The sequence below is a fragment of the Myodes glareolus genome, chromosome 26 (assembly GCF_982192425.1).
Source record: "Myodes glareolus chromosome 26, mMyoGla1.1, whole genome shotgun sequence".
Taxonomy (NCBI): Eukaryota; Metazoa; Chordata; class Mammalia; order Rodentia; family Cricetidae; genus Myodes; species Myodes glareolus.
The window spans coordinates 1,666,003-1,810,181 of NC_142051.1; the positions used below are offsets into that span (position 1 = coordinate 1,666,003).

Genomic DNA, 144,179 nt, shown 5'->3' on the forward strand with positions numbered 1-144,179 from the left:
TCCTTTCTAGCTGCTGCCCTGAATTTGACCTTTGGTTTGTGTTCCAAACAGCAGCCTGCCAGCCTCCAGTGAATCGGCTTTGACGGAGTTTAGATAAGGGTGAAAAAAAAAATGATGCTTGAGTAAATTTCATAGATTATATCTCTTCTTCAAGACCCTTGTGACATTTTCTAATTTCAGAGAATCCAACCTTTGGTTGGAAAACGAATTTTAGACACCTATGAGTTTAAAGACCTAGTGAGGTTACTTTATAGAATCGGAGCGTTTGGGAGCACTCTGTCTGGCGTATGGGAAGTCTGACGCGGTGGGGCCCTTCTCTGCAAACAGTGTGCAGTGTTTCTCATTGGCCATGGTAGCTCATTTTAATGGCAGCATAATATTCCAAGTCGTGATTTACGTAATTTTTATATAAACCTTCTTTCCAAATTTTTTGCTGCTGCTAATAACATGATCATTACTACATGTGAAAAAGAAATCCCACATTTCAGATGATCCCCTTAGGACAATTACCAGAGTGGAATTATCCTTATAAACATTTTTAAGGTCACACTAAAAAATTATTTTCTAACGGGTTGTAGTAATTTTCATCTTTATTAGCAATGTATAAAAGATCAATTCCTTCCAAACTCATTCATTTTAGGACTCCTCTCTCTCTCTCTCTCTCTCTCTCTCTCTCTCTCTCTCTGTGTGTGTGTGTGTGTGTGTGTGTGTGTGTGTGTGTGTATCCAGATTTAATTCTCTTTATATTTCTTGTATATAAATCCTTAGGTGGTGGCCACAGCTGGAGTCTGGGTCCCCTGAACAGGGACTCTGGTGTGGGTTTTCACAAGATGGTGAGTGAATTTCTGATAAGAAGACTTGGAGAATACAGACTCCTGATAGAGGTCGAGGATCAAGTAGATATACGTTAGAGATGCCATCAAAGGTGGCCTTGGCAAACTTGCTTATGGTGGCAGTGCAGCCCCTGGCTCATGTGCAGCAGTCATCAATAATGGCCATCATTGGTAGCTTTTTGGGCACAGGGGCAGAGACCATCACAGTGCTTCTGGGGGCAGGGATGAGATGTACCAACACAGAGCCACAGTGGCTTGTCACCTTGCATGGAACAGTGTAGGGCTTGCCAAACTTGTTCCCCCAGTTGCTCCTCCCCACAGGGACAATGGAAAGCTTGGCAGATGATGACACCTTGGATGGCAGTGGCTACATCTTTGGAGGACTTAACACCATGACCAACATGACTATTGTGGTTCCCAATAGCCTTGAACCTGGTTGGTTGGCCAGCAAGCTTCTGCATTGGCATGATCTTTAATCCTCATCCTTTAGGGATGGTCCCAAGAGAAAGTCAATAATCTTGGATTCTTTAATGGGCAAGAAGAACAGGTAGATCTCCTCCATGGACTTGATCTTCAGGTCCTTGACCAGGCGACCCAACTTGGTGACAAAAATCCACTCCTTATCTTTGGCTTTACCTCCACGGTCATGGCCTTGACCACAACTGTGGTTCCAAGACCCCCACCAAATCTTTCTCTGGGAAGTCCTCCCTGACCTCCTAAGCCTGGGCCCCTGGGTCCTCCAGGCCCTCCCACTGTACCAACGTCATCACCGTTTGGTGTTTTCCAAAGAAGAAGATGAAGAAGAGGAAAAAGAAGAAGAAGAAGAAGGACTTTTTGTTTTTTAAAACTGAATAGACACAAAGCTTTAGATAATAACATTTGTGATTGTGTAGCCACAAAAATGTCTCAGTGGTTAATGATAACTGCAGTCAAGCCTAATGACCTGAATTCAGTTCCTGGAACCCACACATTGAAGGAGAAGATTAGTTCCCTCAGATTCTCTTCTAACTTCCACAGGCACACCATGGCACACTCAACAACCCCCTATATATGCATACATACATACATACATGCATGCATGCATATAGACACATACATATATATGCATACATATATAGCATACATATGCACATGATCAGTAACTAAAATTGCAGTTTAGATTTTCTAAAAAAATAATTTGCTATTTTGATAAATTAGAATTTTTTGTTCACTATTGTCCTAAAATTTACATCCTTTTTTGGGTAATTAGGGGGGACTTCCCAGAGAAATGATACCTAAACTGAGATAAAGACTGAAGTTAAATTATGTTCCATATATACATGTGTGGCTTTTAAGAAGAAAAAACACTAGGCTGGGACAGAAATGCTTCTAAGCTCATTGCATTAGTCATCATCTAATTTAAAAATAATAATAATACAGGGAGTTAGAAATATGTATTCATCTCCTTGAAGTTTAATTTGCATCTGCCATCATTCTTATAATCATGAAATTGGATTCCTAACTAAGCAGTTAAAAGGGGAAGACTGGTTCTATAATACTGAAAGCATGTCTCTGTGGTTGGAAGAGCTTTGTAACCTGGAGACTAGGCATGGCCATGGCAGTGGCAGAACAGCATCTAGATGGTCGGGTGTTGTAGAGAATCAAGTGTGTTCCCTTGAGGTTGCAAGCCAGATTTGCCATGCCAAGGTACAGCTTGCTCACCAACCTTGCAATCATTAACCAGTAAGGGCTCTCGGAGGCTGTGTTTGTGAGCCCAACAGAACAAAGGACTGGGTTTTCTTGACTGAGGAAAGTTCCTGAAGCCCTTCCCTCCCTGTATGGCAGATGCAAATAAGAGGATAAGGCTATGAGCTTTAAACACAGCCCCAACTCTCAAGTCTCTACCCGAGCTGCCTGGCCATGTGCGGTACAGACTAGCGTTACAGGTCAGGGAATGCATACAGCAAAGGTAGGGAGAGAATTGGCAGGTTAGTTCCTAGAATAGAAAGCAGTTCAGATGGGATGCTTCTGGGTGAAGAGGTCATGTGGAAATGGTTGGTGTTATCATCCCCCAACTTGACCTTAATCCTCTGATGCAATACTCTCCTGAGATGGCATTTTATAACAACACTCAATTTTTATGGACAGCATTTGTAACTCTTTAGCACACTATATACTTTAGGCTTTTGATTTCATAACATCTGTTGAACTGTAAGCTCACAGAGGACAATAATTCTATTTTCCTTACTAGTGCTCATTACTAAGGGCAAATTGAAAAACTGATTGGAAAGTCAAAGATAGGCATTGTCTTAATTAGGGTTGTTATTGCATGCTATTGCACCATGACCAAGGCAACGTGGGGGGGAAAGGGCTTATTTGGTTTACATTTCCACATCACTGTTCATCACTGTCTTAGTCAGTGTTTTATTGCTATGAAGAGACACCATGACCAAAACAACTCTTATGAAAGAAGCACTTAACTGGGGACGTGCTCACAGCTAGTGGTTTAGTCCACTATCAGCATGGTACGTCAAGCAACAGGCATGACAGACATGTAGCTGAGAACTGCATCCTGATCTAAAGGCAGAAAGAGAGGGACTAGGCCTGGCATAAACTTTTGAAACCTCAAAGGCCACCCTCAGTGACTTGCTTTCTCCAGCAAAGCCAAACTTCCTAATCCTTCTACTCCTATCCAAGAGTTCCACTCCCTGGTGACTAAGCACTGAACTATATGAGCCTATGGGGCCGTTCTTATTCAAACCACCACAGACATAGAAATTTGTTTTGTTTGTTTTTGTTTTTTAAGACAGGGTTTCTATGTGTAATGCTGGCTGTCCTGGAACTCACTCTGTAGACCAGGCTGACCTTGAACTCAGAGATCCACCTGCCTCTGCCTCTCTAGTATTGGGATTAAAGGTGTGTTTTACTAAGCACAGTTTGGCATATAAATTTTTGACTTCACTCTCAGTCCAGAGTGGACTCTGTTACTCTTCCTCCTTTCCATCCAGAACTCCTTATTAGAACCTTAGACTATTTCCCCTTCTGCTGATCAGAAGTTTCCCAGGGAGAATGGGGCCTGGAATTACTGCATCATTGGTGACAGTGAGCAAGCAGCTCCTGTACCTTGGAGTGCCATCTTCCTCCCAGCTCTTCAGCTCTGCTTTGTCTTTTGAGAGAAGAAAGCTCAAGTCTTCAGGGGTCTGAGGACTCAGATACGCAGTGGCCAGGAGTGGATCCAAGGACAGTCAGAATCCAGAGTTACAGAACTCAAGAGTCTCAACTCAACCCCCCAGGAGGGTAAAGTTTAAAAGCAAATCACCTTTCCCCACACCCCCATTAATGAGTCTGACCCAGCAGGAAAAGAGTTTCATATGGATCTCTATTTTAAATCAATAATGCACATCCTACACACCCTGCCACATTAGCTCAGCCTATGAAACCGTGGAAGTCTATTGCTTTACCATTCATTAAGGAATGCCTTCATGAACTTTCTTATTTTTGATGTTCTTTTTAGGGCATGCCAAACAAAAGGCCTGTAGCAAGACGGTAAATGCTAGACTGAGCATTTTGCAGAAGCCTGAGCCCGTGTTCACAGTGGGAGGAGGAGGACTGTAGTTTAAAAGTCTGACATCTCGGGTTTGTACAGCATTCCATAGCACCTTGATAGCTACAGTAATTATATGTCTAATGGCACTTGGAAATTTTTATATTATCTGTGGTTAGGAAAATATCTGTGAATTTCAGAGGGTCATGCCATCACTCCTGCCAACTTAGGCTTCCAGTGTTCTTGAGAACATGAAGGACTGAAAATATTGCCTATCTACTCATTATTCAAAGAGACAGTTCTGCACAGGCACAATCTTCTCTGAGTCCTGGTCCAAAGGCCTCCTTTTGTTTATTATTATTATTATTTACATTTATTTACATGCAGTCTCCTCTCCCCCCTCTCCTCCCAGGTCCTCCTCCCTACCTTTCCTCTGCTCCATCCTCCTCTCCTCATCCATTCCTCTTCAGAAATGGGCAGGCCTCCCATGTATATCAAACATGGAATTTCAAGTTGAAGTAAGAATAAGCTCCTCCCCTCATATTAAGCATGGACAAGGCAATCCAGTGTGAGGAAAAGAGTCCCAAAAGCAAAAGCAGGCAAAAGAGTCAGAGGCAGTCCCTGCTCTCACAGTTAGGAGTCCCACAAGAAGACCAACTTGAGACCCATACAGTGAGAAGGAGTCCACCCCCGACACTGCCTGGAGGGCCAGGACCCAGAGACTGGACAGCTCAGAGACCTAGGATAGAGCCAAACGTAACTGGGGCGGGGGGGGGGGGGGGGGGAGAGAAATCAACAGAATGATTCCTAATGATATTCTGCTACACTCATAGATTGGGATCTAACTCATTTATCATCAGAGAGGCTTCATTTAGAAACTGATGGAAACAGATGCAGAACCACAACCAAGCCTTGGGAGGAGCTTCTGAAATCCTCTGGAAGCAGAGGAGGAAGGATCATAGGAGCCAGAGGGGTCAAGGACACCACAAGAAAATCCCCAGCATCACTGGGTGGTGGTGGTGCATGCCTTTAATCCCAGCACTCGGGAGGCAGAGGCAGGAGAATCTTTGTGAGTTCAAGGCCAACCTGGCCTACAAGAGCTAGTTCCAGGACAGGCACCAAAGCTACACAGAGAAACACTGTCAAAAAAAAAACAAAAAAAACAAAAAAAACAAAAAACAAAAAAAAAACAAAACAAAAAAAAAACCAACAACAATAACAAAAAGAAAATCCACAGAATCAACTAACCTGGGCTCATAGGAGCTCACAGAGACTGAACCAACAACCAGGAAACCTGCATGGGACTGACATAGGCCCTTTGCGTATATGTTAAGATTGTATAGCTTGATGTTCTTTTGGGTTTTTCTTAAGATTTTTATTAATGGTGTGGGTATGTCTGTCTGTCTGTCTGTGTCTGTGTAAGGGTAGGCACACTTGTGTGGGAATGCCCAAGGGGGTCAACAGCTTCCGATCCTCTAAGTGCTGGAGTTAGGTGGTTGTGAGTCACCTGACTCTGGTTCTCTGGATGAGCAGTGAGCACTCTTAACCACAGAACCATGCATCCCTCCAGCCCCACAGACACCTCACTTAGGAGACAGTCCAGAGAACGCCACCTCACTGCCCGCTTCTGCACACACCCAATGAAGCTACACAGCTCTAATAATACTCACTAGCGTCCCATCTATGAGGGACTTTTCTGCCTTGTTTTGTGGTCACAGTACAAACATATCCAAATCAACTTCATTTAACTCTGCTCCCAAGTCTGGCCACTTCTTTTCAACTGTCTACTGCTCTCTGCGAGATCTTCCTCACCAATAAACCAATACATTGTATTGATTGTGTGTCTGTTTGTTTGTCTTATATCTATAAAGTGTCCCTCTCCAGTCTCTAACGAGTCTTTCCCATTGTCCTGTTGCCCCAAATGAGTCACATCCCTCTTCTTTATTAGGACAGGAAATGTCCTATATACTACAGATTTTACTTATTACCTTACTAACACACAGAGACACTTCACACTGTGACTGAAGCCTCACACATTTCTAACCCGAGTGGATGAGGTGAAGGAGAGGGAACCAAAGGACTGATTTCCGAAGAACAAGGCATTCCTGGATCTTGTTGCCTCAATCACTTAGACAGAAAGATTCCATCTGACTTCATCAAACCCCATGAATTCCAAAAAGAATTAACAAGAATTAACATGAATTAACAAGACCGGGGGTTGAGGGAGGGCAGAGATGGCTTAGCAGTAAAGAGCATGTACTGGTCTTGCAAAGGACCTAAATTTAATTCCCAGCACCCATGCCCAGTAGGTCACAAAGGCCTGTAACACCAGACCAGAGGGTGTCTGGTGCCTTTTGCTGGACTCTGTAGATACTGCACACACATGGCATGCACTCACCTACAGAGAGGGAGAGAGAGAAAGAGAGAGAGAGAGAGAGAGAGAGAGAGAGAGAGAGAGAGAATAGAAATAAATCTTTAATAAAAAAAAGAAAGAAAGAAAATTGTCTTTCAAAATCAACTATTTGTTTGTCATAGCTCTCATTAAAGCTGCTGGTTGCCAGCGAGCCTCTGGAAATGAGTTGGAGACAGATGAAGATCACTGCTCAGCTGCGTTTGCAGACATCTTTCTCCTTGAATGATCCTTCACCCATTGGTGGTTTATTTTGTTTCCAAAGCCTAACAACATTCTGATGGTAACAATGGACAAGTTTCACTCAGAAGGACTTTTGGAGACACCGTTGTACATTTTTGGGGGTGGAGAGAGTTTTTTTTTTAGCTTTGGGGCCTGTCCTGGAACTAGTTCTTGTAGTCCAGGGTGGCCTTGAACTCACAGAGATTGGTGGAGGGAGTCTTGATGGACCACTTTGGAAATACTTACAAAAAAAGACAAGCAACCCTGGTGGCCATCAGTGGTTAAGTAAATTAACAAAATCTGGTGAAAGTCGAAAGGCTGTAACACCCCAAATTTGACACTTTTGGACTAACAGTTATTTTGAGCTAAGGCCAGACAGGGCTACATGGTAAAGGTCTTGTCTTAAAAAGAAAAAAAACAAAACAAAAAAACACCTAAAAACTCTAACCTCTTTCTCAAACATTCCACTGTCTCTGTGGCTTTGAAGTCCATTTCCAGGAGAGCTGGGCCGTTGATGCTGGCTCGTGACTGCAGGTGACTGTGCCAGACCCTGTCTAGTTTCTGCCATGTTTCATGACTTCCTTGAAATGGATTTGCCTTTCAGCTTTGACTTCCCCTTCTTCTCGTTCTATTTGATCTGAATGTCTCCTCTCTACATGTCTATATGGTAACAGGTGAAAGTGTGGGTTTAACAGAGAAAGAGAAAGAGAGAGAGAGGGAGAGAGAGAGAGAGAGAGAGAGAGAGAGGGAGAGGGAGAAAGAGTAGCATTCGCGAGGAGGATGGGTGGGGGATGGGCAAAAGGACAAATGGAACATAAAAGAGGAAGAGTCTGGCAGGCAGGAGATAAGGCAGTGGGGAGTAGGGTGGGTAAGGAAAGGGAGAGAGAACACAGAAAGCATACCTCCTTAAACTACGCCATAACAGTATCTAAGACATACGCTAACTTGCAACAGAGAGGACGTTTAAAAGTAGTTAGTCATGAGTCTACTTTCCCACTGCAGAGTCAGATGGCCTGGGTTCACAGCGGGCCCAGGAGCCGTGTTTGTTTTAAAGTGGTCCCCGGCATTTGTGGGGATCTCCAGGCCAGGACTAGAGGCGCAGCGCTGGAATATTTTCATGGGCTGTACGGACCTACAAATAACTGGGGCTGGAGGGCATGGGCAAGGGGATGCGTCTTCTGTCAGGGCCCATGGGTCCCAACATAGAAAACTATTTTCCCTAACCAGACTGGTATGAAGGAATAACCAGACACAGCATACACCATCATCACGGAAGGGCATCTCAGGCTTCTCTCCATCCTGAAGATCTACAGCATTTATTCTACCAAACATCTTTCCCCTCCCTTTCCCCTCCCAACCCAAGGTGGATACCTCATTAATATTCTCTTAAGCCAGGGGCGGGGGGGGGGGGGGGGAGGGGGGACACACACACGACTCTGGAGAACACCTGCAACTTAGTCCTCAGCTTCAGCAAACACCTCTCCCCAGGCGATCTACATTTTTAACAAAAGAGAAAGGAGCAGTGCCCTGGCTATTGTGAGGGCAGTGACAGGCTGTCTGCAGGTCTAGGTGACCACCTCAGCTTCAGAGCCTGGCTGCCACACCATATAGAAATATGGGCCTACAGTCTTCATGTCTCCTTACACGAGGACGCCGTCTTCAAACTCGCTCTTCTCTTGTACAAAGACAGCAGTTATGTGAAGAACTCGATTTCCTCCTTTGGTTGTTACAGTCCACATGAGTAACTAGAAATGAATTGTTTTTTTGGTTTTTTGTTGTTGTTGTTTTTAACCTGTTCTTCACAAAGGAGCAGGTAGATTCACAAATGCTCATTCCTGTAAAGAAGCCATATTTTAAAAGCCTGAAAAAAAAAAAAAGCTGAAAAAAAAAGCTGACTTCAGGCCTGTAATCAGCGCTGTCACATGGGACCCATCCTTACCGATACCATGCTTGGTTCAACATTCTGCTAATGCCGCTGTGAAATGATTAGTTTTGAACAATGAGCTTTTTCCATTTCCTGCTGATAGCAACACTAACGCACAGACTGACGAACGTGAAGAGAGGGTACCTATTTCATCTCACACCTCCAGAGGTTCAAGACCGCGTGGCCACAAATGACAATGGCCTTCTCACATGTTGTGGTCAAGGTGAAACAGGCCCTCCGTATGCCAGTGATTTGACCAAACAGAATGAATCCTCTATGGGGAAAAAAAAGTCACGTGAATAAATAGGTTTGCCCAAGGAAACTGAGAACCTGTCTCTTCCATGATCTCAGTGTGGAAGAGTGAAGGTCAATGAGCTTAGAAGACAAGTCACCTGCTCGGCCTTGCAGGCTCTCCTGTCCTCATTTTGTACTTGGCCCTATAAAGACAGCATCCGTCCAGCGTGGCACCTGGTCACTGCCTCCACAACACAAGGCTCTGTTCTGCAAGGGGAAGGCTCACACAGATAAAGAAGGATTATTTTCTCTTCAAGTTTCAGTGTAGCATCGCAAAACAAAATGAACACTGTCACGTGCCATATAAAGAGGACAGTTTCAGAAACACACAATTTCAAAACAAAGTGTAGATGGTGCGATTTTCTCAAATATTTATAGGGATTCATAGTTGGACATGTTCCTCCATTTACTTGATGTTTCTTGTGAATTAGACCCATCCAACACCTACAGCTGACTGAGAAAAATGTATGAAGCTAATGCAGAAAGAACCAAGAAGGCCAAAAATAAATGCTTCCATCATGAGCTGAAGAATGAGCCACTTGTGCATTCATAGGTTATAGGAAATGTGGGTCTTATTTTCCCAGTTTTGCAAAGCCAACACCTATCATAAAAACTGATTCTTACTTTGGCTGCTTTAGAATGGGACTCAAAACAGTACAATGACTATTCATGGCAATGAACAAAGAAATATTTGTGTCTGCATCTGAAGATGCTTGCAGAATCCATTCCAAATCAGTAAAGCAACATTTGTTTTGACAGTTGTATATTTTGCTGAATTTCATAAACCCAGAAGTGAATAGACCTTTGCTTGTAGAGAAATAAACTAATAGTAGGAAAGAAGGGGTATAGCAGAGCTAAAATATTGGTGCCTCATTCCTTAACCATCTTTGATCTCACTGAAATCCCCATAGAGTCCATTATCTCAGCATCTCCGAAGCCAGGTTTGAGCTCCATGTCCTCACCCAGGCACTGATCAAACACTGGCATGGGAAGGGACTCATCAACTTTCTTTGCCCTAAGATATCTCACACAATAGCAATATTTTAGCACAGAGGCCAATGGGGTGAGTATGAAAGGTGGAATTTCTGACTAGGCAACAAAGAGTTTAAAATAGTTTTCTTCATTATTTGTTTATTTATTTTATTAGGTTGGGGAGTAGACACCATGACACACATGCAGAGGTCACAGGATAACTGAGGGAGCCAGATCTCCCCTTTAGATGACTCAGATCATCAGGCTTGGCAGCAAAGGCCTTTACCTACTGCCTTTACCTACCAAGCTATCTGTGATGGTTTGAGTGACAAGGGCCCCATGTTTGGTAACTTGGTCTCCACTTGGTGGAACTGTTTGGGAAGGATTAGGTGTGGTCTTGTTGAAGGAGGTGTATTAATCAGAGAGAGCTTTAAGATTTCAAAAGCACACACTGTTCTCAATTAGCTCTCTTTCTCTTTCTCTCTGTGTGTGTGTCTATCTATCTGTCTCTGTCTGTGTGTGTGTCTTCTGCTTCTGGATCAACTATAAGGTCTCAGCTATTCCTTTGAGGCCATGCCTACTTGCCTGTCTATTCCACACTCCCACCATATTGGCCATGGGCTCATGAACCATGAACCCCTAAATTAAATGCTTTCTTTTATAAGTTGGCTTGGTCATGGTATTTTGTCATAGCAATAGAAAAGTAACTAAGACTCTGTCTCACCAGCAATGAAACACATTTGAGTCTCTCTATGAAGGTAGAAACCTATGAATTGACTCTTTAAAAAAGGTATTCTGTTCCCTTACTCAATCCTTGAACATGCATTAAGGACTGGATTTGTGGCAGAGACTCCTTGCTACAGCAAAAAGATACATTTTTTTTAATTTCCTTATTTTTATTTCATGTGTATTGGTGTTTTGCCATGGGCGTCAGTCAGCTCCCTGGAAATGGAATTACAGACCATTGTGTGTGCTGGGAATTAAACCTGGGTCCTCTGGAAGCGCAGTCAGGGCTCTTAACCACTCAACTACCTCTCTAGTCCCTATTCATCTTTTCTATTTAACGTATGTATGAGTGTTTTGCTTGTATGTTTTTCTGTTTCCTATGTGTGTGCCTGGTACTTGCAGAGGCCAAAACTGAATGCTGGATCACCTGGAGCTGAAGTTAAAGATGAGTGTGAGTCACAGATCAAACCCAGGTCCTTTGGAAGAAGCAGCCAGTGCTCTTTTTTTTAATTGATTTTTATTGAGCTCTACATTTTACTCTGCTCCCCTCCCTGCCTCTCCTCTGCCCTTCAGCCCTCACCCAAGGTCCCACGCTTCCAATTTACTCAGGAGATCTTGTCTTTTTATACTACCCATGTAGATTAGATCCATGTATGTCTCTCTTAGGGTCCTCATTGTTGTCTAGTTCTCTGGGGTTGTGAATTGCAGCAGCCAGTGCTCTTAACTGTCATCTTTCTTGTCCCCCAGGACCCTACTCCAATACAACTTACATTCTAGGGCCTGAAATGAGGTGTATAGAAAAATAATAGGCCAGAGTTTAGGGGTCTAGAGATAGAGCTCCATGGTCGGGTGCCTAGAATTTGTGAGGCCCTAAGCACATGGACACAAAGTCTTTGTTTGTTTTATGTGTGTATGTGTGTGCTGTATGTGTTCATGTGTACCTGATCATGTATGAGCATGAAGTTATATGTAGTAGAGTGTGTGTGTGTGTGTGTGTGTGTGTGTGTGTGTGTGTGTGTGTGTTTTGGAGGGACACTGGATAGTTTTATGTCAACTTGATTGGCACAAGCTAAAATCATCTGAGGGGATGGGATGGCAAAAGAGGAAAATGCTTCCATAAGACCTGGCTGTAGACAAACCTGTAGGGAATTTTCTTAATTAGTGATTGAAGCAGGAGGACCCAACCCATTGTAAGTGATGCCAACCCTGGGCTGGTGGTCCTGGGTCCTATAGGAAAGTAAGCTGAACCAGGCAGTGGTGACATATACCTTTAATCCCAGCACTCAGGAGGCAAAAGCAAGCAGAACTCTGTGAGTTCAAGGCCAGCCTGGTCTACAGAGTGAGTTCCAGGACAGGCACAAAAGCTACACCTGTCTCAGAAAGAAAGAAAGAGAGAGAGAGAGAGAGAGAGAGAGAGAGAGAGAGAGAGAGAGAAGGAGGGAAGGAGGGAGGGAGGGAGGGAAGGAGGGAAGGAAGGAAGGAAAGAAAGAAAAAAAGAAAGAAAGAGAGAGAGAAGGAGGGAGGGAGGGAAGGAGGGAGGGAGGAAGGGAAGGAGGGAGGGAGGGAGGGAGGGAAAGAAAGAAAGAAAGAAAGAAAGAAAGAAAGAAAGAAAGAAAGAAAGAGAAAGCTGAGCAAACGGAGGAAGGAAGCCAGTGAGCAGCCCCTCCACGGCCTCTGCATCAGCTCCTGCCTCCAGGTTCCTGCCCTGTTTGAGTTTCTGTCTTGACTTCCGTAAGTGATGAACAGTGATGTGGAAGTGTAAGTATAAACCCTTTCCCCCACTCTGGCCACCTTGCTTTTAGTCATAGTGTTTCGTCACAGTAATAGAAACCCTAAGACACCCACCATTGACAAACAGGAAAGGTGGGTGATGTCCCAGTGTAGTTAGAATAGTGCAAGAACCTCATGGGAAACGTCCAGAAGCTCAGTCTGATAGTGATAATGACTACGTAATATTTTAATATTAATATTTTTAAATAAACCTTGACTTACATTTAGCTAATCTTTTTGTAATTGGTAATCTTAGAGCTCTAAACTTGGATATCATATACATTATCTTTTTGTCTTGATGTCCTTCTGTATATGTGTTGCTCTTATTGGTTAATGATTAAAGCTACTTTGACCTATGGCAGGGCAGGATATAGCCAGGATGGAAGAGATACAGAATGTAGCTGCCGGAAGAGAAGGACCCGGAATCTTTCCAGAAAACCACAGCCTCATGTCAATTCACAGATTAATAGAAATGGGATAATTCAAGATGTAAGAACTAGTTATAAATATACCCAAGTCATGGGCCAAACATTGTTGTAATTAATATAGTTTCTGTGTGATTATTCGGGTCTGGGTGGCCGGGAAATGAACGAGCAGTCTCTACTTACAATGTCTTATTCTCTATATACCTTAAATAACATATTTGGCTCTTTATAACTTTAAAGTTTTTAGTTTTTTCATTCTCTAAATATGTATTATTCTAATCTTTATTTACAAATCTTTACTTACTAGGATGATTTTTATCTTTTATAAGATATTTATATTTTTGATGCCATGAGACAGAATAGTCATATAGGTAGAGCTCCCCCTTTCTATTTGTTTAAATAAAATTTGTTGGAACAGACTGTTTAACTTTTTGTTGTGGAGGAGTCTTAGCATTTAACATTAGTATTTAACAAGTCTTTTGGGGTTGTTTTAGGCCACCACAGCTGAAGGCAGAAAGACAGTAGCTATTTAATATAAAAACAGGTCAGAAGTCCTATATTTCATCTTAAAAGCCCCTTTGTTTATTTGTTTGTATTTAAAGAGGCCAAAAATATCTTTAAATTCCTTTAAGAGTGTGGTGTGTGTATATACGTATATGTGTATATATGTGCGTGTGTGTATGTATGTGTGTAAGTGTATGTATGTGTTTGTGTACACTTGTGTGTATGTATATGTGTGTGTGTGTGTGTGTGTAGCATATTGAAAGGCATAGACAATATCTTTATCTAAAGGGAGAAATGATCATCTCTTTAAGCAGTGAAGCTTAACAGAGTCAATTTTAACAGCTCTCTTGTGACGGCTGCTGTAACTGTCTTTTGATTGTTGTTGTGGTTGAAATTTGTCAGTCTTAAAGAGTTAACCTTTTCTCTGTGTGTGCTAGTGTTAACATGTCATGTAAACTGTATCAAAATTAAAACAAAACAAAACATTGAAATCATAACATAAAACATCTTTTTAGCTCCAGAAAGTTGAGAGGCTGACAGGAGAAGAGGGAATAGATAAAACAGAGAAACCCTTTACGTTCCTTTAAGGAGTGTCACTGGCTTAATGTTAGGTTTTACCTTTTGTATTTACATGGTAGGCTGTTTTGTTCTCCTTGTTTCTGTTACACAAGCAGAGGGTCCATCTGTCCCAGGATGCAATTAAGGACATACTGAGTCTCATATAGGAGGGTCAAATCCCATATTCCAGAGCCAGCTTTTTGGCTTAACCATCAGAGGACAATTTGGTAGCAATGGCTGCTCTGTTTGACCTGAGAGGAGGCTTGCTATCTTATTAGCATGTAACAGACAATTTAGGAATTAGGTGTAGAAGTTTAAGCTTGTAAAACCTGATGTATGGAAATGATGGACAGGAGTGAAAATAGAAAAGAGACTTGAAGAGACTTTGATCTCTTGTCATCAGGACATTTTCTGGATCCAGGGTCTTACCACTCACTCTGTCCACTGCTGCTGCTGCTCTGGCCATCTCTAAGACCCACACACACACACACGCACACACATGCACACGCACACACACACACACACACACACACACACGTGCGCACACACATGCACACACACGCGCGCGCACATGCGCACGCACACACACCTCATTAGGGCTAACGTGGTTGTCAGCAGAGTTTCACAGTCACTGCTCTCTGACTGTGTCCTGTCTCTTACTCCATTTACTCCATTTTGCATCTGTACCATTAGACATTTTCCTCATTCTTTGAAGCATCATGAAGTGAAAGCAGTTTAAGAACTGTCCGCAGGGCCCTTTCTCTCCCCCTCTCCCCTTCTCCCCTTCTCCATCTCCCTCTCTCCCTCTCCTCCTTCCCCCCTCTTTCTGTCTCACCCCTGAGTCTGTTTTGGAGTAGACTGACCAAATGTACAGGGCTGTTGAATCACAATATAATAAACTTTATGTTGTGGATCTAAACAATCTCTCAACAGTTTCACAAGTGCAAACCCACCAATAGGAAACCACTTGGCCCTAGCAGGCAATATATATTTTTGTCTCTAAACATTTATTTATACCTTTCCATGCTTTTAAATTTACAGAACCTTTCTTAGAACCATATGTTAGGGGGGATTTTCCTAATGAAAGCAAGCAATTTTTCTAAGCACTCCAGCAATACACTAGAAGAACTAGAACACGGAAGCAAACAAAGCATCCAGGAGGATAAATGTGTTCTTTAGAATCTAGCTGCCCCAATCATCCTGAGTGATGTAACCCAGAAAGACAAGCATGGCATCTACTCACTCATAAGTGGGTATCAGCTGTGAGTAAAGGTTAACAACCCACAGACTCAAGGTATCAAGGAGGACCCAAGAGGGGATGCATGGATCTATCTCCCCTGGAAGGAGAACTAGAGGAGATCTCCTGGTTGGACTGGGGGTGGGTGGGCATGGGATCTTGAGGGATCAGGTTGGGGATGAGCAGAGGGGGACAGTATTGAGAAAGATTGTAGGAGGGAGGCCAGTTTTTGATTCCTGGCCACCCTGCTAGCTTAGACCCAAAATAATCACACAGACACTGTATTCATTAAATCACTGCTTAGCCCATTAGCTCTAGCTTCTTATTGGCTAAATCTTCATTAATTTAACCCATTTCTATTAATCTGTGTATCACCACAGGGGTGTGGCTTACCAGGTAAAGTTCCCAGAGTCTGTCTCCAGCAGCTCCATGGCTTCTCTCTGATTCTGCCCTCTTTTCCCAGCATACAACTTAGCTTTCCCCACTTAGTTCTGTTCTTCCCTGCCATAGGCTCAAAGAAGTTCTTTATTCACTAACCAATAAAAGCAACACACAGACAGAAAGACCTCCCACATTTTCTTTTCTGTTTAAACAAAAAGGAAGGCTTTAACATCTTTTATTATAACTAAGGAAAACCATAACCATATATTCTTCAACTCTATTGAAGACACCAAAAGGATATAATATTACCTAAGTAAACAGAAAGTGCATTGTAAGCAACTTCCAAAACTCTAGAATTGATAGAGACATCTTGCTGCCTGGACAGTCACCCAAAGTTCTTCTGCACCATTGGGAAATCCATCTTCAGCCTACAGGCCCATAGAATCCAGCAGACTTTTTCACAAAGCAAGAAATTTCAAAGACAGTTCCACCTATTCTGGTAGTTTTATGTCACTTTTTTTGTCCTGCAGAATGTCTGGTAGACTCTTTCATGAAGCAGGAACCCCAAAGAATCATCTCACTTTAGGCAAGTTCAGCAGTCATTTCTCTCTGGGTCCTGCATGTCCAGTTCATCAAGCAGTTCAGACAAGAGCAGTTTCTTGCCCAAATGGCAGACCAGCTCCATAAGGAGGATCTTTGATGCCCATATTCCTCTTGAAGTAATTTGGTGATTCCAGGAGCACATGCGTCTCATTGTCATGAGAAGTCCTAAATTCTTAAAACATTTTAAATGCTGTATTCTGTAGTCTTTGAAAGATTTGAAGAATCCCTATCTACCTGAAATATATCTCTATACATTTAGAAAATCAAACAAACAATCTTGACTATTATAGATGACTATCTATTAATCTATATTTCTTAATTTTACATTACATTTTTAATGAACTACACAATCATAATACCTTAATCAAGAGCAGAAATATACATATAACAAGATTGACCTTAAATTTACATCAATAAACCAAGATCCATGTCAATGCAAATCTCTATAGCATATCTCCCTTTAAATGTAAAGAAACATTTACAAACAATATTTGGGAATATGGCTGCAGTTCTGTCCAAACTTCCTCCTGGTGTTTATTGGGAGAAGTAATTTTTTGAGGGTGTTCATGGTGACCTCTCAGGGGATCGTGGTCTGTCAAACCATATTAGCCTGAAATAAATCCACAGATTCTCATCCTTTGTGGAAACAAAAGAACTTCTTTTCCAAAACAACATATCCTTAGACCCAAATTCTGAAGTCAAGATACCTTTATAATATACATGCTGGTTTAGCTTAGCAGCCCATACAATGAAATTTCTCTCTGTACTTATCTCCTTCACAGTCAAAAAATTCAAAGAAAGCACAATAACATACATAATTCAGATTCTCTGTGTATAGTACATCTTTACATGACTTATTTTTCTTTACTCCTTTTAATCTATGACTGTACTCTGTCTTCTAAAAAAACTTTTTAAAAATGATTTACTTCTTTTCCAACTCTCTATACTCTTTTCCTTCTCTCTCCCAAGCCTACATACATTTATCAACACTGTGACCCATTTAGAGTTCTTTTATGTCTGAATCTGTTCTTATTGCATTATCTGTAATTCTTTACTGTGGGAACACTTCTCAAAAATTTAAGATGCACCATTAGTATGGTACATATGATACTTTCTGCTTGCTCTGACAGTCCAGCATAGTGGAGCTGTTTGCTGCCTCTGAGAACCATGCTCACAGCCCCATTCTCAAGCACACAGCCAGTCCATGCTGCCATTAAGGAAGCTGCAGCAGTCTGCTCACAAACCCTAGTCAAATGCTCTGTAGCCAGACTACCTGCCTGAAAGAGTCAGAGTCTGTGCTGGCAGCATGGCCCAGAAGGTCAGCATTTCAAAACAGCATGGCTTTTTCCTGCTACCACTGAATCAGGAAAACCTCTCTTAAAGGAGCTGCAGCAAACCACCAGCTGAAAAAAAATGCGGCTAAACTTTGCTTTTTGCTTTTTGTGTCTAGAATTCCTTTTCAAGCCCTCTCAGGTTTTACACGGGTTTAGTCCACCATGTTGGTGCCAATTTGTAGGAGAGAGACTGCTTATTGGTTCCTGGCCACCTGGCTAGCTTAGACCCAAAATAATCACACAGAAACTGTATTCATTAAATCACTGCTTGGCCCATTAGCTCTAGTTTCTTATTGGCCAACTCTTACATATTAATTTAACTCATTTCTATTAATCTGTGTATCACAACGGGGCTGTGGCTTACCAGGTAAAGTTCCCAGAGTCTGTCTCCAGTGGCTCCATGGCTTCTCTCTGACTCCGCCCTCTTTCTCCCAGCATATGGCCTAGCTTTCCCCACCTAGTTCTGTTCTTCCCTGCCATAGGCTCAAAGCAGTTCTTTATTCATTGACCAATAAAAGCCACACATAGACAGAAGGCCCTCCCATACCAAGAGATGACTATAAAGGGGGCTTTAGGGAGTCAGGTAGAAGCCTAATACAAGGGAAATTTCCATAAGTCTAGAAGGATGACCCCAGTTAAGGCTCCTGGTAGCAATGGATGTCATCCCCTGTGACTGGGTTAATGACTCCCCTGGTCATCATCATCAGAGTGCCTTTATCCAGTGACTGAGGGAGGCAGATTCAGAGATTCATGGCCAAACAAGGAAGGCTGCCACTTTTAGAGAAATTACAGAGGAGAGGTGGATTAAGGAGTTGGGGTGGGTAGTAGGAGAAAAGGAGGGAGGAGAGGCTGCAGTCAGGATGTAAAATAAGTTCAAAAATAATAATCCAGTTTCCCCATGTTTTACTACCAATTCTTCTTTACCTCTTTCTTCAGGTGGCCCTCCTGACTATTTTTCTCATTTCATCTGTATATTACAACCATACTTACTCTTTCTCCCAGACGCCAGTTCAACCCAGGCCAGTGACAGGGTCCTAAGGAGGAAGGTCCAGAGGATCAGAGATAAAGATGACAAAATGGGCAAGCTTGGGAGGTCTTGCACAAGCTGCATCTTAGGGCAGCTGGGCTGACTGAGAAGTACATCATCTTATATACTACTTCCAAGGAAGAAATGGGACCAGGTCAGAAGAAACTCTCCTGGCAGGTAATCAATGGGAGGCACAATACGAACACAGGCGTCTCAGAAACCTTACAATGGAGCACACAGTGGCCTTGGGATCATGGCCCCCTGTGGAGAGAAGGATTGTTACTGTCAGAAGTCACAGCCCCTCAAGACCTAGGCCCCAGGCCAGTATTGATTCTGCCAAGCATTTTCTAGATTTGATAGGAAAAGCTGTTTTTTCTCTGTACATCAGGGCCTCAGGGAGAGCTGTGGAGTAGCCTAGGTCTCAACAGGAAGGGATATGAAAGAAAGCCCTAGACAGTTCCTAGGTTTTGGGTTGAGTAACTGGACACAAGGCAGGGTCATTTCTCAAGACAGGGTTGGGAAAATTGGATAGAACAGGTTTGGAGAAGGAAAGTTTAAGAATTAACATTTTTGGATAGCACCCTGCACACATCCAGGTCAAACTGGACAATATGTGAATCCGGGGTACAGCAAAGCCAAAAGTAGAATATGTACATGTAAGTGGCCCTGGCTTCAGTAATCATCTAGAGGGAAGCATTGAAGGCATCATTCCCTAGCCAGGGAGCCAAGGAACTGGGCACTACTGAATTAGATGAAGACTCAGACCTGGTATGTCTCAGAAGGCAAAAGAGGTAGTACTTAAAGATCAGGTAGGAAAAACTGAGCCCAGGACCGAGGAGATACACCAGAGGCAGACAGCTGTGTGGCTGTCGCTGGAGCAGTTTGACAGCACTAGAAAGAGAGTGAGGGGCTGAGGGGGTGCTTAGATCATCCTCCACCAAACAGTGATTTCTAGTGCTGTGCTAAACCTGAACTGCGTGACGTTCTTAGGAGTTTGTCATTTTTTTTTCCAAAACAGAATGGCACACAGGACAGATACTCAACAACAAAAAGATGCTGTAAAAGCTTCATTGCCACCCACACAGCTCATAAACTGTGACGAGCCATGAAAGAACTCCTGAAAGACCAGCATTAATAATTTTATGGGGCAGCTCTCCAAGACATCCTGAAAGAATAACTAATAAAAACAACTTTAAAAGGCTGAACAAAAATAGAAAAACTGGTTGGGAATAAATCATGCCTGGTCAACATGAATGTTGTAATGCTAAGGAAACAATCATAAACATAGGGTGATGATGTCTGTGGTTACCAAATTCCAAATGTAACAAATCCCATAACTTCCAAAACACTTGTCTAGAATCGTAGCCCACTTTTATGTGACTTGTCCACACATCGCTACTGAGCTTGTGTTGTGTTCCATCTCAGTCCACAAATATTTTTAGTGAGCAGATAGAAAGAGCCATGCTTGCTGCTGAGAGAGACAGAAATGAGTCACAAGTTGCCTGGGCCTTCCAGAGCTAGCAAGAAGTCTTTCTGTCACTGGGCAAGTTACCACAGTAATAAGGACAGGGGCTCCACTTGTCTGGGTTAATGTGACCCACACATGAAGGTAAAGGCAGTTGCTATTAGGGGTGTACGAATAGATTCAAAAGGAAAGGAATGAGAATACTGGGCACACAGCTAAAAAAATAAGTTAGTAAACAAACATTTTAGAATATGGTGGGATAAATAGGAAACTGTAAACAAAGGGTCATTGGATAAATTTTGTCCAAAAAAGATTATTGAAAAATTGTGGCTTAAAGACTTGTTAAATAGACTTTCAACAGATAGGAGATGAAAACATACACTGGGTACAGAAACGAGAGGAAAGTACTTTGGAAGGTGTTCAACCATGAGAGAAGTCCTTGAATTTTTTTTAACAAAAACCTCTATGAACAGGGGCATCTTTTTCATCCATACTGTCTTTTTGAGTCCATACTGTCTTGAGTTCATTTCCTACCACTGAACTAAGTATTTTATAGACACAGTATATATGCCAGCTGGGTGGTGGAACAGTGAGGGAGGGAAGGAAGAAATAGGGGAGTGGAGGTCTCTATTTTCTTCCTCTTTTGACTGACATTGTCTTCTTCAGAAAGAGCAATTGGGGTTGGGTCACCCAGACATTTTGTACAAGGGTTCTTGCTAGGTAGCCCCAGCAAGATTCCTGCTGTACACCCGGCTATGACAAGGGCAGTAACGAGCCCCATGTTCTGTAAACACAGAGGAAGCATTCCTGGTTTACCACAGATGGCTTCTACCACTTCCCACTTTGGTCTGTTGGTTGGTCTGTTTGGCCATGTGGGGTGTCCAATTCGAGACCCCAGTGTATGCTGGCAAGTGTTCCACCACCCAAGCCACACCCCTGGCCTCCCAGTGTACTTTCATGGGAAGAACAGAGGCAGGCGCCAAGGACACCTGAATAGTAACAGACCACACGGTATCTCCTTGGAGTACTGTCCTTTGAAATTCAGAGAAAGCCGAGACTCAGGAAGACATGAAAAGATTATAAGCAGGAAAAACCGGAGGAAGACCAGGTGTCTCTTGACTTTGCCTGAAACTTAGAAATGTCCCCATATGTGTGGGAAGGATGGGAAGGGTAGGCCAAGGGGCTATACCAGTCACATAGTACTCAGGACCTCAGACGGAAAAGAGCTTGTGCTTGTTTGAATGTTCCACTGAAATCACCTCAAAATCCTTAATAATTTCATTTTGCCTCACACACTCTAGAGGCAGAAGCTAGCAAGCTCAGGCCTCACCTGGGACCTGCACCTTTATGTGATCTCTTGACCTTTTCCTCCCAAGTGTGTCTAATGTTAGGACAAAGGGATGTGGAGCTGACCAACGTGGTTCTGAGGGAGGAGCAGGAAGCATTAAGACTTAGATTTCTAGCCTTTAGGAAAACATCACAGGTCAATGATAGAGTGCTTGCCTAGCATTTGTAAGGCCCTAGGCTCAAACAACCAAACAAGAACATCAATGAAAAATATGGGGTGCTAGAGAGATGACTCAGTGCTTAAGAGCACTGACTGCTCTTCCAGAGGCCCCAGGTTCAATTCCCAGCACCCACATGGCAGCTCACAACTGTCTGTAACTCCAGTTCCAGGTGATCTGAAACCTCACACCAATGTCCATAAAATAAAATTAAATAAATTATGTTTTAAAAAAATATGATATAAGGCCAGATGTGCTGCGGTGAATACCTTTAATCCCAGCATACCTGAGGCAGAAGCAGGAGAAACTTGAATTTGAGGCCAGAACAGGCCATAGAGTAGTTTCCAAGCTGTTTTGAACTACATAGTGAAACTTGATCTCAAAAAAAGCAAACCAAACAAAAGAAAAATCGGGTTTATGTTCTGTTCCCTGATTATCTGTGAGCACATTTTCAAAATATGACAACCTGTGACCCCAAAGCAGTCAAATAACATGGACGGCTCCTGACTACATTGTCTGTTCACTGGGCTAGAAAGACCTTTTGGCCCTCGGAGCCCGCTCAACACCGCAGCACTGGTGGGCATGCTTGCTCGATGGGGCAGAGATGAAGCCCCAGTTCCACAGAGTCCGCCATGGACCACGGTCTCCTCTCCCCTCCCAGGGCTCCTCCAGAACCTTCACCGGCACACACCTGCCAACACAGAAGTGTCCGTTCTGTTTCCACCCTTCCCCTGCTGGAAACCAGCGCCCTTTCCACTCCAGCCGTTACTTCTGCGCCTAGCACTGCTTTGCCTGCCTGGACTCCGGCTGTATCCAGGTCTCCATCTCTACTCCCAACTCTGGACACAGCTCCACCAGTGTCCGCAACCATGATGAGAAGTGCTAGGTTCCGACCTCCTGACTTTTGCACACACAAGTCCTTTCTGAGATCTGGAAGCGCCCTGCTTGCCTGGTCTCAGATCTCAGTGGGACTGTCACGCCTCTGGGACTCTGTATTGTTAGTACTTACTATGGTGCCACGGTGAACGAAATATCTGACAGCAATAACCCAGTGTGGGTAAGGTTTATATTGGCTTACATTTTCAGAGGATATACACCCATCATAGCAGAAAGATACGGCGGAGCGGCTCAGTCCGCGGCAGCAGGAGCATGGTGATACAAAGGTCAGAGTAGGGAACAAAGAGCCTTGGGCACACAGATAAATAAGCACTGGAGAAGCCGGAAAAGTTTAACACACAGCTGATCTCTTCCACGGAATGAGATGCGAAGTCGCTCTTCCTGAACCGCTAGGAATGAGGTCGGTTTACAACCTGGAGATCCTTTTGCTGCCTAATGAGACAGGTTCTGCCCTTATCTCCCAGAATTTATGGTTTTACGCATCCAAGACCTTTTTCCCTAAATTATAAAGCATTGCTTTTAAACCATAAACCCACTCTTATGAGTGAGATCACTTGTACTTTACAACAGCCTAAGTGACTTCTATGTTATCTCAGGGGCAGGTCAATCCCGGCACCCTTTGGGTACTGTCTCTGAGTCAACAGTACCCATTCTTACAAAAGAAGCCAAATGTACTTTATAAGGAATATCAATGTAAACATGTCTTAAATTGCGCGTTTGGGGCTAAGTTAACTATTATCTGAATACTTTTTTCCAAAATTGTGCTGTGTTTAAGTATGACAAAGCAAAATCATCTGGGACCAGCTCAGATGTCCGGGTCCAGCGCTGGTTACAACAAAATCGGGCTGAGCCCAGGTTCATTCTTCCCCAGCCTGCTTTGAATTCTGCAAGGGAACCACCACGGAGCAGGAGGCAGGGAACAGCAGGGGTAGGGGACAAAGCATCCCTGCCTCTGAAGGCTCCTTGGGTTCCCCAAAATTACAACCCCACCTAGGGAGCAGGTGCTTAAAACACAGGTAGACCATTTCAGATTCAAACTAAGAAAATCTTTCCTTGGAATGCTCTTCCTCTCCCTACTCAGCACCAGGACAAAGCCACTGTGTTCTGGCTATATGACCCAGAGGGTGTTACCTGCACTCCCATTCACTTGCCGTATCACCACTAATGCCACCTGTGTAGACTAATAATGGAAACATTCTGCCCTTGTTCTCCCCTGAATTCCCCAAACCTGGCCGCAGAAAGAAGAAGCAATTCTACTCTTGGAGACCAGCCATTGTTGAGTGACTTCCCTTTATTGTATCACAATATTCCTGGAAGAAACACATTCTAGTGCCCAGAGAAACTGTAAGGCTGTTGCTTCTTTGTCTGCTACCAGAGTCTAACAGTCGGTCTGGCAAGTAATTGACAAAGAAAGCTGGGAATGAAGTAAACTCAAGGAGAAACTGGAACCACAGGGATGAGCTAGGACTCTCCATAATGGGCCAGAAATCATGTTGGCATCTCTCCCTCTCCAACCTCCATCTGAGTATAGCTTCCAGGAGCTACAGACCACTCTGTCAAGAGCAAGCACACCTTGGCCCAGGGTCCCAGATGCTGAAGGAAGTTTGATAGGATCTGCAGGGACTGCTGCTCCACACTAACCAGGTAAGGCAACAAAGAACTGTCGGTGGCCTAGTTGCCACAGTCCCAGAGCCCTGCACTGACCTTCTGGGAATAAAAAGAGTTGACACTTAGATCCCACCTCCAAAACCATGGGCACAGTGTCTCTTGTGAAGCAAGTAACACACAACTCTATAGGAAAGGGGATTCTGGAACCCTAGTTCCTGTCACCTAAAACAATGCAGTAGAAACTACTTCACTCCCTTTTCTAGTCTGGTGTGTCTGTCTGTCATTTTTGAGACATAGTCTCACTATGTGGCCCTAGATAGTTTGGAATGTGCTAGTGAGACCAGCCTGGCCTTGAACCCACAGAGATCCACCTGCCTCTGCCTCATTCTCCAGCTTCCCTTTCCTAGTTTCTTTACTATTACAAATTAAAACAAGATTTCCTCTCCCTGACATCCAATTTTATACCATTAATAGAACGTTACATAATACATTGATCTCCTCAATAACTAAATCCATGACCAGCTGCTTCCCATAATTCTGAAGGGGACAGGTTTTAGGCCTATGTCAGTTTTTCTTATGTTTGGTTTTTCTGGAACCACCCAGGAAACCAACCGCAGTTGCAATTTGGTTCAACTGAATATCCTGAACCAAAGAAGTCCCTGGCATCCTCCAGAACTGGGATTCATCAAAGAGCGTTGAGACTCTGGAGCGTTGGCATCAGAGGGATGTAGGAGAAAGTAACAGACACCGATTTCTTTTTTCCTACATACAAGACAATCATTCACCTTCTGGAAGACAAGCCTTAGTTTCTTGTTGAGGCACCATATCTTCCTCCAGTTTTGGTCCTTTTAGTTGAAAGTAGCTATCTCCTTCCTGGTTCAGAAGTTAACAAGTTCCAAGTCAGCGAGTTCACTGTACCCACGGCCATAGTTGTGGGGTGGGCATGAATTCAGGGTCCTCCACAGCCCCACCTGATCCAGTGAGTCCATTGTACCCATGGCCACAGTGGTGGGGTAGGCATGTGTGCAGAGCCCTTGGCAGCCCCATCCGAGCCAGTGAGGCTCACTCTGGAACTTTGATTTGAGGAAAGTGGGCAATCCCAGTGCTTGAGCCTAGGAGGTCAGCCTGGCTGGGAGTGGAGCCGACATGAGCTGAGCTGAGCACCCCCTGGGGGATGGGGGAGCTCATCCTGAAGTCAGCTTCCCATTAGATTTCACAGTTGCTGTGCTCACTTGTGTTCTCTTACCTGAGGACCCACGGCATGTGAATAATCCAACAATTTAACACACTTCTCAAGACACCTGCTGCACAATCCATTTGATGTTTGTGAGTATTGTTACTATGACTACATGTACAAGATTGAACTTTGATCTTTAGCAGGAAGGTTATAACTTTGCGTGGTGGAGTGCATTTTCTCCTTACTTTTCTTTAGTGTGCCTTGGGGATCTAGTTTGGCCAGCAGACAGCTTTAGGTAAACTTTACTCCCTCCTGTAGTCTAGGTCAGGATGTCCCTGACATTGGCATGTAATAGTCATGTACAGTTCCTACCTCCCCCACTCAGGCCAGCAAATGGGAAACAGACATAGGGTTTGCTATCGTTTTATTAAATATGAGATATGTTAACTAGTTTTATGTCAATTTAACACAAGCTAGAGTCATTAGGGAATAGGGATTTTTGTTTGTTTGTTTGTTTTTGAGACAGGGTTTTTCTGTGTAGCCCTGGCTGTCCTGGAACTCACTCTGTAGACCAGGCTGGCCTTGAACGCACAGAGATCCACCTGCCTCTGCCTCCTGAGTGTTGGAATTAAAGGCATGCACCACCACCACCCACATGGGAATAAGAATTTTTATTTGAGAAAATACATAAGATTGTTCTCTAGGTGACGTTGTGTGTAAAAGAAAGCAAGAAATCAATGATTGATGTGGGAGAGCCCAGACAACTGTGGGTCATGCTACCGTTGGTATGTGGTTATAGGAAAGCAGGCTAAGCAAGCAATAGGGAGCAAACCAGTAAGTAGCGTTCCTTCATGGCCTCTTCTTCAATTCCTGCCTCTAGTTCCTGCCCTGACTTCCCTTCAAGATGAACTATAAGCTGTAAATGGAAATAAACCTTTTCCTCCCCTACAAGCAACACCGTGCTTGGCCATGGTGTTTATCACGGCAATAGAAGACAAAGACAGGCTTACAAAGATCAACCATCAACTACCATAGTAGTCTTTAAAAGTCGCTTTCATATTACAATAGCCAAAGCTACCTACATATTCAGTATAATCTCTATTAAAATCCTAACAAATAAATAGAAAAAAACTCTAACATCCAAATACTCAAAATGAGCCTAAAACAAGAAAACAAAGCTGTAGACTTGCTGGCATCAAAATATATTACAAAGCTATGGTAATCAAAACAGTATGGCACAGCCATAAATATATTACAAAGCTATGGTAATCAAAACAGCATGGCACAGCCATAAATACAACACACAAAGAGCAACAAAACAAAACAGTTCAAATTATCTGTGACAAGGGGACAAATGTGACACCATATCGGGGGAAACACAGAACCTTCCACAGTGGTGCTTCGAAAACCATATCTCCACATCCAAAAGGAATGAATTTAGACCCATACTGTGCACTACGTGCAAAAATTTACTCAAATCAACAACTAAACTTAAGACCTAAAACCACAAAAGTAGAAGAAAGCAGGAAACCATTGAATTTGACAAGGATTCCTTGGAAAGGACACTGAAAGTACAGGTATCAAAACAGGGATAGCATGCACTTAAGAACACACATGTAGAAGGACAGCGTGCACTTAAGAACACATGTGTAGAAGGGGAGGTGACATGGCTCAGTGCATAGAAGTGCTTGATGCCGGCTTGAAGATCTGAGTTTGAACCCCAGAAATCTCAAAGTGGAATGAGAGAATTGATTGTGGTTCTCACACCCACGCACACACGCGCGCACACACCCCCACACACACGCATACACACTGCAGCACATGCACACCCATGTACACGTATACACACAAACACAAAAATAAGTGACTAGACGGAAAACAATAAAAAAGAAACGTGAGCTGCTGTGCAGCAAAGGAAGCGATGCCCAGAGTGAAAGGCGACCTATGTGAACAGAGTGGGTGCTTGCGATCTTCAGTCCTCGGGAAGCTGAGGCAGGAGGATCTGAAGTTTGAGGTCAGTCTAAGCTACATCTCCAACCTGCTCCTTCAACCCCCATGCCCACAATGCTAATAATAGGAAAACAGGCAGAGGTGGAGTGGAGTAGAAAAACGGGTGTGTGGGACTCCTGAGTAGGTGGGAATCCTGGGTGTGTGGGAATTCTATGTCCTTTCTACTCAATATCCTGCAAACCTGAAATTACTCTAAAATTTGAGTTAACTTACTTAAATGAGACCAACACAAAAGAAAAAAAGTAAAAGATAAAAACATCAAAAACTAGGGGAAAATACAAATTATTATGTGAAAAAAAAATGAAGAATTTGTAAGAAAACTTTCTCAAGAAGAAAAAACAGTCTGAAAGACAGCTCAGTAGGAAAAGGCACTTGCCACAAAGACTGCCCACCCTGAGTTCTGTCCCCAGGAGCCACATGGTGGAAGGAGGAAATCAACTCTTAGAATCTTTCTTCTGATCTCCACATGTACACATTCACATGTACACATGTACAAATAAATAACTTAAGAAATAATTAAATAGGTCAGCAATCTCCATCAGAACAGGTTCAACTCCAAGCCAGGGACTTCTGCAGGAGGGGATTCAGACCAGGATTTACATAAACAGACCAAAGCCAGCAGCCTAGGCCAAAGTAAACCTGAGACAGCAAACTCCAAGGGAGCAGAGCCAAGCACAGGAGCACTGAGCTATCTCCAGGAACAGGAATATTCAACAAGGTAACTAGAACCGTGACGCTGACTGTACCACGGGGAACAACCATCTGAGCTTTGGATTCACTGGCACCTAGAAGATTATTCAACAGAATCTCAGACAGCCCCAACCATACCTATTATAGGAAAAGATGAGTAGAAAAGGTAAGATCACATCCTACACCACAAAGAACAACACAACACCAATAAAACCTAAAAACCCTATAACAGCAAGACCTGAACAACCAAATATGGATGAACCAGAAGAAAATGACCTAAAAAATAACTTCAAGAGAATGCTTGAAATTCTTAAACATGAAATGAGAAATTCCCTTAAAGAAATTGAGGAAAAGACAAACAAAAAAACTGGAAGATATCAGGAAATCATTTAAAGAAAACCAAGAAAAAGAAATAAAACATATGAAAGAAACTATTCAGGACTCGAAAACTGAAATAGAAACAATAAAGAAAACACAAGTCAAAGGAATTATAGAAACAGAAATCATGAGAAAAAGATCAGGAATCACAAACTTAAGCATGAACAGCAGAATACAAGAAATGGAGGAGAGAATCTCAAGTGCTGAAGATACAATAGAGGAAATAGACTCATTAGTTAAAAAAATTAAATCTAACATTAAATCTAATATTAAATCTAACAAAACGATGAAAAGGCCAAATCTTAGAATAATTGATATAGAAGAGGGAGAAGCTCAAAGCAAAGGCACAGAAAATTTATTTAACAAAATCATAGAAGAAAACTTTCCATACCTAAAGAAAGATATGCCTATGAAGATAGAAGAAGCTTACAGAACACCAAATAGACTGGATCCAAAAAAAAAGAAAAGTCCTCTCGCCACATAATAATCAAAACACTAAACATACAAAGTAAAGAAAGAATATTAAGAGCTGCAAAGGAAAAAGGCCAAGTAACATATAAAGGTAGACCTATCAGAATTACACCTGACTTCTCATTGGAGACAATGAAAGCCAGAAAGTCATGGTCAAGCATTATGCAGACATTAAGAGACCATGGATGCCAGCTCAGACTACTATACCCAGCAAAACTGTCAATTACCATAGAAGGATAAAACAAGATATTCCATGACAAATCTAGATTTCACCAATACCTAGCCACAAACCCAGCCCTACACAAAATACTAGAAGAAAAACTCCAACCCAAGGAAGATGGTTACAGCAACAAAAACACAGACAATTGATGATCTCATAACAACAAATCCCGAAGAAGAAAAAAACACACAAATTAACATCAACAACAATGAAAGCTAAATTAACAGGAGATAGCAATCACTGGTCATTAACATCCCTTAATGTAAATGGACTCAACTCACCTATAAAAAGGCATAGGCTAACAGATTGGATACAAAAACAGAATCCATCCTTCTTCTGCATACAAGAAACACATCTCAACCAGAAAGACAGACATCATCTCAGAGTAAAGGGGTGGAGAAAAAATATACCAATCAAATGGACCTGAGAAACAAGCGGGTGTAGCTATCCTAACATCTAACAAAATAGACTTCAAGCTAAAATCAGACAAAAGAGACAAATAAGGTCATTTCATATTAGCCACAGGAAAAACCCATCAAGAGGAAATTTCAATACTGAACATCTATGCCCCAAATACAAGGGCACCCTCCATATGTCAAAGAAACACTTCTAAAGCTTAAAACATACATTAAACCCCACACACTAATAATGGGAAACTTCAACACTCCCCTCTCACCACTGGACAGATCAATCAGACAAAAAATGAAAAGAGAAATGAGAGACCTAACAGATGATATTACTCAAATGGACTTAACAGACATCTATAAAATATTCCACCCAAATAGAAAAGAATATACCTTTTTCTCAGCACCTCATGGAACCTTCTTAAAAATTGGCCACATACTCAGTAACAAAACAAACCTCAACAAATAAAAAAATTGGAATAACCCAAGGTACCATGATATCAGATCACCATGGTTTAAAACTAGAAGTCAACAGCAATACTAATTCCAGAAAAGCCACAAATACATGGAAATTAAACAATGCTCACCTGAATCATCAATGGGTCAAGGAAGAAATAAAGGGGGAAATTAAAGACTTCCTAAAATCCAAGGAAAATGACCATACCCAAATTTATGGGACACAATGAAAGCAGTGTTAAGTGGCAAGTTCATAGCACTAAACACCAACGTAAAGAAGCTGGAAAAATCCCACACTAGCGAATTAGCAGAACATTTGAAAGTTGTAGAACAAAAAGAAGCAAACTCACGTAAAAAAAAAAAAAAACTAGACGGCAGGAAATAATCAAATTGAGAGTTGAAACCAACAAAATAGAAACAAAAAACAATACAAAGACTCAATGAGACAAAGATTTGATTCTTCGAGAAAATCAACAAAATAGACAAAACTTTATCCAAACTAACCAAAAGGCAGAGAGAAAATATCCAAATTAACAAAATCAGAAATGAAAAAGGGGACATAACAACAGGCACAGAGGAAATATAGGGGATCATCAGGTCATATTTTGAAAATCTGCACTCAACAAAATTGGAAAACTTAAAGGAAATGGACAACTTTCTGGATAAATATCACTTACCAAAATTAAATCAAGACCAGATAAGCAAATTAAACAGACCTGTAACTGCTGAAGAAAGAGAAACAGTCATCAAAAGTCTCCCAGCCAAAAAGAACCCAGGAACAGATGGTTTCAGCTCAGAATTCTACAAGACTTTCAAAGAAGAATTAATACCAATTCTCCTCAAATTATTCCACACAATAGAAACAGAAGGAACATTGTCAAACTCTTTTTATGAGGCTACAATTACATTGATACCAAAACCACGAAAGACATTAGTAAGAAAGACAATTACAGACAAATCTCACTCATGAACATTGATGCAAAAATATTAAATAAAACACTAGCAAATTGAATCCAAGAACATATAAGAACCATCATCAACCATGATCAAGTCAGCTTCATCCCAGAGATGCAGGGATGATTCAAGATACAAAAATCTGTCAATGTAATCTACCATATAAAAATCACATTATCATCTCATTAGATGTCGAAAAAGCTTTTGATAAAATACAACATCCCTTCATGATAAAAGTCTTGGAGAGAGCAGGGATTCAAGGAACATACCTAAATATAATTATACAACAAGCCAACAGCCAACATCAAACTAAATGAAGAGAAACTCCCAGTGATTCCACTGAAATCAGGAACAAGACAAGGTTGTCCACTCTCCCCATAGCTATTCAATATAGTTCTTGAGGTCCTAGTTAGAGCAATAAGATACTAAAGAGAGAACAAGGGAATACAAATTTAAAAAGAAGAAGTTAAACTCTCACTGTTTGCTGATGATATGATAATTTACATAAGTGATCCCAAAAATTCTACCAAGGAACTTTTACAACTCATAAACACTTTCAGCAATGAAGTAGGATACAAGATTAACTCAAAAAAAATCAGTAGCCCTCCTGTACACAGATGATAAAAGGGCTGGGGAAGAAATCCGAGAAATATCACTCTTCACAATAGCCACAAATAGCATGAAATATCTCAGAGTAACTCTAACCAAACAAGTGGAAGACTTGTATGACAAGAACTTTAAGTCTTTGAAGAAAGAAATTGAAGAAGACACCAGAAAGTGGAAAGATCTCCCATGTTCTTGGGTAGGCAGAATTAACATAGTAAAAATGGTAATCTTACCAAAAGCAATCTACAGATTCAACACAATGCCCATCAAAATTCCAGCAAAATTTTTTAAAGAGCTAGAAAGGACGGTACTCAACTTCATATGGAAAAGCAAAAAACCCAGGATAGCCAAAACAATCCTGTACAATAAAAGAACTTCTGGAGCCATCACAATCCCTGACTTCAAACTCAGCTACAGAGTTACATTACTGAAAACAGCCTGGTATTGGCATAAGAACAGACAGGAGGACCAATGGAACCGAATACAAGATCCAGATATCAATCCACACGTCTTCGAACATCTGATATTTGATAAAGAAGCAAAAAATATCATATGGAAAAAAAGAAAGCATATTTAACAAGTGATGCTGGCATAACTGTATATCAACATGTAGAAGAATGAAAATAGACCCATATTTATCACCATGCCCAAACTCAAGTCTAAATGGATCAAAGACCTCAACATAAAGCCAGCCACACTAAACCTTATGAAAGAGAAAGTGGGAAGAACACTTGAATGCATTGGCACAGGGAACCACTTCCTAAATATAACCTAGCAGCACAGACACTGAGAGAAACAATTAATAAGTGGGACCTCCTGAAACTGAAAAGCTTCTGTAAATCATGGTCAACAAGACAAAACAGCAGTCTACAGAATGGGAAAAAATCTTCACCAACCCCACATCACACAGAGGTCTGATCTCCAAAATATACAAAGAACTCAAGAAATTGGCCACCAAAAATCACATAATCCAATTTAAAAAAAAAAAAATGGAGTAGAGACCTAAACAGAGAACTCTCAACAGAAGAATTTAAAATGGCTAAAAGAAACTTAAGGAAATGTTCAACATCCTTAGTCATCAGAAAATGCAAATCAAAACAACTCTGAGATTCCATCTTACACCTGTAAGAATGACCAAGATCAAAAACACTGATGACAACTTATGCTGGAAAGGTTGTGGGGGAAAGGAACACTTCTGCATTTCTGGTGGGAATGCAAGCCACTTTGGATGTCAGTGTGGTGATTTCTCAGAAAATTAGGAAACAACCTTCCTCAAAACCCAGTTATACCACTTTTGGGTATATATCCAAAGGATGCTCAATTGTGCCACAAGGACATGTGCTCAACTATGTTCATAGCAGCTTTGTTTGACATAGCCAGAACCTAGAAACAACCTAAATGCCCCTGTACTGAAGAATGGATAAGGAAATGGATAAGGAAAATTTACACAATGGAGTACTACACAGCAGAAAAAAATAATAACATCTTGAATTTTGCAAAAAAATGGATGGAGCTAGAAAACATTATATTGAGTGAGGTAACCCAGACACAGAAAGACAATTATCACATGCACTCATTCATAGGTGGTTTTTAAACATAAAGCAAAGAAAACCAGCCTACAAACCACAATCCAGAGAATTTAGACAACAATGAGGACACTAAGAGAGACTTACATAGATCTAATCTACATGGGAAATGCAAAATAGAAAAAGACAAGGTCTCCTGAGTAAATTAGGAGCATGGGGACCTTGGGGGAGGATTGAAGAGGGGAGGGGAGAGGGCAGGAGAGGAACAGAGAAAAATGTAGAGCCTAATAAATATCAATAAAAAAGAAATAATTAAATACTCTAAAAAGAAACATGCTACACATGGAAAATCATGAGAAAAATGAACAAAAGATATGAATAATTTATTTTAAGCAAGGGCTAGATAGATGACTCAGCAGTTAAGAGCACTGCATGCTCTTCCAGAGGACCCTGTTTCAATTCCCACCACCCACATTGGCCGCTCACAACTATCTGTAACCCCAGTTTCAGGGGACCCAACATTCTCACACAGACATACACATCAATGTACATAAAATTTTAAAAATATATTTAAAAATTATTTGAAGTAAAATTCCATTTTAGAAAAAAACATCTGTGTGTGTATTTAGAAAAAACATCTGTGTGTGGGAGCACACACCTGTCATGGTGCACACATAAAGGTATGATGACACCTTTATCAGGTGTCTGTTAGTCTCTGCCCCCTGTTTTAGGAAGGGTCTCTCCCGTCTCTGCTGCTGTGGTAGCCACACGTGCTTCCCAGTAGTCCTCTTGTTCGTCTGTAGGAGCCAACATTACAAATGGACACAGTGCATCTGTTCATTTATTTGGGATCCAGAGACCAAACTTGGGTCATCAGGTTTACGCTGGTAGTGCTTTTGTGAGCCATCTCTCTGGCTCCTTTATCCTCTCTTATATTCCTACGTCTTTTTTTTTTTTTAAAAAAAAGATTTATTTAATTATGCATATGAATGCTCTATTTGCATGTATGTCTGCATGATAGAAGAGGGTATCAGACAAAACAGGGCATCAGATCCAATTACAGACGGTTGTGAGATTCTTTGTGGGTGCTGGGAATTGAACTCAGAACCTCTGGAAGAACAACCAGTGCTCCTAACCACTATGGCATCTCTCCAGCCCCATATCTCTAAGTCTTATATCACTCCTCACTATCCTTGAGGTTTCTTCACTAACTAATCAAAATAAAATCTTGGCCTGTGTTTACTTTGTGCTTGTATGAGAAGTATTAATGGTTTTATTTTTAAAGGTTTATTGTATTTATGTGTTTGTGTCTGTGTCTGGTCAGGTGTAGACAGAGGCCGATCCCTTGGCACCAGAGAGAGAGGCATTCGAAAGCCACCCAGTGTGGATGCTGAGAAAGCCAACCTCTGACAGAGCAGTCAGCTCTCTGTCCATCCCCAGCATTACAGTTTGAAAATGAATTGATATTTTATAGGAATAAAACTCTGCCCAAATACTTAACATTTTTAAAATGCATATATTTCTTTAGCTGGAAAACCCACATTTAGGAATTCCTCCTAAGGACGGAGAGTTTGCTGTGTCTGTTAGTGAAGTCCCAGCCCTAAGTGTCCACCTTGACCGCTCAGCACTACCCGTACGTGTTCTAGAATGGTTTTTCAAGGCAGGTAAAAACCATTTACTTATAGTCATATTTTCTTGTGAACTTTCAAAAAATTGAAAAGATTATTGAGGTGGCCCAGTAATTAAAGGTGCTTGTCACCAAATCTATTGACCTGAGCTTGGTCCCCAGGCGGACACAATGAAAGGAGGGAGCCGACACTTGTGAGCTGTTCTCTGGACTCTGCGTGTGCACACCTACATACACACACAAAAACATCATTGAATGTAAAATATAGGACAAGGGAAGGAGGGAGGGAGGGAGGGAGGGAGGGAGGGAGGGAGGGAGGGAGGGAGGGAGGGAGGGAGATGCCCACAAAGTCTGGTCATACTGTTCTTTCCAGTCTTGTCCGCGTCTGCTGGGGTGTTCAGTCCCTAGCTGTAGTTCTCTCTGCTCCAATTGCTGCTACTATTTCGGGGGCCTGAATGTCCTCAGCACAAATTCTCCAGCACCTTAGCTTTTCAGTTCTTTACTATCCCACTTTTCCAATGACCTTTTACTTCCTCTCCGATCCTGTGACTCACCCCAGTGACATTTAGACATCATCTTCCTTCAGAACTGTTCATCTTCAATGTTTCTGTGCTTTCTACTCAGCTTTGATTTTATATAAAAACACCCCTCTTTTCAATTAAAAGAAGTAAGGAAAGAAAGTTGTTCAAAAATACATCATTTTTTTTAAAAGGCAATGAGGTGGCACTTGCTGCCAAGCCCGAGGTTGACCTCAGTTCATTCCTAGGCTCCATGCGGTGGAAAGATGACAAAGATTCCTTGGCAGTTGCCTGGCCTTTGGTCTCCACTAGTATTATGATGTGTGCATACACACACCCACTAACAAATAAATGGTTTTGGTTTCTTTTTAAAGAAAGGAAAGTTAAAACACTGCAGCTCAAGGATTACCAGTCAGCCTGTTTGAAAAGTGCCCAGCATTTTGCCAGGAATGAATTTTATCCATTGTACCTCCAAAGTTCCTACTTTTTACTTTTTTCATCTGCCTTTTTTTTCACTGAATGATCTGTTTTCCCAAGGTAATAATCCATAACTATATCCTCATTATTATGACTGAAAAACAGTTTATCAACTGGTCATGATATTCCTCATCCGGCGTTAAGATGTCTCAACTCCAGTACTATTGATACTTCTGCATGGATCTTTGCTGAGGTGGGCAGTGTGATACACTATAGAGCAGAGGTTCTCAATCTGTGGGTCATGACTCTCTTTGGGGTCAAATGCCTTTTTACAGTTGCCTAAGACCATTGGAAAGTATATATATTTGTATTATGATTAATAACAGTAGCAACATTACAGTTATGAAGTAGCAACAAAAGCAATTACAAGATTGGGTGTCAGCACAACTTGAGGAACCGTATTAAAGGGTTGCAGTGTTGGGAAGATTGAGAACCCCTGCTGTAGTCTTGACAGCAAGTCCTCCTGGAGCACCCATTGCCTCAGGAACAGACGGCAGGAACACTTTCCCCAAATCACAAACATCAAAAATAACTCCAGGCATTGCCAAGGGTCTCTTTGGGAAATTCTACCCCGAGAGAATCACCGTTGGAGACAGCTTGCTTATGGCAGACAGTTAGGTTTTACTTACTTTGTCAGGATTTGAAAACAGCACTGATTTTGAAACTCTAACCTTCACCGTAAACACAACACATTTTTAAACTACCTTTAAAGAAGAAACTTCAGGCTTGAAACATTGTTGTCTTTTCACAAGCAGCCCTCCAAGCAAGGGTAACTGTTTAAAAGGCAATTGAAAGAACATAAATCCCTTCTCCTGGCTTTGTCGGACTTTTCAAAACCATGCCTAGCGAATAGCAAAACAAAACACTACCTTTCCCTTTAAATGTGTAACTCTTTGATTGCTGGCCAGGATGGTAGTTTATTGGCTATTTAGATGGCTGCTTTAGGACATGCCTATTATTGTTCTTGCCCATTCTTGATTGTTAATTCTGTCTTCTGGCATGTCAATCAGCCCTTGTTGCTATGACAAAACCTGAGGAAAACAACTTACAAGGAAGAAAGATTTATTTGGGTTCAAAGTTTCAGAGGTTTCAGTACATACACTCTTGGCTGTTGTGAGACAGATCACAGGGGAACATGTAATAAGCCACTCAGTCTTTAGAAACAGGAAGCAGAGAGTGAGCAGAAAAGGCCAGAAACAAGGCATGTCCTCGAAAGGCCCCCAGTGGCCTACTTGCTCCAACCAGGCCCTACCAGTTTTCATCATCTTGAAATAATGCCATCAATTCTGTACACTCCAGTGGATCGATCCACTGATGAAGTCAGCCTTCACGATCCAAACATAATCCAACCTTCAACACAAGGTTCCTATGCAAATCATAACATCCAGCTTGGTTTTTGTTTGTTTGTTTGTGTTTTTTGGTAAGCTGTATGCCCAGTTCACCCATACAGAAATCATATGCTTTTGTATCACCATCAGTCGTTAGACTATGGTTTTCCTTTAATCATTTCATGAAAAGGAAGATCACCTCTGAAACCATAAACTTGAGTGGTTTTTCTTTATTAGCTTAAACTTTTATTCTTGCCCAGCTTTTAAATTCTCACACTGAACCTTCTCTTTTTCTTTTCTCTCTCTCTCTTCTCCTCTAGAGCAGTGTATCCCAAACCTGATTGCAGGACAGATCTCTGAACTCTGCTAAGGCTTGCAATGGGATGAGAGATCCAGAATTTTCAGTATGCTCTAGGTAACATCAATGTCTTTAGACCACACTTGGGGACTAAGTGCTAAATCTTCCGGACTCCAGGCCTCTGATTCACATCCACTGACTGGTTCTTCTTATCTAGTGTGAACTTCCAGGGCAGTGGTTGCAACTTTTCCTGGAATAGGGAGGGCAGTCCCACCTCCCAGTCTCCAGCCACAGAGCCATTATAGCAGCAGTCTCTGCCTTCCCGATGCTGCCACCCTTTAATACAGTTCCTCACGTTGTGCTGAGCCCCAAATGTAAAATTTTTGTTGCTACTTCAAAATGTTGTAATTTTGCTACTGTCGTGAATCGTCGTGTAAATATCTGATAAGCCACCTATCTGATATGCAACCCCAAGAGGTCCTCACCTCTTTAAACCGTTTGTTATTTTGTTACTGTGAAGGTCAGAGGACAAGTTTGTGGAGTCTGGTCTCTCCTTCTACCTTTACACGGGTTTTGAGACTCAAAGTCCAGTGTCCAGTAACCCAAGCAATCTTTACCCTTAAGCCATCTCTCCCACTCTCAAAGGCCCTTTTAAAAATAACCTTCTCCTTTTTGTGCTCCGGGAAGGAAATTTCACCTCATCACTTCGGGATGGGCCCTCTCGTCACTATTTTAAAAATCTGTTCATGAGTGCTATAACAAATCAGTAGATTTTGAAGTTTGTTTTCACCAGACCCTTGCAGGCGTCAGTATTTCTCTAACAGGGTTCTGCAAATCCACCGGAGGGTGGGACAGTGTATGTGGAGTCCTTCAGAGCACGATAGCACGTCACGAACCACTGCTCATCAGATATGATCTGTGTTCAGCGGCATGGTCTGTGTTACGATCCACTTCTCATCAGTTATGATTTGTGTTCTGTTTAGTGCAAACACAACCCACCCCATCCTCCCAGAACGCAGCTTTTTAGGAAGAAGCGCCAGAACTGGCCTAAGGAATCCGAGTGCCAACAGTGGCTCCGCTTTTGTCCTGCGAGTTTGTCACAAACTTTATCCTGATTTAGTCAGATCTCATCTACTATCTACTTTTGTTGGACACGTTTCCGTACCGCACAACTTGGCATTTAAAGCACACACACACACACACACACACACACACACACACACACACACACACACACACACGTTCTTTCTTAAAAGCCCCCAACTCCATCCCCACCCTCGGCTTCCCCAGTTGCAGCACTGGGCTGGAAGCCTGGCCCTCCTCGGACTCCAGGTGACCCGCACCGCCCACCGCGGGCACCGTGTCCAGCGCGATCGGCACAGTGGAGGCCGTGAACGGCTTCTGTGCAGCGTCTCGGGGCCGCAATGGCCAAGGACAGGCCGCACGTCCAACACAAGCGCAGTCGGGTCGCGCTCCACCGCCCACCCGCTCCTCATAAACCCGCGGGGCTAGCAGTCCCTGGAGCGAGGGTGGAGACCCCGCCCCAAGGGGCGGGCAAGGCGCAGCGTGGGCGTGTCGTCCCGGGAAACGCCCCTCTGACCGGGCTATAATTTCCCCGAGCTCCAGGCGGCGGCCGGCGGGCGGAGACGCGCGCCTGGCAGCGGTGAGACGGGACACGCGGAAGGGTGCTGCTGCGGGGACTCGGGCGGGCTGCGGGGCCGCAGGAGCCACCTTCGCCTCGTATCTCGGAAGAAGGAGCGTGAAGCTCAGGTGTTCCCCGACGGCGGGGAGGAAAGGTGCCCGCGCTTCCCCGGGGGGTCCTCAGCAGCTCTTTTCTTCTCTCCCCCATTTCTAGGACATGGACCTCGCGGTCCTGTGGCTGGGGCTTCTTCTGCCGGTCGTGACCGCCCTGGATTTCCGATACCACCACCAGGAAGAGATGGAGGCGTTCCTAAAGAGCGTTGCCCAGAACTACAGTTCGATCACGCACTTGCACAGCATCGGGAAATCTGTGAGAGGTAGGTTGCCTCCAGCGCACGTCCCCAACCCTCAGCTCCCGTTCAAAAGTTCATTGAATGGCAGTGTCTGGTTCCCTGTCTGTGACGCTCCGGGGACGCGCTCCATGCAGGTAAAGCATACCTTGCCCGGTCGTTGGTTTTGTGCTGTTTGTTGTTTTGTTCAATTTTGTTGTAAGCGGTAAGAGGAGACATTGTTTATCTGAGAGGTGTATTTTCGTTCCCTTTCAGGGTAAACAACTTCACTTTAATCTAACTCAGTTCCCCTTTTCGTTGGCTTTCTTACACACTGATTGGGACTGTTAACTACTGTTTCCTCGGGTTGCTTTTAAACCAGACATTGCCATAGTTTTGCGGAGTTCTATGCATGTATAGTTTAACCCTGCGGCTTAAAGTTATGAGAAAATGCGGTTTTATTACCGAAGGCGACTTTAGGTGTGTCCACTTAAGGGACACACCTGCTAAGTAACAATGAATGATATTCTTGGCATTCTCATGTTTATCACTTATTTTGCTTTAATTTAGAAACTCTGTATTCTCAGTGGAGGAAGCAGATGTGATTCATAGAAATTAAGTGTTTTGGTTAAGACACCTAGATGGTGCTTGTGAAAGATGGCTGGGACTCTCTGAATGTGACATGAATCAGCCACTCTGATCTGCTACACAGAGAAATCCTGTCTAGAAAAACAAAAACATAAAAAACAAGGAAGGGAGAGAAGGAGGGAAGGAGGGAGGGAGGGAAGAAGAAGAAAAAAAAGAAACTTTTCCTGGACATTTTGCCCTCTGCTGTGGGAGAGTGTCCTCAGCAAGCAGGATTTACTCTAGATTTACTTTCTTCTGTGGTCAACATAGGCAACCTCACCCAGAAGAGAGCAATGTGAAACTGGTCAAATGCGTCTTGGATTTTGTAAATATCCATCACATTTCCCTTGCTGCTATTACAAATTCAACTTTTTTCCTGTTTCACACTTTTGTTATTTATCTTTAATATGATTTGAATTCTCTTGATTTTAGACTCAGTTATGTATATTTTCCTAGTCATTTGCTTCCTTGGGACAATGGAATACTTTTTGGTTATTTCTGTTATACATGATATAAAGCTATTGATACATAGCTTACATGCTTCTATTATAACTGAGTTTTTAAAGATTATTTAATTTTATTGCATGTGTATGTGTGTTTTGCTTGCATGTTTCACTACATGCAAGCAGTGCCCACACACTCCAAAGAGAGCATCAGATCCCCTGGAGCTGGAGTTCCAGCTGTGGTGAACCTCCACGTGGGTGCTGGGAATCTAAATACAGTCCTCTGGAGAAGCCGCCAGTGCTAACCAGTGAGCCATCTCTCCAGCCATAAATGTTTACTTTTCAATTGAAACCCACACAATAGATGAGCACAAATGTACTTTTTACCTAGATTCAGACACAGTAGAAGGAAGGAATTCGTACAACCTATTGATACAGTGTAGACAAATCTTAGGTCAAACAAGAGAAGCAGTTCAAACCTGATGACTGAGTCCGGATATTTTTTAAAGGCACAAATACTCACTGTCTGCAGTGTGTGAGTGCATGTGTGCGTGCGTGTGCGTGTGTGCGTGTGTGTGTGTGTGTGTGTGTGTGTCTGTGTGTGTGTGTGTAATGAATTGAGTGTTTGTTGAACAAAGATGTATTCTGTCTGCTGCTTGCCATCAAGTGTCCCCTTTCAGATATAAATATATTTACTATTAATTTCTCAGGCTTAGCTCTCTACACCTCACCAAATCAGTTGAGGACTATTGTTTACTCGGCTTTTTTTTTTAATTTTCTGAAAAAAGTGTTTGTTTGTTTGGTTGGTTGGTTTTGTTTGTTTATTGAGACAAGGTCTCACTGTTGTGCCCAGAGTCTAGATCCCAGAAACCAAGAGATCAGACCCAATGTCAAAGCAAAGAGTTTTTTAATTACAAGTTAACTCCATCCGTCTGACATAGAAGGTGAAGTAGGAGGACCCCACACTGCAGTGGGGAAGGGAATAGAGCAAGGGAGGTGTCTAGGGGTCTGCTAGTTGCATAGTAACAGTCTCAGGATTGGCACATCTCGAGGTGAGGGAGCCTGCTCTCAACTGCAGGAAAGGAGAACTTGAGGGGCAGGGCAGCTACTGCAGTCCACTGTTATCAGTAATGCATCTCCAGAGCCCTCAGCTCAGCTAATTTCTGCTCCACCCAGTAGTTAGAGCACGGTTGGGGGGCGTAGCACATTCTGCTGAGTCAGGGGCCTACATCCTGCTGGGTCTTTTCTGCAGCCTGTCCTGGTTGCCAAAGGGGGTGGGGTGGGGCTGATTTAGGGTCTGGGCCCTTCTCTCACTATGTAGCTCTCTAACTATTCTGGGAACAGAACTCTGTAGCTCAGGCTGGTCTTGAACTCACAGAGATCTGCCTGCCTCTGCCTCCTGAGTGCTGGAGTTTAAGGAAAGCAAATCACTCAAAGACATTAGAATGAAAACCAGTACAGACTGATTTAGTCAAACTGGGTCAGAGTTCTAGAGATTGGCTGAGGGTACCAGCTAAATAGCCTAAGGGTCTGGCCTGGTCTAGGTCAAATAGATAGCACAGAGGTTATCTGGGCTGTTAGCCACCTCTGGCCCTGATTTTGGGAACTTGAGGGAGCCTGTGACTAGAAGGGTCCTTTAGATAACCAGACACTTCCAGTCCTGATGGTAAGAGCTTGCACGGCCTGGCCTAACAGATAACTCAGATCGCTATTAACCACTTCCAGTTTGCAGCTTTCTGGGTGGAAGAATAGGTTTTTCATCTTTCCCATTGGTTTCCTGGTTTCTCTGTGACCTGTGAGCTCAAGGGCCTCTGAGCCCCCAACAGTGGTCCTCTACCACTGTAGTAATGTAGTAATTATCTGTAGTAGTGGGATTGTAGGTGTGCGCCACAATGCCCAGCAGGGGTTGGCTTTCAATAGATTACAGCAAAAGGGCTATTTCCTACATATAGAATCCCAAAGGAGCATTTGAAATAAGTTACTCAGTATCTGAGTGGAGAATCTTCTCTTGCCTATTATTAAATCTAAACTTTAATTTCCCTGAATAAGCAGTGTTGCAAGGCAAAGGGGTAGATAAAACTTTCCATTTACTGAGTGTTTGGACATAATCTTTCAATATCACTCACTCAAGTGGCATTATCCTACAGAATATGTTGAATGAGTCATGGAGAAGTTACATGGGTAGCATTCATTAGAAGAATCAAACTCAAGGCTGGAGACGGTTTATTCCACGAAGTCCTTGCTGTAAAGCAGTGAGGACTTGAGATGCCCAACACACACATAAAAAGATAGGTGCGGTGCCTTGCACATGTGAATCTCATCAGGGTACAGAAGGATCCCTAGGGCTCATTGCCAGAAAATTAGGTGAGTTCCAACCCCTGGGGTCTCAGACATAGGTGAGAAACCAATAATGAAAGACACTCGTCACCTAGTATGGACCACTCATACACAGCGATTCAAACGCAAGTCTACTGATCTTCCAAACACATCTCCTTTCTCTTTGGAGAAACACTTTACCACATATGGAAATGGTTACAAGCTCTTTAGTTGGTTTCTAAACTTTTTCCGTTGTGTCCAGGCCTGTGCTTGCCTAGGAATACGACCCCTGTACTGAAAGAGTTGGGGTGAGCAGGGGGAAAGCAAGACAGCTAGGAAACATGACCACCATAAGTTCTGGGGTCGGGGTATGGCAAGGCTAAAGGATAGTCAGTCCGGTGGAATGGGAAATGCAGGAATCCCAGGCCAGTGTGGCCCACATCACACAGTAAAACCTTGCCTCAAAATAAAACATGCCTCTGATTTAAACAGTTTTTTTAATCTTCAAATCCTCAGTAGCCTCCAGGCAGAACGTCAGTGGGTAGTCAGGTAAGTGGAACAGTGGGCCTGGGCCTGACTTAGAGATACAGAAGAAGCCACTGTGACCACGGGAGCAAGGACTGAGGATCTTAAAAGCCGGGTCAGTACCTTCTTGCTTCATCCAAGGGGGACCATAACCATCCTGGGGACTGATGCCTGGTAGGAAGGTGACAGCTTCATTTTCTTGATCAGAAAATTTCTAGTGATTTTATAATTGGATAGATTATTTTTTTAATTCTATCTCCCCACTGTGTGTGTATGTGTTTACTACAGTGTTAGTGTAGAGATCAGAGTTCACATTTTGAAGGTTCGTTCTTCCTTTCTACCATGTGTGTCCTAGGGAACAAAACTCAGTTTGTTAGCCCTTTACAAGAATACATACATACATACGTGCATGCATGCATACATGCTTACACACATACATGCATACACACATACATGCATGCATGCATACATACATAGATACATGCATGCATGCGTACATGCATACATACATGTTCCATACAAAGTGTGAGCAAACAAATATAGAAAGAAATGAACAAATAAGCAATTCCAGATTAGATCTTAGTTACTGACAGATTTGGTTCATTAGCCCAAATCTGCCACCTTTTAGAATTCATTTATGAATGTATTTAACTCATTTGTTCCTTGAGCCCTGTTGTCTACTGGAACCCTTCCAGGGGGCCATCTTCCTTTCAGCACTGGAGCTAAGGGAACTGAAACCCTGTTGCTGTGGTGGGGGAAAGCATTATTGAAGGGTCGTGATCCCAGGTCTGACCACTGGGATGCTCAGCAAAGCTGAGAAAGGCTTGAGAGGGAAGCTGATGCCTGAGCAATAATCCCGATGCTCCTAGGCAGATGTGCAGGGAATGTGGAGAGGCAACCTCGCTTGCTGACATAGGCAGTGCATGATTGCTGATCAGTGCAGAGACCGGGGCCTGACGGACAGTACAAGAATCAGCTCCCACCTTGTGCGAACTCCCCTGCTACGAGTGATCCAGGATGAGGGTTTGTTCCAGTGTATCATAGCATCCACACCACCTTAGCCACACTCACTGGAAAATACAGTCTGGGATATTTATGTCACTGTGAGCTTTATTTTTGAAAACAGAATGTCCAAAGAACAGTGGCTGAGTCCGGAAAAGATCTTTGACTCCCATAACTTCTCACTAAAACTGGCAGTATTTGTGGTCTCCAGGGAACTGTTTCCATTGGACATTCTGTTCTTTTCCCTTGGGAAACTGTGTCCCTAGAAATAAACGGTCTGTGTGATGATGAGCATTGCCACTGCTCTGCTTCACTAAGTGCTTCATACGCACCAGCCCGTAAGTCCTCACTCTTGCGAATGAGATACTGCCATGCTCATTTTGTAGATGAACAACTAAGGATGGGGAAAACAACTTATCTAGTAAGGAATGGAATTTTTCAGGATTCAGAGACCCCGTCCCAGTTTTCAAATAGGTCCTTAGGGACAAGTGGCATTCCAGACACCATCGGTCCACTGGGGTAAGAGAGTGCTGAAGTCAACAAGCACTCAACAAGGGAAAACGGCTACTCAACAGTCTGGGAGAAGATGACAGTGCAGTACTGAGGTGCAAGGAACCACTCCTGAGCTGCTGAGGTCCTCTGCATCCTGAAAAGGGGGTTTCCATCCGCACAATTAGTTATGTCCTCATCACTGTGGTGGTGGTGATGGTTGGAGGGAGAACGCTTTTCCTGGTGCACTACAAGCAAAGGCAGGAGTGGGTTAAGAGAAGAATACAAAATAACCTTTGACTAGCAAAGCACTGAGGCTTGTTCAGTCGGCATTTCCTCTAAGGAATTACATTACAAGCGGCAGTAATGGTGCGTGTGATCTAGAGAGAAAATGTTGGAAGTGGAGGGGTAAGCTAGGGAAACCGAACAAGCTAGTGGGGCAACTTGGCAAGCCTGTGGGTTCAAAACCACATGGCTCGTAGATCACAGTGTGACCTCAGAGGTCCTAAATGACCAATGGGAACTTTGTCCTGGCTCTTCTTATACTTCTTATTTCGACATTTCCCTAATAACAAGTAATCAATTGGTAGCTGTTGAAAAACAAAGGAGGCCAAGTGGTGGTGGCTTCGCACCCCTTTAATCCCAGCACTCGGGAGGCAAAGACAGGCAGATCTGTGAATTTGAGATCAGGTTCCAGAACAGCCAGGATACACAGAGAAACCCTGCCTCAAAAAAATAAAAGAAGAAAAGAAAGACAGAAAGAGAGAGGAAGGAAAGAAGGGAAGAAGGAAGATAAAAAAGAAAGGAAAAGAAAAAGTGAGTCTCTAGGAACTGGGCATGGTGGTGCTTAGAGTTCCAGGTTCTTAGGAAATTAAAGCAGGGATCCCTTGAGGTCAGAACTTGGGCCAGCCTGGGTTATGCAGACAGGTGAACAAGTCCCTGGGTCCTCAGAAAGAAAGGTTTCTGAACTAGGTAGGAGTTTGAAAACAAGCTAGCAAATTCATTTTTGTACTGTTTGCCTGTGTAGCTAACTGGACATCAGGCCTAGGATTTTGCATATGCTTGGCAAGCCCTGTACCACTGAACTTTGTCCCCAGACTGTCATATCAATTTTTGAAAACTTAGGAAGAGGTCTTCATATTAGTTATAGGAATTGGGGTACTATGAGAATACAAAGAAAACACCTATTCGTTTGTTTACCCCAATCAAACAGATATGTGTAGACAATAAGGTGATTAGTAGTGTTTTAGGACACAGTCCTTACACATGTCTGGGTTCAAGTCTTGGCTCTGCAGCTGAGTGACTGATCTTGCCCCAGTGTCGTCCCCTTTCTGTGTCTGTTGCCCCTACAAAGCGTGTTTAATTGTCCCTGCTTCGTAAACGACTGAGAAGGCTAAACAAGTTGGTGTCAAGTGCACACAAAGCAATACACACATGAACATGGTGGATGCTGTTCCGGAGTATGACACTGGCTCAAATTTGTTCAAACCTTCAGGGTTCACCAAGGGCATGTTTTTGAGTGTAAGCCATGAGGCCAGCCACTGGCCCGTCTTCATCTCATTGACCCTTCCCGGCCTCCTTGGAGGCCACGGTACAGCTTTAGAGACTGACTGTGGTGTTACTAAACTGCTCTGGACCACTAGGGAGTTGCTAACAGTGTGGCCCTGGAGCGCCACATCTGCAGAACTTGGTTCTCTGTTACTGACCGGTTTAGGCGGACCCTGTTTCTACATCTCCCAGATGACAGCACACACTGGGATCTGGGTCACACACATTACAACACCCAGAACAGGCTCCTTTCCTGCATAAGAGGATCCTGAGGGCACAGAGTGAAGGCGAATACCAGTGGAGCTATGATGTGTGGATTAGGAAACTAGATCTCATACCAAAGCTGTGTTGTGAGGTAGGTTTAGGTAGGGCCCAACTGCTTGTGGATGTATGGGGAAGAAAAGGAAAAACAACACAAACAAAACAACAAAAATTTCAGGGTGGTGACAGAGGTGGTTCAGTAGCTAAGACACTTGTTGCTCTTGCAAAGACCCAAAACCCACATGATAGCTTATGACTATCTGTAGAGCCAGTTCTAGGGGATCCAGGTCTCTCTTCTGGCCTCCATTAGCACAAGGCACGCATGTAACGCACATATATACGTGCAGACAAGCACTCATACACATAAAATAAAAATAGGTCCAGATGCCATCTTCCATATGTACACCTCCGGGTGGCAAACCATCCTTTTCTATCACTAGTTGTATGACTGGGCTCTCGACAGTGACCAAACACAGGAAAATCAGCTTTGTAGGGGTTTAATTTTTTTCTGATCTTTTACATTTGCTTTGGAAAATTTCCGTCTCATTCAAATGCTTAACATCACGTTCAGGAATAACGTAGTAATCTTAGGGAAGGGCAAACTCGTTTTTCTTGGCTACCTTTTGTCTTCTCTACTGCTTCATCTTCGGCTTTCTTCCTAAGGAAACTTTTGCACAGACTGCAGAAAGGGATGGAGATTTGCTGCCTGGATTACAACAGTAAAAAGCAAACAATGCAGCCATCTGGTTAAAACCACCCAAAATGGCTCACATGACAAATTTTGTTATATGATTTAGGGTTTTTGTTTTTCTGGTAATCATTTTAAGAACCTACTTTGGAAGGAACTTAGAAGACAGCAGTCTGAGAAGCAAGGCATCAGGCATGTTTTCAAATGTTCTTATCAGAAAGTCTGTTTCCATTTATTATAAATCCAAATCCTTCTAAATAGTCACTTGTGCAAACTTCAGGTTCAGTCTAGACCTTGTGTTACACGGGGCAGATAAGGAAGACCGCTGGACGTGATCTCATCCTCACCACTGAAGGGCACGTCAGGCTGGGGTGCGCTACGGGTGCCTTTTTTGATGTTGTTTTTGTTTTGTTTTTTGAGATAGGATTTCTTCTGACTGTCCTGAGTCTCACTCTGTAGATGGCTGGCCTCAAACTCAGAGATCTCCTTGCCTCTGCCTTCAGAGTGCTGCCACACCACCTCCCAACACATATTTTTGTTTTTGAGACATGGACTCCGGTCATACCTCTGTCTTCCTGGAACTGACTCTGTAGACCAGGCTGGCCTGGAACCCACCAAGCTCCACTTGCTTCTGCCTCCTAAAAATTTTTTTTTAAATCACTTTTTCTAAATGGGTTAGTGTGACCCAAGTATTCAGTGACTAGTGATATCAAATGTCTCACATTGATTTTTAAAAATAATGTAATATACCACACACCACTGAATTGTACACTTTAGGTTAGTAAATTGTGTGGTGTGTGAATTGGATCTTATTAAAGATTTTTATTTTAAGAAAAAAACAGAAAAACAGTAAGCTTATAGCAAACCCCATTGATGGAATACAACTTTTATTAAGAGGATAGGATAGACTCATTGTTTAGACCTGGAACGATGCCCATAACACATTGTGAGGTAAAACGACTCAAGTGTAAACGTGTTTCTGTTCATCTTCAGATGGGCATCACCCTTGCAAAAACCATCGTGCAGCCTGCCCTGCTCCCTGGTGTTGGTCGGCAAGTACCAACCTTATTCTTTGAAACTGCTTCATAATTTGTGCTATGATTTTTATCATGATCTAATTATTCCCCATCAGAGAGCATTCAGATTGTTTGCAACTTTTAGATATTTCAGACAGAAGCTATGATAAGGACCTTTGAACAAACACAGGTACGCAGTCATTTCCCAGGGTGGGCACTGTTAAATCAGAACCTCCACACATGGATCCTCCACACATTACCTTCTTGGTAATGCCCTGGCCATTACCATTCATATGAAAAGATGCTGTTTGTGCTTGGGTCGCCACATGAACAGGGACATATGTCCCACAATCTTAACCAATGCTTGAACTTTTTCCTATCCTAGAAATTAAAATCCCTCCACTTTAAATGTTGTTTTTATGACTGAAATTGAGAATGAGTGAGTTTCTCATTTTCTAGCAATAAGGAAGTGCCGGGGACACCAGTGAGTGTACACAGTTGCTACCCTTGGGGACCTAACCTTCAGTTTGTTGCCCATGAACATTTTTTGTCCTTTTTTCCAGTTGGCGTTCTGTTATAAATGCAGCAGATAGTTTCATCCATTCTGTGGCTTGTCTACTTGATTTTGTTTACAGTATTTTTTTACCCTGTGTAGGTTTTTTTAAATTTCTACAAGGTCCTATTCACCAGGCTTCCTCTTTAAACCATTGCCTTCCCTGCATCATTTTAAAATCCACCTTTACTCAAAGGTCATAAACATGGTCAAGCATTTTTGTAGTTTCATTTTAGGACCTAAATTTATCTAGAATCTCTTAAAGTGGTTTGTCACCAGATTTCACATTCCATAGTATATATTTATGAATGTTGACATTCTCAAGTACCAGTGACTTTCCATAAGCAGAAATAGCCATGAGAAGTTTGAAAAGAAATGCAAGGAATAAAGTATAAAAGAGAAAAGGGGAAGGGTTGAGGAACAAGGCCAGAACCTAAGGAGTGGATTGAGATTGTGATGGGTGCAGGTAGGGACAAGAGGCCAGAAGAGCAATCCCGGTTTACTTTGTGTCCCGGGAACTAAGGTACCTCAGGAAACACACGAAGCAAAAGAAAATGTCGCAGCCAGAAAACAGGTGAGAGAACACCCTGTTCCAGAACATCCCAGTCCCGGACGAACTGTCAATCACTTCCACTCATTTTGGCTCAGAAAGGTAGCGGACTGTGAACTGTTGATTAACACCCTCCTCAGATCCTAGGAAGGTGATGTTGTGTAGTCGAAGTAGAGATAACGAATGGACAGGATTTGGATGGGTGACTCTGAAAAGATGGCTGAGCTAGGCTCTCTGGCTCATCTGCCCAAACCACCGCAGTTCCTTTTCTTCATTTACCACTGGGCCCTGTGGCCCTTGGTGTCTGTGACACTTAGTTTAGAGGCACCAGGCAACGCACCCAACACAGCTGTTCACTGCTGTGTGTGTCCAGCCCTGCTCTAAGAGCCTTTGGAGCTCTAGCTCCTTCACTTCTTTTCCTTAGCCTGCAAGTTATATTTATTTTCTTAAACTGATGCTCATGTGTATACATTAAATAAACAAAATATAATTTTTCAGATCTTGACATGTTACACTAATTCTTTACTCTCATTGATAAATTACAATTTTCATTTCTCCGTAATATTTTTTGAGCTTCCAGTTTTTACATTGTATTCTTAGAGAACTTCAAGCATGAAATATGATCATTCCCCATCACCCAGAAACTCTGCCCCCCACCAAGTACCTTCAACATATCCTCCCACCACCACCAATTAATAAAGTAGAGTGTTCCCTACAGACTGAGACCATACTCGGGGCTCTGTAAGCAAAGAATTATCTGAGAAAGACTAAACTCCCATTCCAGGACTTCTGTTCCTGTGTGCTTTCACTCATACAACAAATGCAGAAGGCCTACATGAAAATGCCCACAAGCAGATTTCTTGGGATCCTCCTCGTGCCTTGCACGAGGGATGTTTTAAGATCTTTCCTGTCTCTTAAGTTGAAGAAGAATAAATGGCAGCCCTGACTCTGTTCTATCAGATTGTATCTCCATTTCAGAGAATCAACTGTGTATGCCTATCACGTTCTCTTTCCTCCGCTTCATCTCCCTCACATTCCACATAAATGCAAAAGCTGTGACTAAAACTATTTCCCAGCCTTTAGTCTGGGCCTCTTCATGTCATTCTTGCCCACTTATAAGTGTGTTTAACAAGTTGGTGGCTTGAACAATACCTTATCCCTGGTTTTCAAGTGCCAGTTTCTTTCTGTGTGATGGTTGGGCGTGTCTCCAGGCGTTGCCCCATTAATGAGCTTGTTGCTAGCCATTACTAACTTGGAGAACAAGGAGAAAACCTTAACAAATCCTCTCATCTGCTCCTTCCCAAGAATGTGCCTCATCCCTCAGGCCACCATTTGGCTGGTAAGGCAAAGATGATCACCACCTAATTGTGGCTCAGGTCCCCAGATTCCCTCCACTTATCTGAGGCAAGATACACTGTCAGAGGGTAAAGGCAGGCCACCAAGTGGTGACAATGTGCCGGGCATGGCGGCACACACCTGTGACCTCAGGAGGCAGAGTCGGGAGAGCCATGAATCCAAGACCAGCCTAGTCTACACCGTGAGTTTGTGACCTGGCTAGGCTACATAGTAAGACCTGTCTCAAAATAACAAAAGTTCTGATTATGCCAGTGAATTTGACATAAACCAGGAGTCCCTTAGCCCACTATGGAAAAAATCTAATATGGTTAAGAGTGTCTATGGAGTGGCCCCTTATGATTTTGAGTACTTTCTACTAAGGTTTCTATGTCATTTCAGAGGCCTGACTTATATCAGCTATGCATATATATGTGCCTCTGGGTATGGCTCGTGGCCCACTCTTTCTTGAGAATAGCTTGCCAGTGAGCAGTGTGCTATATGACCAAACTGCCTCCTATCCTTTGTGAAATTGTTGGGTGTGAATCGTTAATTAAATGAGTACAAGCTAAGATGAAGATAAGATACGGTTGAGTGGGCAGGAAAGCTCAGTTGCTGACTGGCAGCCGCCTGCATCACATCCCCTGAGATGACATTTCTCAACACTTGGAAGGCAGAAGCCGAGCTGAGATACAAGCTAATTATAGTTTGATAAAGCTACCAAATTGGGCCTTAAAACCTTGGTGGAGGTGGTCCATGTTATTATCTTGGATTTCTAGCCAATGAATGGTTCAAGGCCTTAGCGTGCAACATACTGAACACAAGTTTCAATGATGGGTAAATGCTAATGTTGCTGAAGGAACATACAGTCTTCATCTTGAGGGCAGACATGAGATCTGGTGATTTCCAAAAATAAGTTGTGGGTTTTACCTAGTATGCTTGGGCTGTCTTTAAGGGTGGTGTTGACTTTCAACTTGTAAGCTGACTTTGAACTTACAGACACAAGAGTAAATAAACTATTGACTTTAACTCTCCAGAAAGCAGTGGCTTAGTGATATCTGATTACACCGGGATATCAGTCTTCACTTTTGTGGGATGCAGAGAGTGATGGGAAGGGCGGTGCTCTTGCTTTGTCTCCTGAGTTCAGTGCCTCAAGTTCTTTGTCCTAAGAAAGGAGAACATCTCTTCCATCTAGGGTGGAAACACAGTGCAAGTCCCAGCCTAAGAGAAGAAACCATTTGCATTTTCCCCCTCACCCAAAGCCAGATTTGGGGGAAGAAGCGGGAGGTTGTGATAAAGTTGCCTCACACCATAATTTATTGATTCCATTTTTTGTTGTTGTTGTTGTTCTTATTTGTTTTTTGCTGTTGTTGTCTTTTGACCTACCTTCTTAGGAAACCAGTGGACCAGGGCATGGTTTTTTTCTTCTATTGTTCTTAAAATGTTTGTTCCCAACAGCTTTTTGGTTAAGACTTAATGTTGTTAGTGCAGCATTTACAACTATGAAAGGAAGGTGCAGCAGATTCTCATAAAACCTCTGCCCCTTCCTTCAGCTCTCTGCCTTTGCACTTTCAGCATTCCTTCCCAGAAAGCAAGCTCTTTTCAGCTGGTGAGCATCCACAGACACATCATAAAGAGCCAAGGCCAGGGTGAGCATCCATAGACACACTGTTACAGCCAAGACCGGGGATACCCATTACACATCATTCTGAATGCCATGAGCTCTATATGTTTACTGGGTTCTGAATAAATGCATGATGACATGGATGCCCTGTTGCCACACTACCACACAGAGTGCCCTTGCTTCCCTAAAATCCCATGTGCCACTTTCTCATCCCTCTTTCCTCCCTAACCCATGGCGACCACTGATCTTTTCACTGTCTCTATAATTTTCCCTTTTCCAGAATAGTTTGTACTTGGAGTCATGTAACATGAAGGGCCTGCTTGTTGAGGTTTCTGTCCTGCTCCACAGCCGACAAACCCCAAAGAAAATCACAGAGATCTCCATAAGTTAGGAAACTGATTGGCTCATTAGCTCAGGCTTCTTGTTAACTCTTGTAGCTTATATTAACCCAGTGTTCTTATCTATGTTAGCCACGTGGCTCAGTACCTTTCTCAGCCGGGCAGATTACATCTTGCTTCTCGGTGGTCTGGGCAGGAATGCAGAGGGAGCTTCCTGCTTCCCAGAATACTCCTGGTCTCATTGCCCCACCTCTACTTCCTGTTTGGTTGACCCTACCTATACTTCCTGCCTGGCCAATCAGCATTTATTTAAAACATGATTGACAGAATACAGACAATTCTCCTGCACCAGAGTCACACAGTAGGTCATCTTTTCCATTTGGTATCTGTGTTCAGTTTTCTTCCCTGTCTTTCTGTGACTTGATAAGTCATTCCTTTTTGTTTGTTTGTTTGTCTTGTTGCTGTTGTTGTTTTGAGCCAGTCCTGGAACTCTCTCTGTAGCAAGCTGGCCTCAAACTCACCTGCCTCTGTCTCCCAAGAGTTGGGACTAAAGGTGTGTGCTACCACCCAGCTATTCATTCCTTTTCGAACACTAGTAATCTATTGTCTGCCTAGACCACAATTTATCTGTTCCTCTCCTGATGGACATCTTGGTTGCTTCCAACTTGTCAATAAAACTACTACTTTCATGTCCTATGTTTTTGAGTGTGTATGGACATTTATTTTGAGTATGTGTGCTCAGAAGACAACTTGCAGGAGTGAGTTCTCTCCTACCATGAGAGTTCTGGGGATGAAATTCAGCTCACCAGGCTTGGCAGCAAGTACCTTTACCTAAGCCAATTCACTAGCCCTGTGCCTATGTTTTTCTATGGTTGTAATTTTTATTTCATTTGGGTAAGGAATAAGGAGTTTGATTGCTGAATCGTATGGTCAGAGGAGATTTAACTGTGTAAGAAACTTCTGAGTTGTCTTCCAGAAGAGCCATGCTGCTTCACACGCTCACTAGCCATGAGTGAACACTTGTTGTCCCATGGCCTCACCTACATTCGATGCTGTCTCTGTCACAGATGTTGGTGTGTTAGCCAGACACTTTAACATGGAAAACACAGGAAAGAACCTTTAAAAGAACAAAATATTGGTCTTGGCTCTCGATCTGAGAGGTTTCAGTCCATGGTAGTCTGCTCCATTGCTCTGGACCTGTAGTGAGGCAAAACATTATGGCAAGATACAGCCCAAAGGAAGCAGCCTCGGTGTCCTCCGTCCCCCAGCCAGGCCTCCACTCTACAGTTTTCTGAATCTCCTAAAATAGCATCGTCAGCTAGAGATACAGCCTCCAGAACATGAGTCTGTGGGGACATTTATCCTGAGGCCATAGCAGTGTGGGACTGCATTTTCTTCTGCATTAGCCGCTGACAGACAACGTGGAATGTCTCTTCATACACTTAGTTACCAGCTGCATGACTCCTTTGGTGAGGTGTCTGTAAAATCTTTGACCCACCTTTTAGCCAAGTGGTCTGTTTTGATACATGGTCTCACACAGTTCAGCTTCCAAATTTACTATGTAGATGAGAAGTGGCCTTGAGCTCCTGATCTTGAAAAGAGCAGCCAGTACTCTTAACCCCTAAACCATCCCTTTGCCCTGTGTTCACATCAGCATATTGAGCAAACTTTCTGTCGTTGATTGATTCCTAAAGAACCACCTCTTGTCTACATGTCCTCAGTTTACCCCATTTGCTGGCTCCTTGTAGTCTCTCCAGAGGAGCCAAACTAGAGATTCTTAACATGGCTTCCAGCCTCATCAGCACTGAGATAGTTAAAATATACATAGTGACCTCAATCACTTCAGAAACAGGCCATGAGAGAAAACGTTGTGTAAGATGTTTGTGTTTGATGATCCAACACAGCCAGTAAAGATGACTTATCTTACAGCCCTGCCCTCATGGTCGTGTGTGCATGCCACTTCCAGGCTGGGCACTGTCCTCGGGCATCATGCCCTGGGAATTATGAATGAGTTTAAAAATGTAAATTCAGTTGATACCTGTTGGTGTGAGCTTCTGTGGCACGTGTTTTAAGGCCTTCAGAAGAGTGTGTTTTCCAAAGCCGTGCTCCAGTCTCCTTTGCATACTTCAGTGAGTGTTGGTCTATTCAAAGTGAATGGCAGATCTCCTAGGCCACATACCTCTGGCTGACTGCTGGCCAAGGTCTCCATCAGATGGTTTGGACACTCATTCTATTTTGAAATGTTGTTTTAATTGCTCTAATGAGGTGTTATCCAGGAGGGCTTGAGGTTTGTCCTTTAACTAACACATCCTTACAGTAGTTTTGGTGACCTTGTAGTTGTTTGTGTTTTGTGGTTGCATGGGCTCACACCCACACCCTTGAGCATGCAAGGAAGCATCATACCACTGAGCCACCTCCTTAGCTCCCTGGCAGTGTTTTCAGGATGGGGAGGAGTCAAATGGAGTGTCAGTGCTCTTAATCCCATAACATAGATGAGAAAAGTGATCCACTCAAAGAGATGAAGCATCTTGTCCCATGTCACATGGCTAGCAAGTGACAGAGCAGGTTTGAAAGGCTGGCAGTTCAGTTTTGGAACCAGTATGCTTCACTCAGTAATGTGCCGTGTATAACTGCATAGGATCTAAGGGATCAAAGGCGCTGTTTTGGAGGCAGATTGCATGCCACTCAAATACGGGTTTGCTATCCTTACCAAATGATCCATTTGGATATTTAAATGTCAGAATGGTGCTTAGATATGATGGTGGCTCAGTGCTGAGCCCTGAGGGAGATAGGTATGAGGATCCAGGCCAGTCTGGACTGCATAATGAGACCATGTCTCAAAAACAAATAAGAATGGGGCTGTGGCTCAGGGATAGAATACTTGCCTAACATGCCCAGGATCCTTGTTAAACCCCCCAGCACTGCAAATAAACAAAATCCAGAAAAATAAATAGCAATAATAAAAAGAGTCTATCTTTGTCCATTAAATCTATCGAATGTCCTAGGTTGGTCCTTGAAAGAATTTCGATTTGGAGCAACTTTAAACTCTTTGCTAGTTCTAGAAATGTTCCATCCTTCATTCAAGACTCTAGCTTGCTTGACCTTGGAGTGAAAGACTTTCTGGCTCAACCTTAAAGTTGTTCTATGACCTCTACATGTGAACTATGGCATGCAAGTCTCTGCCCCTCACTATAGCAATGTTGGGGGAAGCAGAGAGGGGAGAGAGGGGGAGGGGAAGGGAGGAGGAGGAAGAAGAAGGCTATGATCAGTTAAGCTGGAAGGACCGCAATATCACTGTCATGGGAAGCGCCCTGGTTTCCTCTGGCCTCAACTTCAACAGCAGTCTCTCGGTTCTTGTGTTCCCCAAAGAGAAGAATTCCGCAAAACACAAGCAGTGTTCTAGTCAAGCAGTCCAGAGTCTAATTAAAGCAAGCAAGGAAGCAATATATCACCAAAGAAACTTCTCTTTGCAACAGATGGAGACCATTACAGAAAACCACAGCCAATCAAAATGCAGAGAACAAGTGACTGCATGGTGCACAACCAATGCAACTCTTACACCACATAGTGCTCAGAGATCATGGTGGGAGAGGGGGTGAAAGGACCAGGAAATCTGCTGTCAGGTTGCATCTCCTAGAAATGGTAGGGAAATAACACCCATGAAATCTCAACACAATGTCTGCCTAAACAGGGCCTGGACAAGGATGGCACTAGCAGACATAGTAACTTGGAAACAAATCTCACCAAGCACCTTCCTAGACAAGGAACTATAAGCAACCAAAGAATCCTGAGGATGAGTGAAATAGTCTTCCCTGGGGAAGAGCCCCCTGTTGATTATCCAATCCCCAGTGGTCAGCTGCAGAGTGATAGGCATACAAATAGCATTATAGGATTATAATAGCAGTCAAAGAAAAAGAGACCACACATGAGAGAAAATAGGGTGGGGAAAACACAGGGGAGGGCTTAGAGGGTGGAAGCGGAAGGAGGATATGATGCAATTTAATTTTAGTTCCAAAATAAAAATGTTCGTTTCTTTTAAATATACTCTTTAAAAAAAAAAAAAGAGTCCAAGTCAACCAGTAGCAACCCCAATCTTGCTGGTCATGGGGCTTAAATTTCCCTTCTCTTTGTCCTTCCCTTGTGCCTCTCCCAGGCTATCTTCTAGAAAAAGCCCCCTTTACCCAGAGCTCAATCTGTTATAAGCAAATGTATAGGATGCAAGAATATGTTGAAGATCTTAAGGACACCTAACATTGTAAAGTTTGCTGGAGTGGGGGGGACACATAGGTAACAGCAGTCTGCCTTTGCTCCTCTGCTGAAGAGATCCCTAAAGTTGTTTTGATCTGATCTGATAATGTTCACTGTCATGCATCATCCTTAAGTCCCGTGTTTGGAGCCCTGAGCTGGCGCACTGACCACTGTTACTGTCGTTCTATCTTGATCACCAATCAGTTACTACCATTATCTTGTATTCTGTTTTGGAGCCATGAGTGGACCCACCCATAGCCCTTTATATTGTGTCTTTGGAGGCCGGTTGGTTAGTACATCTTGGGACTAACCTGCCCGACATTCCCACTGAACCAGAATGCTTCTGTCATATAAAACAGAAATCCAAAGACAATACATTGTAGTGCTGGCTATGGTGAGGGCATTTTAAAATCAAGAGACTGGAGGCGTAGCACACATATGTCAAAACGTATGCATAGCATGTGTGAGGCCCTGGGTTTGGCCCCAACACCAAAACATTAAAAAGAAATCTCTTTAAGTCCTTGTTTGCACTTCAAAAGGATGCTCAACTTCTCGTTGTTACTACTGACCTGCCCTCAAAAGAGAACAATTAAGTTACTTTGTCTCCCCCAAGGGTTCAATAAGAGAAGCTGGGGCTTTATATAGTATGAGACCTCTAGAGATTTTTTTTTTTCAGCTCTGGGAATTTAAAAGCAAGTTTCCTCTCTCTGTGTGTGTGAAGAAAAAAAAAAGGCCAGGAAAAAAGAAACCAGAAATCATGATGGTTGGGACACGATGATTTTATGTTTATTTTTTTAAAACTTGTTACACATGAATAATTTTCTGTTTGTGGTGTATAGAAGGAGAACAAATTGAGAAGGGGACCTAGAAAGTGGAGGGTGGCAAGAGGAAGACAGCAAAGGATTCTCTTTGGCTGGCCTCTTTGATTGATGGCTGTTCGTGGATGACACGCACCCCTGTGCTCCTTATGAGTCTTAACCATGTTGAAATCAAGCAAAGAGAACATATCCCAACCTGATTCATCTTCAGATATTTTCTTTTCCTTTTTCAAATGAAACTGTACTGGCAGGCTGCAGGCTGCAGTGGTGGAGTGTTTGCAGCTAACCACTTGTGTGCTTGGTAGAGCACACACAAAGCCCTCGGTTTGATGCCTGTCATTGTTTTATGTTTGTTTTAATTAAAAAATCAAAATGGAAAGGCATTTCATTTAGGAATTAATATTCCCCCAAACCACCCCATCACCTGTTCAGCAAAAAATAAAATGAAACCAACCTAGCTTCGACATTTCTCTGGTCTGATACCAAAACATCTAATCCATGGGGACAGATGTGTGCAAATGAAGCCCCATCCTTTCGTGTGTATTGGCAGAGTCTAACCCAAAACCAGATGTTTGCTTTGGACCTCAGGACTCACTTACGGAAGAACTCCAAGAAGGTCCATCTCTCCTGGAACTGACTTTTTTCCAGAACCCACCCCAGAAGGCACTAAGTTGGCAGGTTACAGGTGTTTCCATCAATGCTGGAAAAAAGAACCAAAAACCTCCATCTAATCTCTTTACCAGAGATGACCTCAGCTCCGATAGACCTCTGATTTGCCTGTTAATTTAGCAGCTTTCTGTTTATCCTGCATACATTTATTGATCCTTCTCGGTATATGTACCAAGATTGTACATGGAGAATCATGGTTCCTTGCCTGCATATGTGTTTCCCATATAGGTGTAGAGAGTTGCATGAGGAATATCTAACCCAGGCTGGGGGGTGATGGGGTTCTGTGGAAGAAGAATCAGAAAGATGTTGGAGGTCAAGTGGCTGATGCAATCAGCGTAAGGCAGAGGCAAAGTGACTACTGAAAATTCAGCATCAGCTTGATCTACCTAGCAAGTTCTAGGTACACAGGGAGAGCCCGTTTCAAAACTTTAAAAGGCGGGAGGGGAGGAGCTGGGAACGAAAGGAATTTAATAGTGGCAGGAGAAGAAGAGGAGAACAGGAGGAGGTTAGATGGAAAAGGAATTTTCTTGGATGAGTGGAAGCTGGCCACTGTGGTCACACTATCCATGCATGTTGGCTCTTTCGGGGTCAGCACTTAATGAAGACAATCTAGAGCCTGTCGTGTGACTGAGGGGGATGCTCAAGGCAAGAAGGAGCAGAGCCTTGGCAGTCCCCGTGTGCAGCTGAAGAGCTTGGGCTTCCTGTTGAAGTCACAGGAACCATGGCAGATAAAGCAAGTGTCATGTGTGATCCAGTCTCCGTGACTAGGCCCCCAAGTCACAGTTTCCAAGCATGGAAACACCATGCTTGCTTTGGATCATTAAATGATGGAAGTGATGTCTGAAATAGAATTGACCATGTTGCCAAACAATAGGGTCAACTAGTGATTTGCATTTGTTTCAGCTGGCCAGATACCAGGCTCCAGACACATCTATAAACATTTGTTGAGTGAATGAGATGAAAGTTGGGGCCGAGCGGTGGTGGAGCATGCCTTTAATTCCAGCACTGGGAGGCAAAGCCAGGCGGATCTCTTAAGTTCGAGGCCAGCCTGGTGAGTTCCAGGACAGCCAGGGCTTCACAGAGAAACCCTGTCTTGAAAAACCAGAAAAGGAAAAGTGAAACAGTGTGCAGGATGGTTGTTTGCATGATGAACAAGTATCTGATTTTATTTTGAAGTTCATAGCAGATTTATAAGTGGGTCAGTTCCCCTGGCGGCTTCACTGACTTTGTCAAAGCCACTGCTTCCAACTTGGTCTCATATTTGGAGTTCAGTCAGTTCTTTGCTGTCTACTTCCTGTGTGTGTGTGTGTGTGTGTGTGTGTGTGTGTGTGTGTGTGTGGGAGAGAGAGAGAGAGAGAGAGAGAGAGAGAGAGAATATGTGTATGTACATGTGTGTGTCTAAACTGGTATCTGAGGTGCAATATCTGTGATCTTAATTATTGGGGGTAAATTTCTTAGAATTCTTTTTTGTGGAATTCACAGTACTTGGAAAGGGACACTCCAATGGTTGCCCTATTGTGCTGAGAACAACACAAGTGGAAATGGGCTCGACCAGACCCTGCAAGCCCAGCCAGACCACAGTCCACGGCCTTGGAGCACACCGTCACTGTGCTTGCCCAGAGTAAGAGAAAGCTGGGCAGACAACAGCAAGTGCAGCAGAGCCTGGTGGGAAATAGAAAGTCAAGACAGAGCAGTATCTCTCTGTAACCTCGCAACTTACCCCACCGAGCCCCTCCCCCTCCCTGCTTCCACTCCAGTTTTCCTCGGGTAGGAAAGCTGAAAGTCTCGCATTTGAAGTTGGGTACACAACCTTCATGTCTGTGGGTGTTTTGTTGTTACTGTCATATTCATTTGATTTTTAAATATACATATATATATATTAAATATATATAATCTCTTATTGATCAGTAGATTGGAGCACAGCAGAACAGCAAGGATGCTGGATGTTGGACAGGCACATCAGCTTCTACTGGGGTGATCCTTTGCCCTGTGTGTGCCTAGAGAGCTTATCAAAATCATTGCATAGAGCTCTGTGAGTTCCAGGCCAGCCTGGTCTCCAGAAAGAGTTCCAGGAGAGCTAGGGCTACACACAGAAACACCCGAGAGCCCAGAGTTCCCAACAGATGCTGGTGGGGTCCAGCGATGTGGGCTTATAACCAGTTCGCAGGGGACATGGGGCTGCCCTGGGTCTATACTTTGAGAATCCCTGCCCTCTGAGGCCTGGGTGTGGAAGACTATACTAATGCCTACTGCTGGTGGCTATTAGTGCTGAATGAATGAGTGTGTGTGTGAGTGTGAGATGCTTTTAGCTGGAAATGACACTAAGCAGTCATGACATTTTCTACATGCTTTTTTGCCTCTGTTTTGTTATTATCTGCTTAGCTTTGTGTGTGTGTGTGTGTGTGTGTGTGTGTGTGTGTGTGTATGTGTGACTGTGTGTGTATTAGTCTTGTTTTTTGTAATGACTTCTTTTCCTCTACTTCACATGCAGAGGACATGTGAACTTTGGTGATGGATTTAAATTGAAGACTGGCATTGTACTGACCTAGACAGACAGTATGTAGCTGGGCTCACTATTACTTGCGTATTGCATGTGATAAGCTACTTGTGCATGTGGTAATGGGATCATACATAATGGAATACAAGAGTCACTGTCAGATCCAAGATCTTTCCAAGGATGGGTAAAAAGAACTCTTTGAGTTGATAACTAGTTCCTGGGCACCCTTGTAGCAGCTTCCCCAGTGGGCCAATTACTTCTGATCTTTAAGGAAACTGAAACCTGGCACACAGGGTGAGCGCTCACAAGCCTTGACTTAGGTCAAAGGGTGATTGTAAAGAGAAATGTGGAAGTCTGAGAAACCGGAAGCTGCCTTAGTACTCTGGGTACCAGATCCTACATTTGACAGACTTGTGACAAACTGCACCTGCAGCTCTGAGGTCTCTGCTCCTCTCTGGACGTGTCCACTGAGACCCTTAATGCGGAGGTCATCTGATCAGATTGTTACGTCAACACCACTCTGGAAGGCCCCTGGAACACAGCCTCTGGTCAGCTGTAAGTCAGTTTCCTCAACTGTAAACTGTGGCCATCACCCACCTCACAGAGGCTGTGGGAATCAAATGGCACTGAGAGCTGCACTTCACAGGTGCTGTCTTATATGTTGGTGAGTTAGAAATTGGACAAATGAAAACGTGAAAATAAACTACTTGGTATTCTTATGTTGTCATCTAGCTCCTTTCTCAGTGACTCTACTGTTTAAATTAAAGCTTTTATAAATTAAAATAGTCAGTCTCTCTGTCTCTCTGTCTGTCTGTCTCTCTCTCTCTCTCTCTCTCTCTCTCTCTCTCTGAAATAGAATTGATAGTGCTTTAGAGCCTGCCCTGGAACTCCTGTAGACCAGGCTGGCCTCGAACTCACAGAGATTCATCCGCCCTGAGGCCCCATTGTGTTCAAAATTATCTTGTGGCTGTCTGTAATGCCTCTACAGGGTTTTTTCCTTATTCCTTTTGCACCTTCTGATTTCATTATGATTTAAAAAAAAAATCTGATGCTCTAAAAAAAAAAAGAGAGAGAGAGAGAGAGACCTCATTCCAAAAGGATTATGCATTCTCCAGGTGACTGATTGCCTGCTCTTAGTTCTCAGACTTGGAGCCATTGAAGTCGCTCAAGGGCAGTTTCTTATCTTGCAGTTCACTTAGAGGTCATCCACACTAAAAGTGGGATTGAGTTTCCCACCGAAGTATTTTTTTTCTTTATGTTTGATTGATTTGATTTCCTTTCCTTTGTACTAAATAATATTGGGTGTCCATTTCAGGAATGAGAGTTTGTCGTTGTTCACAATCGTGTACGTAACAAGCGCGAGAAGAACAGCAGCTGACAAATATGTTGCTGAGATGGTACCGAATTTTCCCCTTGACTTCAAGGAACAAGACTATGCTCAACACAAATCTATGATTACCTAGCCTTGAAAGCACTAATAATTACATAAAAGCGTTTCTCAGAACAAACTCAAAGAACCATGATTAACAGCTCCCTCATCAAATAAATAAATAACAACTTTGTTTCCTATAAAAATGTCAACTTTGTAGGATTGAAGTTGCAGATGACCAGAGAGTTGGCACCAGTGGGGAATGGTGAAGTTCAAGTTAACTGATTTCAGGGGGAGAAAAGATGGGCAAACCCGGAGTCATTCTCTAGAACTGTATTCAGAAGCATCCTGCGCTAAGCCCTGCAGAGTGTGTTTGCCTTTGCTTCTTTCATTCTACACACACGACAGCCCCTACTCGGGTCTCTAATGTTATACAAACCACACTGCTGTAATTATGTTTGTTTATTGCTTTTCTTCACTTGGTCAGAAATTTAGGGCTGCAAGTATAACTCAGTGGAAGAACAAGCACTTGGCTTACTGGACTCATTTCCTGGCAGCCTTGTGAAAACAAATGGTGTACCGCCTGACTTATCTGTACACCCTGAATTAGGGTAAATAGATGGCTTGATATAGTGGCCTCGATAAGTTGGTGAATGAATGGATGGATGATGGATGAAGAGAACTCTGCATAGCCTGGGGACTGTTCATCAACTAAACTACATTCTAGCTATTTTCTAAGAATTGCAGTTTTACTAAGTTTAAAGCATTACCCTGTCATGGCAGACTTTCCCTAAGGTCTTATTCCAATTGATTACGAGTAAATCCTGAAAACTGTGAGTCCAGTATGTGCTTCCCCTTAGTCCCTCGGAACAATGAGCATTCCTCAGGCCTAGGTGTCCCTGCCTGAAGGAACTAGCTATGAAAATCTGCAGACACCTGCTCAGTGTTAGTCCATTTGTTGTTGTTTAACTCCTTTTTTAGGCTTTTAAATTCTGCATATATCGCAGTTATCATAGACACAGGAATTGTGTATATATATGTATTTATACTTATGTATATGTACATACATATGTAGCACTTCACATGTTACTTTATCTGTATTAAAAGAGCTAGATGATTTTAAAATCAAAAGAGACTTCTTAATCTGGGTTTATTGGTAGGAAAGCAGGTTAAGGCAGTGCTTTTTGCTATATGACCGTGGTTAGCCTGGTACTTGTTTATGTAGCTCAGGCTGGCCTTGAACTCATGGCAGTCCTCCTACATCAGTCTCTGAGTGCTAGGATTACAGGTATGCACTCCCATGCCTGGCTTGACTTCTTAATTTTGTTACCAGCTTGGAAATTAATCCCCTTAAAGAGGAGTCTTTTTGTTGCTTGGGGAAGTACTAGAATTGAAGTCCAAATGGCCAGGATTCAGTTCTTCACTCTGGGAGTCAAGTCATCGTCTCTACTGGCTGTGTGGTCATAGCAGTTTGTATAATAGCTTCTCATTTGTAAAGTTTGATTGACAGTCTAACTCAGTGGTTCATGACAAGAAAGCATTTAATATTACATAGCACAGAGCGCCAGCTGGAATGCCTGCCACACACACTCAGCCTCGGTGATCTTGTTTCTGCTCTTGCTTGCCTAAATATCAGTCTATGGCCAAAATGGAACTTGTAAGCTTTCCTTGACATTGTTAGGTTGGGCTGTGGTTTCTGGCTTACTTGACAGAACTCAATAGACTCAAAGGCACAGCCAAAGCCAGGCATGGCAATGCATGCCTGTCATCTTGGCACTTGAGAGACCTACATAAATAGAAGACTTGGTAGTTTAAGGCCAGACTGAGCTTAAAAACACCAAAGAGAAGGGCTAGAGAGATGGCTCAACAGTTAAGAACACTAGTTGCTCTTCCAGAGGACCTGGATTCAACTCCTAGCTCCCATACGGGCAGCTCACAACCATCTGTAACTCCAGTTCCAAGGAATCTGACACCATACAAAAGGAATACATGCGCTGGGAGGTGGTGGTGCACACCTTTAATCCCAGAACTCCGGAGGCAGAGGCAAGGCCAGCCTCATCTACAAGAGCTACTTTGAGGACAGGCTCCAAAGCTACAGAGAAACCCTGTCTCGAAAAGAGCACATCAGCACTTGAATACAAGACTTTTCTTATTTTAAAAAAAAATTCTCCCTCCTGAATTACAAGTTTCACTGTTCTTTCTGTCTTTACTTTCTTTTCTCATAAGTCATGGCGCCCTTCCAGTCAGCATCAACTGTGACTTCCCGGTATAATTGTGTGTTTTAGCAAGACTGTTGCTGCAAGGCACTAGGATCCCAGAACACAGTATATAAACGCTTGGAAAGTAAGATCAATGTAACATAATATACTGCTCTTTTAAATTACATTCTGCAATAATAAATGTTTCTATTAAGCTGAGTTTTTTTTCATTCTGGCAGTAAAGAATGAGCATTTGAAGCATGGAAACGCTCATCACATGAACATAAGTCACCATGAAATTGTAAAGTCGCCAGGAGGGAGAAGTGCTTCCCTTCTCATTCTTTCAGAGTTCATTTGTCATTTTACAGGATAACTTATTTTTCTCTCCTTCTCTCTGAAGGTAGAAACCTGTGGGTTCTCGTTGTGGGGCAATCTCCAAAGGAACACAGAGTTGGGATTCCAGAATTCAAATACGTGGCTAATATGCATGGGGATGAGGTATGTACCCGGTGTGAATATCTGCAAGAAACTTCCCCTCAGGTTCTCATGATCTGTGTCAACAATGACAAGAAACCTGGACAGGTATCCTGCGTCACAGTGGAGCAGCAAGGGCCCGAGAGGTCTTCTCTGGGAGGCCTGTGAGGAAGCTGAGGGAGCCAGTTCTAACAGCATCAGACAGTGTGGCTGTACATTTAGTCCCCTGAGAGAATAACCAGAGAGGTTTGTGTCGGGACTCTCCGAGCTGCCTCCAGCCCTGACCCTCAGCTCCTTTCTGGGTTGATTTCCCATCTCCTGTTGGCATTTAGGAACTCCAGCACAGAGTTCTGCTGCACTTGAACTCAAAGCAAAGAGAAGACACCAATAGCCATTCAGACGCACGGCATCTGGCATTATTAGTTTTAATTTTTGATTTTAATCTTTATTCATTTATGGTGCTGAGGATTTAAACCAGGTCTCATGCTTTCTAGGCAACTACTTCCTCCCTGAGCTGTTCCTCCAGCCCATGAACGTGGCGTTTGAAGCTGTCTGTCAGCGCCCCAGTGCTTTCAGGGAGCAAGCTTAGGTGCACACAGCGTTCCTTCTAACCCACCATTCTTTTCCAGATTAGAGGAGACGAACACTCTTTTTATTTTGTTCCACAAAATGCCTTTCTACCACTCTTACAAGAATGACTGGTGCCTAAGTGTGTGTTCTTTTGCAGTGATGAAAACCATGACCAAAAGCAAGTTGGAGGGGGAAAAAAAAAAGGTTTATTCCAGGTCATTGAGGGAAGTCAGGGCAGGATTTCAGCACGGGAATTGAAGCAGAGAACATGAAGGAAAGCTGCTTGCAGCCTCTTCCTTCCTTCCTTCTTTTTCCGAGACAGGGTTTCTCTGTAGCTTTGGAGCCTGTCCTGGAACTAGCTCTTGTAGACCAGTCTGGCCTCGAACTCACAGAGATCCACCTGCCTCTGCCTCCTGAGTTCTGGGATTAAAGGCTTGTGCACCACCGCCCCACAACAGTCTGTTTCTCTGGCTCACAGTCAGCTCCCTTTCTCTTATGTCCCAAGACCAATAACTAAATCTTTTCTGAGGATCAGAAAAGCAAAGCAGCCAGTCACTGGCTCTTACTTTGACCTCAGTCCGAAATGGTGATCCTGCCTCCAGGAATCTCAGAATGAGACTGTGTCTAAGAGCTGTCTCCTCCCATTTTATAATCCTCTCTAGTTCCGGGATTAAAAGCAGGCACCACTACCGCCTGGTTTCTATGGCAGCTAGTGTGACTACTGGGATTAAAGGCGTGTGTCATTGCTGCCTGGACTGTAAGACTGGCCAGTGGGGCTGTTTCACTCTCTGATCCTCAGGCATTTATTAAAATACAAGTGAAATGCCACTACAGGTTAGCACCCCCCACGGTGGGCTGGACCCTCCCACATTAGTCCTCACTCGAGAAAATGCCCTGCAGACTACACTACAGACCAATCTAATGGAAGTATTTGCTCAACTCACGTTCCCTCCTCCCATGTGATCCTAGCTTGTATCCAGTTGACAGAAAACCACCCAGGCCAGTAGGACTGTTGAAGATGTCTGCCTCTTTTCCACCTTGCTTCATCTGCATACTTCTGTTGTTTTCTGTATACCAGACTCCACACAACTGAGGAAGGAAGGGTGGCTCCCACTTGCCACAGTAAAGGAAATTGATAGGGGATATATAAAGGTCCCTATATAAAGGGTAGATTTCGCCTTTAGGGGTTTAGAGTCTATGCATATGGTGGGAAGCACAGGCTGCTAGTTACCGAACCATTCTGTATTTGCACTAGCTGGGGTAGGATGCTCTCAGCAAGGCTGGACCCTGTGACCTGATTTAACCTCCTCAAACTCTGGTTCCATAGGACCTGGGCTCCTCCCTTTATGACACACACGGCCAACCCTTGCCAAGCATGTCACCCAACCCGTCCTGCTGAGAGGATGCTTTTAGTAGCTGGAGTTAAAATGCAAATACATGCTTGCAAGAAAGAAACCTGGACTTGGGATGGGTAAAGAACAATACAACTACTTTTTTTTGTTTGTTTTTTTAATCATGATGATCTGTTTCTTTAATAGACTTATGTTGCTGGGAATCGCCCAAAATTGTTTTGTTACAGGGAATCGCCCAAAATTGTTTTGTTACACAGAGCGGCCCAGGCGGCCCAGGCTTCCTTTTTTTTTTTTTTTTTTTTTTTTTTTTTTTTTTTTTTTTTTTTTGCTATCTAGGCTATCGATCAAGGGCTCCTGAAATCCATTTTTAATAAGAGACACATGGCACTCGTTGACTCCAGGAACTTATTCATTGGCTTCCCCGGGATTTAGAGGTTACAGGGCTGCTGCTCAGAACTTAATCCTCAAAACCTAAACTTCCAGAGAGGAGCCTGGTCTCTGCCATGCCTGCCTGGCTATGCTGGCCTTTTCTGTGCTCCTTCGTAAACTCAGTATCGTCTCTCTGGGGCATCACTGTGTCCAATCTAACCCAGGTCCTCCCTGGGGTGGAGGGAGGTGGAGAAGGCCTTCGTGTGTTCTGAGTTGGGGTCTGAAGTATTGTGAATGCCGTTTATGTCCCGGCTCATGACTGTGGGCTCTGTGGGCCTATTAAAGAGATGTATTGAGGTCTTGGGTATTCTGCCCTCCTACTGATGCCTCCAGGAGCTGGAAACCTGGCAGCCGAGGACTTACTCTGAGCATAAAAATTGAGCCTGCCCCACCATATCCCTCTTAGAACTTTTGGGACTGAAAGTTTTCTATTCTTGATGACTTCAGTCCTACTAAAAAGCAGCATAGCTAACATCTTGGGCAGTTGGTCCTGACCCCAGGATCTTTGGCGTTTGCAGATGTTCAGGACCTCATGGTGAATTCCTGTAGGGGAATACACTAAGCAGCACAGCAGAACAAATGGACCACATGATTTTTTTTAGGACATTTCCTCTCCTCTAGACACTACCACATGGATGGGTGGTTCATAACTGGTTCTATGTATTTGAGGAGATTAGTTGCAGCATCAGGACCCATTTCTTGTCTCCCCCCCCCCATGAATTTCCATTTTGTCTCTTTAACACCTTCTTTAAAAACTGTATCTTTACATTAAAATAATAATGTTCAGGACCAGGGAGATGGCTCAGGGGGGAAGGAACCAGCTTAAGACCAAACTAGACCCTCTGAATGTGGGTGATAGTTGCATGGCTGGGGCAGACTGTAGGGCCACTGGCAGTGGCACCAGGATTTATCCCTACTACTTGTACTGGCTTTTTGAGAACCCATTCTCTTTGGAGGGATACCTTGCTCAGCCTAGATATAGTAGGGAGGGCCTTGGACCTTCCCCAGTGCAATGTGCTTTACCCTCTCAGAGGAGTTGATTGGGGGTGGGTGGGGGAGAAGGTGGAGGGAAGGGAGTGAGAGTGGGATTGGTATGGAAAATGGAAAAAAAAAGATAGTTTGTTTTTAAAAAAATTTAAAAAAAAGAATCTTTTTATGATACTAGGCTTAAAGAAGAGGCCAGTTCAGTGGTCTCCTGTGCAGAACCCACATTCTGGGATTGCTTCCTTACAGTGTTACTATGGCCCTCGTCACCTGGATACTTAATTCTAGAAGTAAGATTCAAGATGTAATGGTTATCTTTGTCAACTTGTCACAACCTAGAATCACCCAGAAAGAGAGTCTCAGTGAAAGATTGGATACATTGGGTTGGCCTGTGGGCGTGTCTTTAGGGATTGTGTTCATAAAGTTAGCCTGTGGGCGTGTCTTTAGGGATTGTGTTCATAAAGTTAGCCTGTGGGTGTGCCTTTAAGGATTGTGTTCATAAAGTTAGCCTGTGGGCATGTCTTTAGGGATTGTGTTCATAAAGGTAGCCTGTGGGTGTGCCTTTAAGGATTGTGTTCATAAAGTTAGCCTGTGGGCCTGTCTTTAGGGATTGTGTTCATAAAGTTAGCCTGTGGGCCTGTCTTTAGGGATTGTGTTCATAAAGTTAGCCTGTGGGCGTGTCTTTAGGGATTGTGTTCATAAAGTTAGCCTGTGGGTGTGCCTTTAGGGATTGTGTTAAGTTAATAAGGGAGGACCTTGTCCACTGTGGGTGCACCATTCCCTAGTCTTGAACTATATAAGAATGGAGAAATGACTGGAAGGGTGGCTCACACCTTTAACCCCAGCACTCAGGAGACAGACCTCTGATCTCTGAGTTCCAGCCCAGCTAAGCACAAGCAAACAAGCGAGTGAGTGTGTATGCATGCTTACTTTCTGCTCCTGCTGTGGATGTGATGTGACAGCCTCCTTGGGTCCTTTGCTTTGTCTTCTCCAAAATGATTGTAGCCAGCCTCCTTGGGTCCTTTGCTTTGTCTTCTCCAAAATGATTGTAGCCTGGAACCGTAAGCCGTTGGATGAGGCCGCTTCTTTGTTCCCAGCTGCTGAGCCCTGAAATAATAACACAGAAACCATATTATTTGCAATACTGTTTGGCCAATAGCTTAAGAATATTTCCCTAACTCATATCTTAAATTAACCCATCTCCATTAATCTGTGTATTGCCACGGGGCTGTGGCTTACCAGCAAGATTCCAACCGGTGTCTGTCTCTGGCAGGGCTGCATGGCTTCTTCCTCCCAACATTCAGTTTAGTTTCCCCCACCTAACTAAGTTCTACCTTGCTATAGGCCAAGCCAGTTTCTTTATTCATTAACCAATGGTATTCACAGTATACAGAGGGAATCCCACATCAGTAAGCCTACTAAACCCCTTTTCCCTGAGCTGCTTCTTGTCAGGGTGTTTTATCAGAGCATTTGCCAGCACAGGTGAAATATGTTTGGCTAACGTACATCTTAGGAACTGTTCAGGGCTAATTCAGCTGATGCTGAACTGAGCTAGCTTGCACTCAGGACTGTAAAAAACAAAGTATAGGTGGCAAAAAACTTAAAATAGCCATTTGCAGACAGGTGTTACTACATAGGAAATAAGGTTTTTATAAAGCCCATTCTTATTTTGTACATCTTCATGTCTCTCCTTGCAAAGTTCAGATGGATGTACTTGAGATGAGCCCCAAGTGTGGATGTTTCGCTCATCTTCGGTGACTTTGCCGTTGCCGCGTGTCTTTTCTATGACATTGGCTCAGTGTGCTGCTCTAACCAGTTAGCTCCTTCCGGATCTTTACAAGGCAGAGCAGTAGCTAACACTGACTGGGCACGAGCTCACTAAGATCTCTGGTTGCCTCTGCAGACGGTGGGTTTTGTTCTGTTCCTTTTATGTATTTATGTAGCCCAGAAGGGCAAGGACTTCCTGTTTTTCCTGCCAACTGGCTTCTTCCAGGTGTTAATCTAAATATAGATTTCTCCATTCTCTACTCGCCTGACACTTTGAGACTGTCAAAGGGGCTTTTACCTCCATTACCACGCACACACGCACCCGTGTGAGGTGCATGCATGGCTTGTCAGGGGCGATACTTTCCTCACCATTACCACACACACCTGCACATGCATACACTTCATTCTACTACTGGCTTTCTTTGGAGAAAAGGACAACCAATTAAAATCAAGCTTGCCTGCTGAAAGCCATGGCCACACCCTAACACCAGGATGTCTAATGTCCTTAGCCTCAGAGAGAAGCACTGGGAGGGACCCCTGTTCCTTCCACAAGCCCCTTTCACTGTTTCGTTCTGATTTTCTAGCCTGTGCTTTTTAAATTTTTATTTAAAATATTGAGATACACAATCTCTAGTTTCATAAACCATCTCTACTTGTTCTTAGGAGGAGGGACCAAGCAGGTCACCACTGTACTGAAAAATCCAGTGCCAAGCCTTCAGCTACCCCAGCAACAGAGAAGAGGGAACTAGCTCAGGTTTCCTTGACCTCAGGGCCCATGCTCTAATTACTGTAGAAATAAATACTTGGTGAATACTCGTTAAGTTTAACTGGATTGCAGTTCTGGTTTTTTTTTTTCCAGTGGTGGGTCATAAGGGTTTTGTTTTGTTTCTGAAGTTTATATCATATCTGTCCGTAGTGCACAGCAATGAATTTTTTTTTCCATGGTTGTTTGTTTGCTATAGACTTGAAAACTCCATCACATTTCATACCATTACTTATGTTACTGATGATCGATTTGGGAGGGTCCAGCCCACAGTGATGGTGCCACCCCTGGGCAGGTGGGTGCTCCTGGTTGTATGAGCAAGCCAGTAAGCAACACTACCCACGGCCTCTGCTTCAGTTCTTGCCTCTAGGTTCCTACCCTGCCCTCCTTCATAATGGACTACAAGCTCTTAGATGAATTAAAACCTTTCTTCCCCAAGTTGCTTTTGGTCATGCAGTTTATCACAACAGTAGAAAATAAACTGAGACAGCTTGGAAGATGTGTAGTTCAATGGTCAGGGTTCCACATTTATTAAAACAAACCAAATAGTAAAATTTGTCCTTCCAAATGTCACTTCCAGGACCTTTTTCCTATTACTGTCATGCACTCTCATGTAGGCAGTGTGGGTTTGTTGTGCCCAAATCCGCGAAGTCCCCTCAAGGCCAACAAGGAAACCGAGTCCCATGTGTAAAAGCAAAGAGCCTTTATTTTAATCAAGTTTGCAAACTCGGTCTCTCCGCATGTCCAACATATTAGAATAATCGGAGAGCCCCGAGCTCCATTAGAATTGGGTTTTTATAGTAGTAAAGTGGTGGTGAGGGGTCTCTGAGGTTTAGGGCCCCTAATTGGCTGACATTTATCTAGGAGTGTCCTGTTGAGGTGCGCTGACAGGTGTCTCTATCTACAGCTCTTGGAATGCCAGGCATTTCCTTTGAATGGTCTGCTCTTGGGTGGTGATGGGGCAATCTGTGGTTCCTCTGCAGCCAGGCATTGTCTCAGGGTAAACTACTGAGACTCAGACCTCTGATTAAATTTATCGATGGCCAGATTCCCAGGTGATAATGGTTGGAAGTAAAGAACTTCCTTTGGGTGGCCTGCCCAGACTTAGATTATTATGGCTGGCCCTCACAGGTTTGAATAATTCCTCATTTGGGGATTTAGACAGAACTAATGATTATTCCAGACGAAGTACCTAACTGATTTGAAGTATGTGTTAGTGGAGTGCTCATGTGCAGCCTTTCTCCCTCTCCCTGTGGCTAATGGGACCAGATATCCCAAGTTCTTGTCATAGCAGAGCTATCAGCTCTCACTCTGCAAAGTCTGCTCAACACTGAAAGTCTTTTGACTAAATTTATCAAGGGTCCGTCTCTCTCCGTGCCTTAGGCCCTCTTGTTTCTTCCTTAGAACAGTCCTCATCTTGTAAAGGGTTTGTCAACAGTAATTTATTAGCAGTTGTTCATTAGATGACTGTGTACCATGCTTTTTCTTTTGGGTCACCAACCAGCTCTCAAATTATGACATGGAGACTTAATATTAGTTATGGGTGCTTGGCCTTATCTTAGTTCTTATTTTATTCTTTTCCATTTGTCTACGTTTTGCCACAGGGGGCCTTTTACCTTTCTTTCTTTCTGTCTGTTCTACTTTTCCTGATTCTCTTGTGACTTTGCTGGCTGGCCCTGGGAGTCTCCAGCTCTTTTTCTCCCTTGTTCTTTCTTCTCTCCTTTCTCTTGTTCTCCCTCTAGCTTATATTTCTCCTACTACTTATTTGCTCTGCTCGCAGCCTCACCTCCTCTCCTGCCTAACTATTGGTCGTTTAGCTTTTTATTAGACCAATCAGGTGTCTGAAGCAGGTGAGGAGAAACAGAAACACATCTTCTCATAATTAAACAAATACAGCTGAAACAAATATAATACGTCTTTACATCATTAACAAAGACAGCAGAAACAAATGTAGCACATCTTTGTTCTGTTAAAATAATATTCCACAGCATGTATGCTATGCCAGAAGCTAGGCATTAAGTCCAGAGGATCTGTGGGTCAAGAAGAAAACAGTTAGGATCTCTGTTCTGTAGGCTTCAGTGGAATGAGAAGGTGGTTTTAGTTCAGGGACTACAATCTGTGTTAGTAACAGAGACATCAAGTTTAATGGGACCACAACTTAGATGTGGAGACCAGAGAAAGCATGCCAGATAGTACACTATGTCAGCCAACATTTGACCAGGAGGACTAAGCAATCAGTCAAATGGATCAAACCTGTAACAACCCAAACTGACAGATTTGATGCCACTGCCACCCCAGCTGCCTTCTTACAATGTGGTTGTTTGTTTTTTGAGATAATAGTCTCACTACGCTACCCTAGAACTCAGTAGTCCAGTTTGGCCTTGCACTCACAGAGACCTGCCTGCCTCAGCCTTGGGTGTGTTAGGATTAAAGGTGTGCGCAATTTAAAAACAACTCTTGCTAGTTCAGGTTTCTGCTCTTGTCCTTCCCTCCCGTCATCCCCTCCCCACTTCTGCTCTTTCCTGGCCTCCTTCCCACTTGCTCTCTCTTGGCACCTGCCATGGAGATTCTTTCAAACATTTCCACTGTTTCTAAGCATTCTTTGTAGAATGAGACCCAGACACATTTTTATCTACCTGACCAGTTCCCACTTGGCTGTGTTGAACTAAACTGATGTGGATTTTTTTTTCTGCTTTCTGAGTTGAGTCACCTGGGCTGGGGTGGAGTAGGGGTGGGGGTCCCAGAAGCTGGTGTGTGTGTCTCCGGCCCAACTTCATTCCTGGGGACCCTGCTTAGAAGCCTGCGTTCTCTGGAAAGTGGGTGTGGAGAGAGGCCGTTTCACCACAAACTCTCAAAGAGCACCCGAAGCTTCACACTCCAAGCCTTAAACTTAAGGAAAAAAGGGAGGTTTATACCTAAAACATGAATGGGTATTTGAGGCATTTACATTCAGGCTGGGGAGAATACATTTGAATAATATTTGTCGTAAATCACAGGGACAGCAAACATGGCCCAATTTAAAAAAAAAAAAATGAGAGGATTTTGTTTAACTCCCTCTAGGATGTCGTGTGTTCTCAGCCTTCTAAAACTAACTGTTGCGTGGCCATTTTTTCGCATTCATGAGATTTCTTTTTAACCTTCTATAGTTAGGCACTAAGAATTTATTTTTGGAATATTAAGACAGATACTTCTTTGGTTCCACACGGCTTTCCTCTGAAAGAAACGCCATTGTATTATTTTATGACAGCATGGGTTTTCTTTTGTTTCAAAACTGATACTAGAAAAATAAGCATTGAGAAGCAATTCAGGAACTATCACCCAGAATGACTGTTACTAATATTTTCAAAAGTCTTTCTAGAAAGTCATAAATTTCTGTGGTAAGAGAATAGGAAAAATTAAAATAACCTGGCAGGGGAGACAGGGGGAGGCTGGAGAGACAGCTCAGCGGTTAAGAGCATTGGCTGCTCTTCCAGAGGACCAGGTTTCAATTCCCAGCTCCTAAGGGCAGCTCACAAGTCCAATTCCAGGGGATCCAATGCCCTCATCTGGCCTCACCGGACATGTACATGGTGCACAGACATATGCAAGGAAAACAGCCATACACAGAAAACAAAATTTTGAAATTAAACAAAAAGTTTTAAAAATCTAGAATAAAATGTGTAGCACATTCGGCATGTAAAATGCATGAAATTTAGTCAAATGCAATGTATTAATATTAATATATAAACTGAAGTAAAACTAGACAGAGGGCTTGATATTCTGGATTTTTTTAGTTTCTTTATTATGTTATTTATTTATTGTGTGTACTTGAGAGAGGGTGCATGTGCGCACGTGTGCATGTGTTTGGGCACACATGTGTCACAGGATCACATGTGGAGGTCAGAGGACAACCTGCTGGAATCAGTTGGTTTTGCTTTCATTTTTAATGTTTGATTATTAGTTTTATTTTATGTGTGGGTCTTTTGCCTGCAGATATGGCTGGTACTTGCAGAGGCCAAAGCGGGCACTGAACCTTGGCACTGGAGTTACAGATGGTTGTGAGCAACCAAATGGGACTTGAACCCAGGTTCTCTGGAGGAGCAGCCAGCGCTCTTAACCACTGATCCCTCTCTCCATCCCCGAAGCTTTACTTTTCATGTAAACAAAATGAGTGTGTGAGGAAATAACAGTGCACATAAACCCAAGCATATGGCGAGCGCTGTGAACAGTGTGTGGTTGGTGAAGTCCCGTGGCCGTAAGAATGTAAAGATCAGAAATACACAGAAAAATAAGACAGACACGCAAAAGCAGAGACTGTAAAAGGAGACGATGGAATGCTGAAACCTGCTCAGATCCTGAGCTCAGTTAATAAGCTTAACCACATTAAAGTCCAGTGTCTGACTTGGCGCTGGGTTTCATGTGCTGTCTTCTTGTCTCTTGGAAGACGAGGGAATGAAGACAAGAACTGTTACTCTAATTCTTATTCCAGTCTGAATTATTCTGCGTTCACTTGGTCACACACATGCAAAGAGCAGATTTACAAAGGAGTTCCAGAACTGTCACAAAAGAATCCTTTTCAGCGTTCTGCTGTGAACTGATGATCGTCATTGTATGCTTGACACTCAGTGGTCTCACCTGGTGGTGGCACACGCCTCTAATCCAGCACTCTGGGGGAGAGGCTGGCAGATCTCTGAGTTTGAAGCCAGCCTGGTCTATCTACAGAGTGAGTTCCAGGATAGCCAGGGCTGTTATAGGAAGAAACTCTTTCCTGAAAAACCAAAAGAAGGAAAGAAAGGAGGGAGAGAGGGAGAGAAGGAGGGGGAAAGGAAGGAAAGGAAAAGAAAGAAAAGAAAACAGGCGGCCTCATAAATTATCAAAGACAGCCAATGTGAGACCCCCATAGGGGAGCTGAGCGTTAGGGAACTTTTTTCTTATTTTTTCTGACTTAATAACAGTTCCGTTCTTCTTTGGCACACAGACTGTGGGGCGAGAATTGCTGCTTCACCTGATCGACTATCTGGTGAGCAGTCACGGGAACGATGCCGACATCACACATCTAATCAACAGCACTCGGATCCACATCATGCCTTCCATGAACCCAGATGGATTTGAAGCTGTCAAGAAGCCCGACTGTTACTACAGTAATGGGAGGTAAAGAGGGCTTGGTCTCCCAGTGAAGTTCCCCAGTGCCCGTGCCTGGCACAAGGGCCCTGAGGCCCTTCAGGCTCCATCTTGTAGGATGGTACATGGTGCCTACCTGTCCCTCGGCCTCTGCTGACCACTTCTCATCCTCCCTGCTTCGTTCGGCCTCTCTCAGCTCAGGTACTGCGTAACACCCATTTCCATTCTTCATCCCCATCAGCTGCCCAACTCGCTTTACTATAAAAACTCTTTTCCCAAACGTGTCGCCTGTATTTAGTCCCCTGTGTGCTTTCTGATCCTCTCACACTGTACCTTCATGGCACAATTTTTATTTAATATATATTGTGTTTATTTACTTATTTGTGGGGCATGATCTAGGACCTACCATGGTGGGCATGTAGAGATCAGAGAATAACTTGTGGGAATTGCTTCTCACCCTTCACCATGTTGGTGGGTCTGGGGGATCAAATTCAGGTCCCTGGGCTTGGCATAAGGCATCTTTACCTGTTAACCCATCACACGGGCCCCTAAATTTCATATCTTTCTCTCCATGAAACTGCGAGCTACCAAGGGCGGTTTATCCTTGTGTTATCACTGTTAGCATGGCATTGGCCTAGCACAATGGCTCTCAACCTTCCTAACGCTGCAACCCCCAACCGTAAAGTTATTTTCATCACTACTTCACAACAGTAATGTTGCTACTGTTATGAACCATAATGTAAACATCTGATATGCAGGGTACCTGATAGGCTACTCCTGTGGAAAGGTTGTTCAGCCTCCCCAAGTGGGTCCTGACCCACAGGTTGAGAACTACTGGCCTAGCATCATACACAGCCCCTCCAAAGTTACCCATTGGTTTATTAATCCATTACCCTAAGAAGTGTGCATGCTACAGCATGGTCTAATAGTGTATTTTGTTTCAAAGTCCCTTAGGGAGTTGAGGGTTTCTCCATGCTTAAGAGACACATATATTTGCACAGTTTATAAATTTGTTGGGTTTATCAAAAATAACTAAGGAAACTCTCAGGACTGGATTCCCTTCATCTTTAATTTTTCTAGCATAACTAGGCATGACCACACCAGCAATCTGAAGCATATTTATATAGAGTGACCTGCGTCTGCCCTTGGGTGCTGTGTGAGGAGCCACTGCCAACATGGTGACTGCTGGTTCTAGAAGTCCCGAATTTAGAAGGGGACAAAGCCAGATGGATATCAGTCCCTGCTCTCTCTGGGGCCTCAGCACCGGTCTGTCTGAGACAGTTAGCCTAGAGCCATGTGTCTGGCATCGCATTCTGGCTGTCACCTGGGTTCCTCACTGTTCTCCGTGGCCTCCGTGTCTAAAAGGCAGTATCCCAAGAACAGAAGCCCCAGAAGGCAGCCGGTTCTGCAGCCTGTGCTTCTGTCACGGTAACTGATGTCCCATCGGGAGCGCAAACCACAGTAGGGACTGGGACTTTAATTCAAGGGAGGTCCCCACATCAATCATCCATTGCACTTGTATTCACATCTGGGAAACACCTGGAGCCACACTCCCCAATAAAAAAAATCCTTTCTTTTAAAGGGAAAATTTCAACAGTTATGACCTGAACAGAAACTTCCCTGATGCCTTTGAAAGTAATAACGTGACAAAGCAGCCGGAGACACTGGCAGTCATGAAGTGGCTGAAAACCGAGACATTTGTCCTCTCTGCGAATCTCCATGGGGGCGCCCTGGTGGCCAGTTACCCCTTCGATAATGGCGTGCAAGGTGGGTGATGTGGCCCTGCTCTGGCTGGCCAGAAAAAGCCTCCTTTTCCCTAACCCTGAGCAATCCTTGCTGTTGTTGGGGTGTTTTCTTTTGTTTTGTTGTTGTTTGTTTGTGGAGAAAACGGAGTAAGAATGAATCTCGTGTGTAACAGAATACCTGGAACAATGTAGCTGAGAATGACCTTGAACTTGAACTTGTGACCCTCACAGGCTGCACCACCTGGTCTGGTTTATGAAATACTGGGCATCAGATCCAGAGTTTTGTACAGGCTTGGCCAGTGCTGTGTAGCCTGATCCACATGGCCAGCTCTTCCTATAATTCTATTGTTGTTGTTATTGTTGTTATTATTATTATTATTTATTTTGGTTTTTCAAGACAGGGTTTCTCTGTAGCTTTGGAGCCTGTCTTGGAACTAGCTCTGTAGCTCTGTAGGCCAGGCTGGCCTTGAACTCAGAGATCTGCCTGCCTCTGCCTGGGTTCCTATAATTCTTAAACAGTGGATGAGCGGTGTGGCTGAATGACAACAGTAACAAGATACCCATGGGGGAAATCCTACAGCCAGGTGAAGAGGCATCACAGACTTAGATTATATGGCTAGAAGAAAATAAGACCAAAATGGTTTACCGTTTTTTGTTTTGTTTTGTTTTTTAATCTCATGAATGGTGTTGACTCTAGTGGTTCTCAGTCTGTGGGTTGCAACCCCTTTGTGGGTTGAACGACCTTTTCACATTTTCACAGGGGTTGCATATCCCTGGCAGCGTGCAGGCAGACATGGTGCTGAAGAAGGAACTGAGAGTTCTACATCTTGATTCACAAGCAACAGGAAGTGAACCAAGTGTCACACTGAGCATAGCTTGAGCAAGAGACCTCAAAGTTCACACCCACAGTGACACACTTCCTCTACCAAGGCCATACCTCCTAATAGTGCCACTCTCTATGGGCTTAAGGAGGCCGTTACATGCAAACCACCAAAGGGGGTGTTCTGAAGTGGGACTGAAACTGTCTGCGTGCACTGACTGTGTCAACTGATGTTTTTTCATGTGTTGTTGTGTCCCTTTGTCTTTCTAACACAGCTACGGGGACACTGTTGTCCCGAAGTCTAACTCCAGATGATGACGTTTTTCAACACCTCGCATATACCTATGCTTCCCGGAATCCCAATATGACGAAAGGAGATCAGTGTAAAAACAAGCGGCATTTCCCCAACGGCATCACTAACGGGTACTCCTGGTATCCACTGCAAGGTGAGTTTGTCTTCCCTATTTTTGTCTGTGCCCTTTGTCCAGAAGTACCAGTCAGGTCTCCATCCCGGAATATCACAGGAGCGTGGAGGTGACCTGGAGTTTCGGAGGATGTGCCTCCCTACCCATGGCCTCCTGCATTCACTCAGACATTTCGCTCCTTTACTCTGTGCTTCCTGGGTCCAGGAACAATGCCAAGAAAGATGAAAGGCCTCTCGCCCTCCAGGGGCTGAAAATAAGGTATTGGGTCACCGTGCCATGAGAGCTGGAAGAGGGGGTCAGAAAATGCACAGGGGTTGCAAAGGGGTCTGCAGCGATAGCCAGCACTGGCAGGAAGTAGTGCAGACCTTGGAGAAAAGTGGAACTGAAGTCCCTCCTACAAGGACAGCTGCCACTGATTATAACCATGGGGTAGTGGAGCCCACGTAGCTAGTCTCCTTCCAACTTTTATAAATGAAGCTAGAGATGGTGAAGAAATGCTCTTCAGGCAGACCAGGGAGTGAGGTTCTGGTTTCCCCACCCTTGAATAAGATGGCCAGACAAAAGGAAGAGCGCTGACAGAGGAGGAAGGGGACTCAGAAGGAGGGCTGTTCCTTTGCTGTTTTGTTTTGTCTTCTCGGCAGTACTGGCGAATGAAGCTAGAGCTTTACACGCGCAAGTACAAATTTGAAGTGTTCTGTCATTGAACTATCCCAGCCCTCTTTTTACTTTTAGTTTGAGACAGGGCTTACTAAATTGCATAGGCTGGCTTTGAACTTTCAAATCTTCTGCCTCAGTCTCCCAAGTAGCTGGGATTTACAGGTCTGCACTCTATGGCTTAACTCATATGTATCAGAAAGAGTAATGTCAGCAGAAGCCTGGGAGGGTATAGAAACTGGGACTAGTCTAGATACTGAAAACACAAGGAGAGATGCAGGGAGGGAGGACAAGAGGTGTGAGCTATAGCTGGAGATGAGCGGCCTTTCCTCCCAGACTCATCGATAGCAAGCTGCAGTCTGCATTTCTGCACACAGGCCATCTCCACAGGCGCCTTCCCCAGCTGTCACTTGGGTGCAGGGGCTGTCTAGCAATCTAGCACAAACTGGTACTTTTGTGTCTGGGTGGCCCACTGCCAGTTTTCCAGATGAAGTAAATAAGCATAGACCACAATTGATGGTTCAGGCAGTGGGCCCAGCTAGACATGGAGGCACCCTAAAATTCATTCTGCCGTTCGAGATCTGTTCCCCCCACCTCAGGTCGCCAGCGTAGTCCTGGTGCCCCTCTTCATCGCTACAAAGGACCTTCTGTTCTGTGGCACAGCTGCCCTTCACGATCACTGTAACTGCCAAGACAGACATCCAGATGTGTGGAAATTTCCAAAGTTGTTGCAAGTTTTTTTGCAAGTGTGTGTGTGTGTGTGTGTGTGTGTGTGTGTGTGTGTGTAAATGGATTCAGAGAGAAATAAAAAAATCCATAAGGTTTAAAAAAAAGGGAATTGAAAAGAAGAGAATGTCTTTGTCACTAGAATCTGGGTCTACATAGATTACTCGACATTTTGACCTTTTCTTTGTGAGGTTTTCTTTTTTTAATGTTTATTATTATTTATTTATTAATCCATATTATGTGTGGGAATGTTCCCTATGTATGTATGTCTGTGAACCCCATGTGTGCTACGCCACACAGGCCAGAAGAGGGTGTCAGTTCCCCTGGAGCTGGAGTTACAGGGGGCTGTGAGCTGCTGTGTGGGTGCTGAAAACCAAACCTGGGTCCTCTGTAATATCAGACAGTGCTCTTACCACCCCACCCCACCCACCCCACCCCCGCCACACACAGCCAGCCATCTCTCCACCCCCGCACCATTTTGTTGAAACTGAGCTTCTCCAATACCTGATGGAACTGAGAATGTTTTCTTGCATTTTCTCAGGCGGATACTGTGGTAGTTACTTTTGTCTGAGAATGACACATGCAAACTTTCGAGATGTTGAAGTGGTGGCAGATCAGGAAGCAGTGGCCACCCTCTAGCCCTGTCACTGTGGCCCTGCCTCTGCCAGGACCAGCCGAGGGTGAAGTGCTCAAACACGTGAGCCTATAGGAGGACATTTCCTATTCAAACCCTACCAGGTATCAAGCTTCTTTCAAAGCTGCTATCTGGCTGGTGATGTGGCTCAGTAGTGGACCACTTAACTAGGTATGATGAGACCTCCACAGTACAGGAGAAGAAGAAGAAAAAAAAAGGATTGCATTTCATCAAATCTAAGAGGTCAGTCCCATAAAATACAACATGCCGCAAACAGGGAAGACAGTTCTAAAATCGCCTCAGTTAAACACGTTTTTCAAGCATAAGATATAAGACACATAAATCTAGAGATGTAGCATATGAAACTTCATGCCTTACAAAATATGCTAGAATTAGAACCTTTTGAAATTAGGGTCTCCTAGTGTCAGAGAATTGGAAGGAGACCGTGAGCAGTGACTGCTGGAAGCCACAAGGACCCGAGTTGAACTTTCCAGAAACCAACAGCATCTTTTCTCTGAGCCTTAGAAACATTTTGCCATAACGAGGACCTGCAAGGTCCTCACAGGGCTCCTGTAAGATCTCTGCCGCTCACAGGCAAGAGTCCCAGGACCTGCATGACTTGATATCTATGACTACTACCTTAACGGAGGAAGCTGCTCTCTGAATTCAAAAATAGTGTTCCTGGTTTTATTTAATTTTATAGTTTACAGAGATGTTTTATAATTTTTATTTATTTATTTATTTGGTTTTTCAAGACAGGGTTTCTCTGAGTATCTCTGCCCGGTAGACTGAGATATTTTTAAAAATTTGGTTTTGTTTTTCTGTGTGTGTGTGTGTGTGTGTGTGTGTGTGTGTGTACCACATGTGTACAGGGGTCAGATTTTTGGAGCTGGATTATAGGTGACTTTGAGCCACCTGCTGTGGGTGCTGGGGACTGAAGTCGGGGTTCTCTGGAAAAGTGCCAGGTATTCTTAACTGGTCTGCATTCGCTCCGTCCTCTCGCCCCATTCTGCAGGCAGTGTGGCTGCGAACCCCACTGCGAACCCCACTGCGAACCCCACTGCGAACCCCACTGCGAACCCCACTGCGAACCCCACTGCGAACCCCACTGCGAACCCCACTGCCTTTTGTGGTGTAGTCAAGAAACTGTTCTTTTTTATCTTTTTTGTGGTATTTTTAATTAAAAATGTTTCTGAGAACATGAGTACCGTCCTCCCCTCCCAAATAAACTATTCTTACAAAGAAAAAGCAAGAAAGCATCATCTCCATATGCAATGTAACTTCTGCCCTCAGCCATATCCCCAGTACTTTCCACTTCAAATGCAATTTAGGGAAAAACTGTGTGAAATGCAGGATTTCAGAAGATAAAAAGGGGTCTTTCCCCACCTCTCACTTAATTGTGGTGCATAATTGAAAATCAGTTGGCTCCAACCCAGTTACCTCACGCATCTCCTAGGCATGCGATGCTTGGCTCCCCTCCAGCATTCAACCCTAACGCAAACGAGGTGTGCTTGCTTCTAGGTGGAATGCAGGATTACAACTACATCTGGGCCCAGTGTTTCGAAATTACGTTGGAGCTGTCATGCTGCAAATATCCTCGAGAAGAGAAGCTGCCGTTGTTTTGGAATGATAACAGAGCCTCTTTGATTGAATATATAAGACAGGTGCACCTAGGTTTGTGTCTCCTCCTACTTGTTAATACACACGGCATGCGTAGAATCTTTGCATCAAGCATATACAAAACCTCCTGGGGACCCGTGGCAGGGCTTTATTTTCAGTACTGGGGACTAAGCATTTGAACTCCCTGCACGCATATTATCTGCGGTGTGCAGGACAGGCTGTGCCTTGCTGTCCATAAAACAGGATGATTCATGTTCACTTGATTTGAGAGTGTAAAAGCCCAGCGTACCCCTAACTTTACACATTGACTGATATGTAAATCTGGCAAAAGAGCAGGAAAGCAAGATCGTATTCTTACAACATCTCCCATCAGAAGCCTAGTTTGAGCCCTCCAGATAGCTCAGCAGGTAAACATGTCTGCACCGTGCCTGATGACCTGCGATCAGCCTGGAACTGACTCCTGCAGATCGTCCTCTGACCTCCACACACTTATGCCATAGCACACAAGTGCCTCTGACACCAAATAGATAAATGTAAAAATCCTTAAAATAGGACCCAATCTTACCAGCATCTGCATAACATTACAAACACATTTATTGGCTCTTCCTACTCCCTTTTCTACACTCGCTTTGCTGGGTCCTCTGCTGCTGTTCTGACATTTCGGTTTCCGTGGAGTTCTCCCAGCACTGATGCTTTAGCATGTTACTCGGAACTCTTGTGAAATCACCGTCCGTCAGTATCCTCGGGGAAGTTGACAGACCATGATATGGCTCCCACTCACTGCTTTCCCTGCAGACTTTTAATCTAGCTGTCTAGGTGACTGTCTAGGTGCCGAATCGGGGCGGGATTTGCCTGCCTGCCATGTGAATTGGTTATGACCGTGGCCATTTGACTGGGAAGCCCAATAAATACCACACAAATTGTAGCATCGGTATTGTTAGTATTAGTGCAGAAGTAATAATACAAGCCCATTTAATTGGGTTATATCAAGAATATTTGTCTGTCTGCCTGTTCCCGTAATCAGATGAGAACTCATGTATGTTTACTAACAAATCAACCCTGCCCCCTAGGGGCTTAAGAGAGTAATGTTTTTTTCTGATTTTCAGAAATTTTTTCTGATTTGAAAAAAAAAATGAAACTTTCAAATTACTGATGTGTGGTTGTTATTACTTAATAGAAAGTCTCTGTCCCTATTAGTGCCCTGCCTGAGGTCAAAGCACACTCTTGCACTTTCGTTTGTTGGTGATGCAGGCACTCCCTGGGCTTTGTCACACTGGGTTCTTCCACCGCATGCTAGGTGACTTCTGGTGACTAATCTGGAAGCCTCCGCTTTAGCATAGCCCGGCCTAGAGGACAGGAGCCAGTGGAGACGCCACACTGTTTGAAGGCTCGAGAAAGCACTAACACTTCTGCCCTGCTTCGTGCCATCCTGTTCTGTGGCTCCAGAGGGGCTGCTGGGACTCACAGGAGACCTCAGTCTGACCTGGGCTCCGTGGTATTGTGGGGCTGTTAGATAGGTATTTGGTGTGGGCTTAGAAAGATACCTAATGATGCTAAGACCAAGGTGGCTCAGGCGTAAGTCTGAATTTCAGGCCTTCAGTGTCCTGTTCTGGGAGACAAAGTACAGTGTGACCAGCTGCAGTCCTGGCCCTCTCTAGACTCTAAGGTGGATCTGAACCCAGAGGCTGAGGAATGACTCACGACCCCCCTCCAGCACCCCCTAGTACCCCACTCCCCAACCCCCTAGTACCCCACTCCCCAAAATTAAGCAATTTGTCTCTAAGGAATTAGAGAGGTATCTAAGCTTTAGAATCATGTTGGGCCAAGATGGCTCTTCCATCAGATCCAGAACAGGGTGCCCCATGATCAGCAAGCTTGAAGGAACTGGGGACTCTTCCGGCATCCACTCTGAATAATGACCCGATTCCAGTTTCTACCATGGAGAACTCAGGAGGCTGTGTGTCTCCCAGTGAAGCTTGCCCCCTCCTACGATCTTCGGGTTTGACAACAGGATTTGTTATCTTTGCTTACTATCTGGTGTGGTTTTGGGGTTTTTTTATTTGTTTCTTTGTTTTTGTTTTTGTTTTTTTTCAACTGTTAACTTTCCCCTCTCCTGTCATCATAAGTCTTTCTGAACCTTTGGGTCTACTGGCCTCTTGTCAGTTTTCAACTTCAGCACCCTGAGTAAATAGTGAGAGCGAATGTAAGGGACTTTGAATAAAAAGGCAAAAAGGGGAAAGTCATGTGAAAATAGGTTTGCGGAGCTGGCCTCCACGGGCACCATGGAAAGGAAACGCGGCCTTTGATAGCCCGTTCCCTGGGAAATGAGCTAGGAACCGGACAGGAAAGGTACCAGAAGGCCATCTGGGTCAGAAGTTTGCTTAGTGGTCGAGATAAGGGCTCTTTTGCGAAATGTCAAAACCTCCATCTTTCCCCTCAATCTTTTCTAGAGGACGCTGTATAATGTGTGCCTAGTGTTTTTCTTCCAAGACAGATAATGGTTGAGTGTAGCTATTTGGAGATAGTCCAAGAGCTTAGCATGGTGGCTTTTCGTTTATGTCTTACACATAAATGACTTCACTTTAAGATGCCTGCAATATGTGTCACTGTCGTTCAAAGAAGAGGATTTCCTGGGATGCAGGAGGCCCTGTGGGGGCATTGAAGTCTTGAAGTGGGGCATAACGGGTTTCACGTGGATTCCAGAAACTGGCACCTAAGGGCCGGCTATGCCACTTAGTTGACTTTAATGCTAGGCAAGAATTTTACCACTTCGTTCCTCCTTTGGCCCTGTGAAATTCTGATAATAGCATTGTCATCCTGCAACTTTGGTGTGAAGATCTGTTGAGAACATGTGCCCAGAGCCCTCGTATATAGCCTAGAATACAGTAATTGCTCAATAAATGTTGGCTGCTCTTACCAAAAATAAGAGCACCTCATCAGTCACTTCCAGGGCTCAAGCCATAGTGCGGGTACAATTTTGCTGCCGCTCAGTTTGCCTGGTGTGAAGACAAGCCTTTGAAGTCCTTATGTGTTGGCAACTAGCTTGTGAGTGAGGAGCTTTGTTTGGGATTTTGTGGGGTTCGTCACCATCACGTGTCAGCACAGTTTGATGGAGTAAACTGCTTGGAAGGACAGGAGCGGGTTCTTCTTGCTTCCGGTGTTCCGCTCTGATGAGCCACAAATCAGGCTTGTAGTGCAACTATGACTTACCAGGCATCAAAATTACTCTCCTGTCTTTAGCACCGTTAGTACAGATGAATACTAGGAATATGTTTCTAAATCATTAAAGAGGACATTTCTTCCATGAGCCATAAAAGATTTTATTTACTTTTAAATCCTTAAAGTTTATTATTATTGCACCAGGATGCCTGTGGAGGCCGGTGGATAGCTCTTTAGGGAGTCTCTTCTCTCCCAATGATTGAACTTGGGCCTTCAGTTTCACCCATCAAGCACTTTTACCCACAGAGCCATCTCCCTAGCCCCAAATCTGGTATTCATATTGAGTTTTCCTTTTGTCTTGCAGGTGTAAAGGGTCAAGTGTTTGATCAGAGTGGAAATCCATTGCCGAATGTAATTGTGGAAGTCCAAGACAGAAAACACATCTGCCCATTTCGAACCAACAAACTTGGAGAGTACTACCTGCTTCTCTTGCCGGGGTCCTACGTCATCAACGTAAGTGTGCGGGGCCAGCTACTGTGAAAACACAGAATGCACAGTGCTCACCTAGGACGGTCCAAAGTAAGGGGGAAAGCTAGGCTCAGGAAGGCAGAAAGAAAAGACAACATCAGACCTGAGATAGGAAAGGAATAGAAAAGAAAGGAATGATAGGAGCAAATCAGGAAGAAAAATCATGTTTTCCTAACTGGCAAATAATTCTTAATAGAAGTCAAGTACTATTTTTCTTTCAACTTTTCATGTGCACACATGTGTGCTATAACAGATGTGCAGCGGTCCGAAGGCAGCTTTGGGGAAAGGGAATCTATTTGTTCCTTCCAGCAAACATTCCAGAGATTGAACTGAGTCAGGCTGTCACAAGCACTTTCACCTGGCAGGAGAACCATCCTGCCAGCTCAAAATGGCTATTCTAACAAATACATCAATCTCATTATTCAGACTAGAAGCAAGCCAAGTTGACCCTTTACACCTGCCAGAGAGGCCAGGGCAGCAAAGGAGATGCTATATTGTCAGAATGAATGATGGAGAACTCAGAAGGTTAGCAAAGGAGTGACAGGAAGCCTCAATGACAGGGATGGTTGGAAAGGAACCCAGAGGAAAGAAGGGAGGAAGCGTCTGGCATCTTCGCCCTGCCCCCACCCCCAACCCAAGGCATGCAGGAGAACTGGCACTGTGTGAGGAAGACAGGGAAGTGCCAGCGAGCATCAGTGTGCCAGGGGACCATGAATAATCACAAGCTTCAGCGCCAGTCCAGGGAGCTGTTCTGAAGAAGGCTGTCACTTCAGACTCTGTCTAGCCATTCCACTGTTGAGCCAGACACCATCTTGGTGTAGTCCAGCCTGGATTCTGGTCACAGCCGTGGTCCGGTATATATGTCTCTAAAGTTTTTTAGATAGGGCCCCAAAGGTACAAAGATTAAGATAGACAAGGAGATAAACTCAGAAGCATGGCAAAGGAGCCAGTCAGCAGATTCAGGGACAGCCTTCAGAACCCCCGAAAGGGTCTGCAAACTTAATTTTAAGAGATTGGTTTCTAGGATGCACAAGGGACTCAAAAGAAGGCTTTTAATCCCAGCACTCGGGACGCAGAGGCATGTGGATTCTCAGTCCATGGCCAACTTGGTCTGTACAGCGAGTTCTAGGCCAGCCAGGGCCTCAAAATACACAATCACAATCTAACTGAAGATATACAAGAACGGGGCTGAAGAGATGGCGCAGTGGTTAAGAGCACTGACTGCTCTTCCAGAGGACCCGGGTTCAATTCCCAGCACCCACATGGCAGCTCACAACTGTCTGAAGATCCAGTTGCAGGGGATCTGACACCTTCATACCAATGCACATAAAATAAAGTTAAATAAACCATAAAAAAAATATTAAAAAAAAAGATATACAAGAACGAAGCTAGAACACCTCAAGGCTTTTTTTTTTGTCTTGTTTTGAAGAAAGCGGGGGGGGGGGGGGGGGGGGGGGGACACGACTCAGCAGTTCAGAAGCCCCACCCACCCCTGCTGAAGCCCCAGCACCCACGTGGCAGTTCATGACCATCTGTAGCTCCAACCCTAGGAGATCTGATGCCCTCTTCTGGTCTTTGTGAGCTCTGCATGCAAGAAAAAACCATGCATACGAAAAAGGAGTAGAACTGTACACTTACTTAGGTCAACGGCAAAGTGAAGGGTAGCAAATTGGGCAGAGTGCTTACAGTCGTGATACCCAATAAGGATACTAGTATAGGCTTGATACAAAGGAAGCCATCTTTACCTCGCCCTCTAGGGAATGACTGTGGCAGAATGAGCCACTGCTTCCTCCTTTCTCCTGCCTCGCATAGCCAGATGCTGACCCAGTATCTGTCCTGGTTTCGTTTTGTAATTCTTGGCATCAGCAGACACTGGGCAAACTCACCCAGACCTGGCAGTGGTGCAGACCGGGTCTTCAGCGTTAGCCCCACGCATCTGCAATCACTCATGTAGTTGTTCTTGTTCCTGCTCAGGTTACAGTCCCTGGACATGACCCACACCTCACAAAGCTGACTATTCCAAGGAAATCCCAGACTTTCAGCGCTCTTAAAAAGGATTTTCACCTCCCGTTGCGAGGGCATCTGGATCCCATCCTCGTATCAGAGCCTTTGTGCCCAACCATTCCTCTGTACAAACTAAGGCCAAACTGCTCGGCGGCAACAAAGCCTAGTTTGTTCCTATTCTTCATGACTCTTTGGCACATATTTAAGTAAACTGTGAAACTCAAGCCCCTTCACCGCCTAGAATCAGGGATTGGTTACTCCAGGTTATGGCAACTGTCGCTCTTGTGGGACCACAGTGGGATAAACTCTACTGTTTTTCCAAGAGGAAGAAAACTGGATGCTCCCCAGCTCAGCAGTGACAAAGGCGATCTTCAGTCTGGATGAATGGAGGCCGCTGCCTCGCAAGAGCCGCCCACATACAAATCATCCAGACATGGTCCTGGAAATCTGTAAGAAACTTGAGAAGCAAAACAGACATCCCTAGAAGGAAAAGAAGGTTAATTTTTGTATACAGAAACCCAAATGGACGGACACTTCCTGGTTATCCACTACATACAACCTTGCCATGTGTGCCATTTGTAAAGAGCTGGTTCTGCGTATAAGTGGTTCTCCCCAAAGGAAGAAATTTCTAGATAACAGAACTAAGAACGTCTACTTTTCCGGTGTTCTAAGGGGAAAAGAGAGGAAATGGACAAACATGCCTGATGTGTATACAGAGCGCAACCCATGCCAGTGTCCTTGCCTCCCTGCACCCGGTGCCACAGTCCTGTTAAGATGACGCCCCATATCCTGGTCTTTTGCCTAAGTCCCAGATGCATGGCAAGCTGCTCACTACACACAGCCACCTGGGTACGACCTGTGTGACCCTCACCGCATCACTGAAAGCTGCTCTACGGATCCATCCCATCCTCTCCCTCACTGCTGACCCAGCTTCACCGTCTCTGGCTCCTGGGTATCTCTTTACCAGGTCCATCTTCCACACAGCACTGGAGGAGGGGGCCACATCTTGTTTCCCACTCAGTAAAACTGCATTCCAAGCATCATCATCAACCTGGAAGCCTTGCCATTCCTAGCCCGTGTAGTTCCAGGCCTCCAGACCCTTCAAACGCGCTGATTGTCTTGATTATCACTTTACAGCAGCCATCTCCTTCATGCTGGCCTTCTCTAGGACGGCATGAGCTCTCTGAAGCCAGGATCTGCTTGTTGGAAAAGTTCGCTCCTGTATTCTCAGAGCCTGGTGCAAAATAGGAAATAAATGGTTGGGGGAGGTGTTCCAGCCACCTGCTACAGACCTTACCAGAATTGTAATGATTTGAGCAATTTTATGAAATTAAGTTTTATATTTCGCAACATCCAGCTCACTAGTGTGTCCACACACATACAAACACACAGAGAGGGAGAGAGAGAGAGACTTTTCATGGATACGTCAAGAAAAACATTCCAGAGGGCTGGAGAGATGGCTCAGTGGTTAAGAGCATTGCCTGCTCTTCCAAAAGTCCTGAGTTCAATTCCCGGCAACCACATGGTGGCTCACAACCATCTGTAATGAGGTCTGGTGCCCTCTTCTGGCCTGTAACATACACACAGACAGAATATACATAATAAATAAATATTAAAAAAAAGAAAAAAGAAAAACATTCCAGAGATATGCGAGTAAGCACACTGTAAGGCCGCTGAGAGGGCGTTTGCTCGCTGTTAGCCGCACTACACACTGCCTTCTAGACCAGAAAGAAAAAATTCAATCAGTTTGAAGTAGAAATGCCACCTGTGAAAGTAAATTCATGCTAACTCATCGCAAGAATTAAGAGATCCCAGCACACAAGATGAGGAGACAGAGGCAAGGGGATCTCTGAATTCTAGGCCAGCGGGGCTACACAGCAAGAGACGTGATATAAGAGACGTGATGAATAAGGATAAAGCTCAAACGGAAAAGCCAGGTCGTGACTCTGCTGTGCGGCTCCCGGATGCTGTGCACTTTCCATGGCACACGGTGAGGGCTTGAGACTGACAGGCTGAAGAGACTCATGGGCATCTTGGATGCCTTTTCTTGGTGCCAAACTTACTCTTTATTTTAATATCAATAGTATTTGTAGTTTTTAACCACTTCAGAATTTGGAAATAGCATGAATATCTGGAAAGCATATATTAATAGTTCAGAAAGTGGTTTGGTATAGTGCATTTGAAGTAGAGAAGACTAAGCCAGGTGTGGTAGCTGATGCCTGTAATCCCAGCTCTTGGGAGGCAACGTCAAGACCAGCCTGGACTGTGAGACCCATCTTAGAAAGACAAAAAACAATCAAATTTGTAAGCGCAGACTTGGTTTGCCATGGGGTCAAGGTGGTTCTGAATGCAGACACCCTTTCCCTGGGAAGTTTTTAAAGGAAATGGCTGTTTTCTGAATGGGCTCATGGGCCGAACAGAAAACTTGTTACTGAAATAACTTGCACACAGATGTGTCTTCCTGGAGACTGACCCAGGGCTGGCGCACACGGGGAAAGTGATCTGAGCCACAGCTACTTTTTGTTCTCTTACTTTCCGTTCTGACATTAAATGGAATTTAAAATTCCGTCTCATTAAATTGTGTAGGCTGGACTTGGAACTCACTGTGATCCAAGTTGGCATTGAATTCAATCTGCCTGCCTCAGCCTTCAGAGCAGCTATTACAGTCTGGACCATTATGTCTTTCTTAAAATAATATTATTTAAATCAGAAATCTGTATCAAAACCCAACATAGAGTCAGTTAAACAGCGTGAGGTGTATCTTGGTGACAGTGTGCCTAGCATATACGAAGTCTTGGGTTCGGTCTCCACTTACTCCCACCCTCAAGACAAAACATGACCATGAAATTATTCTCTGGTCTGGGTCCTCAAATCTCCCCAGCTCCTGTGTCCTCCAGCCTGGTGGATATGCTTTGAGGTTCCAAATTCAGGTGTAACCCTTGTACAGAGACGTGAAAGAGCAGGGTGATGGGGACCCATGCTCCACCGTGCTCCTCCAGGTAGAAAAAGCACAGCCAGTATTTGGGTAACTACGTTGAAGGCAGTACATCTTATTAAAGGTGAGCTGAAAACTGAAATACTGGTCAGCAAGAATCATGTCATTTTCAAGGAAACTTTCACACATTCACCTGTGTGCTATTCAAACAGAGATGGGTGAAATCCCAGCACTCAGGAGGCAGAGGCAGGTGGGTCTACATAGTCCCAGGATAGTCAGAGCTATATAAGAGACCCTGCCACACACACACTAAGATGAATAGTGGGGGGTGTCTAGAGAATCACAAGCTGGTGCTTTGCCTTTCACCCAATAAACTGCTGAGTGACTCAGACATGTTTGGCCTCCTCTCTCCATTTCTCAATGCCATGCTTTGTTCCAGAAGCAAACTTGTGCATGTGCCTCTAAAAACAGTGCACATTGGCTGTGCTTTCGGACTATGAACTGATGCTGGGTGAAGTCTGTTTCCTGAAATGTGTACAGGTCCGCACAGCATGGCTGTTCTACTGCAGCAGCAGGCTGAGGGGACATCTAATGGTGTCTGTGAGCTCACGCCTGCCTTCCTTGTGACCTGGGTGTGTGGGGGCGGTGGCTAGATTAGCATTAAAAAACCAGTAGCAAGATGCTCAAAGTGAACTGAGTGGTGGTGGCTCACACCTTTAGACCCAGCACTTGGGAGGCAAAGGCAGATAGATCTCCAGGAGTTTGAGGCCAGTCTGGTCTACAGAACTAGTTCCAGGACAGCCAGGGCTACACAGAGAAAATGTGTCTTGGAAAACAAAAAATAAGTATGTTCAGATTGTCTTAGATTGTAATATTTGCTGTGGAGGGACCATGACTACCTCTGAGCTTATTAAATTTACATTATCTGATTGTCAATAAGGAATGTTCAGGTACTGAATGCTGTCTCTTTCCACTACTTTTTGTTTGCAAATGTAACAAAGTCCAAACTAGAAAACCCTACCATCAAATATACTCCGGGAGAGACCAAATTTAAGATCTTGGACAAGAATGTCTAAACAATACTCCCGAAGTCCAGATGGTCCTTCCAGGACAGGGCATGCTATTTGTGACATATTCCGAGCATGGCTGTGTGTTGTGTGGACAAGATGGGCAAGGGTGTCCCTGACCAAAAATATTTGGGGCAACAGGTGCAGCTCAGTGTACTCACCAAGCTTGCACGAGGCCTGGATTCAATCTCCAACACCACAGAAACATGCAGCATAATTGTAAAGGATTTGCTTCCATCCTGGGAGATGGGAAACTTAAAATCATGCTGCTGTGTCAAGGACAGGTTGGTCTGAGTGCACATCTAACTTCAAAACTGCTACAAGCGGCGCTTTTCTATGTATATGGGTGTTTTGTCTGCATGCATGTTCTCGTACCACTAATGTGCCTGGTTCCACAAAGGTCAGTAAAGGGCATTTGATTCCCTGGAACTGGAGTGGAGTTACAAGTGGTTGTGAGCCACCGTGTGTGTACTGGGAATCAAGAGCAGCCAGCACTCTTAACCACTGAGGAGCCATCTTTTCAGTCCCTAAATAGGAAATGGCTACACAGTAGTTACCAGTTTCTTTAAAAAAAAAAAAGTAAATATAAATAAGTAATTAGCACATATATGACGTACGTTGTCAGAGGATTAGGGAACTGGCCCTGCAGTCTCTCATTTCTGCTATGATGCGCTCCCAGCCAGCTGGCCAGCAAGCTTCCAATGATTCTGTTTTTGCCTTTCCAGCTTCTCCAGTGCTGTAGTTGCCAATGAGTGCCACTGCACCCAGCTTCTCCCATGGTTCCTGGGGATGGAACTCAGGTCACCTGGCTCGTTTACCACCGAGCCATCTCATCAGCCCAAGTATCTCAATTTTAAATTAAGTTGCAAATATTTCTCCACTTTCAAAAGAAAATTAATTGCAATATAATGTATTAGGAGACCTTAGGCACAAGTTCCATGACACATCTTGCCTAGTCTTACATATTTAAATGTGCAGCTATTAAAGTTGAATGAGCTGATGGATCTGGACTACCAACCCAACAATGTTTAAAAATCACACGCTGGTGCTACACATCTATAATCCCAGCACTTGGAAGACAGAGGTAGATGGATCTTTGTGAGTTTGAGATCAGCTTGGTCTACGGAGTGAGTTCCAGGCAGCCAGGACTACACAAAGTAACCCTGTCTCGGAAAGAAAAAAAAATTACATGCTGGTAATAGCAAAAAGCTGTTTGGCCAGAAGGTAGAGATCAGGGCAGTGCCACTATTGAGACACCGTCACAAGCCCATCTCACAGAGAAACCTTTACATGTTTTATCACATTTGTGCGTCCACAATACATGTCCACATTCCGTGGTGCACACGTGGCAGTCAGAAGGCAACTTCCAACCTTCCTTCCACCCAGAGTCCGAGGATTTAGCAGCAGGCGCTTTTGCGCTAAACTAGAGTCAGCCCTAAACTAGAATTTTAAAACATTAGACATGAGGGAAAATAAGAAAATATAAAAGTATGAACTGTTTTCTCTCCCCATTTCCTTCATGAGTGTGAGAGAGCTGAATTCTCTCCAGAGCTGAAACCCTCTCCAGAGCTGAAACCCCAGTCTCCAAATTTGCCATGTTGCTTTTATAATGAAGAAAAAAGGCAACTCATTAGCTATGTCAAAATTAAAGTATTAACAATCAAGGCCTCTGTCCAACAATAAAGTATCATATTTTGTATACACAGTATTTTTTTAAATGAAATTGGACTCGAATTCTTTGCTCTGTCAGCCAGCAACTTCCCTTCTTGAGCTATTCTTGAAGCAGTTAGGTCTATTGCTAATGGATGCCTGAGCTCAGTCTTCCCAACACACTGCTTCCAAGTCACAGTTCCATGCTCACTAACTCTGGAAATGTGTTTTTATAAAAAGATGCCTGGAAATGGAAAGAGGGAATATAAAAGACTATATAAAGGGTCTGCAGGGATCCTTTCTGTTACAATTCTGTTACACTTTTAAGGTGGGTGGAATAAATTCTCACAACAGAGGGACAATTTTTATATCAACAGTATTCTTTTCATATTTTAATAAGTTGTCTTTGAAATTAGAAAGACAAACAAACCTGCATAGCTGTTTTCACTGCTGTCAACATCCTGAATGCCCAATTGTACACGCAATGCACTTGACAGCTTAAGGGCACAAAAGGAAGCAACCCAGGAAGAAAAAATACAAAGGGACCTGTGACCATGTATTCAAAGAGATGGAATAGGAGCTGCCTAGCGAGGTTCTGGAGGTTAGTCATGAATGAATCCAATAGAATCCCCTGAGGTCTGTCCTGTTAAGCTAAAGTCTGCTCTGGGTGGCTGTGCCAAGCCTCTCCTAGACTCTACACTTAGCTCTCAAGGGTCACTAAAGAAGTAACCTATTTGTGGCCTTAATTTTGACCTCCCACTAAAGGAAACATGTATTTCAGGGGAAAAAAAGTTTTAGTAAGTGAAAAGCAAGCAACCATTTCAGAGGAATCCCGAGGATATGATTCACACACACCAGTCAATCCATCTACCAAAGGACTACACTGCCAGCCCTGACCAATAAGTTAACAAGCAAAACAAACCCAGAATGGTCCTCCTCTATCAGGAGAGGTCATCCTCTGTGACCAAGCATATTTTCAGGAGGGACACACATATGGGACCTAGCAAGTTAGATCAGCTCAATCCCGATGAGCAATGGAATTACAGATGTCACAGCCAGATGTACTTTGCATCCCTAATCAGAAATTTTAATTTTTTTGTAAATATGTGTTAGGGTTTCTATTTCTGTGAAGAGACACCATGACAGCAACTCTTATAAAGGAAAACATTTAATTGGGCTTGCTTACGGTTCAGAGGTTCAGTCTGTTATTATTATGGCAAGACATGGAAACATGCAGGCACAGGTGGTGCTGATGGAGCTGAGAGTCCTACATCTTGATCCGAAGGCAACAGGAAGTGAACTGATCTAGACATAGCATGAGCATAGAAGACCTAAAGTGTGCCCTACAGTAGCACATTTCCTCCATCAAGGACATCTCCCTTGTCTTATGGGGGACAATTATATTCAAATTACCACAAACTACAAAATCAAATTCAGGAGCTAGGAAGATGGCTCATCAAATGTTTGCCACCAAGCCTGATGATCTGAGTTCAACTTCCTGAACCCACATGATATAACAAGTTAACCAACTCAGGAAATTGTCCTTTGACTTTCATGTGCCCTGATATACTGTCTGTCTGTCTCTCTCTCTCTTACACACACACACACACACACACACACAGAGACAGAGAGAGAGAGAGAGAGAGAGAGAGAGAGAGAGAGAGAGAGAGAGAGAGAGAAACTGAAAAAGCCCTTTAAAAGTTGAGGTTGGGCACTGGTAGAAACATCTTTAATCCCAGTACTCAGGAGGCAGAAGGTGGACGACAGAACATTCAACCACTAAGAACTACTATAAACTTTACAAATACAGTGAGCCTTCACACCTACAGAACATCATCTTTAAATGAGAACACAAGGAATTTTGAATTTAAACAAAAATAGAGATCTAAAGCTCCACTTAGCTTTGGAGTTGGAGGTCCACATGCGGCTTTTTGTGGTCAGCCTTAGGACTTACGCCCCAAGACTGATGCAATTACTTTCTTCTTAGGATTGAGTTTGGGGGTCTGAAGTCTGCACGTGGCTATTGCATAGCTAGCCTCTAGACCCAGGTCCCAAGCAAAACTAAATTACTTTGTTCCCCAGTGCTAGAGAATTGAGCTAAGGCACTCATGTGCACACTGAGCTCAATCCCCAGCCCCATTCAGTCAATTCCTGTTGAGCACCTATAAAAATGACAGGACACCCCTGGCTTCCTAGGATTTAGTTTCAAAGAAAACAAAAAAGCAATTACAATAAGACAATACCATTCACTCCAACCAAGTGAACAGAACTAAAGCAGCCTTCCATTGATGACCACTTTAGCCTAGTGAGGAGAGCATCCACTCAGCCCTCGCTGAGTGAACAGTACTAAAGCAGCCTTCCACTGACGACCACTTTAACCTAGTGAGAAGAGCATCCACTCAGCCCTCACTGAGCTCAAGCAGCACCCAGCTGCCCATGGCAAAGTGAGACACAGACATCCAGACTACTCAGTAAGAGTCAGCGAACCTCTTAAAACAATCATTTATTTAATAAACCATTTATTAGGAAATAAATAATGCATGTATACCACACCTAAATATTTAGGAAATAGTATTGCCCAAGGATATAACCTCAGCATTACAAATTCAAAGAGTGAAGCTTCACTTAGTCACCAGATGCCAAGGCTGAAGCAATCATTCCTCGCTGTTCTCCTATGAAGATGTAATAGACTCATCATAAGGAGTGGTTTTGTTTGATTCCTTTAGTCAACTAGGTTAGTACAAAACCATCCTCTAGTTACTCTAAACTTACAGTCCAGATGATTTTACTTTCTACACCTGAGCATGTGAAAAATACAGAGCCCTTCAATCAAAGACTATGAACCAAGAAGTTAATCCACAGGGATGGAGAAATCATTCTAAAATACTATGCATGTTTTAAAATGAGTTCTCATTATCCATGTTCTGAATTAGTCTTTCTGAATGGTTTCCAAACCTTAAGTACAGCCTGAAACTCAGGCAACATCAGGAACCATAGAGCTGAGACTAGAAGGTGCTTCAGAATTTCCAACACGAGACAACAGTGCATCGCCTGTCCCTCTCCTATGTCAAAAACTGGAAAATAAGGTGCATGTTTTTACCAACACGGCACCATATACAACTCGTACCTTAAAAAAGTGTGCACACTTGGGGCACATGTGGAGGTCAGAGAACAACTCTGTGGAACTCAAGGGTTCCAGGGATCAAGCTTACATCATCAGGCTTACACAGCCAAGTGCCTTTCCAGAATCCTCTCTCCAGCCCACACCCATAACCGCTGGAGAACTAAGGAGTTTCAGAATTTAGTAACTTATATATTCAATCCTTCACACAGCTTTAACTCCTTACATGAGAAGTATTAAATAAATTAAATGTTCTATATTCACAGAGGGAAAAAAAAGGAAATCAAATACTTCTTATGCAGTCAATCCTCAGAATGGACCCATCATTTGCAGCTGGAGAGGACTTCCAACAGTCCTTCCAGGTGGAACGTACTTAAAATATAAGGAAAATGGAAAAGAAGCTACACAGCCAATGCAGATTACATTAAAACCCAAATGTAAATATAATCAAGTGAAGTTCTCCTAAAAGGAAGGAAACACAATTGTCACCCTCAAGGAGATAAATCATACAACAAATTTTATATGAAGTGAGATGCTTTTCTTGCTTTAGTGTATGCAGATAAAAATAAAACTCATGTTATCTAATTTGGGGGTTATATAGTTAGAAATATCTAATTCTATTTCTATGGCCAGGTCAGCTAGCTGAAATAAGTTAGCACAATCATCTGAATTGGTTGTCTGCACACTGGGCAGGGCTTATTCCTCTTCTTAAGCTTCTTTGCACAAGTGAAACATGACATGAGATGTCCGGTTTTACCATGAACAATGCAACCGTTTTTAGGTCGCCCTTGACAAATCACACATGGTTCAGTAGCATTAAGAGAGAAGCCAGATTCCATACTTTCTTCCTTGTCTTGTGCCTCCTCCTTCTCCACCTCTCTGACATCTTCTTGGCTGCTATAAACAACACTACTAGAAGTCGACGGCTGGGAGTAGTCCTCACTCTCCTGTGACGGGGAGGCATGGACCTCTTTATCCTCATCTTCCTCAGTGCAGGGCTCTTTAGAATCATTCACTGTAGATCTTTTTCCATCAGGCACATCCAAGCCTTCCTCTGCCGGAGTCAAGGTCTCCAGCTTGGCTTTTTCCAAGATTTCCCCTTTATCTTTTTTATCTTCTGGAAGCCAATTTTCACGAAGGGTCCAACATCTGTTGCAGTGGGATGGAAGGGGAGGATTCATTTCATTGCAGGAGGTACATTTCCAATAGTCCTTCAATAAAAGAGGACATTAACTCTTTAGTTATTAGTCACAGCAAGGCTAGCACTGTCACAATATGTCTGAGGTAAAAGTGTATCACATAGCTTAATTTTCAACATTTCATGTTTTACATAAAATAGGTAAAAAGCCCATGAGAAATATAGTTAATGCTGTATACCAGAAATTAGCTAAGAGAACAGATGTTAAATACTTTCCCTGCATGTATACACACAAAAATGGAGAACTATGTGAAATAATAGCTGTTAGTTTCTCTTTGCACACCTGGGCAATGTTCTCCTGGGCTCTTAACTGTTCAGTGTGTCTTCCTTATCCCAATTTCTCTTTACACAACTAGAAAAGCACACTCTCCCGCACCCCTGAGTCATCACTGAACATATCCTCTATCCTTGCATAAACTGAAGGATGAACTTCCTAGTGAACCCTGGATAAATATGTCCAGTTTACTTTGCCTGGCAAGAGGACTAATGCAGAAGCAACGGGGGTAAAGTCCATTTATTCTCCCACACTGATTCCTTGATTTTGGCTAAGTGTGGCTTTCACTCATCCCCAAAACCAAACAAAGGTCTTGTAAGACGGGGATGGATGTTTCAAGGGTTCCAATATATTCAAGGATAAATTCCATCCCATAAAACCAAACAAATATATCAACAGATTCTACTACAACAAAGAAGGAAAAATGCTCTAAGTCATAAGAGTTTAAAAGTTTTAATTTTATAGAATTAACTCACTTTACAAAGTAAATTAGGCTAACTTTTCCCAATTCTCATCTCAGAGCTATGTCTTGATTTCTGTGAAGTATCTGTATACTTACAGCTAAGGAGATCTCAGGGTCTCCCTCAAAGGAGTCTGTATCACTTTCTCCTGTCTGATACACTGTGACTCGATAGACCTAATAAGACAAATTCATTAGCATCAATTTACCACCTCTCAACCAAGAAGGCTGAATTCTTAGTAAGTCCTAAACAAATAGCTAGAGCCACTAACTCTCCATGAGATCTGAAGCACAAGTCAAACACAGTTCCAGTAAAGCAGACAACGTAGAAGAGTAAACTCTTCACCCACCATGGCAAGAGTTGTTTAACTACTTTTTTTAAAAAAAAAGAATTATTTATTTATAATGTCCTGCTTTCATGTATGTCTTCACACCAAAAGAGGGCGCCAGATCTCATTACAGATCATTGTAAGCCACCATGTGGTTCCTGGGAACTGAACTCAAGGCCTCTAGAAGAACAACCAGCACTCTTAACCTCTCCAGCCCGGAGCTGTTAATACTTAGCAAACAAAATATTCAAGAAAACCTGTTTCATAAATTCCGAGTTATTAACCAGAAAACAACTAGAAATGTTAAAAGTATAGTCACTCCTGAGAAAGAGATATACAGGTACCATCTGACACTTCTGTTTGCTGCATGTTTTATATTTGTGAAAAACAAATTAGTATAAAGGAGGGATAGGAGTAGTGATGCTTGCCTTTGATCCCAGAACTCTGGAGGCAGAGGCAGGCAGATCACTGTGAGTCAACCTGGTCTACACAGCCAGTTCAGGATCAGCCAAGGGTTACATGGTGATACTCTGTCTCAAAAAAATAAAATAAACAAACAAATAAATAAAAAGTAGAACCAAATGGAGAAGTTTATGGACAGACCATTACAAGAATGTCCATCAATGCCTAAGTTTCTGACTTAGTAATATGAGATTATAATAAACCAGACAGTAAGAAACTGTTAATATTTTGCCTTAAGCTCACAAATCAAAAAGCAAGAATTTCAAGTGACTCTGAACGTATCGCATCTCCAATCTTATTAAAAAGCTAGCGACCATGGAAACCCACCTCATCATCCTCATCTGAGAGCTCATGCCCATCTTCACTCAGACTGTAATCTTCGGAGTCAAGAGACTCAACTTCAAATTCTACACTAAATTGATCAGAAACCGAATCCTGATCCAACCAATCACCTGAGTGTTCACTTACACCATCATCAAGATCCTATGGAAAAAGAATAAAATGAACTTAAAGACACTGCCTCTGGGCCTCAGTAAGAGCTTCCTAATTCATCCTGGGCCACTATTTCCTCCTCCTGTTCATATTGCACAGACTGGCGCAAGGTTAAGGTTCAACATTATTACATTAATATTTAATCTTCCCTGCTCAAAATTCTACTACATGAAAAAAAAAAGGTCAAAGGCCCTTAGCACTGAAGTTACACTCAGTTTGACTGCATTAACATTTCCAAATGCCCCCAGCTAAACACACCCTCCATCCTACTCAACACCCACTCCGGTCAGATTGTTTCCTAATTCTTCCACTAACTTTCCCTCCCTAAAATAATTTGAGCTTCTAAATCCCAGTCACCTTTGTTTGGCTAAACCTCTAACAATACCACGTTTAATAACCTTTCCTATTTATACAATTATTGATTATATACACACCTATTAATTAGATGAAGTGTAACTGCAAGCTTCTCTATAAAATACAAAAAGGCTAAGACTTACCTTAATTAATTACACTATTAGCGTGTCAGAATGCTAGTTACTGCACAAATACAAATCTGGTATTTGGTCTTTTTGAGACTAAGTAGCCTTAACTGGTCTAGAACTGGACACTGCTTCCTGAATGCTGAGATTAAAAGACTGTGCTGTCAGTCCAGAATAACTTGATTTGAAAACTTTCAAGACAAATTTTTAAATTTATTTTTACAATTCTATGTATTTTCAACTGACCCCACATTTTAGGACTTAATAATTCACAGCTTAAGAACCTAATGTTATCTGTCTATGCGAAGGGTAAGAACATATACCAAGGCTATAATCTTCTCAATCAAGAGATTCAATTTAAAGAGCTGAGTATGGTGGCGGACACCTTTAATCCCAGCATTCAGGAGGCTGAGGCAGGAGGGTATCTGTGAGTTCAAGACCAGCCTGGCCTACAGAGGATAGCCAATAGTCAGGAGTAGAGGTTCAGTCTCAAAAAAACATAAGAGATTCAACTTAAAATCCTACACTAAATTGATCGCAAACTGTATCCTGAACTATAACTGAGACGAATACACTACTCTAAGAGTCAGGATACAGGTCAATTTTCTGCCAAAAAGCTATTCAACTTCAGATCCATCGTTTACCCTCTAGAGAATACAGTTCCTTGAGGGTATAAAAGGAGTCTGAATTAATATAATCAACAAAAACAGTGTATTATTTTATAAATTTCAAAATAGAGACTTGAAGTGATGTTGATAAAGTAGTAGAAAAAGCAACTCAATCAAGGACTAGCTCTAATTCCTAAAGAACTTCCACTGACTAGGTTAGGACAATCGGTCACATCTCTAGTGACCCAATAGTGTTCCTTCACTCAACTCTAGTATCAGACTTATTTTCTGCAGCAGTGGTCTGCAAGCTGTATCTTAACACCAGTGTATTTTTATAAACAAATCTTTCCTGAACAAAGCAATGCATGTGTGTCTACACATCTATGGTTGCTTTTCCAAATTAAAAAGAGCCAACAGGGACCAAAGCGAACTGGACCTAAAAGGTTAACTACATGGTGTTTGACAACCCTTTGGTTCTACAGTATCATGAAAAATGCAACACTGTTGGGAGCCTGAGATGGCTCATGGGTAACAATGCCAAGACTGAGGCGCCAAGTTCTCTACCCCTGAAACTTCACCACATGGTGGAAGGAGAAACCAATTACCTCGAGCTGCCCTTTGACCTCGTCACATCCCCCACAAATGCGCACACACATAAACAAACATGCTGTTTTCAAATGCAATATAGAAAGCTGTTTTGAAGTCAAGTGGCAGTGACACACACCTCTAATCCCAGCACTTGGGAGGCAGAGGCAAGCAGGTCTCTTTGAATTTGAAGCCAGCCTGGTCTATAAACAGAGATCTAGAACAGTCAGGGTTACACAGAGAAACCTTGTCTCAAAATTTAAAAAAAAAAAAAAAAAGCTGTTATTACAGTTCAACTTTCAACAAATAAATCAGCATGGTCTGAGTTTAATATCTTTCATACACATACCTAGAAATCAGAGGTCTATTTACTCTGTGCAATGTAGGTTTGTACATGGATAGTGAGTACCAGTATCATCTTTACTGATACAGAACTCCAACAAAGCTAAACTTCCCAAAGTCATCTTCAGTGGGGCACAGAAGAGGCAGGTGGCTCTCTGAGAGTTTCCACAGCAACTTCCAGGTCAGCCCAGGTTACACAGAGAATCCCTGAGTTGGGTTGGAAGTATATAGTGGTACAATTGCTTGCCTAGCATATACAAACTTCTTTCTGGGTTTGATCCTTGGCAAGGAAAACGAACAAGGAAGCAATAAAAGCAAACTTACCTTAGATTTCTACAGTACGTAACTGTACTGAATTTCAGTTTCCTTCATTTATTTAAAAGTGTAACTTCTAAATGTTCAGATTGCTTTCTGACCCAACACACCTGAGCTGACTACTAGTGCAGTGGTCCACACCTAAGGATGACGTCAGTAGTGATTTTCCCAGGAGCACTGCTACCCTACTCTCCCCTTTTCTCCAAACCTAGGACTAGAAACAGGGGGCTCTATACAGATTTAAGATTATATTTTACCACCGTGTTCAGCATCAATCTCACATCAAATACGGGCACTTGTTATGGATTTATTTTATGCTTATTTATTATAAAACTAGGGAACAAAATGTAAGATAAAGGCTTGAGGTGGATGGCAAGCTACTGTTGAAAAAGCCCCGCCCTAGCTTCCTCGCAGCACGTCCCTTGGCTTTGCCTCAGTCCCGTCTATCCCCTGTGAAAACCCCACCTCTTGGACCAAAACGTTCCTCTCAATGGGCCCGTAACAGGCATTCTATTTCTAAGTTTGTTAAAGGACTTGCCGGGAGGTGGTGGCATATGCCTTTAATCCCAGCACTCGGGAGGCAGAGGCAGGTGAATCTGTGAGTTTGAGGCCAGCCTGATCTACAAGAGCGAGTTCCAGGACAGGCTCCAAGGCTACAGAGAAACCTGTCTCAAAAAAACCAAAAAAAGAACTTTAAGGACTAAGCCTTTGAAAAAAAAATTTAAAACTGGAAAACAGGACTACAGAGATGACTCTGGAGTTTAGACCACTTGATGCTCTCACAGATGACCCAGGTTCTACACCCACACAGAGGTCATAACCACCCTCCCCTCCCACCCTCATACTATGGCCCAGGGGATACAACATCCTCTTCTGGCCTCCAAGGACAGCGCATGCTTATGAAACATCCTGGCTGACAAAACACTTACATAAAAAATAATCCTGGTGGTGGTGGTGGCAGCACACACCTTAATCACAGCACTTGGGAGGCAGAGGCAGGCAGATTTCTCTGAATTCGAGGCCAGCCTGGTCTACAAAGCAAGTTCCAGGATAGTCAGGGCTGTTACACAGAGAAACCCTGTCTCCCAAAAACATATATACCTAAATAAATATATAAATAATGCATACATACATACTAAAACAGCCGCCTACCTGCTCCGAGGGGGTCTCTGTGGACGCACTGCTGCTGCTTCTTTCACAGCAGATCTCTCTCAACACACACAGAGCCAGGCTCTGGTCAAAGGAAAGGGATCTGTGGCGCTTCCTTTGCCGCTCACCAGGCAGTTCATCTGAGTTTTCTTTTATGTATTAAAGGGAAATAGTTAAATCCCTGTGCTGTGGCTGATTCAGAAACTGAAATGTCTTAGTTCCTATTTGTAACAAAAGTCAACCATTTACATTCTTAAAGTCAGTGTTTCACTGGATCTGTCCAACTAAAAACACTGAAAAGTTTCCAATGTTTTTTCTGAACTTTACCTTCAAAAGTTACAATAAATTGAATCCATTTAGCACTCTTACTGACCCAACAACATACAATTTTCCTGTCAACACTAAGCGATAAAAATATGAGTATGCTAGGTATGGTGGCACACATCTTTAATCCTAACACCTGGGAGCCAGAGGCTCCCTGCCAGTTTGAGGCCAACCTGGTCTCTGCAGAGATACTGTCTCAAAAAAATAATTAAAATAAAATAGAAAAGAAGACTTCATCTTCATTTTATTATAGAACCAAAATCAGGGGTCTAGAGCAGTGGTGCTCACCCTTCCTAATGCAGCAATCCTTTAATACAGTTCCTTATGGTGTGGTGCCCCCAACCAAAAAATTTTTTTTGTTGCTACTTCACAACTATAATTTTGCTACTGTTAGGAATCATAATGTAAATATCTGTTTTCTGATGGTCTTAGGCAACTGTGAAAAGGTCATCTGACCTCCAAACCACAGTATTAAAGGACGAACCCCCAAACAACTATGTAATATGCCAAATAATTACTCATATATACCTGTCTCACTAATTGCTCTCCTTCTAGATGAGGTAGACGGTCTAGAAAATAAATCTGAAGATGAAGGCTTCTCTTCTTGTGGCTCTCGCACAGGGTCCTAAATACACAAGAAAACATAAAATATGACAAAGTAAACACAGCACAGGCTGCTCGAGTTCTGTTTTATATATCCCTCCCAATTTTCAAGAACTATTTATCATGAAGCTGGAGAGATGAGTCAGAGATTAAGAACATGTGCTGTTCTGGACTGGATGACTTTGGCTCCCATCACTCACGTCTGGGGCAGCTCACAACCACCTGTAACTCCAGCTCCAGGTGATATGGCCCAAGAATGCAAACACTCACGGACAATACACACAAATAGAAATTTTTAAAAAGAAACCTTGTAGTAGAGTAAGAAATTAATTAACTATTACCTCCTGATCACTCCCACCTGCAGGCTGACATCTGTTTTCACTCACTGATGTGCCAGAGTCTGAAGACTCTAAGAGAAAGGAAAAACTGACTCAAAACAAAGAATAAGAATTCAACATAAACCAGTTTAACCCAATCCTGTACAAAATTTAACCTTTCAACAAGCATTAGCCATGTATGTCCTAAGTGTCATTTGCATGCTAAAACCTGGAGATAAATTCAACTTTAAAACAGTAATTATAAAGTAAGATAAGCCGGGCAGTGGTGTTGCCCACCTTTAATCCCAGTACTTGGGAGGTGGAAGCAGGGCATGCAGATCTCTGTGAGTTCGAGATCAGCCTGGTCTACAGAGTGAGTTCCAAGGACAGGCTCCAAAGCTAGAAAAAGCCTGTCTTGAAAAACCAAAATAATAATACCAAAATAATAATAATAATAAAGTAAAATAAGCAAAATTTTAAAATATACTAGCAGATACCGGGCATGGTAGTGCACTCAGCACTCAGGAGGCAGAAGCAGACGGATCTTTATGAGTTCAAAGCCAGCCTGGTCTACAAAGAAAAGTTCCAGGACAGTCAGGGCTACACAGAGAAACCCTGTCTTGGGGGCGGGGGAGAAGAGAATATACTAGTAGAGGAAACAAAAAAGCATCATTTGGTAGATGTGGGGGGAAAGACGGAAACTGTCAGGACACATCTTGTAATAGCCTACGCTGAAGCTGGTGTATGCAGGCTTCCAGACACACACAGTTCCTGTGGTACAAAATTAAACTAATTCACTTACTGGAGCGGAAGCAGGGTCACTGTGCAAAGAGTCATGTGTGTTCAGCCAGACAGCACAACATATCATTCTTCTGAGCAGTTCCATAAACCTGCCTAACGCCATCTTGTAATAGGGTTTTAGTTCAAGAAATAAAGCTGATTTCCTAGCTCACAGAACTATTCTCCCCAGGAGGAATCATAAAACTCCTAAATAAGGAGTAGCAAATCACTCTGACAAAACAGAATTTAAAAAGAAGAAAGAAAAAAACCATAGAAACAAACAACAACAAACCACTGGGCATGATATACACCAATCATCCCCAGTTATTGGTCAGACTCAGATAGGATTACAATTTGAGGCCAGCCAGAGCATCTCAGTGAGACTCTTCTCAAAATAAAAAGTTACAGGTAATTCAGAGGCCTAAATAAGAGGCCTCAATTAGCATGTGTGAGGTCCTGGGCCCAAAGTATAGTATGAGAAAACAAATAATAGAACATAGAGGCAAGCAAACAACTTGAGAAAAATTAAGACTTTAGAAACTGGGTGAGATCAGGTGTTTAACGCAGCCTGGTCTACAGGACAGCCAGGGTCCCACACAGAAACTCTGTCTTGAAAAAAACCAAAAGACCAGAAGTTTGAAATGCAGTGTGGAAGGAGCTGATAAAGAGGATACCAAGAGTCTAACTGGATGATGTGTGATAGCACTCAACAAGAGATTGTAGGAGGGTGGACGCTTTAGATTGGAAAATAATTAATTTAAATGAGCTACTCAGGTAGGCAGGTACAGTTGGTATTTAGTTTTACAGATCAAGCTCTCAAAACATCAAAATTCCAGAACTGGGAAGGACAAAATTACTCAAAACCATAGTGAGATACCCTTCACTGCCACCTTGAAGCACTTCCATCAACAGTGTAGTCAGGCCTGGGCTCTGAGCACTCTGAAATGATGTAGCACCATAAAAACTCTTGCATTCTATGGAAATATACAGATTATAAACTGAATACATAGACAGGCTATGTTACCTGGGAATTTGCCTTAGTACATGTAGTAATTACAGGACAAATTAATAAAGTGCCAGGTGTGACAAGGTTGACAATATTGATCTAGAATTTTCAAAATTACTTTAACTGAACTAAAATACAAAAATGAAAATCATGTAATTTACAGCTGACCTTTTAATTCTTCTAGTAATCTATCAGTTTATTTAAATGAATGACTATTAAGATACTTGGTGGTGCACGCCTTTAAACCCAGCACTCGGGAGGCAGAGGCAGGTGGATCTCTGTGAGTTCAAGGCTAGCTTGGTCTACAAAAGCTAGTTCCAGGACAGGATCCAAAGCTACAAAGAAACCCTGTCTCGAAAAACCAAAAAAAAAAAGATACTTGAGTGCCCGCTTCAGCAGCATACACACTAAAATTGGAACAATACAGAAAAGATTAGCATGGCCCCAGGATTTAAAAAAAAAAGATACTTGAGAAAATTTAAAGTACTACCACAGATTCCATAACTGTGTATTGTGCCACCATTTGACTTTTATTAAGAGCCTTAGAGGTCACCAGTAATCCCAGCACATTCAAGAGGGAGAAGCGAAAGATTACAAATTCAAGGCCAACCTGGATACTCTCTCAAAAAAAAAAAGTCTCAATTATCAAATCAGTCATTACTTTGTTCTGGGTTAAGATAAGATTCTGGTGCCTTTTATAGACACTATTTTGGTAATGAAACCCAAACATATAACAATTCAATGAAATACTATATTATACAATATGCGAAATCTCAATGGTACACAGGAAACAGGTATGTAGTGCAGTATACACAGTAACACAATACACCCTGAATACAAAATGGAATAGTGGATTACAAGAGTGGTCAATTCAGTCTACAAACTAAACAGATTTCTGAACACAGTTTAAAGATACCCCTTCCCCCACCTTTTTTGGTTTTTCGAGAAAGGGTTTCTCTGTAGCTTTGGAGCCAGTTCTGGCACTCGCTCTGTAGACCAGACTGGCCTCAAACTCAAAGAGATTAAAGGTGAGTGCCACCACCGCCCAGTCTAAGGATAAACTTTTTAAGGTTTATAGTGTTTTGAAGTCTACATCTACCGGTATTTAAATACACACTACTAGCCAAATATGGTAGTATATAATCCTATAATCCTAGGGTCCTTCGGAGGCTGGAGGAGGAGAATCACTAACTCCAAAATAGTCTGAGATACATACTAGAAATCTTGTCTCAAACATCTTTAAAGGTTTGGGAGATGCTATCGGTCTTCCCAACTTAGTGTTTTTATACTATAGAAATGATATCATTTATACCATGAAAATCAGCAACTACTACAAATCAGTATTTTCCCCCCTTGGAAAGACTTGTTAAAAATGGATGGGGGGGGGGGTTGGAGAGATGGCTCAGTGGTAAAGAGCACCGTCTGCTCTTCCAAAGGTCCTGAGTTCAATTCCCAGCAACCACATGGTGGTTCACAACCATCTGTAATGAGGTCTTGTGCCCTCTTCTGACCTGCAGGCAGAGTACTGAGAATACTGTATATATAATGAATAAATAAATAAATCTTTAAAAAAAATGGATCAAGGGACCAGACACAGTGGCACACACCTATAGTCCCAGCACTTAAGAGACAGACACAGGTGGATCTCTATGAGTTCAAGGTCTGCCTGGTCTACACAGTGAGTTCTAGCCCAGCCAGGGCTATGTAGTGAGATCCTGTCTTTAAAAAAAAAGGGGGGGGGGCTAGAGAGATGGCTCAGCGGTTAAGAGCACTGACTGCTCTTCCAAAGGTCCTGAGTTCAATTCCCAGCAACCACATGGTGGCTCACACCCATCTGTAATGAGGTCTGGCGCCCTCTTCTGGCCTGCAGGCATATACACAGACAAAATATTGTATACATAATAAATAAATAAATATTTAAAAAAAATTAAAAAAGGGGGGGGTTGAAGAAGAAAGAAAGAAAAAAAGAAAGAAGGAAAGAAGGAAGAGACCAACCCTTTTCTTTAAAAAGTATCAAAACACTATACCATGCGTGCATCTTTATAGAATGAAAACCAAGTCTCAAAAAGGCTGAATTGAGTCAGTCTGAGTACGCAGCTCAGTGTCAGCGCACATGTTAACCACCACAAAGAGAGAACTGCAAGCAGAGCTAAATTGCTGCTTGCTTACAAAATAGAAAATGACCGTCTATTCAAGAAAGACTAAAAAGGGGGACAAGAAAAGAGAGAAGATGAAATCTCTCTTTCAAGGTCGTACTTAGGTCACAAACATCTCAATTCATTTCAAGGTCTGATCAACTTCTAGTAGCCTTTAATATTTAATCCATTTTTCAAAGAAATTCTAACTGATAACCCAAGGTTTCAACAGACATGAATGGGGCATTCAACTTTGTATGATACATTTTGTATTATACTTTTTATAATAGTTTTAGTTCATAGCATTTCCTACTCAAGTTTATACTTCTATTATAATTATGCATAAAGTAATTCTTAAAAAGAATCACTGGGTTTGGCAAGACAGGTCAGGAAATAAGGAAACTTGTTGCCCAAACCTTATGACCCGAGTTCAATCCAGAGTTTGATCTTCAGGACCCACATGACTCCCTCAAGCTGTCACCTGACTTCATATGCACATCGCAGTACATAAAAGTGCTCATAGAAGCACAAGTAAATGTAGGTTGAGCTTTTTGGGTTTTTTTTTTTAAAGGAAAATCATGAGACTGGAGACATGGCTCAGTGGGTAAGAACACATATCGCTCTTACAGTGGTCCCAAGTCAGTTTCCCAGCACTCTATCAAATGGCTCAAAATCTCCTGTAACTCCAGCTCTAGGGAATCTAACACCTCTGGCTTCTGTGGAGTCCTGCACTTATGTGCACATATCCACACCCACATACAGGGGGACACACACAAATTTTTTTCTTTTTCTTTGAGACAGGGTCTCATTATGTAGACTTGGCTGGACAGGTCCATCTGCCTATGCCACCCAAGTGCTAATACTGAAGGTATGTATCACCACATCAGGCTCCATATTTAATTTTTTTTCAAAAGAGGGTTGTAGTAATGGCACAGGACACTCTTGCAAGAGGTAGCGGCTCACTTACAACAATCTAGGAGATCAATTCCCTTCTTCTGGCTCTGTGGGTACTTCCCATTAGGGATGCACAAACATACATACAAGAAAAACAAAAAAAAACATTCACACACATTAAAGGAAGGAAGGGGGGAGAGAGGGAGGGAGAGGGGCAGGGTTTCCTTGTGTAAGAGCTCTGGCTGTCCTGGAACTCACTTTGGAGACCAGGCTGGCCTTGAACTCAAGAGATCCACCTGTTTCTACCATCTGGTGCTAGGATTACACTGGCAGTAGGGTTGTTGAAGCAGCTAGCTAGAACAACACTTTCCAAGCACAGATGAGTCCCTGTGTCCAATTCCCAGCAGTGCTGAATAAATGAATGATTGCCATGTGGTTGTAATTCCAGCTACTTGGGAGAGCAGCAGGAAGACTGAGTTCCAAACCAGCCTAGAAAATTTACAAGGATTCAATCTCAAAACAAAGCAAAAAAGTAAATAGAGGCCGGAACTATGGCTCAGTGGTTAAGAGCATTGGCTACTATTCCAGACAAGTCTGGATTCCCAGCACCCCACACAGCATCTCACAACTGTCTGTAAATACAGTTCTAGACCTCATGGCCTCTTCTGTTCTCACAGGCACTGCACACACATGGTACACAGACATACACACAGGCAAAACACTGACACACATAAAAATAAGCAATAATTTACAACAAAATTAGTCAGCACTGAAAGAGCTGACTAGTAAAAAAGAGAACCAGAAACACAAAATACATGCACATGGATAGCAACAATGTCTCTGTACCGTTCTGTTCTGCCTTATACTCTACAGTGCTAAGGATTACAGCAGAACAGCCTGCACACAGGCTAGGAAAGCACTCTTCCACTAAGTATGTCTCCAAGTCCTTAAAAATGATTAGAGGGACTGGCAGGATGCTTGCACGGAAGCCTAAATGTCTGAGGAGGATTTCTAGAAACCACATAAAAAGAATGCCACATGACTTCCACATGGACATCATGGCACCTGTGTCCCGCCCACAGACATGTATCATATACACACACACCAAGCTACTCAAACACTTTCTAAAAGCTCAAGGGCTCTCAACTACATAGTGAGTTGAGGTTAGACTAGGATACATAAGACCCTGAATCAGAAAGAACTGTCTTCAAAGTTACAGTATTTTCAGAGTATTCAAAATTAACTTACCTTGCTGACTCACGACCACCAAGTTTCTGTAGATCATTGTATATATTTTCCTTGTAAGGAAAAGAAAAATTATAAATAGAGAACCTACAGCTGAGTGAAGTTAGATCCACTTTCACGCCCAAACAACCAAAGACTGGACAGGCCTGATGGCCTGAGTTCAATCCTAGGAACTCACACAGTGGAGGGAGCTATCTTCTTCACAGGGAACATGCTCACACACAATCAGACAAACAAACAAACAAACAACAAATATCAACAAGTTTTTAAAACTCCAGGAATTCAGGTTCCCAAACAATATACTACCCCCTCCCCAAGTAAGTATCAGGGCCAGGAGTGTCAACAGCAGTAGAGCATTTCATATACATGGCTCCAGTTTCTCTCTGACAAGAGGGATAGAGACAAGGCGAGCTGCAGCTTACTGACTTATTTACCTGTGCTCTTTCACGGAGAAGCTTGGCACTCCAAACAAGTCTCCTAGAAGATCATTTGAGCAATACACAATATGTTGCTGCTTCTCATCATATAATCGTTTAGTCATAATATACTGGCCAAGATAAAATATAATCTGAAATAGAAATGTCATTTTTAAGTATTAAAGAAAACTAAATACCAGTTTTGTATACATTGATTAATACCCCCATTATCTAAACAACCACATCCACAATCCTATACAAGATCATTTTGTGTCCAGAAGCTCTTTTTAAGTTGATGAAAACAGAAGTAACTGTTTCTTTCCTTCACATTACTTAAAAACTGCTCAAAAATCTAGATACTACTAACATTCTAGGAAAGACAGAGGAGGCAAAAATGCAAAAAAAAAAAAAAAAAAAAAAAAGCCAATCACCTAAAACATATACTTCAACAGCTCTGAAGTCATCCCAGAGGAACAGGAAAATCACCAATGGCATCTCCCAATCAAACAGTCTCAGTTATTACTGCAATCAACCCGAGTAGTCTGTGGTCCCAACAGACTACTATGAAGTTAAATAGTAGTGCTCCATGCTCCATTAAATCAGTTTTAGCACATACTGTTATCCCAAAAGAAGCCCATCAACAAGGTAAGTCTGTAAGCATACTACAGTGCACAGAGCAGCTGTCAGTACAGCCTCATCGTCCTGACACAATTGTTATCACGGGATGGAAATGAAGAGGCTGCCCCTTGGCCTGACACCGAGCACCGCCAAAATGAAACATAAAAAAGGATAAGGAAACCACTCTAGGACTGACCCCTATTCCAGTGCACTTTCTACTATCCCATACTGGTTTTCACTACTCTCAAGTGCCCCAGGAGAAAGAACTGAAAACAGGTCCAGACAATATAAACAGCTCTAAGTCCCACATCCACAGTCCATCCAACTTGGGGTCTAAACTAACTCCAGAGATCTGTCCTAAACAAGGAAATGTTTTTCCTTGTCAATACTCCTTAAATAATACAGTATTAACAAGTGCTTACATCATGTATTAGGTAATCAAAGCATAAGGAAATATCAAAGCGTAAGGAAAACTGTACATACACTGCATTGAAAGTTTTATCTTTTAAAGTAAGGGACTTGGAAGGCAATGCCCTGTGAAGAACAGAGGAACATCACTGGGCCACAGCTCAATACAAGCATCCTACATCTTTTTGATGGCCTTGATCTATTTTCTACTGTCTACTACTAAATCCATACTTTCTTGATTATTTCCTTAACTAATTTTATAAAGGTCAATCCAAAAAGTTAATGACCCTAAAAACATCATTTACACTTAAGAGACTTAGTAGTTTTCGTAGCTAAGCGGGAATCAATCAACTTTGTTTTGTTTTTCAAGACAGGGTTCTCTTTAACAGCTCTGACTGTCCTGCTCTGTAGACCAGGCTGGCCTTCAACTCAGAGATCCACCTGCCCCTGCCTCCCGAATGCTGATATTAAAGACGTGTGCCATCACCACCCAGTGAGTCAATCAATACTAAAGGAATGTGCCTACATGTCCATGATCACAGACGCTGCTGACAGGCAGTGGGACAAGAAAAATAGGTTCCTCCTAGAAAGTATCCTGAGAGGTTTCTAATGGTATAGCTGAAGGCAAGATTCAGTCTCTTCCTGTCCCACTAACCAGTCATAAGAACAGAACTTCAGTGTTTTAAATAAACAAGATAACACTTGTATCTCTCACACACTGAAACTGTCTACAACTGCCCAGCCACTCACTGAAAACCATACTTTCATAAACAACTTTAAAGTAAACAATAATACAATGCTGTGTCCATGAAACAGACCACAGGCTCATGAAATCAGCTCATCCGGGAATTTCAGTACAGTACGTTGTACTCATGTGGCTCATGTACAAGTACCAACCTGGGACCCAGGGATACCCAAGAAGTCCTTGGATAAAATTAAGGGAATTCAACAATAGGGATGGGGAAGGTGGTATGATCTTCATTTTCACTAAATTTGAACTGAAATTTAGTTTTCTCATCAATTATGAATATAGGCAACAAATGATAATATTTGTAATTTCTGTCACCAATAAACAAACTGTTTTTGTACTGTACTATCCCTAAAACAAATACATCAACATTTTATTTCATTCCTTACTACACTAAATTCAAACTTATTGTCAGTGTTTTGTTTTGTTTTTATGTGCACTGATGTTTTGCCTGAATGTATGCCTAGGTGAGGGTGCCCTGGAACTGATGCTACAGACAGCTGTGGGCTGCCATGTGCATGCTGGGAATTGAACTTGGGTCTTCTAGAAGAGCAGTCAGTGCTCCTAACTGCTAAGCCACCTCTCCAGCCCCGCATTTTGTTAATTTAAAAGGTTTATACTGGGCGGGTGAGATGGTTCAAAAGGTAAAGGCGCTTCCTGCCAATCCAGATGACCCTTGTCTGGTGACCCAGGATTCACTGGGTAGCAGAGAACTGATTCCCTCAAAACGTCCTTTAATCTCCATTATACATGTACACAAAATAAATAAAGCTTTAAAAATTAAAAAGTAACTAAAAGTACATTATCACAAATTTGTTTACTGTTATGCATTTAAATGATTCTGAGAAATTACAAATCTGAGACTTTTACCAATTTGCCAAATGAGCTCACAGCACAAATGCCAAGAATTCTGTAACCCCAAGCACTCAGAGGCATGGGCAGGTGACTTCTGTGAGTTAGAGGCCAATCTGGTCTACAAAGATATTTCCAGGACATCAGAGCTACATAGAGAAACCTTGTCTCAAAAAAAGAAAGTCATACAAATTAGTATTTTTTAGCTTCAAAATATAGTTCAAATGGTCACAAAACCATGTCCCTGCTTATTACAAAATCTTTCTATATAACAAATCTTACCCACAAACTTGAAAAAAAATACTACATATGACTATTAAAACTATTATTAACTATTAATAGTATTAACTATTAAGTACTCAGGTTGGAAAGATGGCTCAGTGGTTAAGAGGCTGTTCTTAACCACATGGTGACTCACAACCATCTGTAATGAGATCTGGCGCCCTCTTCTGGTCTGAAGGTGTACATACAGACAGAACACTGTAGACGTAACAAAATCAAAAAAGGAAAAAAGACATCAGTTCTCTATCTCTCAGTTCTGCTCACCTCTTTCATAGTATAAGTGTCTTTTTGCGCACCAACAGACTTTAACAACTTCAAAAGCAATGGTTTTGGTCTAACCTGTAAAAGAAAAGAAGAGCTGCTGTTATACCCATGAGAGCACTCTCCAGCATAAGCCCACCAAGTCTGTCCAAAAGGAAGCCCAATAAAGGCAGTAAATACCATTTAACAATTTGTTACAAAGTCAGACCTCAAAAAGTTGGGTTTTACACTAAGTGCAATAGACTTCACAAATGGAGAAGCACACATCACCAAAGAGGAGGAAAAATGCTATGGAAAAAACTATCCTATTAAGCAATTATCATGAAGTCATTAAATACTATTAGTTGTGATCAAAAAACAAACAGTATCAAGAGCCAGGCGGTAGTGGTGCACGCCTTTGATCCCAGCACTTGGAGACAGAGGCACGTGGATCTCTGTGAGTTCAAGACCAGCCTGGTCTACAAAAGCTAGTTCCAGGACAGGTTCCAAAGCTACGGAGAAATCCAGTTTCGGGAAAAAAAAAAACAAAACAAAACAAAACAAAAAACAAAAAAAAACAAGTATCAAGAGGCTCAGAGATTAAAAAGTACTTGTTGCTTGTGCAGAGGACCCAGGCTCAGTTCCTAGGACCCACCAACCATCAGGCACCTCACAACTGCCTGAAACTCCAGCTTGTTCCAGGTAATTGATTCAACATCGTCTTCTGGCTTCTGCAGGGACTGCACATGCATGGGAATGTGATACTGTTTCCATTCTCCAGCCCTATCATCTGTTTACTACCACAAGATCTAGTTGAGATCCAGTGTGCCTATTGTACTATACAAACCCAAGGGTCTGTTCTAAGGAAACTTACACAATGGAGAAAAAAAATACACCTTTAGAACTAAACCTATCACCAATCTATTATACACACAACTGCTACAGAACAAATCCAAACCAAAGAGGTAATGAACAATTCAAAGACTACAATTCATGTCCCTCAACTACAGCTCAGTATTTTCTTCCTATGTGATTTACACTTCAAACACCCACTTATAATCATTTACAATGCACCCAAAAAGGCTAGATAGTGCCACAAAAAAAAAAAAAAAAAGACACAGGACTTTTATTTAAAGAGCACACCAGTAAAATCAGAACAGCCAGAAGGTATTTTTTAAATTGTCTAGCCAATTTAAAAGCAAAGTACTAAATGAACTACAGGAGTGAATACAAACTAAACTTTATTTGTAAAAACAAGTCTATTTGTACCAGAAGCTACAGTCTGTCTGACTCTAATCTAACTTTCCCAGTAGTAAGATAAATAATTGGTGGGGCTAAAGAGATAAGTTAGAGGTTAAGAACACTTGCTGCTCTTGCAGAGGCCCTTGGGTTTTGTTCCCAGCACTCACATAATAGATCAAAACCATCTGTAAGGAGTTCCAAGGGCTTTGACACCCTCTTCTGGCTTCTGTAGGCACCAGGCATCCACATGGTACACATACACCCATGCAGGCAAAACATTCACACTCACAAAATAAAAATCCTTAAAAAGCCAGGCAGTGGTGGCACATGCCAGCACTCAGGAGGCAGAGGCAGGCAGATCTCTGTGAGTTCGAGACCAACCTGATCTTAAGAGTTAGTTTCGAAACAGGCTCCAAAGTTACAGAGAAACCCTGTCTCAAAAAACAAAACAAACAAAAAAATACTTTTAAAATACAAAAAAAAGGACAACTGCCACCTCACTTGCCAGTTACCTAAGCTGTGACCCACAGAGCCACTGGTGAGCCTAGCCTGGCAGCCAGTATCCACCAGAACAGCAACACCAAGGGGCACCATGACAAAGTGGCAATGAACTTGCCATAGACATCTAGGCCTGAATCAGTCTATTACTATCAGTCATGCACTATTCTGAAGATGGTCCTGTCCCTTACAGCTTTAATGAGCCTTTTGTTTCATTTTGTTTTAAGCATATGAGTGTTTTACCTGCATGTACTTCTGTACACCACTTGAGGTCAGAAAAGAATGCCAAATCCTTTAACATTGGAGTTACAGATGGCTGTGAGTCATCATATGGGTGCTGAGAACAGAAGCCAGGTGCACTGAGGAGTAGCCAGCGCTCCTAGCCACTTAGCTGTCTTCCCTATCAGAACAGTTTTTTATGGCTTCACATGGCGCTAACCCTCTTTGTCTACATGGCCTAGAATGCAACCTCATGAAGTAGCCTGAAGACAAACACGACTAAAGGGAATACTAAAGTGAATGCTTCTAGACAGCATTTGATTTATTTTTAAAATACTGTTAAATGCTTTTAGGATAGTAAGTACACTGAGTCAACTAAAGTTGAAAGAATGTTTGGAAAACCAGGACGGAGAAGGCATGTAATATGATCATGCTAATTATATCTGCAAAACTCAACTTTTATAAACTCACCCCCACACAAATCATTATCTTTGCATATTTATTTTTGATATTTGGGCTTTTTAAAAAGATTTTTAGCTATGTGTATTGGTGTTTCACCTGCATGTTCATACAGTCCCCCAGAGGCCAAAAGAGATCTCTGGAACTGGAATTACAAGAGGGTTGAGCCACTTTGTTGGTGATGGGAATCCAACCTAGATCCCTTGAAAGAGCAGCAAGTGCACTTGTAACTAACTACTCAGCCCTCTCTTCAGTCCCATTTTTTTAAAGACTATTTTTAGCGGTTTTAAAATGCTCTTTAGAAATGCATTTATTCCTGCCAGGTGGTGGTGGCACATGCCTTTAATCCCAGCACCTGGGAGGCAAAGGCAGGCGGATTTTTATGAGTTCAAGGCCAGCCTGGTCTACAAGAGCTAGTTCCAAGACAGACTCCAAAGCTATAGAGAAACCCTGTCTCGAAAAACAAAAAACAAAAAACAGAAAAGAAAAAGAAATGCATTTATTCCTGAAGAGTACACAAATAGGTTATCAAATACCAAATAGTCAGTACTGTAACTATACATATAAATGGCATTATTCACACAAAGAAATTTGTATTTAGGAAGTATGTGTGTAACAAAAATTAATGAAAATGAGGTCATGAATTTGCAAAATAGAAAAACATATTAGAGGCTTTGGAAAAGAAGGAACAAACGGTATAATTATAATCTCAAAAACAAGGAAGAAGTTTTTTTAAAAAATGGGAACCACTTGGACATGGTGGTGCATGCTTTTAATCCCAACACTCAGAAGGGAGAGGCTGCCAGATCTCTGAGTTCAAGGCCAGCCTGGTCTACAGAGTGAGTTCCAGGACAGCATGACAGCACAGCTAAGTCTGTCACAACCCCACATGCAAAAAGCAAGTTTTAAGGTGCTACATGAAAATACGATAAATACATGCATAATCTTTGAACAGAAAGATTTTTGCAAAACAGTCTAAGAAAACTCAAGTCATCAAACAGATAAATCTGACTATATAAAAATATTTCCAGTGGTAAAGACATCAAGTTACATAGAGTACTAGTAAAAAAAAAAAATTAACTACACTGAAAATGCCCAGAAATAGAGAATCATGCAAACTACTATGAAAAACGCAAAAGAGAATGAGGGGAGAAGGAAATATGGAGGAAAAAAAGAGGGAGGCTAAACAGAGACAGATGTTGAGCACAACTCTGGTTAAACAAGTTACTTGACAAATAAAAGGATAGGCTGCCTCACCGGAGATCCAGGCACGAATCCTGAAACAACAGTTCAGTAACGGTAAGACTGGCTCATAGTCTTAGGACACAGTTTATAAAGAACGAGGAGTGTAAAGAATGTCAACAAGAAACGATAAATGTTTAAGGAAATGGGGAGCTAAAATACCTTGACAGGTATGCATGTAGCAAATCACATTCTTCAAAAATATGTACAAAATGACATCAAAAGGAAAAAAGAAAGCTAGTACTAATTCAGTGCTGGCAGCAGTGAAGACCATCATGACCTTTTGTTGAACCAGTTACCAGTTAGCAATCAGATGTGTTTGTTCATACCCTAGGGGTTCTACTTCCCTATCCTTCTCATAGAATAATCACACACTGACAAACAGGAGACAACTTTTACATCTCCCAGTAGGTCACAAGGCTAAGAATGTACTCAGCTAAGTGGGACAGTACTTATGCACCCACATCCCAAAGGTTGGGGTCCAATCTCTGACACCAAAAGCAAACAAAACCTGTAAAGACTTAAGAAAAACACTCAAATGGTGTGCTCATGTTATTAAATACTCAGCAGTCATTAAAAGCAATTCTGTAGTTGACTGAGGAGTTGTAGAACACCTTTATATAGTAATATAGAATAGAAAACTAATGACATAGAGCAAAGACTGGTACTTTGAATTTTTATTTTATGCATTTCTCTAATGACTAAAAGCTTCAAGAGTTTAGTGCCTTTAAGATCACCATTTACACAGTTGTAGAACAAACAAGAAAATGCATATCATAAGTGTTATGTTGATGTACATAAGTTGATGTAATGGAACTCGTTTTAAAGGCTGTGTCAGGTGAAGGGCTATGAAAATATAGATTCTTGCTGTTAATTCTCTAATACAATCCCAACTGAGAAAGTTTTAGTTAAACATACAGTTACATTTTTAGGGCTGTGCTATAACTTGGGTTTAAGTATTTCATTTGACTACCTAGTAAGATAAGTTATTTTTATACACTCAAGAAAAAAATACCAACCAGAGTCTCTTGTTCCGAAGCTGGAATCTGTGAGGTGCTTACGGCACCATCAGTAGACACAGACATGTTGGTATTGCACATTGGCCTACAAGTAGGAAGAAAAAAACACAGAGACGATAAAAACTTGAAATGGTAAAATACTCTTTTAAATAAAAGAAACAGAAAACGTCTTTAACAGTTGCTTTCGAAAATCAAAAAACGCCATGAAGCGAGTCGTCCCTTACCTGGATCCACGCAGGAGAGGCGCCGTCGTCGGGGAGGCCACAGGTGTCCCCTCTCCGCTCGCCGGCAGCAGACAGCTACAGAAAAGGCAGGGTTTAAATAGCCCCAGCTGGAGGCAAGTCAGGGCTTAGCTCCTCCAACAGGCGACCCAGAACGTGTCCCAACATGACCAGTCCAACAGGAAAAGCTGAGTCAACTCGGGGCAGCCCGGTCCCGCCCCACCCAGAGGTGCAGGCGACTGGCACCCGTGGTCGCCCGGACCCCTGCGGTGAGCCCAGAGCGACCCCGGAGACCACCCGCACCTCGGCCGCGGAGCCTGCCGGGAGGCCCCGGCTCTTTCCCCCCCCCCTCCCCCGCCCCTCGCCCCCCGCCCCCCGCCCGGCGCCCCGCCAACCGAGGCCCCGCCCTCCGGCCCGGCGAGGGCACCGCGGCCACCCGCCAACAAACGGTCACCCGGCCTCGTGCCCCGCGCCCCCGCTTCCGGCGCTTACCTACTCCTCCCCGCGTGGCTCCCGACCCTTCACGGGACGCGCGGAGGCCCGGCGACCATTTCGCTCCGGAGCTCGAGCGACGGCGTCTCCTGGCTGAGAGCCCGGCCGCCTCTCGGCTACCCGGGCCGAGGAGGCCCCCTCCACAAAGCGGAGTTCCGCGGCGCGCGCCCCCTGCTGCCCACGGGTAGAGTGCCGGAAGTCACGGCCCATCCGGGAACAGGCGCGCACGCACGCACGGCACCGCCTCCTGGACCAATAGAACCAATAGGAGTCGGACTTGGGCGGGGGCTCGGCGGCCACGCAGAGCTTGCGCGCGCGGGGGGCGTGGGGAGGGGTTGGGAGCGCGCGCAGGTGGGGCGAGCAGTTTTTGATGAGTTAGTTTTGTTGTTATTGTTAAACCGCAATGGTAACGAGGCAGATTTGTATCCAACTGTTGCTACTACCAAGACCGAAGCAAGAACAACAGCTGTGTGGTATTTTAAACCCACCCCGCCAGCTGCTGGAGTTGTATACCAATGAGTTATTTTCAGACTTTAAAATAAAAATAGGACTAGGGAGATGGCTCGGTAGTAAAGAGTATATACGGCTCCTTTTCCGGTTCTCATCACCCACGCCACATAAACTGTAGTTTCCAGGGGAATCCATCAGCCTCTTCTGGCTTTCATGGTCAACTAACTGTACTCGTGTACACAGACACATACTCATAATTAAAATTTAATTTTTTAAAAAAAGCCATAGACGTATACTCCAATGTTCACAAATTTTCTAGTTGGTGGTTATAGAAGACACTGGATCTTGAAGCTGAACCCAGATGTAGTGGTGCCTGTCTGTAATCCCAGAGGGAGAGAAACACAGCTGACTTGAGTCTACTTTTTAAGAACCTGGGTAGGGGTGGCACACCCGTTTTGTCCCCAGCAGAAACAGGTGGATCTCAGTGAGTTCGAGACCAGCCTGGTCTACAAAGCGAAATCCAGGACATCCAGAGTTGTAACACAGAGAAACTCGGTCTCAAAAAAAAAAAAAAAAAAAAAAAGGGAGGGTGCTGGAGAGATGGCTCGGTGGTTAAAAACACTGGCTGCTCTTCCAGAGGTCGTGAGTTCAATTCCCAGCAACCACATGGTGGCTCACAACCATTCTTAATGAGATCTGGCACCCTCTTCTAGCATGTGGGCATACATGGAGGCAGATGTTGTATACATAATAAATCTTTTTAAAAAAAAAGATATATTTAAGAATGTAGGGTAAGCCTGGCAGTGGTTGTGCATGTCTTTAATCCAGCACTCGGGAGGCAGAAGCAGGTGGATCAGATCCCTATGAGTTCGAGGCCAGCCTGCTCTACAAGAGCTAGTTCCAGGACAGGCTCCAAAGCTACAGAGAAACCCTGTCTTGAAAAGAGAGAGAGAGAGAGAGAGAGAGAGAGAGAGAGAGAGAGAGAGAGGAATGTAGGGTATCATAAGGCCCCTGTTGGGGTGGCCCTGCATTGATCAATCCTCGGCACCAAAATTAAAGTTAAAAGCCCCAGATTTTAAATCAAGAGTGGTGGCAATTTGTACAGTCAAAGATAATCAGGACTGAGACAGGAGGATAGCTTGAGACAGGAGGATAGCTTGAGACAAGCAATGTAAAACTAATTTGAATAACATTGATAATCCACCTCAAGAAGACAGAAGGAACTTTTGTTCTTTGGGGTTTGGACCAGGCATAGTGGCATAAGCTTTAACCCCAACAATAGGGAAGAAGAAACTGACGAGTTCAAGGCCAACCTGGGCTACATAGAGAGACCCTGTCAAACAAAGAAACATAATATTCTTAGGCGATGAAGCAGCTCAGCGGGTGGAGCGCTCTGCTAGCAGCATAAAGACTGGGTCGGCTCCATCCCCAGCACCATCTAAGTCAGGCGTGATGGTGCACATGCGGAGACGTGGTCGGCTCCATCCCCAGCACCATTTAAGTCAGGCGTGATGGTGCACATGCGGAGACTTGGTTGGCTCCATCCCCAGCACCATCTAAGTCAGGCGTGACGGTGCACATGCGGAGACCGTCACTTGGGAGGTGGAGGCAGGAGGATCAGAAGTTTGAGGCCAGCCAGAGACAACATGAGATCCTGTGTCGAAATAAGTCCCCCACCGTTATTAACCTCAAGGACTAGGTGTGGCTTTTAAGTCGTTTCCTTTATGAAATCAAATACAGTTAGATTTCTGATTGCCAGATTCTATACCTAACACCAAATGGATGAAAACTTGAAGCTGGGTGTGGTGGCACATACCTGTGATGTCAACACTCGGGAGTCTGAGAGAGTTTTACCTTGTGTGTGAGTCCATCCTGGGTTATGTAGTAAAATGATGGGTGAACAGATGAGTAGGAGGGAGGAAGAGAGAATAAGAAAGAAAGAAACCTGGGCCTGGTAGTATGCACTTGTAAGCCCAGCATTCAAGAGACTAAGGCAAGGGGATCTAACATTCAGGGTCAGCCCAGGCTGAATAAAGAACAGAAAGTGGCCTGGGCTCTATATCAAAACTTCATCCCCAAACAAAACCATGTATGTGAGGGGGGTGACAGTTAATCCCCATCAAAGGCCTGCTGGTAGTAACCATGGTTATGGTGAGAGTGCTTTGTAGCATATGTAAATTCCTGGTTTTAATCTTCAGTCTTTCTAGGATTTAGTACTGGATGTTTACGGTGTGTAAAACAGTAAACCAATACATGCCTCCCCGAAATAGACTTCATGCCATACTTTGAGATGGCTTCTTACAGGGAGGGTAGTCACAGTGTCTCTCTGAAAACCATCCCCTTGTAGTAAATGTCCATCTACGTACATTAGTACGGCAGACAGCAAGCAGTGGCGTCTGTCGAGACAATCTACGTGAGGTCATTTCGACTGCCACCAGCCGTCACCACTCTTCTGAGGGCAGTGCTAACATTCCAGAGTCGGCATAGCAAAACAATCTTTTAATTGTGCATTTGTCCCTTCACCCGCTGGCCACCTGCCAGCAGAAGCCTCAACTAGTACTCAGATATTCTCTGTAGTGCAGGATATTAGCCAAGTTCCAATTGCTGGGCCCTTTGAGTCTTACATTTTGTGAGATTTCTATGCTTCTGCACATCATAAATTTATTTGCCATTTTAGATTTCAGTCTGTCCACCATTTGCTGAGTCTTCAGAGAAGAGGGGAAATGCTGAACTCCCCTGCATTACCACACACCAGACAAATACCAAATACCAGTCCATAGACTGAGAGGGGAACAAAGAAACATGGACGCAATTGCAGGAATGGATCTCAGCCAAACCTTCTTTCCAGCCCAAGAAAGCAATGATACTATTGACATCAATAAGACTAGAAGGAGCAAAACATCGAGTTGTTAAGTATGGAGTGAGAAAACATCACAGAACACTCAAGAGTAGAAAACCTGAAACTTAAGCTTGATTTGGAGGTAGAGTTTTGAACAGCAAATGAATAACTAAAAGGAACAATTAGAGCCGGGAGGTGGTGGCGCAGGCCTTTAATCCCAGCACTCAGGAGAAGAGAGTCCCAGGATCGACTGCCTAAATTAAGGACCCTGAGGAATGATAAATCAAACTAGATCTGCTCTCTCTAAAGCAATGGCTCCAGGTAGGGATAGAGGTTGTCTGGCATGAGCAGCCCCTGATGTCAGATTGCTGCTCGGGCCATGCCCACCTGCAGGTGCCTCTTCCTTCCAACTGCTGTGGAGGAAATGGCAAGCTCCCTACCTGTGAGTCTGTAATCCCCTAAAAGACTCCTTTGGTGCAGTGAATGATAGGAGAGGGCAGAGGCTGTTCTCACTCCCCAACCAAGTTTCCAGACTCAGGACATCAGAGGCCTACAGGTAATACCACATCCCCTAACCTGTACAATAGGGGCACTTTTAGCCAGATGTGCTCCTTGTCCTCCCTTCCCCCAAGACCCTCCTTCCCCTCCCCTGCTACCCAGAGGGGACTCAGATAGGCTGACCATGTGAAACCTTTTCCTTCCTCTGGGGTTTACAAAAAGGGACACCTGTACTCTGTCTTGTGGATCCAAACTCTCATCAGAAATCACCATTTTTCCCTAGCCATGCTATCTGCCTGTCCAGTACATTAATAAGTCACTCACCCAAAAGGAAATCTTGCATCCCAAACCCAGTAAACAGTTCACCTGGGTTCAACCCCCAGTGCCACAAAGAGAGATAAAGAAAAACAGGCCTGCTGCTGCTCGCCTACCATGGTAACCTTTGGTCACTTAGCCTGAGGCTTTTTGGGTGACAAGTTGACACTTATTTTCTTTTGGTTTGGAGGTTTGGGCTTTTTTGAGAAAAGATCTCACTATGTGTGCCAAGCTGGCCTCAAATTCACAAAGATCCACCTGCCTCTGGGAGTAACACCACATCTGGCTACTTGTTCTTAGTGCCACATTCCTGCTGAGGGATGAAGGTAACTTGAGTGTCTTTATAGTGTGTGTGTGTGTGTGTGTGTGTGTGTGTGTGTGTGTGTGTGTTAGCACTAAGCTACATGTAGGGTGCTAAAGCCCAATTTTTGGGGCCTGAGATTCTGGATTGTGCGAGCAATAAAATTCATTTGATAGAATTTACCATAGAAATGCCTTAGTTACCTTTTTCTTGCTTTCATGAGACGCTATGACCAAGGCAACTTGCAAAAGAAAGCATCTAACTGGGGGGCTTGCTGACACGTTCAGGGCAGGAAAGCGTGAGTGGCGCGGTGTGGAGCGTGGCCGGCACTGGAGCAGGAGCTGAGAGTTTACGTCCTTGTCTATAATTTGGAGAGAGAGCGTGGGCCTGCCATGGATTTCTGAAGCCTCCCAGTCCGTTCCCCAGCGATACACCCCCTCCAACAGCTCACCTCCCAATTCTTCCCAAACAGCTCCACTAGCTCAATGGTCTCAATTCATGGGTCTCGACCCACTTGGGGGTCCTAAAACAATCTAAAAGCACAGATATTTACATTACGATCGCTAACAGTAGCAAAATTAGAGTTATGAGGTAGTAACGACAAAATCTGATGGTTGGGGATGAGCCCAGCATGAGGAACTGTGTTAAAGCATCCCAGCTTTAGAAAGGTTGAGATCCAGTCCACTTACTGGAAACCAAACACTAAATACATGAGCCTCTGGCAGCCATTCTCATTCAAACCACTACAGGGAGGAACGGGGACAGGAGAAGTCATCTTTTGAAAGAACAACTTTTATAAATCCAAGCCAAAAGCTCAGATCTCAAGAGAATGATACTGAAGGAGTTGGCACACGCTGAAGGGGGAGAGCAGTCTCACCTCTGGCAATGGACAGAGTTTCCCCCAGGCCAGGCAGGCCCAGGAGAAGATGGTGATTGCATAGAGAAAAATGAAATTTTCTACTGGTCTCCACTCGTACTTCAAGTACTAGGGAGGCTGAGTGCTGCAGTATGACATTTTTCCTCCAGAAATAACATGCTCATGCAATCACCATCTCAGAATAGAGGTCACTGTGGCCTGGTAGACATGCCAACCGTTTAAACAGAGGTAGTGAGGTCTATAGTGATGCCGACAAAGCTTTCGGTACTCCTTAGTAGAAGGGTGTATGGAAGGGTCTTGAGATTCTCACCTGGGATTCCAAACATTACCCCTTCTTTTTCCTTCCTCAAATCCCTGCACGTGATTTGGTGACAGACTAGAATATATACTCTCTATCCTATACAGCATATATGGAGGGGTAGAATATATACTATCTATCCTATATAGCATATAGGAAGGGGTAAATTAACTAAAAGGAGGACTCCATGATGCAACTTCTTTTAGGTTGTTATCCACAATGAGGTGAGGCTGTGTAGTGATGCAGCTGCTTGGGGGGTAGAGGGGTACTCATTCTCCTATAAGTAACCCCTCACCCATGTTCTGAACATGAACCCAAGAAACTCATTGTTTTGCCAAGTTGGATCTTGTGGTATTAAATATTAAATATAAATAGGTAAAGTGGCAGTCTGCTGATTCTGAGAGGAAGCTGAGAAATATTTCTTTTTATTGAGGTTTATTAGAAGGCCCTCAAGGTCAGGATTGGTCCTCTAAGGGAATGGAACACACTAGATAGAAACAATACACTATTTGGAGATCTAAACATAATAGAGTCTGAAAAGATGGAAAGATTTCCCTTGAAAGCTTGGAGAGGACATTCCTTCAGAGTGTTCATGGAGGGGAGGAGACACTGTCATGAATGGAGGCAGGATAGGAGAAGACCAGATAATAGATTCCTTCAGAGAACCTCTCCATCAAACACAGACTCCCACCCCCACCCTGAAGTCTTAACCCAATCCCCAGAACAAGGGAAAGATCTGGTTTTTTATAACCTTCTAGGGATGGCAGAAAGATTCACATCACATGATTTAGCTCAACATTGTGTGTATGACAAAGAATATGAAGAAACCCAGTACTGGTTAGGACCATAGATCAGAATCTGCACTTAAGCCACAGTCCAGGCTGTCCTGGAACTAGCTCTGTAGACCAGGCTGGCCTCGAATTCACAGAGATCTACCTGCCTCTGCCTCCTGGGGACTGGGATTAAAGGCGTGCGCCACCACCGCCCAACTCCAGACAAGATTCTTAACCCTCTGTCCTAGAGAAAGCTGTGAGGAGGCATTCAGGTTATGAAATCAGGCCAAAAGCTGCAGACCTATGTTCTAATAGGTGGAATTCTACTTTGTTCTGTCATTGGTACCCTGGCTGGTCACCCATCTCCCTAGAAAAAGGGAACACTGGGGCTGGAGAGATGGCTCCTTAGTTAAGAGCATTGCCTGCTCTTCCAAAGGTCCTGAGTTCAATTCCTGGCAACCACATGGTGGTTCACAACCATCTATAATGAGGTCTAGTGTCCTCTTCTGGCCTGCAGACACACAGACAGAATATTGTATACATAATAAATAAATAAATTTTTAAAAAAAAGAAAGAAAAAGGGAACAGAACATGAAGGCAGAGAGATTACTTGAATCTAGGCGTTCCAAGCAGCTCAGCATTGTGACCAAAATATTGTGTGTCTAGATGCTGTGTGAACAAGAGTAGAGATGGTACACATACTTTGGAGTGGACACTCATTATTCCTTTAGATTGCTTAACCTCTAACCTCCTTCTCTGTGCTTAAAGCATTCTCTGTGCATGTTTCAGTGGAAGGTACCAGAGTCTGCTCCCACTGCTAAAGCAAAAGTCCATGTGCTTGCTTTCCCAGTTCCAGGGCAGCTAAGACAAGGAAGGGCAAGCTACCTCCACTTAGATCAGGGGCTAATAATGGGAAAGTCAAGATTTCACAAAAGATTCTGTAGCAGTGCAGGCTCTACTGCTCAGTGTCCTACAGACAATGGGGTGTTTTCTCTGGACTGGCTTGGGCCATACCTTTGGATGTGGCTCTGACTGTGCCTATCTCCTTCCAACCTGCTCAACTCCCAAACTATCTCTTAGAGTATCCACTGATTCGTTGGGTTCATCCCCCTCCCCCCAATCTGGTTTTTCAAGACAGGGTTTCTCTATGTAACAATCCTGGCTGTCCTAAAACTCACTCTTTACACCAGGCTGGCCTTGAACGCACCGTGATCACTGTCTCTGCTTCCCAAGTGCTGGGATGAAAGGTGTCAACTATCACTGCCTAGCTGAGTTGATTTTTTTTAACATATTTTCTCTCCTGCATCATTCAAAGTTAGTGTTGCTTTCTGCTTCTTACAACTAAGGACCATGACTGATGCAATGTTTCTTTTACTTTTTCTTATTTTTTAGTTTATTCATTTTATTTTATGTGTATTTTGTCTGCACAATGTACAGCACATGCATTCTTGGTGCCCTCGGAAAAGAGGGTACCGAATCCCCTGGAATTGAAGTTACAGATGGTTGTGAACCACTATGTGGACCCTGGAAACTGAACCCAGGTCCTATGCAAGAGCAACAAGTGCTGTTAAGTGGTTCAGACTTCTGTCCAGCCCTGATGCAATTTTTCATTGAGTGAATCAGAGATAGCAAAACCCCAAACTAGTTATACAAATCTAGTTATATTATTTTTGTTTTGGTTTAGTTTTTTGGTTTTTCTTTTTTTTTCCCCCAAATATTTACTTATTGATTATAGATAAAGTGTTCTGGCATGTATTCTTGCTTGCCATAAGAGGGCACCAAATCTCATAATAGATGGTTTTGAGTCACCATGGGGTTGCTGGAAATTGAATTCAGGACCTCTGGAAGAACAACCAGTGCTCTTAACTTCTGAGTCATCTCTCCAATCCAGATTTTTTTATTTCTCAAGACAGGTTTTCTCTGTGTAGCACTGGCTGTCCAGGAACTCACTTTGTAGATCAGGCTGGCCTCGAACTCACAGAGATAAGCTTGCCTCTACCTGCCGAGTGCTGGGATTAAAGGCATAAGACACCACAAAGAGAGGGAGGAGAGAGAGGAGGACTTGCATGTTGACTTTACAGGAAAAGGAATTCTCTTTTCTTTCAGATCCTCCGGAAGTAGAATTACAGATGTTTGTGAACTACCATGTGGGCGTAAGGAATCGAACCTGGGTGCTCTGGAAGAGCCTCTCTAGCTCCTCACATTCCACTGCAGTAGCTAGTGAAAAGAGTTTTGTAGCAGCCTTCCAGAACTGGGGTGGAAGTGTTTGTCAGTGGTTTAACTTTGGCTTTAAGTGGGAAGAGGTGCTGGGAAAGGCTAAGAAACAACGTGATGTGACAAGAGATGAGGATGAAAAGAACAGAAGGGGGAGAAGGGGGTGGGCAGCAAGAGGACCCAGAGAAGGGGGTGCACACCCAGAGGACCCAGGCTCCCCCCCCCGCCCTGCTCTGCTAGGGCCTGGCCCTTTCCTTTGCAGTTGCTCTAATGTTTTCTTCAAATACTTAGCAACTGCAGCTTCCCTTCTCATTAGAGAAGGAAAGGAAAGCAAACACAATTACAGGAGGAAGAGTAACCCCTGGAGCCAAGACAAGAAAGCCACACAGAATGGTCTCTGTTTGAAAGGGGTAATTCTGGTGTTGCAACCTGCTAAGTCACCCAGATCTTAACGCTCTGGCCTTCAGACAACAGTTTTCCTTCTTTCTCAACTGTCCCCTCTCTGGGATTCTAATTGGTCACTGTGACGATTAAAACCAGCAGGGTCTCTCCAACCTCTCAGGGAAGTCTGAGAGTGAGCTTAAATTCTAAAGAGCAGCATTTCTGGCTACATATTTTATGTATTTCTTCCTCTCAGTTCTTTCCTACTTAAGAGATTTCCCTGAGCTACAAAGTAATGGTTGAATACTGGTAAACAAAATTTGTGGGAGGTCATAGATTTGATCACCTGCCTTAAGCTTAATAGTCCAGACCAATAGAGAATGTAATGTCCGTCACCAACCCTCTCTTGGCTGTTGGAGACCCTGTAACCAATATATGGGTGACAGCCTGGCTGTGGCCAATACTTTTGCTGTCTGTGTCTCACTTTTTTTTCCTACAAATGTTGTCTGTTGATGTATTTGTGAGATCATCTTGGCAGAAATGGATACAGTCCAAAGAGACTCTTGTGTCCTTCCCTCAGACTACGAGCAATTAATTGAAACTGGAATTTCCCCAGGAAGGGGGAAGGAAAGGCAGAAGCTTGGTGCAGCCAGGGGAGAAGCTTGTCTCCAGGAAAGAGATTTCACTGTTCTGACACTGTCAGACCAACTTATCCTTTGTGAGACAGGGCTCAGGGATTCAGGCAGTGACGGGCAGATGGTGAGCAGGGCTCCGTCCTGACCAGGACTGCTTAGTTCTCTATCCACGCCTCTTGTTTAAACCTAAACTTCATGTTGGGACCTCAAAGATGGACTTAACCTCTTTATTTGTTCCTTTGTCTAATGTAGCCATATTGAACAAAGTCCTCCTCCCACCCCTTCTCTGGTTTTTATTGCTACTTGTCTCTTTAATTGACCCATTGAGGATATCTAGTTCTTTAGGACTTCCCACCCCAGGCTCTGACTTTAATAATATCAATGATATTGGCTGAAGTTTTAGACTTTGCTCTGGTTCTGGGAACTCCCTAGTTCACCAGTCCCATCTGTTTGGTTTTACTTTGCTCGAATAAACTTAATTAAATTCAAAATCCTTTTGGGGGGTGGCATTTGAGACAGGGTTTCTCTGTGTAATAGTCCTGGTTATCCTGGAACTTGCTTTGTTGACCAGGCTGGCCTCGAACTCACAGAGACCCGCCTGCCTCTGGCTCCCAAGTGCTGGGATTAAAGGTGTGTGCCCACCATCGCCCGGCTATTAAATTCAATCTTAAAAAAAAAACAACCAACAATTAAACAAGCCAGTACTCAACACAGGAAGCTGGTGTGGCAATGAAAACCTGGATTTCCAACTGCTCAGTATTGCTTGAAGTTGGGAGTTCAGGGCCAACCTGGGCAATAGAGTGAGACTGTCCCAAAGGGGAAAGAAAAGTGGGGAAGGAGGAGAGGAGCGGGGAGAGACTTCGGTTGTAAAATGACTGTGAGAAAGTCTGTAGTTTCTCTGTCAGTAAGTTCAGATTTAGAAAGCAATGGGTTCACCTAAGGACCAGAAAAACCTAACTGGGGTTTTGTTCCCAAGCTTGGTGACTTTTGTGTGATTTGAAAATGTATCTCAGGCTGGAGAGATGGCTCAGCGGTAAAGAGCATTGCCTGCTTTTCCAAAGGTCCTGAGTTCAATTCCCGGCAACCACATGGTGGCTCACAACCATCTGCAATGAGGTCTGGTGCCCTCTTCTGGCCTGCAGGCATACATGAACACAGAATATTATATAATAAATAAATAAATAAATATTTAAAAAAAAATCCACATCCCAGTAACCTGGCTTATGACAGGGATGGGAAAAATTTAAAAAAAAAGAAAGAAAATGTATCTCTATGTGATTAAAAAAATATTTCTGAAAGACTCATATTTCTTTCTTTTTTAAATGTTTTATATATTTTTAATATACATGTTTTTAATATTTATTTATTATGTATACAATATTCTGTCTGTGTGTGTACAATATCTGTCTGTCTGTCTGTCTGTCTATAGTCTTTCATGCTTGCAGTGTTGTCAGGGGAAATGACTAGCTAATTGCTATCCAATCACAGACTGTGATGAGGCATTGAAGACAAGGAAGTCGGCTCTTCAGAGATGAGCAGGCTGATGAGCACTCTGATGGAGACACTGATGACTCAGGACCACAGCACTCGGTACAGTCAGCATCACGCTCTCATGTGTACCATCCTTTAATGTTTTAGTGTTTGCTTTGTTCTGGTCAGTAAACCGAGAGCACTCCTGCTTTTCTGGGTGTGGTGCAGTGTGTTGCATGCACGAAATGCTTTTTGCTGTGCTTTGTTTGTCTCTTTCTTTTTTCCTTTTCATTTTGTTTTGTTTTGCTTTTGTGATGGGGCCTTACTATGTAGCCCTGGCTAGCCTGAATTCAATTCAGTATACAGACCAGGTTGATCTTGAACTCACAGAAACTCACTTGCTTTTGCCTCCTGAGAACCTTGCAGGATTTTTTTTTTTTTTCCGAGACAGGGTATCTCTGTAGCTTTGGAGCCTATCCTGGAACTCGCTCTGTAGACCACACTGACCTCGAACTCACAGAGTTCTCCTGCTTCTGCCTCCCTAGTGCTGGGATTAAAGGTGTGAGCTACTGCCCAGCAGCACGAAATTTAATCCATGGCTTGCTGTGTAGCTGGGTGACTGGTGGCTGCCCCTGATGGCCTCCTCTCCTTGTTCTCTTGCTTCTCATTTTTCCTCCTCCCAGATTTCTCCTTCTGTTTATACTCTCTGATAGCCTTGCCTATCCTTGTTCCTGCCTCATTACTGGCCATTCATCTCTTTATTAGGACCATCAGGTGTTTCAGACAGGCACAGTAACACAGTTTCACAGAGTTAAACAGATGCAACATAAACAAAATTTACACACCTGAAAATAATAGTCCCCAACATTATGGTCCTGCAGGGTTCCTGCTTCACAGAAGAAACAGACATTCTACAGCACACAGAAGAAATTATCTTTGATGAAGATAAGACAGATAATTATAGATATGGCTTTCCTTAGTAATGATAAAAAACAAATTAGATATAAAACTTTAGACTCACAAAGATAAAATATATGATAAAATATATTCTCTAATTTTGCCAGATACAAATAGACTAAATATTGTAGCTGTAATTCTTGCTTGATACCTGTTTTGTTATATGTAATTTTACTATGTTAAAGTTAAAACCTTACTTTTAATTAGACAGAATAGGGGAGATAATGTGGGATTCTCCTCTGTATGCTGTGAATATGTTTTATTACTATTGTTTTGGCCTATGGCAGAGCAGAAGATAGCCAGCTAGGGAACTAAACTGAATGCAGGGAGAAAGAAGGCAGAGTCAGGCAGACATCATGTAGCCACCCAAGAAGCAAGATGTGAGGTAACAAACCACGAGCCTTGTGCTAAAGCATAAAATAATAGAAATGGGTTAATTTATGATGTAAGGGTTAGTTAATAAGATTACATCTCAGTTGGGTGGTTGTGACACATGCCTTTAATCCCAGCACTCGGAAGGCAGAAGTAGGTGGATCTCTTTGAGTTCATAGGCCAACCTAGTCTACAAGAGTGAGTTCCAGGACAGGCTCCAAAGCTACAGAGAAACCCTGTATCAAAAAACCAAAAAAAAAAAAAAAAAAAAAAAAAGTTCACATCTCAACTGCACACAGGAAGCTGAGAGACCAGTCAGGAAAAAGTGGGGTGAAGCTATAAGGCCTCAAAGCCCACCCTGAGAGATGTACTTTCTCCAGCAAGGGTGCACCTTCCCAAACAGTGCCACCTACTGGGGTCATACTGGGGTCATGAGTCTCTGAGGGATATTCCTCATTTAAACGACTACAATCAAGGTTTGAAGTTAGCCTGGTCTGTGTAAGTGGGTCTATAGTGACACCCTATGTATAAGTAAGCACATAACCAAGAGAAGCTATGAGCCATAGGAAGAAGCATCAAAAGGGACATTTGGACATTTTCTTGCTTCAACTTCTAATTTAGGGTACCTGGACGTCTGGCTCTTCTAGTTATCATTTATTTTGACTAGTTAATCTTTTCATTTAAATTTGTCCTCAACCAGGGCCAGCCAAATGGCCCAGCAGGTGTAGGGATTTGCTGCCAAGCCTGATGACCCAAAGTTTGACTCCCAGAACTTGCATGGTGGAAGGAGAGAACTGACTCCTGCAAGTTTTTCTCTGATCTCCACATGTGTGCTGTGAGTATGCATGCATGCAAACACACACAGACATGCACACATACACACATACAAACACACACACATACAAAGACTTATACATGTGTATAAACACATATACACACATGTACAAACATACAAATACTTATACACATGCATACACACACATATATACACACATACACAAAGGCATGCACACATACAAAGACATATACATGTGTATAAACACATATACACACATGTACAAACATACAAATACTTAAACACATGCATACACACACATATATATATACACATACACAAAGGCATGCACACATGCAAATACATATACACACACAAATACATACACAATGTACACATATAAATACATACACACATTAAATAACACACACAAAAATACATATACACATGCATACACACATATTTACACATAAGTATACATATGCACATGTATACACACATATATACATACAAACACACTAAAAAATAAATGTAAATGATAATTTGTCCTAATTTTTAAAAAGACATATAATTTTTAGCTTTGTGGTTTTATTTGAGATTTGCTAAAGTTCTGGATGTTGATTTGAAAGCTTTACTGCTCTCCTAACTTGAAGAATTTCCTCCCTCATCCCTCAGGCTACAGGAATGTGGCCTGCGAGCCTGTAAAGAAGGCTTTACCTGTAAAAAGGTGGCTCATCTCTCCAACGGCTGCTTCTTAGAGCGTTTATTCACTGGGACCAGGACTTGGCTGACATAAGTGAGTGCCATCAGAAAGCGGAGGGAGGAGACAGGAAGCCTGTCTAAACTGTGGGTACAGCAAAAGTCTTCAGGAAAGTAAAGTTCAGGCTGAATTTTTAAGAACATGTTTAAAAATAACTATAAGAATTGTGACTATAATATAATATACTATAAACTTATATCACTTTGAAGATGGCTATCACAATGTAAGTGACAGAGATGGAAAGTTCATCACTCTGTAAATGTGACAAGGTGTTGTAGTTAGGGACACCCACGGTGACACCAGTCGTCAGTTGATTTTGAATGTTATGCTGAAAGTTGTTTCAGGAAGCAAGGCTTCTCTATAAAAGACCAACAGGATTTTTCTGGGGGGGGGTATGTTGTTTGTTTTGTCCTTTTGAGACAGGGTCTTACTTATATAACCTTGGCTGGCTTAGAGGTCACTATGCAGACCCGGCTAGCCTCAAGCTCACAGAGATCTGTCTGTCTTCTCTGCCTCCTGAGTGCTAGGATTAAGATGTGTGCCACCATGCCCATCACCAACAATACGGGCTTCTATTAGCATAACTCTCTTTGCTGAATAAAATCATTACTGCTACAACAGGATTGTGTGTTTGGCTCATAATAGCTCTGCTTAGGGCAGACATTGCCCTACCATGTTTCCTTTGGACCTCTCCTCCACCTAGCTCCTAGCTTTGAACACAATGCGCAAACCGTGTTCTTGTTCTCTGCTCTTTCTTCAGTTTCTTACTTTACAGAATGGTCCATCCCTAGAGAGCAAAACCGTCCGGTATGTATTGGACCTTGTTCTTACCATCTCTGAGCTCATAATTCTTTTCCTTTTTTACAAGACAGGGTTTCTCTGTGTAGCCCTGGTTGTCCTGAAGTAGGCTGGCCTTGAACTCAGAGCTCTGTGTGCGTCCTAGTTAGGGCTTCTACTGCTGTGAAGAGACTGTGAAGAGACACCACGAGCTCGGCAACTCTTTTTATTTTTCGAGTCTGAAAATTGATGATTCATCCAGTCATTTATTTTAATGTTTTTTTAAAGATTTATTTATTTATTATGTATAACATTCCTTCCATGTATGCTTGCATACCAGAAGAGGGCACCAGATCTCATTATAGATGGCTGTGAGCCACCATGTGGTTGCTGAGAATTGAACTCAGGACCTCTGGAAGAGCAGTCAGTGCTCCTAACCTCTGAGCCACCTCTCCAGCCCTATTTTAATGTTTTTTAAAAATTTTATTTCAACTCCCCAAGCCTGTATGTAGTGTTATGATTGTCACTTTAAGAGACAAGCCATGCCCACTCCCTGCAGCCCCTTCCTCCATCGCCATCTTGATTCTCTCTCTTTTCCTTTCCCCTCTCCCCTCACTTTTGTCTCTTGCTCTGTCCTCTTTTTTCTCTTCCCTTTTTTTCTCTCTCTTATCTTTAGCCCCTTCTCCCCTTTTTCCTTCCCATTCCATAATTCAACTAATAAATATCCAATTTTATTCTATACGATGTGTCTGTGCCTCGTACCCGCCGCCTGCTCAGTCGGCTACTGCATGGCTGGGCCCTGCCTGGGGCTGCCCGCCTCCCCCCCACCCCCCAGGCAAAATCATAACATTTGGTGCTGTGACTGGGATAGGCGCTCCTGCCTGGAACTCCTCTCCCAGGGTCAGGATCCTGAACCAGGGTTTTTTTCCACTCCCACCACTGGTTTCCTGGCTTGAATGGTGAGTCTCCCCCGTTCTGCTATGGTTGCTTCCCTCAACTGGAATTGTGTTTGGACTGACCCGGGGTCAGTCAGCCTGCGTTAGCACTGGACACTCCCTGTGTAGTGCATTCGACTGGGGACCCAGGGTCCCTCAGTTTCTTTATTTTTTTTTCTCATTTCTTCTCTTTTCTTTTTCTTCCCTAGTCATTTGCTGCTCGGAGCAGCCTCAGGCCTCTCTGGTTTCTGAGTCACCGGACCAGATCCAGCTAGGCCATAACACCCCACCCGAGATCAGAGGACGCTCTGCCACGGGTCCTGGGTGTTCGTGCCGATTTGCACCCCGCCTATATGGGAAGACATTCCCGTTATAGGCCTTGAGGTGCCGCTGTTTTGTGGGTTTTCATGATTTCGGCTGTGAATAGTGACAATCCATGTTCCCCAGCTTTTTCAATTCCAGCCTTTTGCTCCCCACCGTGGCTCGTGGCATGGTGCAGTTTCTTCAGTTCCAGCCGAGGCTTCTACATCTTGATCTACAGGCAGCAGGAGTCTGTGTCCTACTGGACAGACTTAAGCTTGTAAGACCTCGAAGCTCACCACTAGTGACACACTTCCTCCAACAAGGTCACACCTCCTCCTAATACTGTCAACTCCCTACGGGGTCTATTTTCTTTCAAACCACCAGTGTGCAAATCAAGCGGTCTACCACTGAGTTATCCTCAGATCTCAAATTATTTTTGCCTTGAATTCTACTTTGTCTGATGTTGGCAGGAAGCAAGATTTCCTTCTTCTCTCTTTTTAGGAAGTGTCGAATGAAAAAGTTAAACTTTGTCTATTGAAAGCTTTGTTTTTAAATTAATATGAACTTGATATGGCTCAGGTTACTCGGGTATGTTTGAGTACCATTAGGTATTAATATGAACCTCATATGGTTCGGGTTACTGTATGTTTGAGTATCTTTAGGCTCTTGTTCTGTTTTCTTTCTGCTCAATTCTCTTTGTTCTTCCTTTCCAGGTTTCTGCTGAAGAGGTGAGGGAGATGTCGGTGCTGCTGGTGTGCATCCAACTCTCGCTCAGGTGGAAAGAGAACTCGCTGAACAAGTGTGTAGGTAAGTAGAGGATGGCCAGCTATGATGGTTGAACACACCGTTATCTCAGCAATCAGAAGGCAGAGGCAAGGGGATCTCTGTGAGGTCAAGGCCAGTCTAGCCTACACAGTGAGTTCCAGGACAGTCAAGGTGACAAAGTGAGACCCTATCTCAAAACAAAATAAAACAAAACAAAAAAGCAAAAAAAAAAATTAGTAGAGACCTAGGACCTGGGTAGAGCACCTGCCATGCAAACATGAGAGCCTGAGCCTGAATCCCAAACACCCACATAGCAAGCTGGTGCTTGCATCTGTAATCCCAGAACTGGGCAGGGGGAATAGCCCTGGATCATTCTGACCAGTCAGTCTCCACAAAAGTAAGTAAGTCCCTGACACCAGTGAGAGACCCTATCTCAAAACATGGAGAACAATAAAGACAGCTCGTAATCTCCAGCCTCCACATGTCTGTGGGCATACATCTATGTGATCAGCACACACCTTCAGGAACACATTCATACATCATACACACACAGATGCACATGTACACACACCTTTGGGAACACAGACAGACAGACAGACAGATGAGTGAGAATGAGATTGAGTCAGGCATTCTTGCATTTCTCTGACTTTGAGTGAAGTCCAGGAAGCTACCAGCAGATGAATTCTGGTCCTTTGTTTGTTATCCATGTTTTTTGGCCTGTCCCAAAGGAACAGAAGTCAGGGAACTAAGGACAAGATAGCTGGAGCTTTCAATGGATAAAATTCAGCCTTGAATTTTAAAAAAGATGTGTGTGTACGCATGTGCGCGCACACATGTGTGTGTTTATGTCATATGCATTGAATCTTCCAGAGCTAGAGTTACAGGTGGTTGTAAGCAACCAGACATGGGTGCTAGGAACCAAATTTGGGTCCTCTAGAAAGACAACATTCTCTTAACCAGCGAGCCCTCTCTCTCTCCAGCCCTTCACCAGCGAGCCCTCTCTCCAGTGCTTCAACCTGGATAACTTGTTTATTCTTCCCTCTTTCCCTCTGCATTCTCTCCACTAAGATAATCATAACAAAGGCTGGGGGGTTCTTCAAGATTTGCTTGTACGGGGCTGGAGAGATGGCTCAGTGGTTAAGAGCATTGACTCTTCTTCCAGAGGACCTGAGTTTGATTCCCAGCAACCACATGGTGGCTCACAACCATCTGTAATGAGATCTAGCGCCCTCTTCTGGCCTGCAGGCATACATGGAGGCAGAATGTTGTATACATAACAAATAAATAAATCTTAAAAAAAAAAAGATTTGCTTGTACGTTCGTTCCTTCATTCACTATCGAAATGCCCAGTTTTGGATATATCAAAAATAAACCTGTGTGAAGCTGACATTCTACTGGGGGTGGGGGACAATGAACAATAACTATGACTACATTTAAAAAGTGTATGATAAAGTTATAAATTCTGGGGGGGGCGGGGGCGGGGAGACAGAATCAGGCAGTGTAAGTAGGCTAGAGCACTGAGGGAGGCCGAGGGAGCTGCAGCTGTGAACATGGTAGAACATAGAGAACCATGAAGATGGTAGAACATGGAGACGTGCTTTTGTGACAGTTCGCCTGCAGTTTGGATGTTCTGAAGAAGGCCGGGATTCCCTGGAGGACTATAAGGAAGTGAGAACTAGCCAAAGGGTAATCCAGGGAAGAGCTCAGGCAGAGGCTGAGAGGATGTCCTAAGATGGGCCTGTTTGCAGTGCTCCAGAGCCTGCAGTGAGGCCATCGTGGTGAGAACACAGATCACGTTATAGGTCCCTGAGGGAATGTAGCTGAGTCAGAGGGCTTCAAGGGTAACTTGACAAACAGGCTATGGAGAGCAAGGGAAAATGTGGGGAGATCCTTGGGGGACAGCTCCCCAGTCCACTCATCTTGTGCTCAGAACTTCGGTTGTCTCCTCACAGGGTGGGCCAGTCCTCCGTGAGTATGTGAGGACCACTGTTCTGGTTCTGACCTTTTCATAAACTATAAAACACTATGTTGATTCCGTTGTGGTGGTGTTTGCCCGGAGCCTCAACAACTCAGGAAACTGGAGGAGATGGATTCTAAGTCAGAGGCTAGCCTGGGAACCTTACCCAGACCCGGTTTCAAAAACAATAAATAAAATAAAACACACACACAAAAAAAGAGAAGGGACTAAGGATATAACTTAGTGACAAAGTGACACAGCTCAGCGGCAGTCCCCTCCCTGACATCCTTTTGTAAACTGTAAGATCGGGAATTGTGACTTGGTTGTGTTGGACCCTAGCATCCAATCACCGAGGATGAAGAGTCGCCCCAGGAGACCATCTCTCACATGCTGATGTAAAAGTATGAGGATTTTATTAATTCTGCCATGACAGGGTCTTCCAGCAGTCGGGAGGCTAGAAGACCCTGAATGTCTGGTACAAGCTATTTTTAAAGGGAAAGAAAAACCACAGAAGGGGTGTCTGCGGGTTGTTCTTTAACTATTATGATTGACTTATTCAAAAGGGCTATTACCAATAATTGGCTGGAGAGCGATTGCCAGATCAGATGAGGTAAGGGGAAACATCTGAGGGTCGCTTTGCCCCTTTCCCAGGGCCTAAGTCAAAACATCAGTCACTGAGTCAACACCTAAGGGTTATCTTGCCCCTATTCAATAACTGAGTTCTATTTGGAGAATATTCACAAGGACTCACAGGGAGATGATGGAAAGTTCCCAACATTTCAGTACGTGTGTGGGCAATTGTTAGGTCCTCGGTTCTCAGTGGGTAAGGGGGAGCATTACTGCTGAGACTGAGAGTTGTCAGAAATGGCTTCAGAATTGTCTTAAAGTTCTACAGTTTGACTATCAGACTCTTCATGGGTAGGGAAATCCCTGAAAGACTTGGGAGCTATTGGGGGGGGGGGCAGTGTTGGGTGGAGCTGGAGTGTGATGATGACCTTGGGAAACCTCACCTTGGCAGGTTCTGCCAGAGCTCACCGGAGCCAGAGGTGCAGTCGGGGGAGTGAGTCAGAGATTCCTTGGCCAGTTTCAATGTCGGGAGCAGAGGAAACCCTGACTGAGGTCCTGAATGAGTGAGGCCCTGTGTGAATTGCACCGTTGACGTGGGCGTGGCCAATCTAAGGACTCCGAGGCCCAGACCCATGCCCTTTCCCACGTGGCCCAGGCTCAAGGAAAAGCAGAGCTTTCTCGGGGATCTACAGGAGTGTTTGCGAGTGACTGATCAGTGTGCGTAAGCCTAGCAACTATGGCTTCCTCATCCTGGATGTTTACAGCCTGACAATGTTCACCTAGAGAAAACCCTCCCCGTGTGCTGTACGGAACAAACACACTGAGGTTCCAGGTTGTAATGGTTTAGAACACTCTCACCTGATCCCGGCTTTCCTGTACAACTGTCTGCCCTTTCTTCATCCCTGTGCTCACTCCCACTCAAGAGTTCCTGGACCCAAGCTGCTGGGGTCTCCACATTCCAGAACACTATTGAACTAGTCAGATTTTCCTTTGGGCCATAAATTCACAAAACGATTTGGAGATTTCTTTCTTTTTTAATGATTTATTATGTACAGTATTCTGCCTGCCAGAAGAGGGCGCAACATCTCTGTACATTTTTGTCGAGACAGAGTTTCTCAGTAAGAATGGAGCCTGACCTAGAAGGCACTGGCTGGCCTTGAACTCATAAGAGATCCACCTACTTCTGCCTCCCAAGTGCTGGGATTAAAGGCGTGTACCACCACCGCCCGGTGAGAGTGCCAGATCTCCTTACAGGTGGTTGTGAGCCACCATGTGGTTGCTGGGAATTGAACTCAGGACCTTTGGAAGAGTAGGCAGTGCTCTTAACCTTTGAGCCATCTCTCCAGTCCAAGACTTCTTATTAATTACGAAATCTTGGTCTTAACTTAGGCTTGTTCCTAACTGGTTCTTATAACTTAAATTAACCCATATTTTCAAAACTATGTTCTTTTACGTGGCTCGGTTCCCTTTACTCTGCACTGCTTATCCTGCTTCCTCCAAGTCTGGCTGGCGACTCCTCTTTTTCTTTTCCCCAGAATTGTCTCTCTGCCCCGAAGTCTCACCTGTACCTTCTGCTTAGCTTTTGGCTGTTCAGCTTTTTATTACACCAATCAGAGCAATACAGTTTTACACAGTGTACAGGAATATTCCTCAACAAGTGGAGATGTGACACTCAGGTTTGCTGACCCTGAAACGAGCACTGAGTACAAGCACTGGATGTCGGCCTCATCACATTCCTTATGAATTTAAGGAATGGCTTTGAATGTGGCTGAAGAGCTGTCTATTTGGTCACCCCACAAAAAAGCAGGGCTGCAGGACCCCCCCCCCTCGCCCCCATTCCTTAGAATTTCTTCCCATGCCTCCCGATGTGTGGTGTGTGAATTCTAAAGACCTGGGCTTTGCACATGAGAACCGGTACAAGGCACCATGGGAGGTGAGGGGTGGATGGATATATAGATAGGTTGGAAAAAAGGGCCTCTTAGCAGGGCAAAAGAGATTCTTATTCGAACCAGAGTATACCCAGCTTATGTGGAAGCAACAGCAAAGACCACCGGCACATTCCTGGTGCTGACTGTCCTAGGGTCTGCTCATAAAGGCCAGCACCCCACTCTGATGACTGTCTGTGCCTGGACGCTAGGAAACTATGCGGTTTCCTCTAGAGCAGTGGTTCTCAGCCTTCCCAACGCTACGACCCTTTAATACAGTTCCTCATGTTGTACTGACCCCAGCCATAAAATTATTTGCATTGCTACTTCATAACTGTCATTTTGCTACTGTTGTGAATTGTGATGTAAATATTTGATATGCAGGATGGTCTTAGGTGAAAGGGTCAGTGACCTTAAAGGGGTCCCGACCCACAGGTTGAGAACCTCTGCTCCAGCTTTTCACACTTCACACTGAAGCTCAGTTCCAAGACTTGAGTGTGACTCACTGATGAGACCGTTTTTTTTGTTCTCCCAGTATTTCTTGAAGCAAAACTGGGGAGCAAGTGTGGATGGTGGGGAGGAGTTAATGGGCACAAGGATGTAACACAGGAGTACTGTGCGGTTAGCATGCCCAGAGTTGGGGTACTGTGCAGTTAGCATGCCCAGAGTTGGGGTACTGTGCAGTTAGCATGCCCAGAGTTGGGGAATAAAAAGAGGACAATGAAGGACAAAGCAGGCTCTTTGCACCTGGTGGGAAAGTTTGCTTCTGGTTCAAATGGCTTTATTACTCTATCCAAGTCTATATGGCCACCAAACCACTCTCTCCTATCAATCCAATGATCCAGAGTTTAGTGCTCCATAAATGGAAGAATGGCTAAGACCAGGGTTCTACTAGTCTATTCATAATGGGCTATATTTAATTGTCTCTCTGAGCCCTAAAACCTCACCTGCCCAGATAAAAGCACATGGATGTAGCGCTGGAGGGATGGTTCAGTGGTCAACAATACTTGCTGCTCCTGTAGAGAACCTAGGTTTGGTTCCCAGCATCCACTGTCAGGGAGTTGACAGTCATCCTTAACTCTAGTTCCAAGGGATTCTACACCCTCTTCTGACCTCTGGACACCAGGCACATACACGGTGCACAGGCACACATGCAGGCAAAACACTCACACATAAAATAAATCTTAAAATATTACAAGAAACAAAACAAACACAATGACATCCAGATGCTCAGGGATACACCCACTGCTGTGAGAAAGAAAACTAAAAGCACTGTCAGGGAATAGAGTTGTCCTTCCCAACCTGGAGAGGCGGCCTGCAGCCTGGAGAGGGGCGCTGCTGCCGCAGCCACAGCTGGACTGGACCCTGAAAGAGCTAGGACGAGGCACCAGCAGCCACAAGAGCAGAAGGTTCCCCATAAACCCCTCAAATTTGCTTGTGCTCCACTTGTGAGGTGGTACAGGACCAGCCCTGACTCTACGGTGACAAGGACAGAGAATCACTCACTTAAAACTCAGGGCAGAAGAGAGCAAAAGTGAATACTTGGGATGAAAAGCCAATCATTTTACCTTTCTTGTCTTTTTTTCCCTCCTGTTCACATTTTTTTTTTTTTTTTCTGAGACAGGGTTTCTCTGTAGCTTTGGAGCCTGTCCTGGAACTAGTTCTTGTAGACCAGGCTGGCCTCAAACTCAGAGATCTGCCTGCCTCTGCCTCCCGAGTGCTGGGATTAAGGGTGTGCCTCACCACGACCCAGCCCTTCCACATTTTAAGTGCCGGAGATGGCTAAGTGGTCAAGAGCCCTTGAAGAGGACACAGTATCCACAGGGCTCACAACCATTTTAACTCAGCTCCAGGGTATTCAATGCCCTCTTCTGGCCTCTGTAAGAACCAGCCAAGCTTGTGATGCAGACATACATGCAAGCAAAACACTAGACACATTAACTTTTTGTTTCCCTTTTTGAGTCTTCCAAGTGTGGTCAGTGAGTCTCTCCATAATTCCCCAAGACATACAGGCCATGAGGGTTGGCCTGGCTCTTGAATTCCAGTCAGAGACAGACCCAGAGCCGAGACATTGCCTCAGGGAGTCCTATCCAGGCTGTGTCCCCCACTGCGACCTGGTAAGACCTCTCCTGTGCTGAACGTAGGCCTGATTTCTAACTGAGAAAAGAGGAACTGCAGAAACAGGAAACTGACTTCAGAGTGACTCAGACACAGCAAGAGAAGAACGAAGACACATGCTGGGTACAAATGATTTGGTTTGAAAGGAAAACCTTAAAACTTAAACATTTAGCCGGGTGTGCTGGTTCACACCTGCAATCCCAGCACTCTGGAGGCGAAGGCGAGAAGGCTGCAGCCTCCGCAGTTGTCAATCAAGGCTGGTCTGGCTACAGGAGATGCCATCTCAAAACAAGAAGCGTACTGTGGTTTGAGTGATTAATGTTGCTCAGAAATAAGTTTTAGGACATTGGTGATTTTAAAACGGCAAGTCTTTAGGAAGTATTTTTAAAATAAAGCAAAGAAAGACTGCATTTCTTAGTTTATCCATTGTGATCGAGACAGTACCCCCCCCACATACTGAGAGAGAGAGAGAGAGAGAGAGAGAGAGAGAGAGAGAGAGAGAGAGAATGTTCAGAGGCATGCCTGAAGTTGCAAATAGCTAACTGCATCCTCAGCAAGCATGGCTTTCCTTTTCAACCCAGAACAGGTGCTAACAGCCCTGACTAGATCTAGAATTCTCTATATAGCTTAGGCTGGCTTCCAACTCCAAAGATCCACCCAGTTTTATCTCCTGAGTACTGGGATTAAGTGCTGCACAACCACACTTGATTCTTGCTGTATCTTGATGCTTTGTTTCCTGCAGTGCAGTGAATGGGTGTGTGCACCTGTGTGCTGCAGGCACTGTCAGAGATGACTGCAGTGTTCTGCTGTCACTCACTGCCTGTGCCCTTGAGACCTCTCACAGAACCTGAAGCCAGACTGGGTCCCAGGGATCCTCCTGTCCCTCCTTCCCACAGTACAGAAATCAAGGGTTTTCTAGCTTTTATTTTAAAAATTTTATGTATGGACAGGCAGGGTGGCACATGCCTTTTCGGAGGCAGAGGCAGGCAGACTTCTCA

At 43.4% G+C, this 144,179-nt stretch overlaps 2 protein-coding genes and 1 pseudogene across 4 annotated transcripts; 2 read left to right on the forward strand and 1 right to left on the reverse strand.

Moving 5' to 3' along the window:
• Positions 1 to 24,138: 24,138 nt before the first annotated feature.
• Positions 24,139 to 91,519, forward strand: Cpm (carboxypeptidase M). 2 transcript variants are annotated; one of them, XM_087902005.1, is made up of 9 exons: positions 24,139 to 24,254; positions 39,214 to 39,376; positions 64,840 to 64,937; positions 75,736 to 75,908; positions 77,461 to 77,645; positions 78,719 to 78,889; positions 82,404 to 82,556; positions 86,026 to 86,174; positions 88,164 to 91,519. In XM_087902005.1, exons 2-9 carry the CDS (start codon positions 39,217 to 39,219, stop codon positions 88,401 to 88,403), a joined length of 1,329 nt encoding a protein of 442 aa, XP_087758131.1. In that variant the 5' UTR covers positions 24,139 to 24,254; positions 39,214 to 39,216; the 3' UTR covers positions 88,404 to 91,519. The 2 variants fall into 2 exon arrangements, with proteins under 2 accessions (XP_087758131.1, XP_087758130.1); XM_087902004.1 differs by lacking the exon at positions 24,139 to 24,254 and adding an exon at positions 38,958 to 39,021.
• Positions 91,520 to 96,347: 4,828 nt separating this feature from the next.
• On the reverse strand, positions 96,348 to 120,089 carry Mdm2 (MDM2 proto-oncogene). Of its 2 annotated transcripts, XM_085683209.2 has the most exons (12): positions 119,920 to 120,089; positions 119,431 to 119,505; positions 119,207 to 119,291; positions 114,552 to 114,626; positions 111,398 to 111,531; positions 110,967 to 111,016; positions 104,928 to 104,995; positions 104,512 to 104,608; positions 103,663 to 103,808; positions 100,017 to 100,172; positions 98,998 to 99,075; positions 96,348 to 98,177 (listed from the first exon to the last, which is right to left on the reverse strand). In XM_085683209.2, the coding sequence occupies exons 3-12, from the start codon at positions 119,285 to 119,287 to the stop codon at positions 97,605 to 97,607; spliced, it is 1,458 nt and encodes a 485-aa protein (XP_085539335.1). In that variant the 5' UTR covers positions 119,288 to 119,291; positions 119,431 to 119,505; positions 119,920 to 120,089; the 3' UTR covers positions 96,348 to 97,604. The 2 variants fall into 2 exon arrangements, with proteins under 2 accessions (XP_085539335.1, XP_048274803.1); XM_048418846.3 differs by lacking the exon at positions 119,920 to 120,089 and having other exon boundaries at positions 119,431 to 119,679.
• Positions 107,073 to 107,170, forward strand: LOC125390129 (U6 spliceosomal RNA; annotated as a pseudogene).
• Positions 120,090 to 144,179: the final 24,090 nt, after the last annotated feature.

Bases quoted from the DNA above. Each gene is read 5' to 3' on its own strand.
- Cpm (XM_087902005.1), top strand. From the start codon at position 39,217: ATGGACCTCGCGGTCCTGTGGCTGGGGCTTCTTCTGCCGGTCGTGACC. The intron at 39,377-64,839 runs GTAGGTTGCCTC...TTCTCTCTGAAG, and splicing joins CATCGGGAAATCTGTGAGAG to GTAGAAACCTGTGGGTTCTC. The intron at 82,557-86,025 runs GTTTGTGTCTCC...TTTGTCTTGCAG, and splicing joins TATAAGACAGGTGCACCTAG to GTGTAAAGGGTCAAGTGTTT.
- Mdm2 (XM_085683209.2), bottom strand. From the start codon at position 119,287: ATGTGCAATACCAACATGTCTGTGTCTACTGATGGTGCCGTAAGCACC. The intron at 111,532-114,551 runs GTGAGCAGAACT...TTTCTATTTCAG, and splicing joins ACACTTATACTATGAAAGAG to ATTATATTTTATCTTGGCCA. The intron at 104,609-104,927 runs GTAATAGTTAAT...TTGTGTATTTAG, and splicing joins CAGGTGGGAGTGATCAGGAG to GACCCTGTGCGAGAGCCACA.